Source organism: Pongo abelii, chromosome 7 (assembly GCF_028885655.2).
Source record: "Pongo abelii isolate AG06213 chromosome 7, NHGRI_mPonAbe1-v2.0_pri, whole genome shotgun sequence".
Taxonomy (NCBI): domain Eukaryota; kingdom Metazoa; phylum Chordata; class Mammalia; order Primates; family Hominidae; genus Pongo; species Pongo abelii.
Window position 1 is genome coordinate 44,285,295 of NC_071992.2, and position 114,435 is coordinate 44,399,729.

The 114,435-nt window shown below is 46.3% G+C and overlaps 1 protein-coding gene, 1 long non-coding RNA gene and 1 other non-coding gene across 15 annotated transcripts; 1 reads left to right on the plus strand and 2 right to left on the minus strand.

Annotated features, from left to right (window-relative positions):
* Window positions 1–2,924: 2,924 nt before the first annotated feature.
* Window positions 2,925–3,026, minus strand: LOC112134832 (small nucleolar RNA U13). Its single transcript, XR_002916180.1, has one exon. It is a non-coding gene; the product is annotated as a small nucleolar RNA U13 (small nucleolar RNA).
* A 29,421-nt stretch (window positions 3,027–32,447) lies between these two features.
* Window positions 32,448–48,195, minus strand: LOC103891313 (uncharacterized). 2 transcript variants are annotated; one of them, XR_010140979.1, is made up of 5 exons: window positions 47,627–48,195; window positions 42,638–43,422; window positions 40,348–40,491; window positions 33,930–34,093; window positions 32,448–32,839 (listed from the first exon to the last, which is right to left on the minus strand). It is a non-coding gene; the product is annotated as an uncharacterized LOC103891313 (long non-coding RNA). The 2 variants fall into 2 exon arrangements; XR_008527879.2 differs by lacking the exon at window positions 47,627–48,195 and having other exon boundaries at window positions 42,638–44,753.
* Window positions 48,196–48,235: 40 nt separating this feature from the next.
* On the plus strand, window positions 48,236–109,049 carry IKBKB (inhibitor of nuclear factor kappa B kinase subunit beta). 12 transcript variants are annotated; one of them, XM_024251086.3, is made up of 22 exons: window positions 48,236–48,407; window positions 49,018–49,140; window positions 65,528–65,622; window positions 67,059–67,176; window positions 70,295–70,364; window positions 82,096–82,184; window positions 83,247–83,336; window positions 85,814–85,938; window positions 91,300–91,407; window positions 93,184–93,313; window positions 93,678–93,872; window positions 94,587–94,701; window positions 95,483–95,606; window positions 96,201–96,352; window positions 96,518–96,579; window positions 97,669–97,778; window positions 98,839–98,888; window positions 98,998–99,097; window positions 99,291–99,438; window positions 102,888–103,015; window positions 105,708–105,798; window positions 107,515–109,049. In XM_024251086.3, the coding sequence occupies exons 2-22, from the start codon at window positions 49,036–49,038 to the stop codon at window positions 107,578–107,580; spliced, it is 2,271 nt and encodes a 756-aa protein (XP_024106854.1). In that variant the 5' UTR covers window positions 48,236–48,407; window positions 49,018–49,035; the 3' UTR covers window positions 107,581–109,049. The 12 variants fall into 12 exon arrangements, 11 of the variants coding, with proteins under 11 accessions (XP_024106854.1, XP_002819086.1, XP_024106853.1 ...); XM_024251085.3 differs by having other exon boundaries at window positions 48,244–48,407; window positions 105,708–105,810; XM_063726417.1 differs by having other exon boundaries at window positions 48,252–48,596.
* Window positions 109,050–114,435: the final 5,386 nt, after the last annotated feature.

The window sequence follows — 114,435 nt, forward strand, 5'->3', positions numbered from 1 at the left end:
TGAGCCCAGAAGGTGGATGTTGCAGTAAGCTGAGATTGCACCACTGCACTCCAGCCTGGGCAACAGACTGAGACTCTCTCTCTCTCTATATATATATATAAAGCAAAGAAATCTGGTTCCTTGCAACTCAAAGTATGGACTCGGGACCAGCAACAACTGGGGGCTTGTGAGAAATGCACACTCCCGGGCTCTGCCCCAGACCTGCTGAACTAGAAGCTTTATTACAAAAAGATCCTCCAGTGATTCATATGCATGTTAAGATCTGAGAAACACTGGGGACGTGACTTTGTGTTTGTACCCAGAAACAATCATTAACCCCAATTCCATTCCTTTGATAACTTCTAAAGTGATATTCTTTATATATTCAGAATCAAGTTACATTCTAAGTTCAGGAAATATCATGAGCCCCTACAAATTTCCTCTTCCAAATTCTTCCCCTTGAGTGTACCTGCCCCATCCCTGCTTTTGGCAACAATGATGGTTTTAAGTAGGTAAGAAGGAAGTGAGAGTAGAAAAATGTTGAAATGACACATTTGAGGGTGACAGCCGAACACCTCGTCTCTGAAATTGCCACTCTACATGGGGTGTGTACATCCTGTGCCCTGTTAATTCATTCCTTTGCCAAGTCTTTAGCCATTTAAAGAGAAGATAAGGTGATTTTTCCAAGGTCACACACATAGTAGCAGGCATGGGGAGGGGAGAGGGATGCGTAAGCCCAGAGGGTGCCCTAGTTGTGCCAGTGTCCCCAGAAAGACAGGAGAAACCCATGTGCCAGGCCAGCGCCCTCCCTTGCCATGGCAGGCAGGATTTCTACATTTCTGGCTGCAGCAGCTGCTTCTTCATGGCCACTGCCTGAGGTGGAAGGCAGAATGTCAGTTCCCATGTCAGACACCTGTTTTGAATCTTAGTTCCACAATTTACCAGTAGCGTGGCCTTCAGCGAGACACATGCTCTCTGAGCCTGTTCAGACAGGGACAATATTCACCTTGCAGACTAGCTCTGAGGACTGAAGAAAGCATGTTGGCTGGGCTTGCAGTGTCCAGCTCATATTAGATGTTATATCTCAGAGAGGTGCCCCTAGTCATCCCCCAACCACGTGTTCTACGCATTGCCACCTCGTTCCACAGCCTTCACTGACACTCTGCTACCTGTGGGAGAATGTGCAGACTCTGGAACTCAAGGCCTCCCCCATCTGGTCCCTATCTCACCCTTCCAGCCTACTTCTATCCTACTTCTTTAAATGAAGGTGTGCTGACGAATCTGATTTTCTTATTTCTAACTTATATAATATTATTTCTTCTAGAAATTATAGACAAATACAATGGCACAGGAATCCCCAACCCCTGGGCCACGGACTGGTACCGGTCCATGGGCTGTTAGGAACCGGGCCACACACAGCAGGAGGTGAGTGGCAGGCCAGCTAGCATTACGGCCTGAGCTCTGCCTCCTGTCAGATCAGCAGCAGCATTAGATTCCCACAGGAGTGTGCGCCCTATTGTGAACTGCGCATGTGAGGGATCTAGGTTGTGTGTGTGCTCCTTATCAGAATCTAATGCCTGATGATCTGTCACTGTCTCCCATCACCCCCAGATGGGACTGTCTAGTTGCAGGAAAACAAGCGCAGGGCTCCCACTGATTCTGCATTATGCTGAATCGTACCATTATTTCATCATATATTACAATGTAATAATAATAGAAATAAAGAGCACAATAAATGTAATCCTCTTATATCTTCCTGAAACCATGCCCCACCACCCTGGTCCATAGAAAAATTGTCTTCTACATAACCAGTCCCGGGTGCCAAAAAGGTTGGGGAATGCTTCAGTGGGCTGTTAAGAGTGCTGGTTGAGGCTGGGCGCAGTAGCTCACGCCTGTAATTCTTTGGGAGGCTGAGGTGGGTGGATCACTTGAAGTCAGGAGTTCAAGACCAGCCTGGTCAAGATAGTGAAAGCCCATCTCTACTAAAAATACAAAAATTAGCTGGCATGGTGGCATATGCCTGTAGTCCCAGCTACTTGGGAGGCTGAGGCAGGAGAATTGCTTGAACTCAGGAGGCGGAGGTTACAGTGAGCAGAGATCGCGTCACTGCACTTCAGCCTGGGCAACAGAGCAAAACTCCGTCTCAAAACAAAAAAAAACAAAAAAAAACAGTGCTGGTTGATTATAGGACTTAAGCCACTTAATTGATTACTTCTCTTATGCCTGCTAGGGAATTTTGGTGTTTTTCTTCATCAACAAATAATATTCCTTATTTCCAAGTAGCCATACCTCCTTTTTCTATTAAAATAATCCTAAGGTTATTATTGGTAAAAGTGTTACTTAAAGTTTAACCCAAGTTCCATTTAAACAACTATGTCTAAGTGAAGTTGGCCTCTCCCACTATTAATAAATCTTCTCACTATTTTGCAACATAGATGACTTCATTCTGTTGACTTTTAATGAGTTGTTCATTTAGTTATGGGATTTTAAACTGATAAGAGTTGGGTGTATAGTTCCGGTTAATTTTTTATGCTAACGATGTAAATTTTGTCTCTGCTAACTTTTATTATTACTTTGTTATTTTCTTTCTTTTTCTTTTTTTTTTTTTTTGAGACAGAGTCTCGCTCTGTCACCCAGGCCAGAGTACAGTGGTGTGATCTCGGCTTACTGCAACCTCCACCTCCCGGGTTCAAGCGATTCTCCTACCTCAGCCTTCCGAGTAGCTGGTATTATAGGCTCATGCCACCATGCCCGGCTAATTTTTGTATTTTTAGTAGAGATGGGGTTTCACCATATTGGTCAGGCTGGTCCCAAACTCCTGACCTCAGGTGATCCACCCACCTTGGCCTCCTAAAGTGTTGAGATTACAGGTGTGAGTCACCACACCTGGCCTACTTTGTTATTTTCATACGCCACTTTTTCTTTTTTTTATTTTTAAAAATTTACGTCACACAGGTAGTGTGCCGACATCTTGATAAGGTTTGAGGGAGGCACATCCATTCATGAGCATGAAAACTCAACCATCTGCTTATGAGCTACAAAAGGATCACATAGCACTTCTTCTAGATTCCCAGTGTTTTTCATGTCAATGACTGAATATGAATATTTTGGGAAATGTTAAACACAATTTAATTAGACGTGGGAAAGGACTAGGGTGAATTCAGAGTAATCAGATGTCCCCAAAACTACCCCTAGTAAATTAGTTTCTTGGACTGAGCTATAATTTGATCATCCAAACCTTTTAGCATTCTTACCATGTTTTGACTCATCTCCTTTAGAAGTTCCAATAAAATGCATCATATTATGAATTACAGATTTTTCATTGAGGAGAGAGGGGGTGGTGTGTGAGCACTTTATGGACTGTTTTATTAATTGTCAAATTTTCCTTTGGACGATTTAACCATGGAGACCTTCATAAACATTGTAGTCTAAGCAAGTGAATGTAGCCTGTTGATTTTAAATTCAAAGTCTGCACTTCTCCTAACAGTTTTTTTTTCTTTTGTGAGATGGAGTCTCGCTGTGTCAATTATGCTGGAGTGCAGTGGTGCAATCTCTGCTCACTGCAACCTCTGCCTCCCGGGTTCAAGCAATTTTCCTGCCTCAGCCTTCCAAGTAGCTGGGATTACAGGCGCACGCCACCACGCTGGGGTAATTTTTGTATTTTTACTAGAGACGGGGTTTCACCACGTTGGTCAGGCTGGTCTCGAACTCCTGACCTCATGATCCACCCACCTTGGCCTCTCAAAGGGCTGGGATTACAGATGTGAACCACTGCACCTGGCCTTCCTAACAGTTTTATAACTACACTTGTACTGACTCTTCTATCCAACCAAGGCTTTGCTGATATGGTGGGTAAATAAGCTGAGGTTATAGGAGAATATCATTTCTAGAAGAGGTTCTCAGAGAGATATAAGCACCACACATTTAATGTTAAGCCATTACTTGCAGTTCTCTGGTAAAAAAATTCTTTGTATTTAGGACAAAGCATGGTGAGATACCTAGTTCTTGTCAGGGTCTCGACTTATGTATTCTCTAATATTAAAGTCATTTTTGTAATATCACCTATTTACAAACCTAAATGTAATAATTTATTTAATCAAGAATAATCAACAGATACTAAAACCATCAGGTGAAAGGTTATGGTAAACAGAATATTTTCATGGCACTAAAGAATTATGCACAGATTCATTGTGAATTGCAAAGAGAAAATGTACCTTTACGATGGAGAGATCTGGCAGTCACCACTTTAATAAGGCAATCAAAATTAGCCTCACAGATAGTGGAACAGCCTCACCCAATGTGCCTCCTAATGTGATGCAAAAAGTACACCCTATCATCCATGAACTCTTTCGTGTCCAAAATGTTTAATCTGAGTCTATTCAAGGTGGCAAATGTAACTTCCAGTTCCCTGGAAGTAGAGGGGATAGAGAAAAAGTTTAAAAAGGCATCAAGAGATCAATTACACAAATCTAGGCAACTTCAACCTGTGTAACATTCCACAAGATGACTGTCCCAGACTTACCACAAATTCAAGGTCAGCCAGATGCAGTGGCACACACCTGTAACCCCAGCACTTTGGGAGGCCAAGGCAGGAGGGTCACTTGAAGCCGGGAGTTCAAAACCAGCCTGGGCAACATAGTGAGACCCTTTTTCTACAAAAAAAAATGTTTAAAAATTAAATGGCTAGGGCACGGTGGCATGTGCCTGTGGTCCCAGCTACTCAGGAGGCTGAAGTGGGAGGATCGCTTGAGCCTGGGAATTCAAGGTGCAGTGAGCTGTGACCACACCACTGTACTCCAGCCTGGGTGGCAGAGCAAGATCCTGTCTCTAAAAAAAAGAAAAAAAAATTAAAGTTATTGGGGGGGGAAAAAAAGGGGCTGGGTGTTTCAGGGCTAGGCTGAAAGGGATGATGGAAGAACACACAGCTAGCACTTGCAAGCAATGAAAGCTACGAAAGACATTCCTGGGATCATTTCAGAAATTGGAATACAGTTTGTATATAGATGATCTTATGGAATTATGATTCATTCTTATAGGTCTGATAATAGTACTGTACTTACATAGGAGATTATTCTTAGAAGATTAACACTGGAGGCTGGGCACAGTGGCTCACACCTGTAATCCCAGCACTTTGAGAGGCCAAGGTGGGAGGATCACCTGAGGTCAGAGGTTTGAGAGCAGCCTGGCCAACATGGTGAAACCCCGTCTCTACTAAAAATACAAAAATTAGCTGGAGGTGGTGGCTGGTGCCTGGAATCCCAGCTACTTGGGAGGCTGAGACAGAAGAATCGCTTGAACTCGGGATGTGAAGGTTGCAGTGAGCCGAGATTGCTCCACTGCACTCTAGCCTGGGTGACAAGAAAGAAACTCTGTCTCAAAAAAAAAAAAAAAAAAAAAAAAAGCCGGGCAAGGTGGTGGTGCCTATAGTTCCAACTTTTTGGGAAGCTGAGGCAGGAGCATCGCTTGAACCCAGGAGGTGTAGGTTGCAGTGAGCTGAGATCATGCCACTGCACTCCAGCCTGGGCCACAGAGTGAGACTCCATCTCAAAAAAAAAAAAAAGAAAAGAAAAGAAGATTCACACTGTAATATTTAGGGATGACCTGTCATTCATTCATAATAATGTCTACAGCTTATTTTCAAATGACATAGCAAAATCTAAACATAAATTTTCTATTTATCTATCTGTCTCTCTATCTATCTATCTCTCATTTGTCTACCTAACAGACAGATTGAGAGAGAAAGAATGCACAAATATGATAGTATGTCAGCAATTGTTTAATCTGGGTGGAAGGTGTGTAGATTTACATTGTACCATTCTTTCAACTTTTATGTGTTGGAAACCTCCACCTTCAAAAATGGAAAAATAATTTTAGCTTCATTTATACTTCAGCTGGAGCTATCCATGATTTAGTTGAAACTTAACTGCACTTTTTAAATCTTAAACATACTGTACATTGGGGAGTACTGGTTTAAGTCAATGGTATGAATTCAGTTGCTATGCTAGGATGAAATTTACCATTCTGAGGATGGCTTAGTCAAACCCTCACGTATCACTTGATTTTTAAAAATCACTGCTGATTCCCGAGTGACACAGTTGAACAAGATATGGTAAGCTGCCTTATGGTGTGCTTGCTGCCAGGGCCCTTTAGCTTTCGGTGAACGAGGGGCCTTTATGATCAGTAATGCTGATGCTCCCATGCATAGTTCTGCTGTCAACTACCAGTGAAGCCAGGCCCAACCTCTATGCTTCTTGGCCTATAAAAGCCCGTCTGTGGGTTTCCATTGCCTGGCTCTCATATAAGCTAAATTAATTCAGGAAGCTTTTGTGTCCTGTGTCTGTATTATTATTATTTTTTTTGAGACATAGTCTCACTCTGTTGCCCAAGCTGGAATGCAGTGGTGTGATCTTGGCTCACTGCAACCTACGTCTCTGGGGTTCATGTGATTCTCCGCCTCAGCCTCTCGAGTAGCTGGGACTACAAGGCACCCACCACCACGCCTGGCTAATTTTTGTATTTTTAGTGGAGACAGGGTTTCATCATGTTGGCCAGGATGGTCTCAAACTCCTGACCTCAAGTGATCCGCCCACCTCGGCCTTCCCAAGTGCTGGGGTTACACGTGTGAGCCTCTATGCCCAGCCTGTGTCTTTATTAAAGCACAAAATCAAGTAATTTACATACATGTAAATCCAATTTACAAGTATTATAAGACACATTAGTAATTTAAACATTGTTTATACTTAACAATTAGCCTTCTAATATAGTATAATAGTTATTGCTGTTATAGATACTAATCTTCCTTTAGAGGCTTAACAAGATAATAAAAGTAATAGGGTTAGTAATTCAGGGAGGTGGGAGGATTTGCGGTAAATTAATTAGATTATTTTAATTTTGTATTTATTTCTACTTTATACTTTTTTTGTGTTTTTTTGAGATGGACTCTTACTCTGTCGCCCAGGCTGGAGTGCAGTGGCCTCGGCCTCCCAAAATGCTGGACCACTCACAAGCATTAAGTAAACAGCATTTACAGATTGCACATGGCAAGCTGTGAGCCTATTTTTCGGTTTCCATGGCCATATCAGGATTGCAGCATCCGTCACATTTAATAAGATACCATGTGACCTGGGTGACGGCAAGATGTATCCGTATGATTTGTGCACTTTTCTGTTTGTCTGCTAAGGTTACATTAAAATAAAACAAAACAAAAGATATCCAACAGATGAAACCAGTTATGCATGACTATAGACCTATTAGTCATGAATTCATTGTCATGAGGTTTTATTTAAGAGAATGAAGGGCAATTTTGGGTTGCATGATCTTGAAGAAAGACCCAGATACTAGCTGTTTATATTTCAGCCTAGAAATTGCTTTGAACAGTGGGCCAGTGCCAAGAAGGATCCTTGACCAAGCACGTTGGGGCACACCTGTGGTCCCAGTACTTTGGGAGGCTGAGGCAGGAAGATTGTTTGAGCTCAAGAGTTGGAGACCAGCCTGGGCAATATAGTGAGACTTCATCTCTACTACAAATAAAAAAAAAAAATTAGCTGGGTTTAGTGACACACACCTGTAGTCCCAGCTACTCAGAAGGCTGAGGTAGGAGGATCGCTTGAGTCTGGGTGAATCGTGGCTGCAGTGAGCTATGATTGTGCCACTGCATTCCAGCCTGGATGACAGAGCAAGACACTGTCTTAATTAATTAATTGATATAAAATTTCCTACATTCTATTATAATGATTCCATACAATTAGAGAGCTGTAAATACTTAATTTAGACCTACCAGTAAAACAGTAATGTTTATGTAGAGGAGGAAAGATCATTTTCTATTATTCACAGTTCTTAACTGGAACTGAGAAAAGAACTTTTATGTGATGTGTGTGAGCCTTTTAAATTAGCATCCCCAGGCTGGGCATGGTGGCTCAGGCCTGTAATCCCAGCACTTTGGGAGGCCTAGGCAGGCGAATCACTTGAGCCAGGAGTTCAAGACCAGCGTGGCCAACATGGTAAAACTCTACCTCTACTAAAAATACCAAAAATTACCTGAGCGTGGTGGCGGGTGCCTGTAATCCCAGCTACTCTGAAGGCTGAGGCATGAGAATTGCTTGAACCCAGGAGGCAGAGATTGCAGGGAGCCCAGATTGCACCACCGCACTCCAGCCTGGGCAACAGGGTGAGACTTTGTCTCAGAAAAAAAAAAAAAAAGAAAGAAACTATTCAGCCCCAGAGAGGCATAAAAATGAGCCAGCAATCGTGTCCTGCTCCCCATTGAGCTATGTGTTCATCTATTGAAACTACTTGCTAGTGTCACAAGTAGCTATGAATTAACCTAAGAATGGTGCACTGCACACTATGACACATACCCTATACCTTATAACAATATACAGCCAATCACAAATCAGTGCTATTTCTGTAAACAATGAGAATTCTGGACAAGGGACTTTGTATTCCCCTTTTATCGCCTTTAAAAACCCACTTGTAGCCAAGACCAAATGGAGCTCCTATTCGAGGCGGCTTGGGTCTGAGTCTTCCAGGCAGCTGTCCTCACATTGGCTCAAGTAGGCTCTAAATTATATTTTGTGTCTCAACCCCTTCCTTTTAGGTGGACAGTATAGACCCATGTAACAAAAGACAGATTAACAAGAGAAAAAGAAGCAGATATTTAATTACATGTGTGCCTCATGTATACATGGGAGATACCTAAAAAATGAGTAAATCTCAGGTGTGAGCCACTGCGTCCAGCCACTTTTTAAATTCTAAACACACTGTACACTGGGGAGTACTGGTTTAAGTCAATGGTATGAATTCCATTGCTAGGATGAAATTTACCATTCTGAGGATAGCTTAGGATGAAATTAACCATTCTGAGGAGAGCTTAGTCAAACCCTCAGGTATCATTTGATTTTTAAAAATCACTGCTGATTCCGGGGTGACATGGTCAAACAAGATGTGGTATGCCTTATGGTGTGCTTGCTGCTAAGGCCTTTTAGCTTTTGGAGAATGAGGGGCCCTTATGATCAGTGTGCTGACAGCAATCACATTCTACACATTCTACTCCCCGCTGTTGAGCTATGTGTTCATCTCTTGAACCTGTTTGCTATTACCACAGGTAGCTATAAATTAATATAACAATGCTATAACAGACACTATAACCCACACTCTCAGCTTAACGATGTATAGCCAATCAATAACTCATGTTGTTTTAATATAAATTCTTGGTAAACAACTCAGAAACTGCCTCTTGTCTCCCACAAAAATCCACTTGTAATTGCTGCTAAGCAGGGTATATATTCAGGGCAACTTGAATCTGTGTTCCTGGGTTGCAATCCTCAAGCATGACTCAAAGAAACATTTTACTTGTACTAATTTTGCCTCAGCTTCTTGCTTTTAGGTTGACACCATAAGGCCAGGTGCCTTTTTGAGCCAGGTACCAAGTCAATTCTTCCAAAAGGCTTTATTGGCTCCTTAAAGTCCTCCTTAGTTCCCCAAAACAGTCAGGTCATATCTGATTCTGTGCACGTTCTTCTCATGTATGGCTCAGTGAAATAATTGGTAATATCACCAATGTTTCCAGTTGTGTTCTGTCATACAGAGAACAGATTCTCATTGAACCTATGCAAAAAACTACATCGCCATGAAAATGAGAATGCTTCGTAAGAGTTCTGAATTCCAGATGGAACAGGTAGGGAGAAAAAAATAAATGCTTCAATTCTGTTTACAAACGTATAATTTACCAGATTGCTGTAAATTATAGTTAGCTTAAGAAAAAGAGAAAAAACGTTTCCTTAAATCAGGAAAAACAAAACATTTAAAAAAAGCAATGTTCAAACAAGGAGTCATAAAAATTATAATCAGCTTCCTCAGTTTATTTAGTCCCAGGTAATTAATTCTTTTTCTGCTTGATCTTAGTTCAGTTTCATTATTAGAATTCTGGAAATTCCTACCCAATCCAGTAAGATGATCTTTAAGTTATTATATCAGAAACTTATACTTGTCAGAGTTGTCATCATGCATTTCCTTGGAGACAAAGCTCTTTCAGGTTATAGTTGCTTACAAAAGCTTTCAGGAAAGGATCAGAGTGTTAGTGGCGGCAAATCCATGCCCGTCTACAGCAACCTCAGTTCTTGCCTCCTCAGAAGAAAGAATTTGACTGAGGGACATAAGGCAGAAGAAGAGACCAAGGCAAGTTTCAGAGCAGGAGTGAACGTTTATTAAAAAGCTTTAGAGCAGTAATGAAAAGAAAGTAAAGTACACTTGGAAGAGAGCCAGGTGGACATCTTGGAGGTCCAGCGTGGGATCTGACTTTTTATCTTTTTGTTTTTTATATAAGATGGAGTTTTCGCTGTTGTTGACCAGGATGGAGTGCAATGGCTTGATCTCGGCTCACTGCAGCCTCTGCCTCCTGGGTTCAAGCGATTCTCCTACCTAAGCCTCCCAAGTGAGTAGCGGGGATTACAGGTGTACACCACCATGCACGGCTAATTTTGTATTTTTAGTAGAGACAAGGTTTCTCCAAGTTGGCCAGGCTGATCTCAAGCTTCTGACCTCAAGTGATCTGCCTGCCTCGGCCTCCCAAAGTGCTAGGATTACAGGTGTGAGCCGCTGTGCCCAGCCGGGTTTGACCTTTTGACTTGGGGCTTTATATGCTGGCATACTTCCAGCATCTTGCATTCCTTTTCTGGTGGAATACCCCAAGAAGATCATATACCAGTTAAACTCTGCCATTTTGCCTCTTAATGTGCATGCTTGAGCTCACTTGCCCAACTCCTGAGATCTTACCAGGAAGATGCTGATCACCAGTTTCAGGGGTTTTTTATCTATAGGGAGACTGCCTTTCCCTGGCAGTAGCTAGGACCAGTTGTTATTTTAGAGAGGCAGAGTGACAGCTGCCTGACTGTAACTACCCAAGGGGTTCACCGTGCTCACCTCCTAGAGAGAGCCAATTCATCAAGACAGGGGAATTGCAATAAAGACTAATTCACACAGAGCTGGCTGTGCAGGAGACCAGAGTTTTATTATTACTCAAATCAGTCTCTCCCAGCAGTCGGGGGGCAGAGTTTTTAAGGACGACTTGGTGGGTTGGGGGAAGCCAGTGAGCCAGGAGAGCTGATTGGTCAGGGATGAAATCACAGGGAGTTGAAGCTGTCTTCTTGCGCTGAGTCAGTTCCTAGGTGGGGGCTGCAAGATCAGATGAGTCAGTTTATTGATCCGGGTGGTGCCAGCTGATCCATCAAGTACAGGGTCTGCAAAATATCTCAAGCACTGATCTTAGGAGCAGTTTAGGGAGGGTCAGAATCTTGTAGCCTCCAGCTGCATGACTCCTAAACCATAATTTCTAATCTTGTGGCTAATGTCAGTCCTACAAAGGCAATCTAGTTCCCAGGCAAGAAGGGGGTCTGCTTTGGGAAAGGGCTGCTATCGTCTTTGTTTTAAACTATAAACTGAGTTTCTCCCAAAGTTAGTTCAACCTGCGCCCAGGAATGAACAAGGACAGCTTGGAGGTTAGAAGCAAGATGGAGTCAGTTAAGTCAGACCTCTTTCACTGTCTCAGTGATCATTTTGCAAAGGCAGTTTCATGACCATCACCTGATGGTCGCCTGACTTTCCTGGTGAGGCATGAAGCCCTCTCCTGCCCTGTTCCTGCCTGACGAGCTTCCCACTGTAACAAAAATAAAACAATTAACTGTGGATGACAAAATTCTTAAAATGGTCATGATTAAAGATTTTATGAGAGTTCATTATAATGTAATTGACAAGAAAATGTGATTATTTCTGTGATACACAACATTTTAAGACAATAATGAAATCACCTTTGCAAAATTAGGACAGGAAGATAAATCTGATGTGTCTGACTGCATTTGTCTGTAGCCTCATAGGTTGGCTGTCTGTTCATTCCTGGGCATGGGCCAAGCTAACTTTGGGAGAAATTTATTTTATACTTTATTTATTTTATTTTATTCTATTTTATTTTATATTTTGAGATGGAGTCTCACTCTGTCACCCAGGCTGGAGTGCAGTGGTGCAATCTTGGCTCACTGCAACCTCCAACTCCCAAGTTCAAGCAATTTTCATGCCTCAGTCTCCCAAGTACCTGAGATTACAGGCGTCCACCACCACGCCCGACTAATTTTTGTACTTTCAATAGAGATGGCGTTTCACCATGTTGGCGAGGCCAGTCTCGAACTCCCGACCTCAGGTGATCTGCCCACCTTGGCCTCCCAAAGTGCTGGGATTACAGGCGTGAGCAACTGCGCTGGCCTATTTTATAGTTTAAATGATAATAGTCCTTCCCCAAAACTAAACTGTTCTAAAACTAATGAAAGGCCACCAAGTTAAGAGAAAGAAAAGGGCTCAAATTCTAAATAATTACCTGCCATTATTCCAGAGGTCATAAGATTTGCAACTTCTCCAATTACTCGTGAAGATAACATCACTACTCTAGAACCTAACATTGGCCTTTTGATGTCAATTTTTTTTCTTTTTTCTTTTTTTTTTTTTGATTTTTTTTAACTCTTTTACTGTGGATTTCTTTTTTCTTTTCTTTTTCTTTCTTTCTTTTTTTTTTTTTTGAGACAGAGTCTCCCTCTGTCACCCAGGCTGGAGTGCAGTGGCACAATCTCAGCTCACGGCAACCTCTGTTTTCCAGGTTCAAGTGATTCCCGTGCCTCAGCCTCCCAAGTAGCTGGGATTACAGGTGTACACCACCACGCCCAGCTAATTTTTTGTATTTTTACTAGAGTCAGGATTTCTCTATGTTGACCAGGTGGTCTCAAACTCCTGGCCTCAAGTGATCCACCCGCCTTGGTCTCCCATATTGCTGAGATTACAGGAACGAGCCACCGCACATGGCCTGATTGGCCTTTTGAGATGGCTTTTCAAGTTTTTGCATTTCTAACAACCAGATGGCCCCACCCAGGAACTGACTCAGCATAAGAGGACAGCTTCGATTTCCTGTAATTTCATCTCCAACCCAATCAATCAGCATTCCCCCTACTTTACCGGCCTGCCCACCAAACTATCTTTGAAAACCTCCTAACCTCCAAGCCTCTGGGGAGATTGATTTGAGTCATAACTTCATCTCCCATGTGGCATGGCCAGCCTCATGTCAATTAAACTGTCTTTACTGCAATGCCATGGTCTGAGTGAGTTGATTTTGTTTGTGCAGTGGGCAGTAAGAACCAATTGGCTCAGCCTGGCCCACATGGTTAGACTCCATCTCCACTAAAAATACAAAAATTAGCTAGGCATGGTGGTGGGCACCTGTTGAGGCAGGAGAATTGCTTGAACCAGGTGTGGGTTGGGCGGCAGAGGTTGCAGTGAGCTGAGATCACACAACTGCACTCCAGCCTGGTGACAGAGACACCATCTCAAAAAACGACAACAACAAAAAGAACAAAAAAACTAGAGTTATGACTGATAACATTATACAAGGACATATCATGGAACATTCATATTAATAACATATATCCATAGAAAGGAAACTTTTAAAAGATTAAACATCACTTTCTTTCTTTCTTTTTTTTTTAATATTTAGAGATGGGGTCTTGCCATGTTGCACAGGCTGGTCTTGAACTCCTGGCCTCAAGCAATCCACCCACCTTGACCTCCCAAAATGCTGGGATTCCAGGTGTGAGCCACTGTGCCTGGCTACTTCTTTTTCAGCCATGCTTCCTATGTAATATAACATATCAAATAAGCCTAATTAGTTTAATATCTCTCTGTAAAATCTCAAAGTGAGGTCTAGGTCAAAAAGACTTCATTTAGATTTTGATTTGGGAAAGTTGTCCTAACTGTCAAAACATTTAAAACTCTTGATTAAAATAAATCACAGGGGCTGGGTGCAGTGGCTCATGTCTGTAATCCTAGCACTTTGGAAGGCCAAGGGGGGTGGATCACCTGAGGTTGGAGTTTGAGACCAGCCTGACCAACATGGAGAAACCTCGTCTCTACTAAAAATTAGCCGGGCGTGGTGATGCATGCCTGTAATCCCAGCTACTTGGGAGGCTGAGACAGGAGAATTGCTTGAACCCAGAAGGCAGAGGTTGCGGTGAGTTGAGATTGTGCCATTGCACTCCAGCCTGGGCAAAAAGAGTGAAACTCTGTCACACACACAAAGAAATCACAGGTCACTGTGAAACAATACTTAGTTATCCATATAACCAAAGTGAAAAAAATTTCAAGAGCAAATACAAAAACTAATATAGCTTTTTAAAAATATTTCAAAATTTTAATTTAAAATATTTTTTAAATTAGAGACAAGGTCTCACCATGTTGCCCAGGCTGATCTTGAGCTCTTGAGTTCAAGCAATCCTTCCACCTCGGCCTCCCAAAGTGCTGAGATTATAGGCATGAACCACCACACCCGGCCAATGTAGTTGTTTTTTAAAAAAACACCCCAAATCTTATCTCTTTTACGAGAGAAGGCTCAGTTTTTTGTTTGTTTGTTTGTTTGTTTGTTTTGAGATGGAGTCTCACTGATGCCCAGGCTGGAATGGAGTGGTACAATCTCGGCTTGCTGCAATCTCTGCCTCCCGGGTTCAAGCAATCCTCCTGCCTTAGCCTCCTGAGTAGCTGGGATTACAGGTGCCCATCACCATGCCCAGCTAATTTTTGTATTTTTAGTAGAGACTGGGTTTCATCATGTTAGTCAGGCTGGTCTTGAACTCCTGAGCTCAGGTGATCCTCCTGCCTTGGCCTCCCAAAGTGCTGGGATTACAGGCATGACCACCGTGCCTGGCGTAGTCTTATGATCTCTATTTTAACATTAATATTCATCAGTTGTTGCACCTAAACTCTGAAAGGGAGGGATAAAATGGGGCATATCTGACCTCCCTTCCTGTAATGCCTGGGAATTCAGTTTTTAAGGTTTTTCTAGGGTTCCCTTGGTCAAGGGGGGGCCCATTCAGTTGATGTGGGCCTTAGGATCTTATTTTTAGTTTATACCTTGCCAAACGTCGAAGAAAAAATTCTGGACTGACACCCACCCCTACCAGTAAAGGCCAAGTGGGGGACTCTCTCCCTCCCCAGGCTACAATGAGGGGGATCTGCTTCTCTCTTCTGGGGGTTGCAGAAGAGCCTGGTGAAGAATAAGGACTGGCCAGGTGCAGTAGCTCACACCTGTAATCCCAGCACTTTGGGAGGCCAAGGCAGGAGGATTGCTTGAATCCGGAAGTTCAACATCATCTTGGGCAACAGAGTAAGACCCCCTCTCTACAAAAAATCAACAAAATTAGCTGGGTGTGGTAGTGCATGCCTATAGTCCCAGCTACTCCAGAGGCTGAGGTGGGAGGACCACTTGAGCCCAGGAGGTCAAGGTTGCAGTTAGCTGAGATGGTACCACTGCACTCCAGCCTGGGCAACAGAGCAAGGCCCTGTCTCAAAAAAAAAAAAAAAAAAAAAAAAAAGAATAAGGACTTTCACCAAGACCAGGGGTAACAAGGCTACCCCACAACTCAGTATCAGTAGAGACCAAATGGGGAGCAGTAACTAGGAATTCTGATCCCTGTCAGCCAGAGAAGTGTTAGTGGAAACCATTGTCCCTGCCTAGCAGTAATGAGTCCCTACCCTTGAGAATCAACATTGGCTGAGTGGGGAGTGTGTGAAATCATCTTTGCAAAAATTACGAGAGTGAGAGAAGTCTAGCCTGGCTGGGTCCATCTTGCTTCTAGCCTTACAGGCTGACTGTCCTTACTCATTCCTGAGTGTAAGCCAAGCTAGCCATGGGAGGAATTTAGTTTACACTTTAACTTTGAAGCAAGGATGATAATAGCCCCTCCATAAAACTGACCCCCTCCTTGTTAAGGGACTGAAAGAGCCTTTGTAAGACTAATGAAAGTCCACAAGATGAGGATGATGGGAGGGGCCCGAATTTTGCTAAAATGCAGGTGTAGTTAAATGATAACCAGCCATGGTTCCTTAGGTGGCTTTCCTATAATCCTTTACTGGTTAGGAGTCATGGAACCAGAGGTCACAAGATTTGTGACTTCCCCAATCACTTCTATAGATAACATCCTTGTTGTAGAACCTAAGATTGGTGTTTTGTGATGTTTTTCAGGCTTTTTAATTCTGGGACCAACTGACTCCACCTGGACCCAAGGGTCATGACTCACCCAGTCCTGTGGCCACCACCCAGAGACTGACTTAGCACGAGGACTCTTTTTCACACCCCTGTGATTTCATCCCCTACCAATCAGCAGCACCCATTCCCTAGCCCCTGCTTGCTAAATTATCCATAAAATCCCTAGCCTCTGAATTCTTTAGGAGACTTATTTGAGTAATAAACTCCCATCCTTTTGCTTGGCAAGGTTTTAATTAATTAAACTCTTTCTCTACTGCAACACTGCTGTCTCTGTGAATTGGTTTTGTCTGTGCAGCATGCAAGAAGAATCCGTCTGGTGATTACACCTGGACCTGTACCCCCATCTGGCTGTGATGAGGCAGCTCCTCCTCCCCTGTCAGAGTGGTATCAGAGGAAGCAAGCTAAAACACATGCTTTAAGTAAGATCCAGAGACTCATAGTCTAATACCCCAAATGTCCATGGATCAATCAAAAAACACTCATCAAAGTTCCTTCAGCTGGAGGCTTCATGTCAGCAGCCACAGCCATGGGGCCTCTCCTGTGAGCCTGGGGTGACCATCCTCGAAGCCCAACAGCATGGCCCTCGTCCCCCTTCCCATCTCCTTCTCGCTCCCTTTAGCTGCCCTCTGGGCCACTGCATCTGCCATTCCTCAGGTGGCCTGGCCCGACCTGCTTGGCCCCCATCCCCTCTGGCGGGTTCCTCTCCCCACCAGCCCAGCCTAATTTAAAATGTCTTTAAATTGGACCTCCTTTATATTGTATTAAGAATCAGCATCCAAGATTGACAAATTACCAATTTGAGGCCCAACAACAGTGTATTTCTTTTTCCAAAACAAATACTTTCTTTTGAATGGTTTCAAATGAGCCAACCAATTTTTGTAAAAGGCGATTTTTATTTATTTATTTTATATATATATATATATATTTTTTTTTTGAGATGGAGTTTTGCTCTTCTTGCCGAGGCTGGAGTGCAATGGCACGATCTCGGCTCACTGTAACCTCTGCCTCACAGGTTCAAGTGATTCTGCTGCCTCAGCCTCCCAAATAGCTGGGATTACAGGCACCAGCCACCACCCACAGCTAATTTTTGTATTTGTAGTAGAAAGGAGGTTTTGCCATGTTGGCTAGGCTGGTCTCGAACTCCTGACCTTAGGTGATCCACCCACCTCAGCCTCCCAAATTGTTGGGATTATAGGCATGAGCCACCATGCCCGGCCATAAAAGGCAATTTTTTAAAACTATAAATACAAGATTGTAAACTGAATGATGATATGTCTTCCAGGAAAAATCTTTTTGAATTTCTGTTTTCCTTTATAACAAACTGATTTTTGGATTCCCAAGTCATTTGCACGTTAACAGAATACTTAAATTTGCTTGTCCTGTACGTAAACTATGATACAGCCTCTAGACATAAGAAAATTTGAAAAATTAAAGATGGTTGCACAAGATGCTTTCATAATCAAGCATGTGACACCACATGGCAATTTGTTAGCCAAATGCTGTTTTTTTTTTTTTTTTTGAGGAATCACTTTGGTTTTTTTGTTCCCCTGTTAGTTACAACTTTGTTAGAAGTGTTAATTCTAAGCCTGTCTCTTAAGTTTATTTAGAAACAGCAAGTAATTGGGGCCAGGCGCAGTGTCTCACACCTGTAATCCCAGCACTTTGGGAGGCTGAGGCGGGCAGATCAGGAGGTCAGGAGATCGAGACCATCCGGGCTAACATGGTGAAACCTTGTCTCTACTAAAAATCCAAAAAAATTAGCTGGGCATGGTGGTGGACGCCTGTAGTTCCAGCTATTCGGAAGACTGAGGCAGGAGAATGGTGTGAACCCGGGAGGCAGAGCTTGCAGTGAGCCAAGATCGTGCCACTGCACTCTAGCCTGAGCGACAGAGCGAGACTCAGTCTCAAAAAAAAAAAAAAAAGAGCAAGTAATCTATATTGCCACACACCTTGAAAACAGAATGTGGGCCAGACACCGTGGCTCATGCCTGTAATCCCAGCACTTTGAGAGGCCGAGGTGGTTGAATCACAAGGTCAGGAGTTCGAGGCCAGCCTGGCCAGTATGGTGAAACCCAATCTCTACTAAAAATACAAACATTAGCCAGGCATGGTGGCACGCACCTGTAGTCCCAGCTACCTGGGAGGCTGAGGCAGAAGAATCGCTTGAACCCCGGAAGCAGAGGTTGCTGTGAGCTGAGATTGTGCCATTGCACTCCAGCCTGGGCAACATAGCAAGACTCCATCTCAAAAAAAAAAAAAAATGTGGTACATTTAGGACACCCACAAAATAAATTTTTTCTTGTTCCAATTCAACATTCTTTTCTGTCTGGCTGTGCTAGGAAAACAGATATTACATGATCTATATTGTTTTTGCCATTATAGTCAAATGTTAAAAGAAAAAATCAGATGCTTTTAATCTTTGTTTCCACTGTTTGTCAGGGTTGAATTAAGAAGCTACTGGTTTATTCCCAACTGTTGATGCCTTTAGATATGTTGGAATCTTTTTTTTTTTTTTTTTTTTTTGCCTAGGAAGGGCCAGTTGAAAATCTGTGGCCCAGGAGGCAGAGAATGTAATACCATTTTCTGGGGAAAAACTGGTTGACTACTTGATGTTAATTACGGCACAGTAATAGGAAAAGCGTATGTCTGTGTTTTTAAGTTTTTCTTTATTCTGCTTTTTTGCTGCTATAAGAGGTTTCTGAAATTTATATTTTAAACTTTTCATAAACTTTACTACTTCTAGTTTCAAAATGTGACATTCTTAATAAACAAGGAATTTTCCACTAAAAAATACTAATCACAGCAAGAACCAGGAAGATCTCACACTGAATGAAAAAGACAATCAACAGAGGCCAACGCTGAAATGTTAGAACTATCTGACAAAGATTTTAAAGCAGTCATCCTAAGAATGCTTCAATGAGCAACTACAAACCTACTGGAAACAAATGAAAAAATAGAAAGCTTCAACCCTTTGTGGTAGAATAGAGTGGAACTGATAGGGACATATCAGCCCACCTGCTTATAAGTAGCAGTGGTAAAAGTCATGTTAATGATGGCAGGAGAACACAAAGAGAATGGGTAGAACTGGTTAGTATGGAACTCAAGCTTCAGTTAGATGATCGAACTAATATCAGAGGAGAGAGGTCAGTTAATATGAAAAAGGGTACCCATTTAAAGTAAGCAGATGGCCTAGCGTGGTGGCTCACACCTGTAATCCCAACACTTTGGGAGGCCAAAGCGGGCAGATCACCTTGAGGTCAGGAGTTTGAAGCTGGCCTGGTCAACATGGTGAAACCCCATCTCTACTAAAAATACAAAATTTATCTGGGCATGTTGGTGCATGCCTGTAATCCCAGCTACTAAGGAGGCTGAGGCAGGAGAATCGCTTGAACCCAGAAGGCAGAGGTTGCAGTGAGCTGAGATCGCACCACTGCACTCCAGCCTGGGTGACAAAGCAAGAATCCGTCTCAAAAATAAATAAATAAATATTTAAAAATAAACATAAGTAAATAAATAAAGTAAGCAGATTATAGCATCATCCCTGTGGTCGGGATAAAGATTCCTAGCATTGAAAAATGGATTTTGAATAGAACTAATATTGTGGGGTTTAGATGCTGTTATTAGCAGAGCTTACCTTATAGCAGTATTTTACACTAAAAATAATAAGGAAATTAGAGATATTAAGGTGGATGTTGTCAAGTGGATGTATCAAGGAAGTAGGGTCTCCATAACCCATAATTAAGGTATAATGAGAATTCTATATATGTGGTTGGTACATTAATTGTAGCTGAGTTCTGCAGAGAGTGGGGAGTGTACTGGTCCATGCTATCTTCTGCCACCCTGTACAGCAATGTCCTCCATTTGGCCTGGTCGCTAATCATTGACCTCACTTGCTGCAGCATCTGCTGCTGATGCCTGCAGTCCTTCCCCGGCCTCTGGCTTGTATAGCCAGGGCCACCTCTGCCAAGTGTCCCCTCATCCATGCTGAGAAGTCGCTTCTGGTGCTCTGAGCCTCCCCCAGTCCCTTCTGATGCTCTACAGGGAGCTGAGGGACACTGGCTCTGGCCACACCCAGTGCGATTTCCACATGATGGCTGCAGGATCGGACTTTGCAGTAATGATCAGGCCACTCAACGAAGGCCCAGATCATAACCAAAATGCAGGGTCTGTCAGTTGCTACTTGCAGAATCCAATTCACAAGAGCGAGTTCTGGTATAAAGTGGATTTTATTCCAAAGCCAGCTTAGGGGAAGAAGTATAGGCTTCCTGGCTTAAGGGTACTGCTTTGCTCTTGGAGCAGAAAGTGGGCACTTTTAAAAGGCAAGGGAGGAGGTGAACAGGTGGGGGGTTGTCCTCGTGCCAGCTTAGTGTCTTACCTACTGGGCGGTTGGACTGGCATTTTCATGGCAGAAATGGGTTGTAAAAGTGACCTAAAACTCTCCAGCGGGGGAGAGAGTTTTGTAGTGGGACTTTGGATTGTAAATCGACTGTTATCTCTCCATGCAGCCTCCTGGTGGGTGAGCGTTCTGCTCTGGAGCATCTAAGCACAGAGTTAGATGAATTTGTAAGAAATATCTGATGAAGAGGAGGTAATAGACTATTATTGCGTTTCTAAAGAGCTAAAGTAGGAAGTGGGGTAAAGGAGGAAAAAGAAGAAAGAGAAAAAAATAATTAAACTATTTCTTAGAAAAATTGGGGTACTTGATTCCAAATCTGTGTTCTCAGAACCCCAGAACATCTCTGGAGGTTTTATGTCCCACCACTTCCCTGAGTTTTGGTTAGGATTAATCATAATCTCAACTGTTAATTGACATCATGGACAGTAGAAGAATAACTAGTGTAACTTCACGTGAAATTGTTGGTGCTACTGCTTATAGCACTCCATAAAGCCGCTTCGGTTTGAAGTTTGGTCAGATGGTAGAATTGAGTTTAATTTAGACGGACAGTACTCACAGGAACCCAGTTTGTAACCGGTAGTGAGTAGGGTCATGTTGTTCAGAACATTAAAATAAGGATAAACAGTCCTGGATTCTGGGTTAATCATTTTAAGAGTCTATGTATTTGGATAAGCTCATTTATTGGGTCACACAATATTTGAGGTTTTGCAATTGCACATGGTCTAGAATTTTGTTCATACTGGAAAAATTAGAATATAGGTAGAAACTGGCTGAACTCAGATGATGTAGGATCATCTAAGCAGATGTGGATTAATCTACTGCTACCCCATTAGGGAATTTTAATCTAACTCCAAGCCTGTACGTCCGATTGTCTATACGAACTGCAAAACCAGTTCCTATTATCCTTGGGGTAACTGTTTCTGGAAACTAAGCTTTGGTTCCCTCAATTATATTTATGAAAACGTTTCATAAAATGTATTCCCTATTTTACTTGGAAGTTTTGCCATGCTTTGAGGTCATCCACCCAAAATGAGAAAACCCAGGCCCATGTGTTTGTCACATGGGTCAGGCAATTTTATTTGAATGGATTAATTATTTTTAAATCTTCAGAGTCTTCCAGTCTTACTTGACACAGGGTAGTCAATTATCCAATTTGGGAGAAGAAGATCATGGAACAGAGCCCATTCCGTTTCCCCTTTAGAAAATAAGGGAGGGGGCTTCCCAGGCAGTCCCAGCATTGTGTCATTGGTGGAGACGGTTAACAGACAGACACATACGGAGCTATTGGTTATATTTTGGGTAAACAGACCTGATTTAAGTATGCCATGTTCCTTTTACTTCTTTTAATCTTCCTTAAGGTATTCCTGTGCTGATTAATAATAATTTGAAAAAGCAATTGATTTTTTTTTTAATTTTTAGAGATGGGATCGTGCTCTATTACCAAGGCTGGAGTGCAGTGGTGCTCACTGCAGCCTTGACCTCCTGGGCCTAAGTGATCCTTCTGACTCAGCCTCCCAATTATAGTTTCATTTTATATGTGAAATTGTCAGTTATAAATAGATTAGCTACATTGGGCTGCCGCCTATAATTGGGTCAGGGTTTGGAAAGACCCAATGTCCAAACTGACCACACACAAGTGCTATTTCCTATGCCCTACCAGGCTGAACTGCACTTCAGTGCTAGCTCTGTGCTCTAGTTTATAACCTATGGAAAAAGCTCTTCTGTGGCATTTGAGAGACTGGTCTGAGAGCATGTTGTTGCCAAATGATTTACTTTCCAAAGGCTTTTGGGCCCTTTCTTTAGAAATTCTAGTTTGGGCCGGGCGTGGTGGTTCACGCCTGTAATCCCAGCACTTTGGGAGGCCAAGGCGGGAAGATCACGAGGTCAGGAGATCAAGACCATCCTGGTCAACATGGTGAAACCCCGTCTCTACTAAAATACAAAAAAAAAAAAAAAAAAATTAGCCAGGCATGGTGGTACGTGCCTGTAGTCCCAGCTACTCAGGAGGCTGAGGCAGGGGAATCGCTTGAACCCAGGAGGTGGAGGTTGCAGTTAGCTGAGATCGCGCCACTGCACTCCAACCTGGCAACAGAGCAAGACTCCGTCTCAAAAATAAAATTAAAAAAATAATAATAATAATAAAAGAAATTCTAGTTTGATGATTCTTTACGTGTTGGGAATACCTCAACCCCATGTCTCCAATGACACCATGAGTTTCCAACTTCTGGTGTGATGCAAGCAGAAAATGGGTCAGGACACCTCACTCCCTCAGTTCTGCAAATTGATTGTGTTCACAAAGGCTGATTGACAGGCCCCAGGCCATCTGCCAGCAGCTCCCAGAGAGCCACACAGAAATGTGTTGGAGAAGCCTTTGAACGGTGGAGAATCACACAGCCAGGCAGAGTAATGCAGGTTCTGTCTGAACACACTTGGCATGCGTTTGACAGCAAGATAGAGAGTGAAATCCTGTCTCGAGGGGCTCATCGTTTCATTGTTCTGTAATCATTATAGAATCAAGTACTCTAAAGCTCAGAAAGGAAAGACAGCCCTTAGTTTACAAGGCCCGAGAGCCCTTATCTGGAAAATCTACTGAAAAGATAAACATTTTGGAAAGCAGTTGGGCAAGAACTATTACAATATTTATATCTGCTTACTTTTTGAAGCAGCCATTTCACTTCTAGGAACTTCTCTGAAACTCTTGACATATAAAAGGATGTTTACTGCAGATACACGTAAAAGGATGTTTATTGCAGCACTTTTGCAGTAGCCAAAATTGGAAACAATCATAAACAGGGAAATGGTTAATTAAGAAATGATATATCAATCCAAAGGAATATGATCCTGCTGTTAAAATGAGTAAGATCTGATGCAGAGATATTTTCTTTTATGCTTGTTTTGTTTTTTGTTTCGAGACAGGATCTTGCTCTGTCACCCAGGCTAGAGTGCAGTGGCACAATCCCAGCTCACTGGAGCGTCAACCTCCCAGGCTCAGGCAATCCTCCCGCCTCAACCTCCTGAGCGGCTGGGACTGCAGGGGCATGCCACCATGCCGGGCTAATTTTTATAGAGACAGGGTCTCGCTGTGTTGTCCAGGGTGGTCTCAAACTTCTGAGCTCAAGCGATCCACCCCCTTGGCCTCCCAAAGTGTTGGAATTACAGGTGTGAGCCACAGTCCCCAGCCCAGATATAGTTTCAAGATGTAGTACTAAGTGAAAAAAAATTGCAGAAAAGTTTATCTCTGTGAGTGGCTTTGTCAGAGTTTCACTTTCTATAATATGTTTCTCTATTGCTCTGGTTCCCTTCTCCCCAAAATACATTGTTTTGCACTTTAAAAATATCAAAATGGGAAAGCTATGTATAATAAAACGTATATGTCAGGATCCAGTGAGATTTATCAGGCCCCTAGCACAGTCAGGCATCAAGTGATGCTCACTAAATCTTAGCTCTACTATATCAGTAAACATCTATGTGCAATGGATACCTTCTTGATCTTGTTGCATAAAACTGCAGAATCTCAGGGAGAAGGGCCAGGAGAAAACAGCTTCTTAAGCAGCTTTTCCACCCTTTGACTATCCCTACATAGCAATTTCAAGTTTTCTGTCTAAGGAAGTTAGGACTGGTTTCTTACAGCAGCAGTCCCTCAACTTTTTGGCACCAGGGACTGGTTTCGTGGGAGACAATTTTTCCATGGACCTGGGGTTGGGGTGGGAGTGAGGGGGAATGGTTTTGGGATGAAATTGTTCCACCTCAGATCATCAGGCATTAGTTAGATTATCATAGGGAGCACACAACCTAGATCCCTCACATGTGCAGTTCACAATAGGGTTCCTGCTCCTAGGAGAATCTGAGGCCGCCACCGATCTGACAGGAGGCGGAGCTCAGGCAGCCTAGTGAAGCTATGAGAAGATGGCCACCATCCTTCAGACCCCAAAGTGGTAGATCCACTGAGAGCTTGCATCGTGCGCCTGTAAAAGCCACAGAAACACCACAAACACTCAATGCCTGCTTGTGAAAGCAGCTGGCAGTCAGAGGGGGTGGGATATACCCTGCAAAGCCAGAGGGGCGGAGCTGCCCAAGGCCATGCATCAGCGTGTTTTGGATGTAAGACATGGAGTCAAAGAAGATTATTTTGGAGCTTTAAGATTTAATGACTGCCTTGCTGGATTTCGGACTTGCATGGGACCAGTGGCCCCTTGGCTTTGGCCAATTTCTCCCATTTGGAATGGGAACATTTGCCCAATGCCTGTACCTCATTGTATCTAGGAAGTAACTAACTTGCTTTTGACTTTACTGGCTCATAGGCAGAAGGGACTTGCCTAATCTCAGATGAGACTTTGGACTGAAACTTTTGGGTTAATACTGGAATGAATTAAGACTCTGAGGGAAGACATGATTGGTTTTGAAACGTGAAAGGGCCATGAGATTTGGGAGAGGCCAGGGGCAGAATGATATGGTTAGGCTTTGTGTACCCACCCAAATCTCATCTTGAATTGTAATCCTCAGGTGTTGAGGGAGAGACCTGGTGGGAGGTGATTGGATCATGCGGGCAGTTTCCCCATGCTGTTCCCATGATAGTGAGGGAGTTCTCATGAGATCTGATTGTTTTATAAGTGACAATTTCCTCTATCTTTCCTCTATCTTTCCTGCTGCCTTGTGAAGAAAGTGCCTGCGCCGGGTGCAGTGGCTCACACCTGTAATCTCAGCACTTTGGGAGGCTAAGGCGGGTGGATCAAGAGGTCAGGAGCTCAGGACCAGCCCGGCCAACATGATGAAACCCTGTCTCTACTAAAAATACAAAAATTAGCTGGGCACAGTAGTGGGCGCCTGTAATCCCAGCTACTCAGGAGGCTGAAGCAGAAGAATTGCTTGAACCTGGGAGGCGGAGGTTGTAGTAAGCTGAGATCTCACTGGGCGACAGAGCGAGACTCTGTCTCGGAAAAAAAAAAAAAAAGAAGAAAGTGCCTTCTTCTCCTTCCACCAGTAAGTTTCCTGAGGCCTCCCCAGCTATGTGGAACTGTGAATCAATTAAACCTCCTTCATTTATAAATTACTGTCTCAGGTATATCTCACACTTTATAGCAGTGCGAAAGCGGACTAATATAGGTGGTGATGCTGGCTTGCCCACCACTCACCTCCTGGTGTACAGCCTGATTCCTAACAGGCCACAGACCGGGACCTGTCTTCGGCTAGTGGTTTGGAGACCCCTGTCTTAGAGTATTGATACTACCATTTGTTGTTCTGGCCATTTTTGCCAAGCAGCTGTTCAGTGCATATCAATTGCTGGTGATGTAGAAAGACAGATGTTTTCCAGGAAGCATTGATTTTTACCTTAGAGCCCAATGTTACTGCTCTTTTTACAAAGAGCTTTGATTTTCACGAACATTTTCCATAATGCAATTTGACTTTAATTGGGTGGGTATGCCTCTTTTTAAGAGACCCAAATAGCTGGCCACAGTGGCTCATGCCTGTAATCCCAGCACTTTGGGAGGCCAAGCCAGGCGGATCATGAGGTCAGGAGTTCGAGACCAGCCTGGCTAACATGGTGAAACCCTGTCTCTACTGAAAATACAAAAAGTGGCCAGGTGTGGTGACAGGCATCTGTAGTCCCAGCCATTCGGGAGGCTGAAGCAGGAATCAATTGAACCCAAGAGGCGGAGGTTACAGTGAGCTAAGATCATGCCACTGTACTCCAGCCTGGCAACAGAGGCTCTGCCAAAAAAAAAAAAAAAAAAAAAAAAAATCCCCTCCAAATTTGCATCACAAAACAGATAAACAAAGGTGCAAATTTTACAATTGCAAAAGGACTCTGCTTTACTGGAAGTTCTTTAAAGCATTCTTTTACACTGGTTCATTTGAAAAGGGATTCACTTCATAAAAATTTGACAATACAACTTTTATTAAACATTTCTTTCACAGAACAATAATTTTTTATTGGGCCGGGCGCAGTAGCTCATACCTGTAATCCCAGCACTTTGGGAAACCAAGACAGGAGGATCACTTGAGCCCAGGAGTTTGAGACCAGCCTGAGCAACACAGGGGACCCCATCTCTACAAAAAAATTGAAAAATTGGCCAGGTGTGATGGCACGTGCCTGTGGTCCCAGTTTCTTGGGAGGCCAAGATGGGAGGGTTGCATGAGCCTGGGAGGTCAAGGCTGCAGTCAGCTGTGTTTGTGCCACTGCACTCCAGCCTGGGCGACAGAGCAGGCCCGTTTCAAAAAAAAAAAAAAAAAAAGACAAAATATCCCTATAATTTATATATGTATGTGTGTATATATATGTATATGTGTGTGTGTATATATATATATATTATATATATATATACACGTTTTTTCTATTAACTGGGACTATCTAAGACTAACAAGACCAATAAATTACAAGACTTTTGATTCTACCAGGGGAAACCTGATGGGCTTTCTGAGTCTTAGGATGACATGAGAACCTACAAAGCTCTACTAGAAGGCCATGCATTCAAAAAGGCCCTGGAGAGAAATGCAGAGGCTGGTGCAGATCTCAGGGTTGCACTTAACGTCCCTGCGGCCAGGGACAAGTTACTTCACTGCTGTTACATTTCCTCATTTGCAATCATGGAAGAAGGATTTTACTCACTGAATTATTTTGAGGATTAAAGAAAACATGTATTATTCTCCAGATGTTAAGACATTATGGGACGGGCACGGTGGTTCACACCTGTCATCCTGGCACTTTGGGAGATGGAGGTAGGAGGATCACTTGAGCTCAGGAGTTCGAGACCAGCTTGAGCAACACAGTGAAACCTCATCTTCACTAAAAATAAAAAAAAAAAAATTCAGCTGGGTGTGGTGGTGTAACTGCCCAGTGAATTCTTAACCCCTGCCCAGATAGAGCCGATTTATCAAGGCAGGGGAATTGCAGTGGAGAAAGAGTTTAATCCACACAGAGCTGGCTGAATGAAAAACTGGAGTTTTTTGTTTGTTTGTTTGTTTTTTATTACTCAAATCAGTCTCCTAGGGCATTTGGGGGCTAGGGTTTTTCAAAGGTAGTTTGGGGAAAGGGGCTGTGGTGACTAGGTAATGAGTGCTTGCTGCTGATTGGTTGGTAATGCAATCACAGGGGTGTGGGAAATAGTCCTCCTGGACACTGAGTCACTTCTGGGTGGGGCCAGGGGAGCAGTTGGTGGAGCCATCAGTATCAGATATGCAAAAAAACCTGAAAAGACATCTCAAAAGGCCAATCATTGGTTCTATGTTAGTGATGTTATCTGCAGGGGTAATTGGGGGAAGTTGTATATTTTGTGACCTTCAGAATAATGGCTGGCGATCATTTACATCTACACCCTAGCAGAATTCAGGATCTTCTATCCTCCTAGCCTGGTGCTCTCTCATTAGTATTATAAAGGCAGTTGAGTTTGGGGAAGGGCTACTATCATTTAAACTATAAACTAAATGTCTCCCAAAGTTATCTTGGCCTAAGCTCAGGAATAATTAAGGGCGCCAGAAGGCGAAAGACAGGGCCAGGAGGGGTGAGGGGGTGGGGGGCAGGGAGCAGTGGGGATGTGGCTTGGCAAGATCAGATCTTTCCCACTGCCATCATTTTCCCACTGATATACTTTTTGTAAAGGTGGTTTCAGTGGTGTGTGTCTGTAATTCCAGCTATTCAGGAGGCTAAGGCAGGAGAATTGCTAGAACCTGGAGGATCAAGGCTGCAGTGAGCTATGATCACACCACTGTACTCCAGCCTGGGCAAGAGAGTGAGACCTTGTCTCGCAAACAAACAAAAAAAATATTATGAAGTTATAGTAATTAAAATAGTTCCTAGAGAAACAAATGGAGGGCTGTGTGCAGTGGCTCACACCTGTAATCCCAGCACTTTGCCCAGCACTTTGGGAGGCCAAGGTGGGCAGATCACTTGAGGTCAGGAGCTCGAGACCAGCCTAGCTAACATGGTGAAACCCCACCTCTACTGCTAGAAATACCAAAATTGTTAGAAATAGATCATCAGTGCCATGAAGAAAAGAAAGCACAGAGACAAAAGATCTCTCAGCAAGGCCATCTTTACTTTCTGCAGAAAGGGTGCTCAATCTCAGATGGAACAATGGCGAGAGCACACTTGAACAAAGGAAAAGCAGACATAGTTATCCCTTAAGCATTTGGGTCATCTTTACTGCTGTATCCTGCATCCATTGGCTGGAGCAGGACCTCACAATCTTAAACTGATACCCGATTTGCTAATAGCCTAAAACTTTCCTAAATAGGTTAGTGCAGGGAAGAACAAAGAAGTTGCTTATGGAAGGTTTAAGGAAGCAATAACATTTCCATATAAGGAAGGGGCATAGGCTGTGAGCTGGAACGTGCCTGTGAGCATATCCAACAGTTACATAGGATAGGGTTTAACGAAGAGTTATTAGCACAAAGCAAGGAGGCTTGAAGAAAGTTAGTCTTTAAAAGAAACTATTTTTTCCAACACTTATGATTTATTCTTTAACAAGAAGGAAAACTTTGAAGAGGAAACTTTTTACTTTCTACATCTACTAAAAATACAAAAATTAGCCGGGCATGGCAGGAGAATCACTTGAACCTGGGGCAGAGGTTGCCATGAGCTGAGATTGTGCCACTGCACTCCAGCCTAGGCGATAGAGCAAGACTCCATCTCAAAAAAAAAAGAAGAAGAAAAAAAAAGTAACAAATGGAGAGATTGTTAGCAGTGACAAATCCATGCGGGTCTGCAGCAACCTCATTTCTTGCCTCTTCAGAGGAAAGAATTCATCCAAGGGGCATAAGGCAGAGTGAGAGCCTGTAAAATCAAGCTGCAGACATAGATAAGCAAGCAGGAAGCTTGCACGAGTGAATGCTGGCTGCTGCGCCAATAGGAAAAGACTACCTGGAGGCCAGGCATGTTCAACATGGAGGCTCCATCTTCCCTTTTCTTTGTCCCTACATATGCAGTAAAAGAGCAGGCAACATGGCACTGGCCAGGTAGAGACCCCATCTGCATAATAAAAGATTAGAGTGGGATGGCCAGCTTCTTCACACTATGCAAACGGCACACCTGGTCCGACCAATCTCTTGTGCCCTATGTAAATCAGACACTGCCTCCTCAAGCTCCTCTATAAAACCCATGCATTCCACCACAGAACCGGATGACCCACTCAGGAGTCCCTCTCTCTCTGTAGGAGAGACAGCTATTCTCTTTCTTTTGCCTATTAAACCTCTGCTCTTAAACTCACTCCTGCATGTGTCTGCATCCTCTATTTCCTTGTCGTGAGGAAATGAACCTCAGGTATTACCCCAGATGAGCAACACCACCTCACTAATAGCTGGGACTACAGGTGCTTGCCACCACACCCAGGTAATTTTTTAAATTTTTGGTAAAGACCAAGTCTCACTAGGTTGATGAGGCTGGTCTTGAACTCCTGAGCTCAAGCAATGCTCCTGCCTTGGCCTCCCAATGTGCTGGGATTACAGGCATGAGCCACCACACCCAGCCAAGATAGATTTTTAAATAAATGTCTGGAATAATAAGCTAGCCCACTGGGGAAAAGAAATAGTGCTGAATCCCTTCCTCATTCCTCATACAAAAGGGAATTCCCAATGAATCATTATACCTTAAAAAGTACAAAGGGGTCATTCCTCTACAAACCACAAATTCTCATCAGATGGGTTTTATTTAACCCTATGTATTGTGAGGTACTTTCCAATCTGACTCTAGCATAATGTGACAAAGAAGAAAGTTAAAATATTTTAACCCAAAACATGTTTCTTTGCCATATTTTGAAGTGGCCCTGCAAAGCTGTCATTTGTGGGGGAAAATTTGTATCTGTAAAGAATCTCTATTAACAAAGCTAGATCTTTTTCTTCCAGGCCCTCCCAATCCTGAAGAGATTAACGAAGAGTCTAGCACCTTTTAAAGATCTGAATAGGAAAATTTATCATCTATTGTCTCTAAGGGCAGCCACTATAAGACTTCAAAAGAACCTTGGTCTCCACAATCTTTTATCTTAACCTGAACATTTCCTTTCTATCATCGCAGGTCTTTAGACAAATTCAACCAATTTTCAACGAGAAAATGTTTCAATTTACCTATAGCCTGAAAGCCCCTACTTTGAGTTGTCTTGTCTTTCTGGACCAAACCAATGTATTTCTCAAATGTATTTGATTGATGATGAATACATTTGACATCAATCAAATGTTTGATTGGATCATCAATCAAAGAGTCTGACTCTTCATTGACACTCTGAAGTTAACATCAAGTCAAGCAGCTTCAGCTTTTGCAGCTTCATGAAAAGAGCAGTTTGTTTTTAGTGATTCCAAGTCAGAAGGGTTGGAAAAAAATTGGAATGTTAGTTTGGAGAGTCATAACCAGATATTGGAGGAAACTAGAATTGGGGATCCAGTCCAGTTTGCATGTAAATAACAAAACTTCAAAGACAATGAACAGAACTAGAATCTAGTCACAGGTGTGTTTGAAATGCTTGTTCCCTGGTGCTGTAAAGAAATAGCACTTGAACATAAATTTAATTTACTCAGCAAGGCCATTTGTTTACTTTCTGCAGAAAGGGTACACTCACCAGCAGTTTTGCCACGAGAGCACACCAAACAAAGGAGACAGGGTCATTTATAACCTGACGCATCCACCCTACTGCTGTGCCCGGTTTCCACTGGCTGCAACAGGACCTCACATTCTGTATTCTAGCAACTCAGAACTTTTTAAAAGAGGCAAAGGCAGAGGAGAACAAAGGAAGGAGGAAGTAACATGTGGAATGCTGAGAAAGGTAAAAATACCTTCAAATAAGGAAGAAGAACAGGCTATGACCTAATGCTTTGTTGGACCAGTATAAGCATGCCAGGGCAAATATTTAGGCTAAATTGTGGGAGCTAAGAACATAAAGTACATTGATTTCTTTATTACGGCTAGCAGATATTTAAGAATGTTAGCACAGGTCTTTGAATAAATTTTGCTCCTAAGAGAAGTTACTATTTGTTCCTAATCAGACGGGGAGGAAAGTCTTTGAAGAGGAACCTCTACTTTACTTTTTACAGGTGCATGATAGTTTTTTTACTAAAACATAATATTTCTCTCTGTCACCTCCATTTCTACCAAAGATAGTCACAGTAAAGACTGATTTGCAAAATAAGTCTAGTCTCTTTATACTTGCCCTGATTAAGTGCAACAAGAATAGTGATTAATCATATAGGCTCTTGGCCACTGCCCCATCTGGGAAGTGAGGAGTGCCTCTGCCCGGCCACCGCCCCGTCTGGGAAGTGAAGATCACCTCTGCCCGGCCGCCAACTGTCTAGGAAGTGAGGATCACCTCTGCCTGGCCGCCCACCGTCTGGGAAGTGAGGAGCACCTCTGGCCAGCCGCCCACCATCTGGGAAGTGAGGAGCACCTCTGCCCGGCCGCCCACCGTCTGGGAAGTGAGGAGCACCTCTGCCTGGCCGCCCACCGTCTGGGATGTGAGGAGCACCTCTGCCCAGCTGCCAACCATCCGGGAAGTAAGGAGTGCCTCTGCCCAGCTGACCACAGTCCGGGAAGTGAGGAGTGCCTCTGCCCAGCTGCCAACCATCTGGGAAGTGAGGAGCCCCTCTGCCCGGCTGCCAACTGTCTGGGAAGTGAGGAGCGCCTCTCCCCGGCTGCCCAACTGACTGGGAAGTGAGGAGCGCCTCTGCCCGGCCAACCTGTCTGGGAAGTGATGAGGGCCTCTGCCCGGCCACCCCGTCTGGGATGTCAGGAGCGCCACTGCCCGGCTTCCCACCATCTGGGAAGTGAGAAGCGCCTCTGCCCAGCCGCCCAACTGTCTGGGAAGTAAGGAGCGCCTCTGCCCGGCTACCCTGTCTGGGAAGTGAGGTGCCCCTCTGCCCTGCCGCCCCACCGTCTGGGAAGTGTGGAGCACTTCTGCCCAGCTGCCCAGTGTCTGGGAAGTGAGGAGCGCCTCTGCCCGGCTTCCGCCCTGTCTGGGATGTGAGGAGCGCGTCTGCCCAGATGCCGCCCTGTCTGGCAAGTGAAGAGCGCCGCTGCCCGGCCGCCCCACTGTCTGGGAAGTGAGGAGCACCTCTGCCCGGCCACCCCATCTGGGAAGTGAGGAGTGCCTCTGCCTGGCCGCTGTGCAACCTTCCAAGTGTGAAGTGACAGCCTTGTTTGTGATCTTTTCTGTGTCCCCCAAGTTTGCATTTTCGACATTAAAGTTTACTTTTTAATTTAAAAAAAATCATATAGGCTCTTTTTAAGTCTGTTTTGCTGGAACTTTTAATAAGGAATCTCAGGTTAGACTTTCCAAGTCTCTCAAGAATACAAAGAGAACTTGTCTGGCTTGTTTCAACTTTGCCTGCAATATCTATAGACTTTGATGAATTATTCTTTTCTTGATGTCCCCAATATACCTGAGGTCTGCCAGGAAGTGACCTTTCTTACTCATCTGTAAGGCAACCACATAAAGAAACCACATAAGCGAAGTACGAGGTTGGCTTTTTGGCTCCATAAAGTCAAACTTAGTTCCTTAAAACTGTCTGATCATATCTGATTATATGTTCATTTTCGTATTTGATATTCCAGTCAACGTCTTAGCAATATAATCAAGGTTTTCAATTGTGTCCCTGTTATAAGGAAACTAGATTCTTACTGAATTTATGAAAATAACTATATAGTGCCAAGCATGGTGGCTCACACCTGTAATCCCAGCACTTTGGGAGGCCAAGGTGGGTGGATCACAAGGTCAGGAGTTCAAGACCAGCCTGGCCAACAGAGTGAAACCCCGTCTCTACTAAAAATACAAAAAAATTAGCCAGGTGTGGTGGCGGGCACCTGTAATCCCAGGTACTTGGGAGGCTGACGCAGGAGAATCGCTTGAACCTGGGAGGTGGAGGTTGCAGTGAGCCGAGATTGCACCATTGCACTCCAGCCTGGGTGACAAGAGTGAAACTCCATCTCAAAAAAAAAAAAAGAAAAAGAAAAAGAAAATAACTATATAGTCATGAATAGTCATGAAAATAAGAATAGTGAGTAAGAGTTTCTGAATTCTACAGGGATCAGGTAGAAAAAAAAGGATAAATGTTTCAATTCTGTTTATGAAGGTATAATTTACCTGATTGCTGTAAATTTTAGTTAGCTTTAGAAAAAAAAAGAAAAGCCATTAAAGACCCAGAAATGTCCTAAAACAAGAAGTCATAAGAATTATAATCATCAGTTGGGCGCGGTGGCTCACGCCTGTAATCCCAGCCGTTTGGAAGGCTGAGGCAGGTGGATAGCCTGAGGTGAGAAGTTTGAGACCAGCCTGGCCAACATAGTGAAACCTCGTCTCCACCAAAAATGCAAAAAAAAATAGCTGTGGGTGGTGGCAGGCACCTGTAATCCAAGCTACTCGGGAGGCTGAGGCAGAAGAATCACTTGAACCCAAGAGGCGGAGGTGGCAGTGAGCCAAGATTGTGCCATTGCACTCCAACCTGGGCAACAAGAGCAAAACTCCCTCTCAAAAAAAAATAATAATAATTAAAAATAATTTAAATCACCTTCATTGGGTCATCTAGTCCAATGTAATTAATTCTTGTTCGGCTTGATCTTTGGTTAGCAATTTCATGAATGAGTCAGTTTTTCCATTAGTGTTCTGGAAGTTCAACGGTATGATCTTAAAGTCATCAGGAACATGTACTTGTCCGTTTTCTCCATGAATCTCCTTAAATACAAATGCACTTTCTTGAGGTTCCTGGGCCTACCAGGAAATGACTTTTCTTACTCATCAGCACAACAGCCATGCAAAGAAACCACATAAGCATGGTAGTTCATATTATAGTTGTTTGCAAAAGCTTTTAGGAATGCATCAAAATAAAATAATTAACTGTCTATGGATGACAAAAACTTTAAATGGCCATGGTTAAAGGATGAGAATTCATTGTAATACAATTGGGAAAAAAATTCAGTTACTTCTGTCACATACATTTTAAGATAATAACTAGAATTATAACTGACAACATTATATCAGGACCCATCAGATCTCTAAGAACTTCATGCAATTTCTGGAACACATAAATACATACAAATATGATATAAAGAAGGTTTAGCATCACTTCTTTTTTAACAATGCTTCCCATGTAATTTAACATACCAAATTAATTTAACAAGTTTGTTTTTATAAGAAGAAAGACAAGGCCGGGTGCAGTGGCTTATGCCTATAATCCCAGCACTTTGGGAGGCCAAGGCAGGCAGAACACGAGGTCAACCAATTGAGACCATCTTGGCCAACATGGTGAAACCCCATCTCTACTAAAAATACAAAAATTAGCTGGGTGTGGTGGTGGGCGCCTGTAGTCCCAGCTACTTGGGAGGCTGAGGCAGGAGAATCTCTTGAACCCGGAGGTGGAGGTTACAGTGAGCCAAGATCGCACTACTGCACTCCAGCCTGGCAACGGAGCAAGACTCCATCTCAAAAAAAAAAAAAAAATTAATAATAAATAAAAAAGAAGAAAGACAAGTCCTTTGTGACTTTTTAGGGGCCTTCAGGAAAATTCCAAAGTTAGCTCAAGGTCAAAAACACTTCACGTAGAGTTTGATTTTTCAAAGTTGTCAAAACCAAAAGATGGCTGGGCTCGGTGGCTCATGCCTATAATCCCAGCACTTTGGGAGGCCAAGGCAGGAGGATCACTTGAGCCCAGGAGTTTGACATCAGCCTGGGCAACATAGGAGGAGACCTTATCTCTAAAAAAAAAATTTTTAAAGGACAAATTTTTTTTTAAAAGTCAAAAGACTAAATTTTTTGATTAAACAGGATCACTGATCACTGTAAAACATTACTCAGTTATCCATTTAACGAAAGCGCTGGAAGATTTCAGAGGTAATTACGGAAAGGTATATAGTTTCCTTTTTTTTTTTTTTAACTTAGCTCTTTTAACAGAGACGACTGAGTCTTCTTAAGTAATTAAAGACCTGATAAAGACAACATGAAACACAGGAAATTATTCTGATAAGACGCAGATTTTTTTCCACCTCAGCAAATTCTAGATTTCCTACACAGATTACATAGACGGTAAAGAAAAACCTTCCATAGCATTTTATCAAGAGAAGTCCAATACTCCAATAAAACTTTGTAATTTTAAGAGAGAAGATGAAACTCTAGTTTTGGATTGTACTTTTGATATTAAGGCTCATTTTTGAGATCCTTATAATAAATTGATTCAATTTTAGCCAACTTAATCACACAAGATTCTCTCTCTCTAACTTTCTAAATCTGTTCAGGGTTTTTTTTTTGTTGTTTTATTTTTGTTTTGAGACAGTCTTGCTATGTTGCCCCAGCTGGTCTCGAACTCCTGGGCTCAAGCAATACTCTTGCCTTGGCCTCTTGAGTAGCTGGGACTACAGGCACATGCCACCATGCCTAGCTCCATTCAGTTTTTGTCTTTCTTTCTTTTTTTTTTTTTTTTGAGATGGAGTCTCACTCTGTCGCCCAGGCTGGATGGAGTGCAGTGGCGCGATCTCTGCTCACTGCAACCTCCACCTCCTGGGTTCACGCCATTCTCCTGCCTCAGCCTCCCGAGTATCTGGTACTACAGGCACCCACCACCACACCCGGCTAATTTTTGGTATTTTTAGTAGAGACAGGGTTTCACCATGTTAGCCAGGGTGGTCTAGATCTCCTGACCTCGTGATCCGCCCGCCTCAGCCTCCCAAAGTGCTGGGATTACAGGCTTGAGCCACCGCGCCCAGCTGCTTCATACCTTATCTTACAGAAATCCCGTATCCTATTTTCCTTGCATACAAGTTTTGTTCTTTACACTTTCTGGTTTTCATTAGAAACTAAGCAATCATTAAGAAATTAAGCAATCATCAAGAAATTTCTAGTTTTCACTAGAAATTAAGCAATCGTGAACTGTCACATTAGCATTCTGTAGACAGGCAAATTTATGAATATACCTTTTCGTAATTTTTAGAATCATATATTTTTTCATAGCAGTTTTCTCTTTCTCTCTCTTTTTTTTTTTTTTTCCGAGATGGAGTTTCACTCTCGTTGCCCAGGCTGGAATGCAATGGCGCTATCTCGGTTCACCGCAACCTCTGCCTCTCGGGTTTAAGCGAATCTCCTGCCTCAGCCTCCTGAGTAGCTGGGATTACAGGCATGCACCACCATGTCTGACTAATTTTGTATTTTTAATAGAGACAGGGTTTCTCCAGCTTGGTCAGGCTGGTCTCAAACTCCCGACCTCAGGTGATCTGCTCCCCTTGGCCTCCTAAAGTGCTGGGATTACATGCATGAGCTACTGTGCCCAGCCTGTAGCACAGTTTTTCAATGTGGCATGGGATATGTTTACTAACACACTCAAACATCTGGAGTCTCTTGTACTAAGAAGCCAAGAGTAGACAAACATATATTCAGCAATTAATGCTTCAATGTTTTATTATATTTGGAAAATATCTAGGTATGCAGTAAATATTTATCATTTAATTTAACTTAAGTTAGCAAAACCCTGAGTATAGGTTACCAAAGAGATTTGGGGAACCATTTTTAGTAGACATGTGATAAACCATAATCATTGTTAAAAGCTCATTTATATACTTTTATCCTATTTTTATAACTGCCTGACAGATTCTTCCTGCCTGCTGCACAAATAAAGAGCATGGCATTGCAATAAAGTAAGAGTTTAATTGGCCGGGCTCAGTGGCTCACACCTGTAATCCTAGTGCTTTGGGAGGCCAAGGTGGGTGGATTGCCTGAGCTCAGGAGCTCAAGACCAGCCTGAACAACATGGTGAAACCCTGTCTCTTCGAAAATACAAAAAATTAGCCAGGCATAGTGGCAGGAGTCTGTAATCTCAGCTACTCGGGAGGCTGAGGCAGGAGAATTGCTTGAACCCCAGAGGTGGAAGTTGCAGTGAGCTGAGATTGTGCCACTGCACTCCAGCCTGGGCAACAGAGTAAGACTCTGTCTCAAAAAAAAAAAAAAAAAAAAAAAGAGAGAGAGAAAAGAGAGAGAGAGAGAGAGAAGTGGAGAGAAGATGAGAGAAGGAAGGAGAAACAGGAGCAACGGGAAGGAAGAGGTTGTAGGGGAGCCAGGGTTGGGAGATCTCAAGTTCCCCAAAGAAGCCAATAAAGTCCCATATTATCCTCAGAAAAATTGCGCCAACCTTAGGGAAGTGACAGAGTTGGTTGAGCACATAGACAGCGGGGCTTCAGGAAGGGAGTTTCAGGTGATGGAGACATTCCCACGGGAGCTGCAGGATCAGCTCGACAGAACAGAGAGAACTTAAAACAGTAACTCCTACTAGGGTCTGAATATTGGCTTCTAGTCAGGCCAACTTCTGACCATAGAGCTCCTTTAAAAAAAAGCCTTTCAAGGCCGGGCACGGTGGCTCATGCCTATAATCCCAGCACTTTGGGAGGCCGAGGTGGGCGGATCAGGAGGTCAGGAGTTTGAGACCAGCCTGACCAACATGGTGAAACCCCGTTTTAAACCCTACTTAAAATACAAAAATTAGCCGGGCATGGTGGCACATGTCTGTAATCCCAGCTACTCGGGAGGCTGAGGCAGGGGAATCGCTTGAATCTGGGAGGCAGAGGTTGCAGTGAGCCGAGATGCACCACTGCACTCCAGCCTGGGTGACAGAGCAAGACTCCGTCTCAAAACAACAACAACAAAAAAAATTCCTTTCAAATATCTCATTATCAAATTTTCCTGGGACAAACACTAAGTATTCCCGGCAATATTGAACTCCTATTTGAATAGTTTTTTTCCTTTTTCTTTTACAGAAAATGTGTACTTAGCAAATGACTGAAGACCAAAGCCATAAGCCTCTTAGGACTTAAAACCAATGAGCCTTTTATGGCTTAGCCACAGAAATGAGATGCCTCTCCAAACAGGGTGCAAAGATACGGCCCTTTCCATAGACTATGGGAGCCACTCCCATAGACAGCCAAGGGAAGAAAGTCTTAGAAAACACCCCAAGAGCCGGCAATGGTTGGTAGGATATGAGAAAAAGAAAAATCATTTCATCTGGCTAGCTGTTATGGCCTACATCTGTAATCCCAGCACTTTGGGAGGCTGGGGCAGGTGGATCACTTGAGCTCAGGGGTTTGAGACCAGCCTGGGCAACATGGTGAGACCCCGCCTTTACAAAAAAATACAAATATTAGCTGGATGTGCTGGTGTACACCTGTAGTCCCAGTTACTCAGGAGGCTGAGATGGGAGGATTGCTTAAGCCTGAGGAGGTCAAGGCTGCAGTGAGCCATGATCACGCCACTGCACTCCAGCCTGGGTGACAGTGAGACCCTGTTCACCTCCCCTTCCAAGAAATATATTTCATTTGAGGAATGCAAGCCCCTTTAAATTATGAGACCCAGAAAGGCATTTAAAATGTAATACCAGTCAAGTCCCTCTCCCCCTTGAGTGAAATAATTACCTCTAGCAGCCACTCGCTATGGGAGCTCTAGACTAACTGTCACCAAGTAGCCATAAAATGCCATACACCCTGTAGTTCAACAATGCACAGCCAATCACCAATGTTATTCATAAAAATAACTGAGGTTATTTCTGTAAACCAATGAGAATTCCTGACAAATAACTTTTGTAATTCTCCTTCTCCTGATTTGTTATTTTTTTCCTTTAAAAACTTGAGCCTCTCTTTTGTTGTCTGGAGCAGTCCCCAAGGCAACTTGGAAGTGTGTCCCGGGCTGCAGTCCTCAACTTTGTGCTGATGACCTCTCTTTGAACTAGATTCTGACCGTTTTGATGATTGTAGGTTGACAGACACTGGTCACAGATAGGATGCAGCCCACACTTCTCTTTCTGTCTGGTTATATTCCTGGGTGTCCTGGACCTGGTGGTTGGCTGGCTGTATTCTGGGGTGTCCCCAACCTGGTGGTTGGTTGCCTGCACAGGCAGCCTGGATAATCTGGGCGCCCCAGCAGTCGGATAGCCACGCTACATTTTTAGGACACAAAAGGAGACAAACAGGAAAGCAATAGCTGTCTCTGGGAGTGAAAGGATCAATAACCAATGGTTACCCCAAACTACATTTCACCAGAGTCACTGTCCAAAAAAATTAATTCTTACAAATGATTTCTCCTGCTAATGTGAATTTGAAATAGAAGGCACAAAAGAGAAACTTGTACCTTCGTCCCCTGACTGACACTGCACAGATCCAGGAGTGCTAACTACCGCATTCTTTTATTTATTTATTTATTTATTTTATTTATTTTTTTGAGACAGAGTCTCATTCTGTGGCCCAGGCTGGAGTACAACGGCGCAATCTTGGCTCACTGCAAGCTCTGCCTCCTGGGTTCACGCCACTCTCCTGCCTCAGCCTCCTGAGTAGCTGGAACTACAGGCACCCGCCACCACACCTGGATAATTTTTTTTGTATTTTTAGTAGGGATGAGGTTTCACCATGTTAGCCAGGATGGTCTCGATCTCCTGACCTCGTGATCCACCCGCCTCAACCTCCCAAAGTGCTGGGATTACAGGCATGAGCCACCATGCCCGGCCTTTTTTTTTTTTTTTTTTTTGAGACAGGGTCTCATGCTCATTGCCCAGGCTGGAGTGCAGTGCCGTAATCACGGCTCACTGCATCCTCGATTTTCCGGGCTCAAGTGATCCTCCTGCCTCAGCTTCCTGAGTAGCTGGGACTACGGGTGAACACCACCATGCCTGGCTAAATTTTTTGTATTTTTAGTAGAGACAGGGTCTTGCTATGTTGGCCAGGCTGATCTCAAACTCCTGGGCTCAAGTGATCCACCAGCCTTGGCCTCCCAAAGTGCTGAGATTACAGGCATGAGCCACAATGCCCGGCTAATTTTTTGTATTTTTAGTAGAGACAGGGTCTTGCCATTTTGCCCAGGCTGGTCCCAAACTCCTGGGCTCAAGTGATGCACCTACCTTGTCCTCCCAAAGTGCTGGGATTACAGGTGTGAGCCACCACATCCGGCCGACACCACATTCTTACCTGTTGCCAGATTCTGTCACTTCTCCAGGGATCCCAATTGTAGAGCAGGCAGGGTGTCCCAGAGATCCCATCTGGGTCACCACAACTGTATGGGCAGAATAATAATTTTCTCCATATCCTTTCTGTGTTCCCGGCTGGGACTTCCTGTAACAAAATGGCAGATTAACAAGAGAAAGACAAAAGGAAGTTTAACAACATGTATATTTCAGGTATACATAGGAGATACCCAGAGAAATGAGTGAAATCTACAGCGGTGGCTTAGAATTAGGGCTTAAATACCATCTCCAGTTGAAACAAAACAAGAATGGTGTTGGGGTGGACAGTTATGGGGTGGTGTCCAGAAAAAGCTTGGTAAGCAAAGCTAAGGTTTGTAGTGCAGATTTATGTTGGTGTCTTCTCTAATGATTAGAGTTTCTGGTGCATTAGAGCCACACTTCTTTTCCTGGTATAGGGACAAAGAAACCCTTACAAATGGAGACGCGTTTTTTTGTTTGTTTGTTTTTTGAGACGGAGTTTTACTCCTGTTGCCCAGGCTGGAGTGCAATGGCACGACTTTGGCTTACTGCAACCTCTGCCTCCTGGGTTCAAGCGATTCTCCTGCCTCAGCCTCCTGAGGAGCTGGGATTACAGGCGCCCACCGCTATACCTGGATAATTTTTGCATTTTTAGTAGAGATGGGGTTTCACCATGTTGGCCAGGCTGGTTTTGAACTCCTGACCTCAGGCGATCCACCCGCCTTGGCCTCCCAAAGCGCTGGGATTACAGGTGTGAGCCACTACGCCCAGCTGGGATTTTTTTTGGTATTTAAGTATATATAGAGAATTATATTTTATTTTAAAATTAATTTAATTTTATTTTTTATAATTAATTATAAAATTATATTTTTAAAAATTAATTAGAGACGAGGTCTTGCTGGTCTCGAAATCCTGATTTCAAGTGACCCTCCTACCTCAGCCTCCCCAGTAGCTGGGACTACAGGCACGACACCACACCCAGCTAATATTTTGATTTTTTTGTAGAGATGGGGTCTCCCTATATTGCCCAGGCTGGTCTCAAACTCCTGGGCTCAAGCAATCCTCCTGCCTGGGCTTCCCAATGTGCTGGGATTATAGGCATGAGCCACTATGCCTGGCAAGAGATGTTTTTTGTTGTTGCTGAGACTAACAGAAAACAGCAGAGAGATGATTTTTATAGATGTAAATTTCCCTTACAAAAGGGTAGCTTTTAAAATATTATTTAATTTAATTTAATTTAAATTTTTGAGTCTCACTCTGTTGCCCAGGCTGGAGTGCAGTAGCATGATCTCAGCTCAGTGCAGCCTCCGCCTCCCTAGTTCAAGCAACTCTCCTGTCTCAGCCTCCCAAGTAGCTGGGATTACAGGCGCCCACCACCATGCCCGGCTAATTTTTGTATTTTTAGTAGAGACAGGGTTTCACCATGTTGGTCAGGCTGGTCTTGAACTCCTGGCCTCAGGTGATCCACCTGTCTCAGCCTCCCAAAGTGCTGGCATTACAGGTGTGAGCCACCATGCCCGGCCTTAAACATTTTTTTTTTGAGATGGAGTTTTACTCTTGTCACCCAGGCTGGAGTGCAATGGCGCCATCTCTGTTTACTGCAACCTCTGCCTCCCGGGTTCAAGTGATTCTCCCGCCTCAGCCTCCCGAGTAGCTGGGATTACAGGTGCTTGCCACCACGCCCAGCTAATTTTTGTATTTTTAGTAGAGATGGGGTTTTACCATGTTGGTGAGGCTGGTCTCAAACCCCTGACCTCAGGTGATCCACCCCACTCGGGCTCCCAAAGTGTTGGGATTACAGGCGTGAGCCATCGTGCCCAGCCCATTTTATTTTCTAAGTAAAGATAGGTTTTTGCTATGTTTCCCATGCTGATTGTGAACTCCTAGACTCAAGTGATCCTCTTGTCTCAGCCTCTGGGATAGATGGGACTACAGGTGCACACCACCACGCCCGGGCAAAAGGGTCATTTTTACTCTGCTTTCGGAGCTGCTTCTTCGGTTGCTGTTTCTCAGAATAATCTGTATGCCAAAGAGGCCTATTTTGGGTGGCATATTCTGGTCTCCTACAGCGATCTGGCCTCCCGGATAGTCACCAGCAGACTCCTGGCAGAAAGGAAAAGTTGGGACAGGCAGGTAGGAGGGCCAGGCACCACTGACAAGGGGAAGTGCAGGGAGAGGCCTGAGCCCAGGAAGGACTGGAGTCTGGCAGCTGAGCTGCAACACAGCCCATGGGTCAAAAGTAGGAGCTCAGAACCAAGGTAAGCCGAAAAGCATACCTGTTGGTTTCTTAGACGTCTACACCGGCCCATACCCTTTGTCTCTGCCACCACGGCCTGAGGTGGCAGCTGCCCTTTCATGACTTCTTCCTCTTTAGTTTGAATTTACTGGAATAAAAACATGTGTGTGTAAAAGTAAAGGGAGCTCAAAAAGTGATTTCCTCCTCTAAGCTCTTGTTCCTCCAGAGAGGGTGACTCAGAGCCCCAAATCCTTGCCTTTGCTTGTTTCTGCCTAAGTTTGAGGCACAACAGCCTGACTGGCCCTGCTCCTCTCAGTTTCTTGATTGGCCCAGGTCCAGTCACAGAGACAGCAGCTGGCCAATTTCCTTTCCTTCCTCTTCTGCAGCCAGCTCTGCATGGAGCCCAAAGGGTCTGCGGCAAGGTTCATTCTCACCCTCGTCTCCACCAGCCCACCCTCATCTCCCACCAAGGTCCCCAGAACAAAGGCAGACTTCTTCACGTCCTCCGACTTTCTAAACTAGTTTCTCCAACTTTTCTGGCAGAGGAGTTTTTGTCTGTTGAAGAAGCAAGTCCTGACCTGCAGAGTCCTTTCTCTGCAGGGCTGGGATAAAACAAAATCAGATGGGTCATGAAAGACTTGCTGAAATCGCTGAACCAGAGCTGACTGTGGGGGCTGGGGTGCTGGGGAAATCCTCCCCATCCTCTGTGGTCTGCCTTACGGCCTCTTATCTTTCAAGCTGTCTTCTCCTTCTATGATTCAGCTCCAGGTTGTACAGAAAACAATTCTTTCTTTACTCGGAGGAGCTCAGTGCTGCTTTGCTTCACTGCCATCAGGTGAGAGAGCAGAATTTAATCAGTGGATGACATAGAAGACTGAGTAAGAAGACAGTTATCTTTGACTTACTCTGGGAACAAGATTTCATTTTAAATTTAACAGTGCTCAGAAACCTTATCCTTATCACTAGTACTGCCAGAAGCATTTGAACCAGAGTAACTCCATCTTGAATAGGAGCTGGGTAAAATGAGGCTGAGACCTACTGGGCTGCATTCCCAGATGGTTAAGGCATTCTAAGTCACAGAATGAGACAGGAGGTCAGCACAAGATATAGGTCATAAAGACCCTGCAGATAAAACAGGTTTCAGTAAAGAAGCCGGCTCTAACCCACCAAAACCAAGATGGCCACGAGAGTGACATCTGGTCGTCCTCACTGTTATACTCCCACCAGCGCCATGACAGTTTACAAATGCCATGGCAACATCAGGAAGTTACCCTATTTGGTCTAAAAAAGGGAGGCATGAATAACCCACCCCTTGTTTAGCATAAAGAAATAAACATAAAAACGGGCAAACAGCAGCCCTTGGGGGCTGCTCTAAGGAGTAGCCGTTCTGTTATTCCTTTACCTTCTTTTTTTTTTTTGAGGTGGAGTCTCGCTCTGTCGCCCAGGCTGGCGTGATCTCGGCTCACTGCAAGATCCACCTCCTGGGTTCACGCCATTCTCCTGCCTCAGCCTCCTGAGTAGCTGGGACTACAGGCGCCCGCCACCACGCCCGGCTAATTTTTTGTATTTTTAGTAGAGACGGGGTTTCACCGTCTTAGCCAGGATGGTCTTCATCTCCTGACCTCATGATCCGCCTGCCTCCCAAAGTGCTGGGATTACAGGCGTGAGCCACCGTGCCTGGCCCCTACTTTCTTAATAAACTTGCTTTCACTTTACTGACTCGCCCTGAATTCTTTCTTGCACGAGATCCAAGAACCCTCTCTTGGGGTCTAGATCGGGACCCCTTTCCTATAACGGTACTGTACTGTGGTACTAATTACTGCAGAACAAATCTGTGTGTGATTTTATATTGCCTGGCCTTTGTCTGTGCTTACTTCATGGCTCTCTGTGGGTCTTAAAAACCCAGTAAGATTCTAAGTGCCTCTGATGAGATCTCATTCCATTGCTTGGATCTCCTGGGTCAGTAATGCCCCGGGCTGAGCTAGGCACTCTGGCTGGTCAGTATTTCTTGATTTCCCTACAGCACAGCTAAATAGCACACTCAGCCTCAAAGCAGGAAGAAAAGGGGATATTTTTCTGCTGAATCTGAAAATATCTTTTATAAACAGTCTGCTCATGTCTCCAGAGCAAGAGAGAAACCAGATGCAGGCAGAGATATCTAAACATGTCTTATCTGGATAGAAAATTGAGCTTAAGATAATAAATATCTTGGAATATGATAAAACCCAGAGGCCCCTTCCTGGGCCATGATTAACTGAAGAAAAAAAAGCCTAGTAATACGTGACCTTATCAGAGAGATTTATGTTCAGTTGAAAGCCAAGTTATTTTGAGCTGAGCAAAATGAGGATTCAAATTACAGGAGCGCAGAATAAACTTCTGGCATATTAGCGGACGTCTTGGTAAGTTTCTCAGGGACAGTGTTTTTCAGAGATGACAGGATTAAAGAGAAACCTTTTATGACGTTGTACTGGAAATAGACTCTCCACAGTGCCCATCACATATAGGTGCTCAATACTTTTTTTTTTTTTTTTTAGACAGAGTTTTGCTCTTGTCGCCCAGGCTGGAGTGCAATGGCACGATCTCGGCTCACTGCAACTTCTGCCTCCTGGGTTCAAGCGATTCTCCTGCCTCAGCCTTCCGAGTAGCTTGGATTACAGGCACGTGCCACCACGCCCAGCTAATTTTTTTGTATTTTTAGTAGAGATGGCGTTTCACCATATTGGCCAGGATGGTCTTGATCTCCTGACCTCGTGATCTGCCTGCCTCGGCCTCCCAATGTGCTGGCATTGCAGGCATAAGCCACTGTGCCTGGCCTAATTTTTGTATTTTTAGTATAGACGGGGTTTCACTATGTTGGCCAGGCTAGTCATGAACTCCTGACCTCAAGCGATCTGCCTGCCTCGGCCTCCCAAAGTGCTGGAATTACAGGGGTGAGCTACCACACCCGGCCAATTTTTTTTTTTTTTTTTGAGATGGAGTCTCGCTCTGTCACCCATGCTGTAGTGCACTGGTGCGATCTCCACTCACTGCAACCTCCAACTCCTGGGTTCAAGTGATTCTCCTGCCTCAGCCTCCCAAGTAGCTGGGATTACAGGCACGCCCAGCTAATTTTTGTATTTTTCGTAGAGACAGGGTTTCACCATGTTGGCCAGGCTGGTCTCAAATTCCTGACCTCAAGTGATCTGCCTACCTTGGCCTCCCAAAGTGCTGGGATTACAGGCATGAGCCACCTCACCTGGCCAATAAATATTTTATTTAAAAAATTTACTTATTAAGCAAACACTAATATTGCACTTAGACAATGCAGTCACTATTCTACGTGTGTTACAACTATTTACTCATGCTCCTGTTGCTTCCGGCCTTGAGGCTGAGCTTGCCATTTAGCTGGGAGTAATCAAGAAATACCAGGCCTGGAGCGGTGGCTCACACCTGTAATCCCAGCACTTAGGGAGGCCAAGGCGGGAGGATTGCTTTGAGGCCAGGAGTTCGAGCCAAGTCTGAGCAACACAGTGAGACCTCCATCTCAACAAAATAAAATTTAAAAATTAGCTGGTCACGGTGGTGTGTGCCTGTAATCCCAGCTAGTGGGGAGGCTGAGGCGGGAGGACCCCTTGAACCCAGGAGGTCAAGGCTGCAGTGAGCCGTGATCCTGCCACTATACTCCAAAGTGGGCAATAGAGAAAGGCCCTGTCAAGAAAGAAAAAAGAGAAAAGGAAAGGAAAGGAAGAAAGGGAAGGAAAGGAAGAAAGAAAGGAAAGAGAAAAAAGAAAGCTAGCTGCCCGGAAGGGAAGGGGAGGGGAGGGGAAGGGAAGGGAGGGGAGGGGAAGGGAGGGGAGGGGAGGGGAGGAAAAGGAAAGGAAAGAAGGAAAGAAGGAAGGAAGGAGGGAAGGAGAAAGAGAGAGAGGAAGGAAGGAAGGAAAAGAAAAGAAGGAAAAGAAAGAAACTAAGTAGCCGGGAAGGGAAGGGAAGGGGAGGGGAGGGGAGGGGAGGGGGAAGGAAGGAAGGAAGGAAAAGAGAGAGAGAAAGAAGGAGAGGGGAGAGGGGAGAGGGGAGAAACTGAGCAGCCAGCGTGCCTAGCACAGCCCTGGACACCATTGACCCCTATGTTTGGGTTGAGATCTGTCCAGAGCTGTCAGGCACTGCTGCTATCAATACCTCGTTTGTCCCTCACGACAACTCTGGGGTGGCCTCCTTTCTATGACTTTCTATGAGCCCGCCTGTCCCCCTGCTATTACAATGAAGCAGATGAAACTGCTGATCTTTGTCACTGATGTTTTGGCTGTTTTCAATTTCCAAAAAATGACAATTAAATGCAATTCAACCTCATATTGCCTAAATTTTAAAAGAGGAAATAGGTGCTCAGAGTGTTAAGTAACCAGCCCCTGTGCCTCAGAGGTAGTAAACAGCAGTATCTGGATTCAAAATCCAGTTTGCCTCCTTCTGAATTTCTTAACATGCTACTTTTAGCCACGGATTAAGAACCTGGGAACCAGTTGCTAGGGTTTGAGTATCAGCTCATCTACGTAGCAGCCATGTATCTTGGAAATAATAATAATGCAGACCAGGTGCAGTGGCTCACAGCCTGTAATCTCAACACTTTGGGAGGCCCAGGCAGGTGGATTCCTTGAGCCCAGGAGTTGGAGACCAGCCTGGGCAACACAGTGAGTGAGACCCTGCCACCAGGTATGGCGGCCACGCACCTGTAGTCAGGAGAATCACTTAAGCCCAGGAATTGGAGGCTGCAGTGAGCTGTGATCACACCACTGCACTCCAGCCTGGGTGACAGAGCGAGATAATAATAATAATAATAATAATAATGATGATGCAGTATTGTCCAATTTACAGGGTTGCCCTGAGGATTGAATAAGGAAATCTAAGTACAAAGATTTAGAACAGAGCCCTGCACTGTGTAAGCACTCTATAGATGTGAGCTATTATTATCATCTTCAGGTTCCTTTGGTAGCTTTTTCCTGCTTGAATAAAATATAGCAACACACACACACACACACACACACACACACACACACACCTCCTTTGTCCACTAATGTAATCCCATAAAACGGAGAAACTCAGCAGTGAGGACATTCTGATTCCAAGCAGGAAGGAGATGAACGATGAACCTCAGGCTGAGCGCCTCATGGTTTCCTCATGTCACCGGGGCTGGGGGTGCAGTTTGGCTTCACACTGCTAGGTCTTTTCTTGTTTTTAAGGGGGCAGGGGCTGTCACCTCTGAGGAGTCAGCTGTGATTGATCCTTCTCCACACCCAGCCAAGCACTAGCTAACAGTCCCTAAATCATCCCAGCGGGGGCGCGGGAAATTCCACCGAGGTGAAAGCCTAGGGGGCCGGGTGAGGAAATCCCCATGCCCGGGCCCAGAAACCGCTCCAGGTGGAAGTCACTTGTCTAAAGAGAACAGGGTGTAACGGGGGTCATTTCAGGGCTGTTCTTTTAAATCGGTGAGCACGGTCTGTCTACTTTCCCTCAGTTTTCTAGAGACCACACGCCACCCCCGCCCCGGGGGAGTCGCCAGGTCGGGGGTCCCGGGACAGGCCCACCCGGCCCGCAGCACTCGCAGCATCCAGACCTGGTCCGCCTCGCGCCAGGAGCGGCCTCTTTAAGAGCGGCCGCGGCCCACGTGCTCTGTGGCGTCAGAGCAGGAAGTGTTTGAGGAAGTAGCGCCGCGCTGCCCGCGTTAAGATTCCCGTATTTTAATGTTTTCAGTGGGGTGTCATAGCCCCGGGTTTGGCCGCCCCAGCCCCGCCTTCCCCGCCCCGGGGAGCCCGCCCCCTGCCCCGCATCCCTGCGGACAGGTGAGTCCCCCTCGTGGGTGCGGCCCGGGTGCCACCTGCAGGCCCCGCCGCCCCGCTGCCTGCAAGGCCCGGAAGACCCCTCTGTGCCGCTGGAAAGTCGCAGCTTATGGACTGTGGAGCGTTTCACTTGTGCGGGTTGGAGTTCGGGAAGCCGGGAGAAACAGCCCTCGCTGGGGTGGCTTCTTGGGGGTGGGTGGCTTTGACGGAAACCTGCGATTTATGGGAACATTGTAAAGAAACACGTGACCGCGGGGACGCTCAGAAGTGGGTTCTGTCCCTGCCACCTCGGGCAGAAGGCGGGCAGGCCCGGGCGCCCCTGGTGGAGTCAGCTGGGGATCCCCTCGCTAGGGCAAGGGCGTGGGCATCGCCTCCCTCGGTGACTTTCTTCCCTGCCTGATGCCACAGCAACCGGATGGGGGAGAGAGGGACAAAAGTTTGCCACAAAGTTTGGACAAACCAAACACATTGGTTTCTTTACAAAGTAAAAAACCAGTTGTATTTTTCTTCTCTCCCATTCAAGAGCAGTGATATCTTTTGCCTTCTCCATCCCTTTGAGCTCCATTTTTTTTCTTAATCCTAACCTTTTTTCCCCATCTCAAATTGCTTACAGAGTTAGCACGACATCAGTATGAGCTGGTCACCTTCCCTGACAACGCAGACATGTGGGGCCTGGGAAATGAAAGAGCGCCTTGGGACAGGGGGATTTGGAAATGTCATCCGATGGCACAATCAGGTAGGCCCTCTGTGCAGCTTGGGGAGGGGCGGGGAGCCAGGCTCCCTCCTCACTGCCTCCACTTTCTCTGATCCTGCTGGGCCAAGGGCTCACCTTTGGCTTTGGTCATCTTGGGACAGTGAATAGGGGGACTGGGAAGAGGGCTTCAGGACTTCTGAGCTGACTCCAGGTTAGTGGTCTCCATGCTTTATTGACTATGTCACCTAAATAAATAGTAAAATAAAGTTAAGCTCTTAGTCTCTATTATATATATATGGTAACAGTACAATTATAACAATAACATGATATTGTTATAATATCATATAACATGATATTATATGTTATAAAACATATAGAAATAGGAAAATTTAAAGGATGAGACTAAATAAATAGTTTAAAATATTTTAATTCCTTGAGGCCAGTAGTTCAAGAGCAGCCTGGTCAACATAGCAAGACCTCGTCTTTACAAAAAAGTTTTAAAAATTAGGCAGCCAGCTGGGTGTGGTGGCTTACACCTGTAATCTCAGCACTTTGGGAGGCTGAGGCAGGCGGATCACGCGGTCAGGAGATGGAGACCATCGTGGCTAACACTGTGAAACCCCATCTCTACTAAAAATACAAAGAATTAGCCAGGCTTGGTGGCACGTGCCTGTAGTCCCAGCTACTTGGGAGGCTGAGGCAGGAGAATCGCTTGAACCCATGAGGCGGAGGTTGCAGTGAGCCAAGGTTGCGCTACTGCACTCCAGCCTGGGCAACAGAGTGAGACTCCGTCTCAAAAAAAAAAAAAACTTAGGCAGCCATGGTGGGTACCTGTAGTCCCACTACATTGGAGGCTGATGTGGGAGGATTGCTTGTCCAGGAGTTTGAGGCTGTAGTGAGCTATGATTGTGCCACTGTACTCTAGCCTGGGTGACAGAGTGAGACCTTGTTCCAAAACCATTTTTTAAAAATTACTTAAAATGTCGGGCGCAGTGGCTCACGCCTGTAATCCCAGCACTTTGGGAGGCCAAGGCAGGAGGATCACTTGGGGTCAGGAGTTTGAGACCAGCCTGGCCAAAATGGTGAAACCTCATCTCTACTAAAAATACAAAATTAGCTGGTGTGGTGGTGCATGCCTGTAACTTCAGCTACTCAGGAAGCTGAGGCAGGAGAATCGCTTGAACCCAGGAGGCAGAGGTTGCAGTGAGCCAAGATAGTGTCACTGCATTCCAGCCTGGGCAACAGAATGAGACCCTGTCTCAAAAAAAAAAAGTATTTAAAATATTTGCTAATTATGATGTCTTCCCAGTATTGCTTGCAATACTGCACAGCAAAAAATAAGCAGATCCACATGAAAGTGATAATTTCATTTAGAATGATGATGAAAATCCTTATTTCAAATAATTAAAATTTTTAAAAAATTTTGTAGAGATGGGGTCTTGCTGTGTTGCCCAGGCTTGTCTCAAACTCCCATTCTCAAGCAGTATTCCCGTCTTTGCCTCCCAAAATGTTTGGATTACAGGCCTGAGCCATGGGACCTGGCCTCAGCTGAGGTTTTTTTTATTTTTTGTAGTGATGGTGGTCTCACAATGTTGTCCAGGCTCGTCTAGAACTCTTGGCCTCAAGTGATCTTCCTGCCTTGGCCTCTCAAAGTGCTGGGATTACAGCCATGAGTCATTGGACCTGGCCTGTTTTTATTTTTAATTGACACATAATAATTGTACATATTTATGGGGTACAGTGTGATATTTTGATACATAATGTGTAATGATCAAATCGGGGTAATTGGCATGTTCATCACTTGAAACACTTATCCTTTTTGTTGGAAACAGTCAAAATTCTTCTGGCTATTTTGAAATATACAATAATTTTTTTTTTTTTTCTGGAGACAGAGTCTTGCACTGTTGCCCAGGCTGGAGTGCAGTGGTGCGATCTCGGCTCACTGCAACCTCCACCTCTTGAGTTCAAGTGATTCTCCTGCCTCTGCCTCCTGAGTACCTGGAATTACAGGTGTGCACTACCACGCCCAGCTAATTTTTGTATTTTTAGTAGAAACGGGGTTTCACCATGTTGGCCACACTGGTCTCAAACTCCTGACCTCAGGTGATCTGCCCACCTCAGCCACCCAAAGTGCTTGGATTACAAGCGTGAGCCACTACGTCAGGCCTGAAAGATACAATAAAGTTTTATTCACTGTAGTCATCCTGTTGTTCTATAGAATACTATAACTTATTCCACCTAACTGTGATTTTGTACCCATTAACCAGTCTCTCCCTATTTCCCTCCACAACTCCCCCCACCCCTCCCACACTTTCCTGCCTCTGGTGACCACTATTCTACTTTCTACTTCTGTGAGATCAGTTTTTTGTTGTTGTTGTTTTTTTGAGACGGAGTTTTGCTCTTGTCGCCCAGGCTGGAGTGCAGTGGCGCGATCTTGGCTCACTGCAACCTCTGCCTCCGAGGTTCAAGCGATTCTCTTGCCCCAGCCTCCTGAGTTGCTGAGATTACAGGTGCCTGCCACCACACCCGGCCAATTTTTATATTTTTAGTAGAGACGGGGGTTTCACCATGTTGGCCAGGCTGGTCTCGAACTCCTAAACTTAGGTGATCCCTGCCCCGGCCCTTCTCAGCCTCCCAAAGTGCTGGGATTACAGGTGGGAACCACTGAGCCTGGCCGAGATCAGTTTTTTCTTTCTTTTTTTTTTTTTTTTGAGTTGGAGTCTTGGTCTGTTGCCCAAGCTGGAGTGCAGTGGCACAATCTTGGCTCACTGCAACTGGCGTCTCCCGGGTTCAAGCGATTCTCCAGCCTCAGCCTCCCAAGTAGCTGGGATTATAGCCATGCACCACCACGCCTGGCTAATTTTTGTATTTTTAGTAGAGACAGGGTTTACCATGTTGGCCAGGCTGGTCTCGAACTCCTGACTTCAGGCGATCTGCCTGCCTCGGCCTTCCAAAGTGCTGGGATTACAGGCATGAGCCACTGCGCCTGGCCTTTCTTTTTTTTTTTTTTTTTAATTTTTAATTTCTTTGGAGATAGGGTCTCAATCTATTATCCAGGCTGAGTGCAGTGGTGCCATCATGGCTCACTGCAGCCTTGACCTCCTGGGCTCAAATGATCCTTCTGCCTCAGCCTCCTAAGTAGCTGGGACTACAGGTGTGCGTCGCCATGCCCGGCTAATTTTTGATTTTTTGTAGATAGGAGGGCTGTCTGTTGCTCAGGCTGGTCTCGAATTCCTGGACACAAGTGATCCTCCCACCTCAGCCTCTCAAAGTGCTGGGATTACAGGTGTCAGCCAACAGACTTTACCCAACTGAGATCAGTTTTTTATTAGCTCCCACGGATGAGTGAGAACATGTGGTATTTATCTCTCTGGGTCTGGCTTAATTCCCTTAACGTAATGCCCTCCAGGCTCATCCATGTTCCCACAGATGACAGGATTTCATTCTTTTTTATGGCTGAATAAGAGTACGTTGTGTCTGTGTACCACATTTTCTTTGTTCATTTGTCTATTGATGGACATTTAGGTTGATTCCATATTTTGGCTATTGTGAATAGTGCTGCAGTAAACATGAGGGTGCCCATATCTCTTTGATAAACTGATTTGCTTTCCTTTGGATAGATACCCAGTAGTGGGATTGCTGGATCATATGGTAGTTCTATTTATAGTTTTTCTTTTTTTTTGAGACGGAGTCTTGCTCTGTCACCCAGGCTGGAGTTCAGTGGCATGATCTCAGCTCACTGCAACCTCTGCCTCCCAGGTTCAAGCAGTTCTCCTGCTTCAGCCTTCAAGTAGCTGGGATTACAGGTGCATGCCACCACATCCGGCTAATTTTTATGTTTTTAGCAGAGAGGGGGTTTTGCCATGTTGGTCAGGATGGTCTCGAACTTCTGACCTCAGGTGATCTGCCTGCCTCAGCCTCCCAACCTGCTGAAATTACAGGTGTGAGCCACCGCGCTAGCCTTATTTGTAGTTTTTCAAGGAACCTCCATACTATTTTCCATAATGGCTGCGCTAATTTACATTCCCACCAATAGTGTATAGAGTTCCCCTTTCTCCACATCCTTGCCTTCATTTGTTACTTTTTGTCTTTCTGATAATAGCCATTTTAACTGTGGTGAGATGATATCTCATTGTGGTTTTGATTTGCATTTGTCTGATGATTAGTGATATTGAACATTTTATCATATACTTGCTGGCCATCTGTATGTTTGAGAAATTCCTGTTCAAATCATTTGCCCATTTTAAAAATTGGATTATTTATTTTTTTGCTGTTGAGTTGTTTGAGTTCCTTGCATATTCTTGATATTAATCCCTTGTTGGATGGATAGTTTGCACATAATTTCTCCCATTCCATAAGTTGTCTCCATAGGTTCCATAGGTTTATTCTGTTTTTTCTTTTGCTGTGCAGAAGCTTTTTAGTTTGATGTAATCTCATTTGTCTACTTTTGCCTCTGTTAACTGTACTTTTGAGGTCTTATCCATAAAATATTTTCCCAAACCAATGCCCTGAAGCACTTCCCATGTTTTATTTATTTATTTTTTTTGAGACAGTCTCACTCTCAGCTGAGACAGGTGCGATCTCAGATCACTGCAGCCTCCATCTCCTGGGTTCAGGTGATTCTCCTGCCTCAGCCTCCTGAGTAGCTGGGATTACAGGCAGCGCCATCACGCCCGACTATTTTTTTTTTTTTTTTTTTTTTTGAGACGGAGTCTCGCTCTGTCACCCAGGCTGGAGTGCAGTGATGCGATCTCGGGTCACTGCAAGCTCCGCCTCCTGGGTTCATGCCATTCTCCTGCCTCAGCCTCCCAAGTAGCTGGGACTGCAGCCACCTGCCACCACCCCCGGCTAATTTTTTTTTTTGTATTTTTAGTAGAGCCGGGGTTTCACCGTGTTAGCCAGGACGGTCTCAATCTCCTGACCTTGTGATCCACCTGCCTCGGCCTCCCAAAGTCCTGGGATTACAGGCACAAGCCACCGCGCCCGGCCACGTCTGGCTAATTTTTTTTTTTTGCAACGGAGTCACGCTCTGTTGCCCAGGCTGGAGTGCAGTGGCTTGATCTTGACTCACTGCAACTTCTGCCTCCCGGGTTCAAGCGATTCTCCTGCCTCAGCTTCCCAAGTAGCTGGGATTACAGGCACCTGCCACCATGCCTGGCTAGTTTTTATATTTTTAGTAGACACGGGGTTTCACCATGCTGGCCAGGCTGTTCTCAAACTCTTGACCTCAAGTGATCTGCCCACCTTGGCCTCCCAAAGTGTTGGGATTACAGGCGTGAGCCACTAACAGGCGGCTGGCCCGTTATTTACTTTTAAAAAGCCAAAAGCCAGCTTCCTCCTCCTGCCAGCTGAACCCCACGCAGTCTGTCTGCACCTGCCTCTCCATCATTCCTCCCCTTGGCTGCCTCTGGTTTGGGCGCTGAGCCCTCTTGCCGGACAGGCCTCCCTCTCCTCCACATTCCTCCAGGACCAACTCTAGGCCATCTCCTCCGCATACCCGTCTGGGATGGCTTTGTTCCGTGGGAACTGGTTCTCCCGGTGAGTTCCTCTGGGCCGGCTCCTGTGCCGCCCTTCCTGTCTGCGTGTGGAGTAAGTCTTGTTAGGACCCTGCATTCCTGGTCAGCCAGGGCTGGGTCTGGCCTTGGAGTTCCTTCAGTTCTCCTGTAGCAAGTGCCTGACGTTGTATATGTGCTAGGTGCCCCAAATCATCAACTCTGCCAGTCCACAAATATTTATCGAATGTCTATTATGTGTACAGTAGTAATTAAAGCAGACCTTTGGAGAAGGGAAAGAGCCATTAGTCAACTAATTATAAATGTAAGCTCCTAAGTATGGTAAAGTGCGAGTTGGGAGAAAGACCCAGTGCACTGAGACCTTCCGTTGGGGTGGGATCAGTCAGTGTCAGAGGAGGTTCCCCAAGGAAGTGACACTTGAACTGAGGCCCTAGTAGAAGTCAGCTTATCAGAGAAGGTGGGAGGAGAGTTCCAGGCCAAGGGAGAGGCTCCTGAGGGGCCCCTGTGGAGGGCAGGTGTGGCGAGTGGGCAAGACCGAAGGCCAGTGTGGCCAGAAGGGAGGATGGGGCACAAGGGCCTGGGTGGCTGAGGGTGGACAGTGCGAGTCAGACCCTGTGGTGTTTTTTGGGCAGTTTCAGCCGAAGAGGTTTTGTTTTGATGGAGGAGCTGTGCCCATGGGGATGGATTGGGAGGGCCCAAGCAGTGGGCAGCGTGCTGGGAAAAAATCAGCTCTCAGAAGAAATGCCTTGATCCATAGTGTGCAGCAGTTCGCATGGAGTAGCTACTCCCACCAGGGCTGACTTCAAGCCGCCAGTAGTTTAACAGCCCGCTCCGGCCCGATTCCTGAGTAGTTAACAACCAGCTCTCAGTGGCTGCTACTGGGGTGTCACTGGCACCGTCCCAGTGATGCAGGCAGACCAGGTCTGAATGTTTTGGAGTCGTCCAGGTGAGAGATGGGGAGAGGTGGGCAGACTTAAGAGATATTTAGGCCTGTTGTGGTGGCTCATGCCTGTAATCCCAGCACTTTGGGAGCAGAGGCAGGTGGATCACCTGAGGTTGGGAGTTTGAGACCAGCCTGACCAACATAGAGAAACCCTGTCTCTACTAAAAATACAAAGTTAGCCAGGCATGGTGGTGCATGCCTGTAATACCAACTACTCAGGAGGCTGAGGCAGGAGAATTACTTGAACCCAGGAGGTGGAGGTTGCAGTGAGTCGAGATCGTGCTACTGCACTCCAGCCTGGGCAACAAAAGCGAAACTCTGAGAAAAAAAAAAAAGAGAGAGAGATTTAAGGGGTGGAATTAACAGGGCTTAGTGGTGCAGTAGAGGTGGAGGGGAGCAGGAGGAGTGGAGTGCCTGCAGGTCCTCAATGGATGCCTACCCGTGAGCCCGGCCCAGGCCAGGAAGCTCTCTATCTTCCTTCCCCATGGGTTCTCCCTAAGTTTGGGAAATCTCTAGGGCTGCTTTGGGTGCTGAGGAGAGGTCTTTGATCATTGTCCAAGTTCAGAAGATGAGCGTGTGTATTCTCTTTTGGGGACCCCCCTGTTCACAGCCTCTTAAAAGAAGCAGCTGGGCTATGGTGGTGTTGGTTCCTTAACTCTCATGGTTTTACTCCACATAACAACAGTGTGCACTGTCCTGACGCTCCATGCACTGTATCTTGTCTGCAGAAGAGGGAGTGTTGCAGTTATCACAATAGAAATTACATGAAAAAGCCCCTAAGCATGGGTATCCTCAGTCAGAGAAGTGGCCTGATAATCAGAGGCATCATTTACTGAGAACCTGCTATATGCCAGCATCAAACTAGGTATTTACGTGCTTTCTCTCCAGCCCTCACAACTCTGAAGGGAAGTACTGTTGTCTTTGTTCCTATTTTATAGTTGAGGAGACTGAAGCATAGTCTCTGTGACTCACCCACAGAGGCTGAGCTCGCAAGCAAAGAGGCTAGGATTGGAACCTGCATCTGTTCGGAACCCAACCTCATGCTTTTTCCATTGTGCCTGTGGCTTCTCCATGATGGGGGCTCAGGGTAGGACCTCGGTGTTCCTTAGGCTCTCCCTGTTCCCCACAGTCTAAACCTTTTTGAAGCAGGAACGGGAAAACACTTCTTTATTGATTTTTTTGTTGTTTGTTTTTTGAGACAGGGTCTCCCTCTGTCACCCAGACTGGAGTGCAGTGGTTCGATCAGTGCTCACTGTAGCCTTGAACTCCCAGGTTCAAGGAGTCCTCCCACTTAGGCCTCCTGAGTAGCTGGGACTACAGGCGTGAGACACCATGCCTGGCTAATTTTTTTATTTTTGTAGAGATGAGGTCTTTCTATGTTGCCCAGGCTGGTCTCGAACTCCTGGGCTCAAGCAGTCCTCCTGCCTTGGCCTCCCAAAGTGCTGGGATTTCAGGCATGAGCCACTGTGCTTGGTTGAAAAACACTTCTTTGGAGGACAAAACACTTATAAGTCTTCCTTGTTAGACAGAGAACCCCACATTGAGTGTTTCCCAGGGAGGGAGGGCAGTTAACAAGAGAGCCCCCACCACAACCTGCTTCCCCTGTTCTTGGGGTTCTCCTGCCATGCGGGCCTCCTCATTCCACACTGTGTCGGGACTCCCTAAGACCTCCAGCCCAGGGGTCAGCACAAACCACTTCCCAGTACGGTTTAGATAGGCTGATATTTTCAATGAGACCTTTATTAAATACAAAGGAAGAGGAGGAGGAGATAACCGAGTGCCCCCACCTGGCAGCATGTTTTGGGAGTGGGGGCGGGAAACACGAGACTCAGTCACACAGACTTGGGTTCAGATCCTGGCTCTGTCAGTGTCTTGGCTGTGGGTCCCCACTTTTCGCATGGATTGTGGGGATTCTCCGATACTGATCTCCTCAGTTGGGTCCCCAACATGGCTGGGCAGGATGTGGGTCAGCTGCCTTCTGGAAGCCACCCAGGGTACCTTGTGATGTCATCATGTTCTGTGTGCACTTGGCTGTGAGGAGGGCCAGGAAGCGCGCCTGGGGCCCTGCGGGATGCTCGTTGGGGTGGAGGAGGCAGTGTGTGCACTGGCTGTTAGAAGGCAGAGTATTAACGATCCCTTCTATGAAGCAGCACGGACCTGTACTTGTCCTTTTATGGGACAAAGCAAAGCTCACCACAGCTTATCTGTGTGCTCAGAAGCCTTAAAGCCTCTGCTCCGTTCAGTCACTTCTCTAGGGATTTATAAAGCCTGCGCCCGAGCTCTGTCGGGGATACCAGGAAAAATGGGGCCCTGCCCTTCGTGTGCTTACCCTCTGATCACAGTGATCCAGGGAGCATTCAGGAATGCATTAAGTGAGTCTAAATCCAAGCACTGAACTGCACGGATAACAGTGGCTGCCGTTTCTCCAGGGCATCATGTGGCATCCGAGCTAGGTTTCCTGTCCGCATGATCTCTCCCGAATGTTGGGGAAGGGAGGCTTTTTGGGGTGAATGGAGCTTTAGCAGGATCTGGAAAGGAGGTACACTTTCGAGGGCCTGGCAGGAAGACAGAAGCCGACTCAAGTGGGCAGAGCAGCATCTCCACGGGGCCAGAAAAGGAAGTGAGGCTGCAGTTATTTATTCCTGGCTCCCTGTGGTCGGATGCTGTGTTTCATTTTAGCTGACATCCCTGGAGTGGATGGAGCCATCCCCATCTTATGGATAAGGACCCAGATGCTTGTACCATGGGCTCCCATCCCACCTTTACCAGGCAGTGGGGGAGGGAGTTACACCTGGACCTGTTTGTCTCTTGAGCCCGAGTGCCTGGCTCCTGTGGGTGAGGCGGGAGGCCACTGTGCCCATTGGGGATCTGCACTGTAGGGAGTAGGGTGAAGAAGTCACGGCCCTCTTAGCGTAGACCAGGCGATGCTGGGGCCCACGGTGTGCCCAGTCACCTGCTGAGCCAGGGGTGAAACTGCAGCCGGATCCCGGACCTTTTGGCTCCCAGCCCTGGGTCCTCCTGCCCAGTCTCTCTGGTCCCAGCCCTGCGCCTCCTTTCTGAAGCACTCATCTCAGGGGGCGGGGTCTGAGAAGGAGGAGGAGGTTGTCACTAATTGCCCCCATGTCCACAGTGGCCTGGTTGGACGCTTGCCATGATAATGGGACACTGGGCTTTCTGCGCTAAGGGTCTAAACGTAGCTCTTGGCCTCTGTGAGTTTCCCGAGTCATTGGAAGAGGTGAACTTGAGGAAGCTGGGCCCCTTTTGTTTCTCCTGCGACTGGTCTTCAGCTCGCATCTGCCAGGCACCTTTTGGTCTGAGGATGTGCTCCCCCTCTGCCTTTTTTACACCTTATGACACACATGCTTATATACAAGTTTTATGTTTACATGCATCAAAGGCAAGGAATTGCAAACTCTGAGGACCTTCATAATCACTACATTCAATCTGGACATACAGGGGACCCTTTCTCCCTTTTCTCAAAATACAGACCAGTTTTTTGTTGTTTTGTGTGTGTTTATTTTTTGAGACAGGGTCTCACTCCGGTAGTCCAGGCTGGAGTGCAGCAGCACGATCACAGCGCAACGCAGGTCTCGCTCTATTGCCCAGCCTTGACTTTCCAGGCTCAGGAGATTCTCCCACCTCAGCCTCCCAAGTAGCTGGGACTACAGGCATCTACTACCTATGCCTGGCTAGTTTTTAAAAATATTTTTAGTAGAGACAGAGTCTTGCCATGTTGCCCAGGCTGGTCTCAAACCCCCGGGCTCTAGTGATCTACCTGCCTGCCTTGGTCTCCCAAAGTGCTGGGATTATAGGTGTGAGCCACCACGCCCAGCCACAAAGCAGTTTTAAGTTTTGTCCTTCACGAGGAGTTCATGTACCAGAAGTTGGGTACTGAGATGGCTCAGGCCTAGTCTGGGTTTCCACGGAACTAAGCTAAGACTCAGTAGATTCCAGGAAAAATAAAGTAAGCCATCCTTCTTACCTTACATGTGTTTGAGTTCCACTGCTAGTGAAGAACAAACTCCCTGGGGTTTCAGAACTTGTGATCGTAGCATGCTTCTGTTTTAATTGAATTTTGCTTTCTAGAGCAGGTATGTTTTTAGTAACAAAGTCATTCTGTTTGCATTTCTGTTTCAAATGAAACATTACTTATGGAAAAACTGGGAATATTTCAGAATACTTCCTAGAGGCAGATGAAGGCCACTGTGTTAGGAAAAGTTTAAGTATGTCTGTATCTACAGCAGACCTCCCTAGGCCCAGGGAGTTAGGATTTCGCCTCAACTCTAGGGCAAAGCTGAGCTGCCTATGAGTAGAAAGTTAGTTTTGGTCTCTATGCCTAGTTATTTCAAGACTTGTTCAGTGTTCCCATTGCTGAGTTCAGTCTTTTTAGTTTGCATTTGGATATTTAAGACCAATATCAAGTCTTCAGTATCAGAATCTCCTCCTGATTCTGGGTTGGGCCAAGTGACAGCTGTGTATCAGGTCCAGTGTTTGTGTTGGGCAAAAGACTGCAATTATCCAATTTGTAGCTAGACAGATTACCTAAAATAACTTAATAAACTAAGTCATCTAATCTACTTTTTGGATCTGATGATCTGTCCTGTTTCATTTGTGGTAGGTAGAATAATCCCCCCCAACCCCACCAAGAAATCTGGATCCTAATACCTGAACCTATGACTGGGTGGGGCAGCATGGCAAAGGGAAATTAAGGTTGCAGATGAAATTAAGTTTTCTAATCAGCTCACCTTAGATGGGGAGATTGGCCTGGCTTCCCTGGGGGTCCCAGTGTAATCCCAAGGGTTCTTAAACGTGGGAGAAGGAGGCAGCAGAGCCAGTGTCAGCCGATGCATGTGAGGAAGATGGCGGCCCATGGCTGACGCTAGGATGGGCTAAGGGGCCACGAGCTGAAGAAAGTGGCGCTTCTAGAAGATGCAGAAGGAAAAGTAGGGAAACAGACTCTCCCCTAGAGCCTCTGGATGGAGCGTAGCCCCACCAACATCTTAGCTCAGAGAGACCCACGTCAGGCTTCAGCAGATAGAACTGCAAGGAAATAAAGTGTGTTATTTTAAGCCACCGAGTTTGTGGTAATTTATTACGGCAGCAATAGAAAACAAGCGCACTCTTCTGTGTATTGAAGTTACGTTGCTGCAGATTTTTCAGTATCTTGGTTTAGTCTCAGTCATTCTGAGGTAACGAACCATGAGTTACAGTCTCTTTGGCTAAACCATTGCTTGGAATACTGTCCATGGAAATGTTGCAGGGTGGATGGAGGTGGATAGATGCTCTTGGCAATGGCACCTCACGCTGCAGCGGGGCCATCGGTCTCTGTTTGTGGAACCCTGCGTTCCCCACGTCTGAGCTCCTCTGCAAACTCCGCCTAACTGGAGGCAAGTGTCTGTAGCAGTGTCTCAGTCGGCTCAGTGCTGCTTTCACAGAGTAGCTGAGAATGGGTAATTTATAATGATTTTATTTCTCATAGTCCTAGAGGCTATGAAGTCCAAGGTCAAGGCGTCATCATAGGGTGAAGGCGAAAGGGCAAGAGAAAAAAGGGGCCAAACTTGTCCTTTTATAACCATCAGTCCCACCTGGGATGCAGAGCCATCGTGGCCGAATTGCCCCTTAATACTGAGGTGATGTCCTGGCGCGGTGGCTCACACCTGTAATCCCAGCACTTTGGGAGGCCGAGACGGGCGGATCACGAGGTCAGGAGATGGAGACCATCCTGGCTAACACGGTGAAACCCCATCTCTACTAAAAATACAAAAAATTAGCCAGGCATGGTGATGGGTGCCTGTAGTCCCAGCTACTAGGGAGGCTGAGGCAGGAGAATGGCGTGAACCCAGGAGGTGGAGCTTGCAGTGAGCCAAGGTCGTGCCACTGCACTCCAGCCTGGGCAACAAAGCGAGACTCCGTCTCAAAAAAAAAAAAAAAACAAAAAAAACAAAAAAACCGAGGTGATACGGCTACAACGGGAATTGGCTTTCATTGAATTATGGAAAACTGTGGACACTTAAACCATAGCAGATATCATCAGGCAGAGCTGCTGTGGATGAAGCTACCACAGAACTGGGCAAAAATGAGTCTGAGCACTGTGGGGAAGTGAAACCTGAAACCAAATTTACATCAGCCTGAGAACAGACCAGGAATCGGGAGGTACAGGGAGGTGTAACATGGTCTGCACATCAATTAAAGAAACGTTATTCTTTTTTTTTTTTTTTTTTTTTTTTGAGACAGAGTCTCACTCTGTCACCCAGGCTGGAGTACAGTGGCACGATCTCAGTTCACTGCAACCTCTGACACCTGGGTTCAAGCGATTCTCCTGCCTCAGCCTCCCGAGTAGCTAGGATTACAGGCACCCACCATTGCACCCAGCTAATTTTTTATTTTTAGTAGAGATGGGGTTTCACCATGTTGGCCAGGCTGGTCTCGAACTGCTGACCTCAGGTGATCCACCTGCCTGGGCCTCCCAAAGTTCTGGGATTACAGGCATGAGCCACTGTGGCTGGCCAGAAATGCTATTCTTTTGACACATTCCCTAATTCTTGAAAAGCTTGAGATGGACTTGTGTCCACCATGGTTTGTACCACTGTATTAATCAGTTTAATGGCAACAAGGTGGCCGGGTGCAGGGGCTTAGGCCTGTAATCCCAGTACTTAGAGAGGCTGAGGTAGGAGGACCACTTGAGGCCAGGAGTTTGAGACCAGCCTGGGCAACATAGTGAGACTCTGTCTCTACAAAAATAAAATAAAAATAAAAAAAATTACCTGGACACAATGACACATGCTTGTAATCCCAGCTACTTGAAGCTGAGGTGGGAGGATCGCTTGAGCCCAGGAGTTTTAGGCAGCAGTGAGCTATGATCACTCCACTGCACTGCAGCCTGGGTAACAGAGTGAGACCCTGTCTCTAAAAAGAAAAAATAGCAACAGGGTTTACAGTTGTTGAGAGAGGTCAGCTCTTGTACATAGAGCACCTCAGAATCTAGGCCAAAGATCAGGGTTCTACTAGACAAAGAGAATGAGAAGGATACTTAGGGCAGAACCTGGATACCCATGCCTACTGCCGCAGACTGGACTGAGGGGTCTCCTGTAGTCACAGACGTAAGCTTGTGGCTGCACCATGGGTGAACCTTGGAAACAGTGCTCAGGGAAAGAAGCCTGTCACAAAAGGCCACATGATATATGATTCCATTTATATGAAACGTCCAGGACAGGCTAATCCGTAGAGACAGAAAGAGGTGGGTGGTTGCTTAGGACTAGAGGGGCTCAGGGGGAGTAGGGAGTGGCTGCTGATGGGTGTGGGGTTTCTTTGTAGGATGGCAAACATGTTCTAAAGTGCGCTGTGGTTTTGGTCTCACAACTCTTGAGTATGCCAAAAACCAGTGAACTGTGTAATTTAATTGGATGAATTGTATGGTGCATGAATTATTCTCAATAGAGCTGTTAAAAAAAAAAAGTAGGCATGCAAGGTCACCATCTGATGGAAAGCTTAGCCAAAGTGGTGTTGGGCTTTGATGAAAGCAGCTTCTGAGAGTATTTTAGAGGTGTTGACAGTACCTCCTTTCTGGCATGGAGTCTACTGTTCCATTTCCACCTTTTTTTCGGAAGCTTTTGGTTCTTGGTGTCAGTGTTAAGGATTGGTTTATTGGTCAGTGACTCAGTGGTCTTATTAAACAGCTTCTGGTGTATGTGGAGGGTTCCATTTTTCCTTTTCTTGCTGTGAAGGTCCTGTTCCTGCAGGGATCCTGGCCAGTTTGGTAACTGTGAGACTGAGGTGGCTTGAGTGCCATGGGAACAGCCACACTGAGAGGCCTTGCCACAGTCCTCTGTGTGTCTTTGTTTGTTTGTTTTTTTTTTTTTGAAACAGGGTCTTACTCTTTTGCCCAGATCTCCTGCAACCTCTGCCTCTTGGGCTTAAGCAATCCTCCCACCTCAGCCTCCTGAGTGGCTAAGACTACAGGTGCATGGCAGCACACCTGGCTAATTTATGCATTTTTTTGTAGAGATGGGGTTTTGCCACATTGCCCAGGCTGATCCGTGTGTCTTTTTAAGTCCCATTCAGTACCATATCTGTTGGTCACTTACAAGATTTATGATTCTTTTCAGTTTGCATTTTCATAAACTGAGAAAACAGAAATTGGCCTAACAGGGCCTCTAGGACATCCTTCAAGTGAGCCATAGTAGAGTCTGGTATAATGCTGAAATCTTCTATTGCTGGGTGCCCTGTGCCACCCTGCAGGTGTGGCTCTTGCCCAGGTGTGTGTGCGGGTAGGGAGTTTCGTGCTGTAGGTACACAGGAGGTGCAGGATGTTGGTGCAGGTCAGCTTGTTTAGCAGTGGCAGGATCGGCTCTCAGGCTGGGGCTCCGGGAGCTGCTGCCTGGGGCAGCTGCTGCCCCGCAGTTGTCTTGGAGACCCCCCATGGCCAAAAGAGGTGACAGTGGTGCAGTGGTGACTCCCTTGTGGCAGCTGGAGTGCCTGAGGCCAGAGCCACTCTCCCTGCTGCCCGTGCCACAGCCTCAGGGCCTGCCCGTCTCCAGTGTCCCCACTCATGCACCAGGGAGAAGAGGGGAGGCCGCCAGGAGCCAGTGGCTCAGCTCATGATTCACCAGGTGGAGGAGCCACTGCTGAGGATGCTTCTGGTTACCTCGGTAGAGGTTAAAGCCCATGAAGATGGACAAGTCTATAATTTAACAAAGAGAAGAGAAAACAGCCTGTTACTCTGCAGAAAGTAACTCTGGCATGTGCACTGAAGGAATTACCTGTTACAGGAGTATAGCAAAGGGTGAGACCCTCTTGAGCTCGGCACACCGTGGTGCCCATGCATCTGTGCTGGCAAGTGTAGAGGAGCAGGGCCAAGCGCCAGGGTGGGTGGGGCCGTCTGGCTGCAGTGTCGTGGGAAGAGTGGCTGGAAATGCAGATGGGAGCCAATCTCTAGGATGTTAAACAGGAGTACTCGGATGACCTGGGTTCCCTGCTCTGCAGGGTTACTAATACCTGCTAGAGGCTTGTTTTCAAGCCCTGAAAGATAGGTATCAGTATTCCCATTTTACAGAAGAAACTGAGTCAGACCAAGTGGTTTACCCAAGGTCACATAGCTAGTAAATGGCACAGTTGGAATTTGAACCAGCCAGTGTTTCATCTGCTATATTATGCTATATTATGCTTGCGTTCTCTCTGAAAGGACAAAACTCTCACGTGAAACGATGAAGACACTCAATGTGGTGTTCACTATTAGGTTGAACCACATGCAGGTGCCATTTTTATAGGTCAATGTGGTCAATTATCGGCAGTGTCCCATGGGTCAGCCTAATACAGCAGCAGCTGGGGTTCGGACAGAGAAACCTCTCTGCGCAGGAATGGTCAGCAGAGGTTTCGTGGCGGAACTGGGAATGGAGCAGGGCCTTGAAGGCTCTGTAGACTCTGGATGGGTAGAAATGAGGTGGGAGAGGCTGGGTGTGGTGGCTCACGTCTGTAATCCCAGCACATTGAGAGGGCGAGGCGGGCAGATCACTTGAGGTCAGGAATTCAAGACCAGCCTCACCAACATGGTGAAACCCTGTCTCTACTAAAAATACAAAAATTTGCCAGGTGTGGTTGTGCATGCCTGTAATCCCAGCTACTCAGGAGGCTGAGGCATAAGAATCGCTTGAACACGGGAGGTGGAGGTTGCAGTGAGCTGAGATTGTGCCAGTGCACTTCAGCCTGGGCGACAGAGGAAGACTCCACCTCAAACAAAAAAAAAAAGGAGAGAAAGAAATGAGGCTGGAGAGGTTGGGTGAGAGGTGGGGTGGTAAGGAGACAGCCCAAAGGGCAGGTGCTACGTGGCTGTCGATCACGGTGTACATGTGACCTCAGAGCACCAGGAGGTGATTGCAGATGATGCTTGGGGCCTGGAGACCCCTCCCATGCAGCAGACAGGGTGGGATTTGGCCTGCAGCTCGCTCTGCTGGTCCCCACTGTGTTGTTTCTGTAGGAAACAGGTGAGCAGATTGCCATCAAGCAGTGCCGGCAGGAGCTCAGCCCCCGGAACCGAGAGCGGTGGTGCCTGGAGATCCAGATCATGAGAAGGTGAGGGCCTCGCGCACAGGGACCCAAGGGAAAGCTGGAGCAGCAGCCCCCAGTGTGTCTAGAAAGGAGAGTCTTGCTGGGCGCGGTGGCTCATGCCTGTAATCCCAGCACTTTGGGAGGCCAAGGCGGGTGGATCACGAGGTCAGGAGATCGAGACCATCCTGGCTAACACGGTGAAACCCCGTCTCTACTAAAAATACAAAAAATTAGCCGGGCATGGTGGCGGGCGCCTGTAGTCCTAGCTATAGAGAACACCAGGAAAGGAGGAAGGGCATGCTGCACACTCTGCTGGGATTACTCCAATGACAAGGAAACCCCGTCTCTACTAAAAATACAAAAAAAGCCAGGCATGGTGGCGGGCGCTGTAGTCTCAGCCACTCGGGTGGCTGAGGCAGGAGAATGGCATGAACCCAGGAGGCAGAGCTTGCAGTGAGCCGAGATCAAGCCACTGCACTCCATCCTGGGCAACAGAGCGAGACTCCATCTAAAAAAGAGAGAGGAGAGTCTTAAATATCTGCACTTCCATCAGGGCGCCAGCCTGGCAGTCTCCACGGTGACTCTGCTGCTTCTAAAGACACCAGAGGAAGAGCAGCTAAAGTCCACACTGGGCCTTGTCAAGGGCTTTTCATCAATTTCATTGTATTAAATAAGTTAACACAGTTATCACAGTGACTTTTCTTTTGTCAGCAAAAAAAGCCTTCTTTCCTCCTATATTTCCAGTTCCAAGGTGGTACGTGACCATTCTGTGCTGTCATGCTGTCGCTGACATTTATTCCTCTAGTGTGGAGACAGGGCTGTCCATCTGCCGGGTGGCTGCTGACCCCTAGCTAGTGAGGAGTGAGGTGGGCTCCGAAAGAGCCAGAGAGGAGGACACCAAGCAAGGGTTCCTCTGCCAGCCTCTTAAAAAGAGGAGGTGCCATTTGGTTACGTCATGGTTCCATTTGGTTACATGAGTTCCTTCTCAGACCCTTCTCTGTGTGTCCACCTTGGGATGATGTGTGTGCGTGAACCAACCTGCCAAAAAATAAACAGAGAAAAGAAAAAAACTGTGAAAACAAAAAGAGCATGCACCACCTTGTTTGCCTGCTTGCGTGTGTGACACATCCTCCCCATGTGGAGGGCATGAGATTGGAAGGTCCTTGTAGGAGCAGTTTGGCAGCATGATGAGGACTTGGGATGTGGCACGCACAAAAAACCGAAGTTACACGCAGTGCGCCCTCAGGGTCTGAGTTCTGGTGCTGTGAGTAGGGCTGGGTGAGTGCCACTGACCCAGGCATTGCGGTTGGTCACCTGTCCTGGGCTCTGTTTCCCTCTGTTTCGAAGCCCTGGGTTATCCTGGGCCTTTGTTGCTGGGACCTGGTGGGGGTGGTGGGGGTGGTGGGGATGGGTCTGGGCAGGAGCCTGGCTCTGCTCTCATCGGTTTTCCTCCTTCCTAGGCTGACCCACCCCAATGTGGTGGCTGCCCGAGATGTCCCTGAGGGGATGCAGAACTTGGCGCCCAATGACCTGCCCCTGCTGGCCATGGAGTACTGCCAAGGAGGAGATCTCCGGAAGGTGAGGCTCCCACGGCTGCCAGGTGCACAGCCTGTCTGGGCAGGTGGGACACCAGGAAGGGGGATGGGGAGACCTTTCACTTCTGTCATCATCAGGAAACTTGGGGAGCCCCAGCGACTCCAGCAGGGCTGCTTTGCCTCTCAGATCCTCTGTTCCCTGCCCACCTGGGGCTGGTGTGTGTGTGAGTCAGAGGCACTTCCGAGAACACCAGGGAAGGGGGAAGGGTGTGCTGCACACTCTGCTGGGATTACTCCAATGACAAGGAAAACTCATCACAGGTCTGGGCGTGGGGAAGGACTGGGCAAGTTCCAAAACAAATGCTTCCTCCCTGGGCATGTTAGGGCCACGTTAGGCCTTTGGTGTCAGCACCACTGCTCTCCTGATTAGGAGGGATTTTATTCCAGAGATGGGACAGCACCACACACGGGGGCAGGGAGCATAGCAGAGAGGGAGCAGGATTCATGATCAGAGAGCTGGGCCAGGGCTGCAGACCCGCCGCAATCCATCCGATCCACCTGACCCACCTGGACTCATCTGTGGGGCTCTACTCTCCACCTTCTCACCACACCACCTCCTCTTCCCTAGAATGTTCACTTCTGGTGTGTGGACAGCAGCCCCTCTTGGTCTCGGGGGCAGTTGGGTGCCCTCCTCCCCATTGTTCCCTATGACAGTACCGCACAGCCTGCTAGTACATGTTACCTCATTCGATTTCCAAAAGCTCACACATGGGTGCACAGGTATGGTTCCCACATGACGGGTGGATGTCATGGCCCAGAGAGGTTGGGCCTCACACAGCTGTAGCAGCAGAGCCTGGGTTCCAGCCCACACAGACCCAGCTGCAGGCCACCTCTCCATCTCTGAGACTGAATAAGGCCATATAACATTATGAAAACTGGAAGCTCTGAACAAAATAATTTTTTTTTTTTGAGACAAGAGTCTCGCTGTATTGCCCAGGCTGGAGTGCAGTGGCATGATCTCGGCTCACTGCAACCTCCGCCTCCTGGGTCCAAGCAATTCTCCTGCCTCAGCCTCCCGAGTAGCTGGGATTATAGGCGCCCGCCCCCACGCCTGGCTAATTTTTGTATTTTTAGTAGAGGCAGGGTTTCACCACATCAGCCAGGCTGGTCTCGAACTCCTGACCTCAAATGATCGCCCACCTCGGTGTGAGCCACTGCGCCCAGCCAAAAACAATTTTTATTTTAATTGAAAAAGAGGTTGGTTGCTCTGCGAGTGCACCTCTTCACTCCGGAAGGGTCACAATAGTGGGGGCGGGAGCCCAGGTGTTTATTCCTGTTCGGTGGCCATTCCCAGACACACTTCAGGTGCTGTTCTCACTGTTCCTCCAGACCCTTGTGCCTCTTAAAAAAAAAATTTTTTTTTTCCACTTTGGAAAGCTGAGACAGGAGGATAGCTTGAGGCCAGGAGTTTGAGACCAGCCTGGGCAACATACCAAGGCCCTGTCTCCTCAAAAAACAAAAAATGAAAAATTAGCCAGGTGTGGTGGTGTGCACTTGTGGTCCCTACTACTTTGGAGGCTGGGATGGGAGGATGGCTTGAGCCTGGGAAGTTGAGGCTACGGTGAGCTATGATTGTGCCACTGCATGCCAGCTTGGGTGACAGAGCAAGACTCAGTCTCAAGAAAAAAGATAATCCTGTCTCAGAAGAAAGAGACAGATAAATAAAATAAAAGGAAACTTTCCATGGGGCTTGGCCTGGAGATAGGCATGTCCTGGGAGTGGCACTCACAGCAGGATATGAACACAGCCCTTGGCATGACCCACAATGAGAGATGGGGGAACTCAACAGCACTTCGATTTTCTCCTTATTTTTCTAACCTTTGACAGTCACCCATTACTAACTGCAGCTGTGTAGAGATAAAGCCATGTTGTGGTCAAGTGGAGACTTCCCAGAGGGCAGCCTGGAAGTAGGTGGGATGTGACCAGATTACAGAGGGCTCTGAAGTGAGGCAGAGGCTTTTAGACTTGGTCTTTTAGGTGGCAAAGAGCCAATGAGCCAGGGAAGAAGAGATCGAAAGTTTAACATGACTGGCCTGGCGTGGGTTGCAGGATGATTGAGGGGGAGGCAGGAAGGGCTCGCATCCTAAGGGACCCCTGTCCTTGCTGTCACCCAGCGGGGTTGGGGGAGGACACTGTTGTCCAGTGTCTTGTTATGTGTTGTTTCCTTTGTTCCCTCTAAAAAGTTCAAATCTATAATACACCTGTGGGCACGGAGAGGCAGGCTTGGCCAGCACATGGGGACATGTAAGAGTCGATGTTAAAAGTCTACATGCTGGGTACGTAAACAGATGAGTGTTTATGAATATGACGTGAATTCCGATGGTGAGGCTCAGATGGGAAGCTCCTCTCTCCGCCCTCCTCGGAGGCCAGCTCCCAGCAGCACATGGAGCCTCTTGACAGTCGAGGGGGCCAGGAAGGCAGGGGATTAAGGGCTTGGGCTTGAGTTTCAGATTGACCTGGCGCCGCATTCCAGCACTGCCCTCTCACAGCTGTGTGAGCTGACAGGTATCCGACCGTGTAACCTCAGTTTCCTCCTCCAACACGGGGATTCCACCCGTACTTACTCAGTGGTGGTGGTTAGTATTAAATGAGGTCACGTAGGGAAGGCTTTGCTGAGCTAATCTGTGCAGAGTTCTTCCAGCCCCTGGCACGTAGTAAGTGCTCAGTAACTGTTCTCTACTGTTACCATCACCCACGTGGCTAGGAGATGGCAGGGCGGTGGTCGGAGGGTGGTTTCCAGTGATGCCCTCCCAGCCTGGCCCGTCTCTAGGACTCTCATCCACAGAGAATTCCTATTTCCTGTGCTTAGACTTCAGCCTGCCTTGCTCAGAACTGCAGCAGCTGGTGAGAATCGAACTTTACTCACCCTGGAGGCCCCTTGCTGTGAGGATGTGAGAGCCCTGGGGTGGTCAGGACTGCTTCCTCCTCCTCCTCCGGCCAATCCCTGCTAGTCCTGCTGCCCCGGCTTCCTCAAAAGCAGGTCCCCTAAAGACCAGGGCCCAGGGTCAGCACTCTGGTCACATGGGCTGGTAAGAGACATGTGTGGATTTCCGGTGGTTTGTGACCACCAGCTCTGATGCTGCTTCTCACTTTCTTGACAGTACCTGAACCAGTTTGAGAACTGCTGTGGTCTGCGGGAAGGCGCCATCCTCACCTTGCTGAGTGACATTGGTAAATCCCAGTCCCGGAAGTCAGGCCGTGTCCTTCAGGGAGAGTGTGGTGCCCCTGTGAGTCCCTGCGGAGCCCTGCAGGCAGACACTTCAATCCTTTGGTCTCTGTGGAAGGGGAATGGGAGCCTGGGGAGGGGGGACCCTGGTGGAGTAGGGAGATCAACAAGGAGTCAGCCAGACAGACGCTGAACTCAAATAGGTTTCCCTTCCTTCCTGATTAACTCATCAGGTGAATTATGATGTATAGGGAATAACAGATTTCCTTTCCCATTATAAAGCTCCCCTCCCTCCTTTCCTGGAATGGCCGGCGCTGGAATAAGTTGTCATTCGAATGAGTTTTGTCCCTTGGCAGTGAATTTTTCCGCTCCCACGTTGGCAGTTCTTTGCCAATGAGAGGCGTAGGAAAAACTGTCCTTGTTTAATCCCTTGGGTACTGTTGGCGTCCCCAAATGAGGGCATCTGCGGCACCCTCTGAGAAGGCCAAGCTGGCCGTTCATGGAGAAGAGTGACCTCAGCCTGCAGAGGTCAGTGGAGCCTCCTAGACCCTGGCGCCCACTCAGGAGGGGTCTGAGGGCTGGGCGCTGAAGGTCAGCACCTGGCCCCAGCCTGGGGAGACAGGGAGAGGGACTTCCTCAGGGCTTTTTGTTGTTGTTTTTTTTAAAATAATCTCCAAGGTTGTTGGTGCAAGTTGATAGTTGGGGTCTGAGGTTTAGAGTTATCGGAATTTATCTTTGACTCTTTGCCGCCAGATTTGGAGAATGATGCCATTTTCATCCCTCCCCTACCTCAACCTTTCAAAGCTGTATACATTTTTTCTTTTTGTTTGCTCAAGTTTTTTGGGAAAATTGTCAAATATATAGAAAAGTTAAAAGAGTAGTACAGCAAAACTCACATACCATTCCCCTTGGTTCACCAGATGTTAACATTCTCCCTCATTTGTAAAGCTGTCTTCTCTAAGCCAGGGCCTGGAAGGATTGATGGTCCAACACTGTCTTGCTAGTGTGGGTCTGGTCTCTTCCTGACTGCTGCTTTTGACAGAGGAGAAGCAAGAAGGAAAGGAAGGGGAAAAGTCAAGCAATGACATATTTAAGGTTAAGATCCAAATAGTCTGACACAGAAAATTGCCATCTTGCTCTGTGCTGTGTCTTCGTCCCTTTGGGTGGAGTTCACATGGAGGATAAGTTGACATTACACCAGTTTCATTTGACTCGAGTGAGCACCCAGTGCTGGCCCAAGGGACCCCCTGCACATGGCCCGCATGAGTCTCTTCTCTGTGTACCTAGAGCATAATCCATCAGTTAGAAATTCCACTTGTTTTCTTGACACCCTGACCCAAGGCTCACCGATCCACGTTTTGCTTGGAGGCTTGATTGTATTTTTTACCTCAGTGGCCAGATTCTTTATTTGTTCTCTGTTGAATTGGGTTGAAGGCAGGTTAGCAGGTTGGGGAGTATTCTCTTGCTTTTCATGGGTGATTTTTATTTTGTTTCTCTTTGGTTAAAGCTTTGTCAAGTTATTATTATTATTTTTGGATGTTTTTCTCTCAGATATTTTTCTTTCACTCCTTAGGCTATTGATGACTTTAGCAAGTAGTTATTATGAAAGTCTTTTTTTTTTTTTTTTTTTTTTTTTTGAGATGGTGGCTTACTCTGTTGCCCAGGCTGGAGTGCAGTAGGCGACCTCGGCTCACTGCAACCTCTGCCTCCTAGGTCCAAGCGATTCTTCTCCATGAGCCTCCTGAGTAGCTGGGATTACAGGTGCACACCACCACACCTGGCTAATTGTTGTATTTTTAGTAGAGACAGGGTTTCACCATGTTGGCCAGGATGGTCTCGAACTGTTGACCTCAAGTGATCCTCCTGTCTCAGCTTCCCAAAGTGCCGAGATTACAGGCATGAGCCACAGTGCCTGGCCAAGTCTTTAAATTATTGGCACAAGTGCCGGGCGCGGTGGCTCACGCCTGCAGTCTCAGCACTTTGTGGGGCTGAGGCGGGTGGATCACAAGGTCAGGAGTTCAAGACCAGCCTGGCCAAGATGGTGAAACCCCATCTCTACTAAAAACACAAAAATTAGCTGGGAATGGTGACGGGCGCCTGTAATCCCAGCTACTCGGGAGGCTGAGGCAGAAAACTGCTTGAACCCAGGAGGCGGAGAGGTTGCAGTGAGCCGAGATTGTGCCATTGCACTCCCGCCTGGTGACAGAGTGAGACTCCGTCTTGAAAAAAAAAAAAAAAATTATTGGCACAAGTGCACATAACTCTCAGCTTCCTCATATGGTTGTTTATTCTGCAGGTGCTTTGCTGCTGATATTCACAGAACCTCTCTAGTTACGTATTCTTTTGGTCTGGGTCCACTTTGAATTCAGTTACTATTGACTTGTGTGGTAGCTTTTATATTATTTTATTCAAATTGTGTGTGTGTATGTATTTAAGTTACACATAAATTAGAATAATGAAATAATGAAATAATGAAAACAGGTGGGTTCTTCAGTGCTTGTGTGCTACAGGTCTTGTATAGATAGATAGGTAGGTGAATATTAAATTCTGTAGGTTGCTGATTCTGTCTGTCTTCTCTGTGACCCTGAGTTGGAAATAATTTGACTACACTACAGTTAAACTTCTTAAGGGCACAAACTTCAGTCACTGCTTATCTTCAGCATCTAGAATAGCAGTATATAAGCTTCTCTATAAATATTTGTCAAATGAGAGCTGGGTGCAGTGGCTCACGCCTGTAATCCCAGCACTTTGGGAGGTGGAAGCGGGCGGATCACCTGAGGTCAGGAGTTCGAGACTAGCCTGACCAACATGAAGAAACCCCATCTCTACTAAAAATACTAAATTAGGCCAGACGCGGTGGCTCACGCCTATAATCCCAGCACTTCGGGAGGCCAAGGTGGGCAGATCACGAGGTCAGGAGTTCGAGGCCCGCCTGGCCAACATGGTGAAACCCCGTCTCTACTAAAAGTACAAAAAAACCCAAAAAAACAAAACCCCAAAAACTAAATTAGCCAGGTGTGGTGGCGCATGCCTGTAATCCCAGCTACTCGGGGGGCTGAGGCAGGAGAATCACTTGAACCCAGGAGGCAGAGGTTGCAGTGAGCCAAGATCGCACCATTGCACTCCAGCCTGGGCAACAAGAGTGAAACTCCATCTCAAAAAAAAAAATTGTCAAATGAATCAAATAAATCCTAAAGGAAATTAAAATAAGTAAGGACCTAGTTTTTTTGAAATCAAATGTCCACACATCATGAACAGCTCCAGGTCCAATACTAGCTCCTTTGCTTATTAGCAGTGTGACCGTGGGCACGTTACTTACACCCTTTTATTAGCGGTAAAATGGGAGCGTTACTCACCTTGTTAGAATTGTTGTGGAATAAAATGAGGTGATATAAATAAAGCTCCTAGCACAATGCTCTGTTCCTGCAGAATGTGCAGTCAGCAAGTGTCAGTTCCTTGTTCATTTCCTTCCCGTTCTGGATTTTAATTTTTGGCCTCTCCTTTTGGAAACCTTCAGTGCCTTCTTTAGGGCATGACCTGAGGCTGGATCCAGGGAACCACACGGATGGTTGCCTTCTGAGACTCCCATCCTGGAAGAGGCCAGCCTTCCTCAGACCTGTTCCCGTCTCCACCACCTTTTGGGTGCAGTGCAGCCCCGGTTTTGTTTTTGAGGCTGCTGATGAGCTCGTATTTTACTTTTATCCCTGTTTCTGATTTGTATTCTAAATCCATTAAATTTCTTTTTGCAAGGATCTGGTGACTGAGCCAGAGTTCATCTAACATAGCTCTTTTGTATTTTGGAACATTTCCTGAGCATATTTTGTTCCAGTTTGTTCCAAGTGCTGGCCTCACATTTCCTTTGTTGGAGTTGCCACTGCTGTTCTCTGCCAGGTTGACTTCAGATAAGTGGCAGAGCCACACCCTTGACCGCTGGGTCCGGATTCATTGCCTCTTCTTCTGGATTAAACTGTTGGCCCCTACTCTCTTCTGTGCCGCTAACCTCCCAGAGACACCCGCTCAGAACAGTGTCAAGATAACAGACATGGATAGGATTTTTCCACTGAATTTCAAATTGCCCAAGAAGATGCTGCAGAGTGCCTGTGAGAAATGAGCAGATGGCCGGGCGTGGTGGCTCATGCCTAGAATCTCAGCACTGTGGGAGGCCGAGGCAGGTGGATCACCTGAGGTCAAAAGTTTGAGACCAGCCTGGCCAACATGGTGAAACCCCATCTCTACTAAAAATACAAAAATTATCTGGGCGTGGTGGTGTGTGCCTGTAGTCCCAGCTACTCAGGAGACTGAGGCAGGAGAATCGCTTGAACCCAGGAGGCAGAGGTTGCAGTGAGCCGAGATCGCGCCATTGCACTCCAGCCTGGCAACAAGAGCGAGACTCTGTCTCCAAAAAAAAGAAAAAAGAATGAGCAGCTGCCTGGCGGGCAAAGAAGTGAGCCCCCTGCATCCTGGCCAGGACTCTTCTGCCAGACCATCACTCCATGCTGATAGGAGACCTGGGACTCATGTGGAGCAGCTGGAAACGATATGGACTGCCACATAATGTGACCCTAAAATAGCTCAAGGAAGTTATATGTGAGTGGACTCTATTTAAACAGTCTTGCTCATTATCCTTTGGAAAACATTGGCGTGTGTTTTCTTTTGTCAATGGAGGTGCAAAATTCTGGGCACTCAAGATTGCAGGGCAGGCTGTGGCGCTCTCTCCTGCCTGATGGGGTGTGGCTCTGCTGGGTGGGCCTGGGCCTTATCAGATCTTAGATTGGAATCAGCCCTCCTGGATTCTGCAGGTGGCCAGTCTGCTGTGGTGACACCATCCTGTGCTCCAGGCCTTCGGGAACCCACCCCTCTGTTGCTGTCCCTGCTTCCTTCTCTGAGCCCCACCTCTGTTCTTAGTGGAGCTGCTCCTAGCAGGCATCCAGGACTTCAGCATTAAAGAACAGAGGGTTTCAGAGAAAACATTTGGCTTTGGGGAAGACAGCTCCATTCCAGGAACTGCACATCAGGTGCACTGTCTAGCATTGTGGATCTTCTGACTGGTTCCATTGAATGCATCCATCTGACTGAAGTGTGGATTACAGCAAAAGATCATTTGCACATAAAGCTTTTTGGAAAGCATAAGTAACCAGGTTAATAAATACAGTAACAATGAGAGAGAAGACAACCGGCCCTCAGTCATGGCTCCACCACTTTATAGCTCTAGAGCCTTGGGTGAGGCATGGAATGTCGTGGCCGCAGCGTCCCCTTCTTTAGGATGAGGGGTTTGGACCTCCGAGTGCTCTCTAGGGCCCCGTCTCCCTCTAACAACTCCATTTCACTGTCCCGAAATCTGGTTTTCAGGATGGTGGCCCCGGGACATCTCCGACATCCCCCAGCTGGTGGCCTAACTGCTTCCCACAGGCTCTGTGTCTCATCTCCACTGCCTGCCCCTGCATTCGCCTGTCCGTCCTTCCCTCCCTGCCCCTGTACTGGCTGCCCACTGCTCCTCAACGTTCTGTTTGCCCGGCCGTTCTTGTGGCCTGTTTCTCACCATATTGTTCCCAGAATCTGGAATTCAACCCTGAACTCATCCTAAAGTCATATCCATGTCCGCCAGGTCTTTCTTCCAAAGTCATTTCCAGTAGAAGCTCTGGTCGTCTTCTTCAGCCAGGTCCCTCCTGCCATCCCCTCTCTTGTGTCATGGTGCCACTTTCTGCCCGCTGCCCAGGACCAAGTGTCCGTGTCGAACTCGGTCTCATAGTCAGCCCCTGCTCCTGCTCATAGTCTTGCATTACGGAGGCTGCAGACCGCTCCTTCCACTGATTCAACGTCAGAGCAAATCCCTGCAGCGACCTTCTCCCTGGCCTCCTTAACCCTGTGTGGTAACCTACCCTTCTGTCTTGGAAGGGCACTTCCATCACAGTCCACTCTTAGATAAAGGCCCAGCCCCTTCACCGTACCTTTCTCCCACTCATGACAGCGAGCCCTGGGCGTGACCCACAGGACCCACCCGCCAACCTCTGTGTGTGACCCTTGGAACCCACCCGCCAGCCTCCAGGTGTGACCCTCAGAACCCACCCACCAATCTCTGTGTATGACCCACAGAACCCACCTGCCAGCCTCTGTGTGTGACCCGCAGAACCCACCCGCCAGCTTCTGGGCATGATCCTTGGAACCCACCTGCCAACCTCTGCACGTGACCTGCAGAACCTACCCGCCAGCCTCCGTGCGTGATTCCAAACCCACCTGTCAGTCCCTTGCTGGCCTCGCACGCGTTACCCCTTGTGGAAGCTGTTCTTGCACCTCCCAGAGACCCTGAGCCTGCCCGTCCTTTGGGCACAGCTGCAGACCTGCCCCTCTGTGGGGACTGCCTGGCCTGGGGCCACGGGGATTTTCCTGTGGGTCCTTCTGCTGGTGTCACCTCATTTGCTCCTTTGATGCTTGGCATTGCCATTACTGCTCTGTGATTTCTGTCTGTGCCTTGGCAGTGAGGGCTGACTTCCAGGTTTGGGGCCAGTTGACCAGACTGTGCAGGAAGTTAGGAAAAGGCTTTGATTCAGTGGCATGTTTCCCATTGTGTGCAGATAGTGGACACTCGATAGAGCCTTGCTGAGTGAATTAGTGAAGTTGTTGCACTTTCACCTTGGCACCCAGCGTTACTGCCTTGCTGCCCCACTGATTAATCGAAGGCTGTTTTAGCCAAGTAACCTTTAGCCAGACTCAATCTCTCTCCCCATGTCCACAGCTGGCCTTCCAGTCTGTTTTTTTGGGGAAGCCCAGTGACATTGAAGTGGCTGGCACAGTAGGACCCAGGCAGTGGGTTTTACCGAGGGAACGGACATCCCATTGCCTTTCTCACTCAGTGGTGACTTGGATTACCAGCCAGTTGACAGCCGTCTTTGTACCCTTCTAACCTCTATCTCAGCCTTTTGGACCATTTATCTTTCCACCTGTTCTCTATGGAATGTAGCTCAAACAAAAATGTTCTGAAGGGAACTTAGTCATCCCTCTAAACTTGTGATAGATAGAGATTCATGGACCCACCCTTATAAAACTGCTTTCTTCTCGGAAGTCTTGCTGCTCTTATCTGTTCCCCAGTTTGTGGTTTGTCATCTGAAAAAAATACATAGGGCTGTGGGGCTGTGATTCGGAGCTGTGATTCATCAGTAAGACCCACAGGATTGTCAACGTTCTTCAGTTATGTGTTTGTGCCTTCCTCATGAGCCAGGGAAAGGCTGGGGTAACCACCGGCGCACGGCTCCTGAGGAGGGTGAGAGAAGGAGGCTGTTACCTTCCTATGGCAAGTCTGCCATGTGGACCCACTCTGTGGAAATGCACTGTGTCGTTTATCTTAGTTTTTGTGTTTTTCCTGCATACACTGCACTGTGTCGTTTATTTTAGTTTTTGCATTTTTCTAGAGTCAGGGTCTTGCTCTGTTGCCTGGGCTAGAGTGCAGTGGCACGATCATGTTTCACTGCAGCCTTGAACTCCTGGGCTCAAGTGATCCTCTCACCTCAGTCTCCCATGTAGCTGGGATGAAGGTGTGCGCCACCATGCCTGGGTAATTAAAAATTTTTTTTTTTAGAGACAGGGTCTTGCTATATTGCCCAGGCTGGTCTCAAACTCTTGGCCTCAAGGGATCCTCCTACCTCAGCCTCCGAAAGTGCTGGGATTACAGGCTTGAGTCACCATGCCTGGCCTCACTGTGTAGTTGTGAATAGCTTAATAGTTTGCAATGTGGTGCTTCTCACAGCTCTTCTCCGTAATGGGAACATGAGAAATTACCTGGTACAGTTTTATGCTTTGTGGTGTGGCTTTCAATTTTTATAAACATGTCTTACTGCTATTGCCAGGGATTTAGATTTTTAATAAACTTCCAGATACAACAGTATTTTTCTTCATCTCAGTGTCTCATTTTTCATCAAATTTAAACAAAGTTAGATTCTCTGGGCTTGAGACAATTTTGATAAATTTCACTTTAGGTCTGAAGTACTGTTTTGTAAAATGTAGCACAGTGATACTGAACCAAGCTTTTTGAAAGCTTATTCTCTGCAGGGTACATTTAAGAGGACTTGCCTATCAGAATTTTTACATTTCAGTCCCAGAAACTATGTATAACAATACCTGTTAGATTTTTAAAATCTGGACTTTATTAAGTTGACAGGGGTATTGGAGAATAGATGACCACCCCGAAATGAGGAATAAAGTTTGTTTTGTACAGTTGTTTAAGCATAAAAATAGACAGATATTAATAGTAGTCAGAGTATTCAGTTACCAACCTCCTGTCCCTCCTCACTGAAGATCTGGTGACAACTCTAATCCGTGTGGCGTACAGAGCGGTGCCTTCGGTCTGATCCGAATGCTCCTCCTCTTCACTGGGGGGTTCTGGGGACATCTCATCCGCTTGTGCCCTAGGTTTTGCCCTGAGATGTTATGCCTCCAGCTCTGGGGGCCTTGTCTCAGTCTGGGCATGTGTACTTGCGCAAATTACAGTATCTTAACTTCTATACATTCTGCTTTGGAAAAAACTAACCTACACTTTTATGTATTACGTCCTGATACTCTCCAGCAGCCTGTCATATACCAACACAGGTCTTTTGTGAACCTATCCGTTAACAGACACTTTGAGTTATTGCATGGCCTTGCTGTCTGCCAGCCAGTAGTTCATATTCAACAGCAGTGCCATCCCTGTCTGCAAGGCTGTGTTAGTGCACCTATTTTTTATACTTCATTTACTTTATTATGCTTTTTCATTTGCTTTGATTTTTAATAAAAGTAAAACAAAAATAGAAGTGCTGGTGAGAAGCATTGGTCTTGAAACATTAACACAATTGAGAACAAGATGAAATAGAATTTTTTAGGCACATGGAAAGCAGCGAGTCTTTCACCTCATCTGGACATTAATTGGACCTAAGCTAATCGACTCTGTCACTTAGGAAGGAAATGAAAAGTAAGGAACAGTATGATATGTTGGAACCACATGGTCGAAGGCTGGACTTAAAAGAGCAGATGTAAGGAGAGATCTGGCACCACAGATGGAGCATCCGTAATCCCAAAGTCCAAAATCTAAAGGGCTGTAAAATCTGAAGGTTTTTGAACACTGACATGATGCCAAAAGTGGAAAATTCCACACTTAAGTACTTAACACATTGTTCCATGCACAAAATTATTAAGACTATTGTATAAAATTACCATCAGACTATAAAATCATTTATAAAAATTCAGTTGTTTCATATAAGGTATATATGAAACAAATGAATTTTGTGTTTAAGCTTGGGTTCATTAGGAATATGCCAGTATTCCAAAATCCAAAAAAAAAAAAAACAACCCAAAAAAACTTCTGATCCCAAGCATTTTGGATAAGAGATACTCACCATGTATAGCTTAATGTTCTGAGCTGGAACTCCTTTAATAAGGTGGAAGTCAGTTGTTCAGCTCTCAGTTTGACTCTTAAATATGTTTTCAGCAAATGTTCAGCTTAGAGTCTTTGCAGAGCGTGTTTGCTTACTCAGTTTCTGTGGAAGGCTTTTCCGCTGCCCTGCACAGAGGCCCGTGCCCATGACAGCAGATAGGATCGCTGCCTGGGCCTCAGGGGTCTTCCCCTCCCCGGTTTGCCGAGAGAGAGAGAGAATGAGAGAGAGACAGAGAGAGAGAGAGAGAGAATGAGAGAGAGACAGAGAGAGAGAGAGAGAGAATGAAAGAGAAAACAGAGAGGGAGAATGAGAATGGTGGTGGCGGCGACGGCATAGAGAGGGCTCATTGTTAAACCTCTCAGTGTTACTGCTTTTGACTTTTTAAGTTTTAAATAAGAAACAGGTCATACCGTTAACTATCCCTCTGAGTCAGAAAATATAGACCCAAGAGTTGCCTGTTTTAATGTGGCACTACCATAATTTGTTCTAACATTTCCTAATGACTGTCTGTTTGTTTCTAATTATTTCATTCAAGATATGCAGTAAGTATCCTTGGGCTACCAGTGAAGTGAAGAAACTTTTCATGTAATTGTCACCATTTGTATCTCTTCTTCTGTGCATTCTCACCACTTGACGTTCTTTGCCCGTTTTTCTTTCTTTCTTTCTTTCTTTTTTTTTTTTTTTAAGATAGAGTCTCACTCTGTCACCCAGGTTGGAGTGCAATGGCCATGATCTCAGCTCACTGCAACCTCTGCCTCCTGGGTTCAAGCAATTCTCCTGCCTCAGCCTCCCGAGTAGCTGGGATTACAGGGGCACGCCACCACACCCAGCTAATTTTTTTGTATTTTTAGTAGATACAGGGTCTCACCATGTTGGCCAAGCTGGTCTTGAACTCCTGACCTCAGGTGATTTGCCCACCTTGGCCTCCCAAATTGTTGGGATTACAGGCGTGAGCTACCGCGCCCAGCCCATTTTTCTTCTGAGTTGCTTTCTTACTGATTTGTAAGAGCTTTTTATCTATTAGGTATCTTTACTCTTTGACTTATGTGTTGTAGATATTGTTTTCCCACCTCTCTTGTCTTTTTGTTTATAGTATCTTTTGCCATAAACTTTGAAAACCATTTAATGTTATTTGCACTGTTCTATTTATACCATGTGACTTTCCTCATACACTGCTCTTTTTGCTACATGTATCCCATGGTGTTTTAGAGTTTTTGTTGCTAATGTGAATGGGATTTTTTTTCCTTTCCACTGCAACTGGATATAGCTAACATAGAGAAAAGCTATTGACTTGTATATTCTTGTTCGTTTCCAGACAACTGGCTAAATTTTATCCGGTGTTTCATCTGTTGAGCTCTCTAGGCTACATCTCCAAATCTATCTCCATCTCTAGTCATAGCATCTCCAAATAAAACTAATTTTATCTCGTTTTAGTACTACTTATTTCATTTCTTTCTTTTTATAGTGCAGTGAGCAAGACGTCTTTCAAAGTTATTCACCCTCTCTTGAGGGTAAAATCATGTCCTTCTTGCCGTCTGAGCTGCAGGCGGGTCCCTCCTCATGTGACATCATCACGTTGCCTCCTCACAGCAGAAGCTCTCTTGGTATCAAATGCCTCCATAGCCAGTGTTGTGCAGTCTGCTTTCTTCCAACTAGATTCTGAGCTCTTTAAAGTTGGGGATCACGCCCCTTATTTTATGTCCCTCACAGAACCTCCCAGAGAACTGGGCACGTAGTAAGTCTGTGTTGGCTGTCTGTATGTGTGGGAGGTGTCCCTGTTCTCCTCTTCTGCCTCCTCGCTGCTTCCTAGAAGCCAGTTCTGACCTCTTGGGACTGTCGATCATATGACCATAGGACTCTGTCCCCAAGGGCCCTTCTTCCTTGCCCACCCTATAGAATTTAGATTTTTGAGCCAAAGAAGCTTCCCTTCTCAAAACTTTATTGGCGTCAGCATCACCTGGAGAGTTTGTTAACACAGATCATGGGGTCATCCCCAGAGACTCGAATCCAGAGGTCTCAGGTAGTGCCTGAGAACTTCACATTTTGAACAAGCTTGTTTGCTGCTGGTCCAGGTAGTATAGTTTGAGAAGCACTGCTCTAGGCTGCAGTTGGTGACCTCATAGATGCAAGGCAAAGATTGCTTTGCACAAGTAAGCCAGATTCCTATAGAAGTTTAAGCCTCATGTAGCAGGGCCCCTGCCCTCCACCCTGAGGTGTTGCGCTACAAGTCAGAGTGTGTTTCAGGGGCACGCAGCATTTATCTTTTGCAGGATAGGAGATTCTGTCATGAAAAGCATTTTTTAGGCTTAAGAAAAACTCACCGCCCCTTCCTCAGCCTCTGCGCTTAGATACCTTCATGAAAACAGAATCATCCATCGGGATCTAAAGCCAGAAAACATCGTCCTGCAGCAAGGAGAACAGAGGGTGAGTGACCTCCTGGGACTTGGAAAGCCTCAGGCAGGCGCGCCGGGAAGTGGCCTGGGAGGAAAGGAGCACACTCTGCATGTTTGTGTGTATTTGCATTTCCTTGCCTGTGCTTTGATTCTCTGGGAATGCTGTTTGATTTGAAACAAAATTGAGCAAAAAAGTTGTTTCAGATTGAGGCAAGCTTAAATGGATTACATTGTTAGTTGCTCAAGTTGCAGGAATCTGATAAGGAAAATAATGTTTGCCTTCCTACCTCCACCCCTAGCCTCTGGGACTAGCGCTTCTTGGAAATTGACTTTTTGTTTTCCATTTGCTTTAAGAGCCTCGCCTCTCAATGCTAAATGGAAACCAGTGGTCAGTTGGTTGTGGATGTGGCTGGGAAGAGGCACTGGGAGCTGGCCTCTGCTGCCAAGCCTGCTCCAGCCTATAGTTTCCCCAGAGTTCTTTGTGGCCTCCTCAGTGGCCACCCGGCTCAGACATGGTGTTGACTGCCCCACAAGCTTGACATTGTGGTCTTCACCCACTCTATGTGTTCAGCTGGGGTGGCGAGCACACGCTCAGCTGAGTGGAATACAGTGACTGAGTTCTTAGATCACCTAATCCCTTCTCATACAGCGGCCCTTAGCACCTAGGCCTGGCCTGTGACTACCACAGGGCTCACCCTTGTTCCAGTTCACCCTCACTCCTGTCAGTGGTGCTCAGATTTGAGAACTGAGGGCATTTACTGAGAAGAGGCTGGCATGGTCCTTCCTGTTTCAAGTCTGGGTTTAGCTGTCTTGAGGGCTGGTGCCTGTTCTGTTCATTCAGCTTCCCTCTGATGATGCGTGGCAGAGTGTGGGAAGACACATGCCTAGCATTTTTACAATACGCCTTTTCTTTTACCCTGACTCTACCGTGTCGAGGGCGTTCTTTTGTGTATCTGGTGGCTCTTAGGAGTTTGGGATCTAATAGTACCTGGGAATTCAGAAATACCTCTGCTCTAACACCAGGCAGTCAGAATCCTTGTAGAAGGACATTGTGTTCTCGTAACCCTCAGATTTCTCCTTCCTTTTGTTTTAGTTAATACACAAAATTATTGACCTAGGATATGCCAAGGAGCTGGATCAGGGCAGTCTTTGCACATCATTCGTGGGGACCCTGCAGTACCTGGTAAGAAGTGGGCCTTGCCTGTTTGCCTGTCGGCTCCTCCCTGCTGCTGCATTTGTGGGGCTCCCGTCCTGCCTTGCTCCTGGCACCTGAGTCCCACCTGCTCTCTGAATGTTTTGGAGATGCATGAGGTCACACCCATAACCTGGTCGAGTCAGCATTTCTTGCCACCAGATGCCTGTGGAGGGATGTGGTTGTCTTCTCTGATGTCCGGAGGGCTCTGCTCATGCGCCTTGCACCATCCCCTAGCCTCTCTGTGCTTCAGTGTCTTCTCTGAAAGGAAAGGGTTTTAAACAGATCCATGCTGGTCTCGAGCAGTCCTCCCACCTCAGCCTCCTGAGCAGCTAGGTCTACAGGCAGGAGCCACTGAGCCTGGCTGTGGCCACACTTTCCATGAGGTATCTCAGGGGCCACTGAGGAGGGGTCAGAGCTCTGAGCTCCCCACTCTTTGTTTACGTTATTTGGTCTGAATATTAGGTTTCTGTTTGAGTCACTCATTCATTCAAGAATATTGATGGAGTATAGTCTGTGTCAGGCACTGTGCTCAGGGCTGGTGATGCAGTGGGGAAAAAAGACAAGCCCTTTTCTGCCTTCAGAGCTTAGAGTTTAGCAGGAAAGCAAGCATTACTGTGATGCTTACACAGATAACTAAGAAATTACAGTTGTGGTGAGTGTCACAAACCAAGAGTGCAGGGTGTTGCGAGAATGTATATTGGGTGGCCTCAGCCTGATCTGGGACTTGAAGGGTAAGGAGGTGAAAAGGGCTGGAGGTGGGGGGCGGCAGGGGGAATTCCGTGCAAAGGGATCACACACACAAAGACCTGCAGGTGTGGCTGGAACTGAGCACAAAAGGAAAAGAGAGTCTTGAGTTGAAGCTGAGAATGAGGTAGGGCACAGATTATGAAGGGCCTTCAGGGCTGGGCTAAAGTTCTAGACTTTATCTTAAAACCTCTGCAGAGATTGATGGGTTTTAAGTGGGAGAAGGAGCAACTCTTTGGAAAGCCCACTCCTGATACTGTGTAGAGAAGGAATCACACTGAACAGGAGTGAATAGTGGGCGAGGTAGGGGCAGTGAAGATGTAGAGGGCAATTAGATTCCAGGAGGGCTTAGCACAGATGCCCAGCAAGACTTGTCGTAGGTTGCTTGATGATGGCAGTAGCCACAATTGGGATTAACTCAAGGAGTCTGCGGCTTTCAGAGTGGGTCTCGCAGAGGGCTGTGATTCGGGCGCCTGTGTCCATATGGCGTGTGATTTGGTAGGTCCTTCTGGAGTCCTCCTCAGCTCAGCAGCAATTGAGCAAGGGGGGACCCCATGCTCTAACCAGGAGCTGAGTTAAGTCATGTACTCGCGTGAGCTAAAACGTCTGTCCATAACCAGACATAGAGGTTGACCTACCCATCCCGGAATGTCTTCTCTTGGTTTGGTCTCCCGGGCCGTTCCTTAAGCTTCACATTTCCAACCAGACCATGCACCACCCTGTCTCTGTGCTTTTGCTTGCCCCGGTCCTTTCTGTCTCCGCCCACTTGCTGAGCCCAGTCTGCACCCCCAGCACCCTGTGCTCCCTCCCCTTCCTCGGTCACCCCAGCTCTCTCTCCCTCAGCAGCAGCCATGCATCACACTTTCCCTGCCTGTTTCTAAATATCCTGGCCCTTTCTGCAACCACATGGTACCTGGTTCAGGGGTTCAACCAGCACTTAATGCGTGTATTTGGTGTGGACAGCCTGGCATCATTTTCCTTTAACATTTGTAGCCTCTCTTCCCATTTCTACACAGCGCCCATGACTGTGTCCTGCCTTAAGCTAGTTTTCAATAAGCGCCTGAAATGCTGCAACCCTCTTTTTTTTTTTTTCCTTTTTTCTTTCTTTCTTTCTTTTTTTTTTTTTTTAGACAGAGTCTCACTCTGTTGCCCAGGCTGGAGTGCAGTGGCACGATCTCGGCTCACTGAAACCTCCACTTCCCAGGTTCAAGCGATTCTTGTGCCTCAGCCTCCTGAGTAGCCGGGACTAAAGGTGCACACCACCATGCCCAGCTAATTTTTGTATTTTTAGTAGAGACGGGGTTTCACCATGTTGGCCAGGCTGGTCTCGAACTCCTGACCTCAAGTAATCCACCTACCTCGGCCTCCCAAAGTGCTGGTATTACAGGTGTCAGCCACTGTGCCCAGCCTGCAACCCTCATTTTTAAAGGAGAGAAGTTAAAGCCTAGCGATGGGTGTGTGATGTACTCTGGCCCTGAATCTTTAGCCCCTCCATCAGTACTTACTGGAGTGAGTGGGGCATAGAAAGGTCTTAGAAATGGTAGCATGATATACCCGCTAAACATGCCTGGGGTGCCCTCCTCGCCCTGCATACATGTGCCAGTGCCCTCCGGGATGGAGCCAGGAAAGCCTGGGGTGAAAGCAGATGGGCTGGCCATCCCCTCCTGCCGTGGTCCCCCCAGAGAGGAGCAGCTCAGGTGTGCCCCCTCCTGTTGCTGCAGGCCCCAGAGCTACTGGAGCAGCAGAAGTACACAGTGACCGTCGACTACTGGAGCTTCGGCACCCTGGCCTTTGAGTGCATCACGGGCTTCCGGCCCTTCCTCCCCAACTGGCAGCCCGTGCAGTGGTGAGTGGGCCCGGGGCACCTGGATGGAGGAGGGAGCCTGTCTTTTCCTTTCTCTTCATGTACCCTGTTTCCCTGGCGCCCCATCACCGGGCCTGGGAGGTCTGTGTTGTGTCTCTTCCGAGAGGAAGGCCTGTCGGGACCTAGCACGAGGAGGGGAGTGGTCTGTGTTCCCAGGACCTGTTAATAGATAGAGAGTAGCTGTTAAGTCTTCATGTGGATTCTGAGCCTTCACATCTTTAAATACAATGCTGTGTCAATGTCATCTGCTCTGTGTTCAGAAGTAAGACTATTGTGTGAATGTGTGCACTTACACTGAGAATGCTGTGTGTTAGTAAACAAATAAAACACGTGTACACATGACAAGTCAGGAGGAAATATGTGAAAATTTGTTGTTGACAAATGTTACTACAACCTGAATATAAATTTTTGTTTTTAAAGCATAAGAATGTGGCCGGGTACAGTGGCTCACGCCTGTAATCCCAGCACTATGGGGGGCTGAGGCAGGTGGATCACTTGAGGCCAGGAATTCCAGACGAGCCTGGCCAACATGGCAAAACCCGGTCTCTACTAAAAACCCTAGCCAGGTGTGGTGGCGGGCGTCTGTAATCCCAGCTACTCGGAAGGCTGAGGTGGGAGAATTGCTTAAACCCAGGAGGCAGAGGTCGCACCACTGCAATCCAGCCTGAGCGATAGAGTGAGACTCTGTCTCAAAACAAAAAAAGATTAAAAAAACAACTGAGCATAAAGCGTAAGAATGTAGCTGAAATTGTGAACCTAATAAATTACACAAAAATTTTTCCAGTAAAAATTAAAGGATATGATGAAGATTTGTAGAGTTACCCTGTATTCTTTAGCTTTTGTTTTACTGATTAAAGAAATAATGCATTGTTCAGGATATGTTTATATAAAAGTTAATTATCACCACCAAAAATGGTATGTGAGGTAATGTATATGGTAATTAGCTCAATGTAGCCATTCCACAATGTGTACATCATGTTGTACAGGATAAATATAGACCATTTTTATTTGTCAGTTTAAATAAAGAACTGGGGGCAGAAAAGAAACAAAAGTTAATTATTACTGAAAGGCATAATTTAAAAATGAATATTCCCCCAAATCAGTTAGATTTCATTTAGGATTGTTCCTTGAGAGGCCACACACTAGTTTAAATGATGCTACTCTGCTCAAAATTTACTTATTTCAAGTTTTATTGTTTTTGGAACCATAATAAGTTCATGTGGCTCCAATTTCCAGAAGAATAAGGGAGTATGCAGTGAAGTCATACCAGCCTCCCAGGCCCTCATTTCCCTCCCCACAGGCACCTGCTGTCTTCCAAGAACGTTTTCGTATCTTTCAAGGTGTTCATATCTTCCAGGGGTGTTTGCTACGTGTTCCAGTAAATTGGCATATATTTGTTTATTTGTACATTGATGTTTCCCCTCTTTTTTACCCCAATGGTAGCATTATCTGAACACGGTCCTGCACATGCTTTCAAGCTTTTCACACTATGAGAATTTCTTTTTGAGCCAATTTATCTGCAACACAAAAAATTATTCTTTTGAACTTAAATAGTACTGCATAGTTTAATTACCCCCTCATTTTTGCCAGATTAACTTTGTTTCATTTTTGTGTTTTGGAAAATATGGAAACAGTAAAAAAGCAGGAATCAACTGTCATCCCATAACTGGAAAACAATCACTATGAACAGTTTTGTGTCTCCAGGCTCTTCAGCGTTATTTTTTTGTACTTTTTAAACAAAAACAGGTTGCCATAATCCTCATACAACGTGCCTTTCAAACTAGATATCAAAAATGCTTTATATTTTTGCTTATTATTTGTAATGTCTGTTATTTCATTGAATGGCTGTGCTGTGGTTCATGTAACTTATCCCCCGTGGTTGGCAGCACGTTGATAATTTTTACTTCTTAAAATAACACCAAGAATAACATCCTTGTAGGGAAATTCTTGCACACAGTTGTTTCCCTAGGATAATACCTAGAAAGGGAAATAACAGATTAAAGGGTTTGCACGTTGGAAAGGTTTTTGATGCATGTTAGTTAGCAGACTGCTCACAAGGAAGGTCATATAAATACACGTCTCCACCTGGAGTGTGGACACTGCCCCTTTCACCACATCCTTGCCAACACTGGCTATTGTCATCTTCTGGAAGTAATGAAAACAAAACATGAATGTTTTCAGAGGACAAGTGTCTACATCTTGAGAATATTTATTTATAAGAATAAAATGGGCCAGGTGTGGTGGCTCACACCTGTAATCCCAGCAGTTTGGGAGGCCAAGGCAGGCGGATCACCTGAGGTCGAGTTCGAGACCAGCCTGCCCAACATGATGAAGCCCCACCTCTACTAAAAATACAAAAATTCGCTGGGCATGGTGGCACACGCCTGTAATCCCAGCTACTTGGGAGGCTGAAACAGGAGAATCGCTGGAACCCGGGAGGCGGAGGTTGTGGTGAGCCAAGATTGCGCTGCTGCACTTCAGTCTGGGCAACAGAGCAAGACTCCATCTTACCAAAAAATAAAAAAATAAGAAAAGAAAGAAAAAAAGAATAAAGTGTATCCTTTGAAATCAATTCCAGAAAAGTGGTCTTAGGTGATGGCAGTTTGTTCAATTGCACGTTTACCTCCCTGTGAGGGAGGTCTCTGCCCTGAGTTTCGAGAAATGGCAAAGTATGCCCCACTATGGTGACTTATTTTAAAACAGGCATTGCTCCTTTAGCTACATAGGTTCTGGAATATTGAGGAATTTGTTCATTAATTTATAGCCACACTTTATAGTGTACGCATTATAAAAATAGCTTTAAATTGCATGTACATCTATAGTATTTGTTTTTGTTTTTGTTTTTTGAGACAGTCTCGCTCTTTTGCCCAGGCTGGAGTGTAGTGGCGCAATCTCGGCTCACTGCACATCTGTAGTGGTTTTTTGTTTTGTTATGTTTTGTTTTGTTTTGTTTTGAGACAGCGTCTTGCCCTGTCACCTAGGCTGGAGTCCAGTGGTGTGATCGCGGCTCACTGCAAGCTCCACCTCCTGGATTCACGCCATTCTTCTGCCTCAGCCTCCCGAGTAGCTGGGACTACAGGCGCCCGCCACCATGCCCGGCTAATTTTTTGTATTTTTAGTAGAGATGGGGTTTCACCGTGTTAGCCAGGATGGTCTCGATCTCCTGACCTCGTGAACCACCCGCCTCAGCCTCCCAAAGTGCTGGGATTTCAGGCATGAGCCACCGTGCCCGGCTATAGTGGTTTTAACTAAAGGAATTATTGCATTTCTTCAGGTCACTCATTGAGCATTTCTCTTATTTATGACAAGATGAGTTAAAATCCATTAGAACTAGAAGAACAGGTGCTTTTTGAAAATACATTCCTAATGGCCCAGTGTCTTCATAGGAAATCTGTTGTCTGCAGAGCCATCTTCCTAGAGCTTCCCTCATCAGTGCTAGAGGGCCAGGTGGCCAGTTTCAAGTAGATTTCTCTGAAACCGAATAAGGAGCTGTTTTGTGGACTATCTAGTTTTTAATGCTTTGGGCAACTTTTAAAAAATTTCACTATCTTATCTCAGATGGCAGGTAAATAGTAATTTCCAGACAAATGCAATTTGGGCTTTACAATTCTATTATAAAGCCACTTTGAAATATATTTTAGGACAAGCCCAAGCAATAAGCATCTTATTTTGGTTCCTTTTCTAATTTCCCATCAACAGCCTAAGTTTTCTAGCAGAGGCTTATTCCACACTTACATAATTAGAAAGTCTTGGAGCCCCCGACTTACAGCTGTCAGTCTCAGCCCAAGCTATAAAGCACCAGCCTCTGCCATGCACCGGCTCTTCTAGCTTTCCAGTGCCAGTGTGCTCCCGATAGGCCGGTTCCCCACTTGCCAATGAGAATTGTTTGGAGCAAAGCGTTTTTTATTTGAATTTCCCAGATGTTTTGAGGAAAAACCGTAGTTGGACATTCAGACAGAATAGAAAGAACACCAGACATTGGGTTTGAGCCCCTGATTCTGCTACTCTGTTATGTGACCTTGGACAAATCATTTGATCATCATTTCCTTTAGTCCAAATTGGGGGACTAAAAATAATGTCTGCCACATGGGCCTGTCACGGCAATAAGTGAATAAATGATCTGTGTCAGAGTACTTGGTTATCTATGAAGTATTATTCAAATTTACTCTTCTTATTACCAAGATTTGAAGCCAGTTGCATGTGGATTATTTTTACTGGCCAGGCACTGTGGCTTACCCCTATAATCCTAGCACTCTGGGAGGCCAAATTGGGCGGATTGCTTGAATCCAGGAGTTTCAGACTAGCCTAGGCAACATGGTGAAACCCCATCTCTACAAAAAATACAAAAATTTGCTGGGTGTGGTGGCACACACCAGTAGTCCCAGCTACTCAGGAGGCTGAGGAGGGAGGATTGCTTGAGCCTACAAGGTCGAGGCTGCAGTAAGCTATGATTGTGCCACTGCATTCCAGCCTGGGCAACAGGAAAAAAAAAATTATTTTTACCTTCAGATAGTACCTCACATACCCCAAGAAGTTCCCTAAGTTGGGAAATGTATAAGTTCATTTATCCTTAGTATTTAGCTGTGTGTGCGTACGTCTTGCATACTTTATGTAAATGTCGTATGCATGCTGTAATCTAGGTTTGGAAGTCCTAATTTTAACTTCTGTCAAAACACAAGAGTGTTTAATAGATGAAATAGAAGGTAGAGCAAGTGAGAAGGGAAAGCCAAGGATGAGATAAGGAGGCAGTGGTACTATCTGCAGAACTCTGGGCACAAGATGGTCAGTGACTCTGCTAAAGGTTGCTCTTCAAAAACTCATTCAGGCAGTCCTGACCAGTCTTAAACTCTCAAAGAATCTGCCTGACTCGATGTGAATGAACTGACTGCTATTCCAAAAGACTGGGGCTATAAGTCTCCTGTATAGTTGTAAACTTATATTACAAATGTAAAATGGCTCGAGAGCTAAATGTCGTAGGGATATGTATGACTGTATATTTCATTGACATCCCAGTCAACAATTGACTGCATAGATGACAGTGGTCTCATGAGATTATAATACCGTATTTTTACTGTACCTTTTCTGGGTTTAGATATGTTTAGATACACCAATACTTACCATTGTGTTACCCTGGCCTACAGTATTCAGTACCGGAGCATGCTGTACAGGTTTGTAGCCTAGGAGCAATAGGGTGTACTATACAGCCTAGGTCTGTAGTAGGCCAAACCATCTAGGTTTGTGTTATGTTCACACAAGGACTAAAATCACCTAATGACAAATTTCTTAGAATGTGTCCCTGTCATAGCAACGTGTGACCGCACCTAACAAGATTCATATTTGCAGGCATTCGAAAGTGCGGCAGAAGAGTGAGGTGGACATTGTTGTTAGCGAAGACTTGAATGGAACAGTGAAGTTTTCAAGTTCTTTACCCTACCCCAATAATCTTAACAGGTAAGGCACAGCGGCATTACATGAATACATATTTTTCTTCCTTTTTTTAGAAATACAAGTCTTGGCTGGGTGCGGTGGCTCATACTTGTAATCCTAACACTTTGGGAGGCCGAGGTGGGTGGATCACCTGAGGTCAGGAGTTCAAGACCAGCCTGGCCAACATGGTGAAACCCCGTCTCTACTAAAAATGCAAAAATTAGCCAGGAGTGGTGGCAGGCACCTGTAATCCTAGCTACTCAGGAGGCTAAGGCAGGAGAATCGTTTGAACCCGGGAGGCAAAGGTTGCAGTGAGCTGAGATCTCACCACTGTACTCCAGCCTGGGTGACAGAGTGAGACTCCATCTCAAAAAAAGAAGAAAAAAGAAATGCAAGTCTGAAGTGACATCTGATAACTTTTAAACAGGCTATCAGGATATCGTCCTGTGACTAAGAAATTGACATAGTCCTTCTTAATCTTAAATCTGGAATGGGTTCTCCTCCCTTATCTCCCTAGAAATCATCTCTTTTCTAAGTTCACATAACAATTTATCTGTACCTCTTATTACCCTTAATAGCCTCTACCTTGTATCACATTCAGTTTTGCATAGGGTTTATCTCTGATTCAACAGCAGTCCTTTTAAGGGTAGGGAATTATACCTTATTTCTCTTTCCACCCCTCATGTGGCCCAATTCTGTGTCACAGTCAACAAATGAATCTTTCTCATTTGAATGGCATTACAATCCAGTCTCAGAGCCAGAATCTAAACAATTAATACTATTGTGTAATTGTACAGAATTGGGTAACAGTGCGAAAGAAAGCTGCAAGGCAGTCACACATAATTGAGTGACATGGATAATGATTACCATATTTAGAGGGTGGAAGAGATGATTGGATGGATTAGTGCTATATGGAATGACGTGGGATAAGCTAGAACTTTTTGGAAGGGTCTAGACAGATGTGCAGGACATGGACAGATGAAGAGAAAGGAGGAAGGAAATTCTAAGGGGAAAGATTGAGGTGAGCAAGGCATGTTTGGGAGGTGGTGAGTAGCTGTGTTGGCCTCAGGGAAGGGTTTGAGTGCTCACAGGAGGCAGGCTCTGCAGGGCCAGGGGAAGGAGTTTGGAGTTTGTCATGTGAACCACTATATCTGGCAGCATGGGATCTAGATTCTGTAGGGGTCACCTGAGCTAGGATGTGCCTATAAAGTGTATTTTAAAAACCTCATGGGTTATTCTTTTTCTTTCTTTTTTCTTTTTTTTTTTTTTTTAAGACAGAGTCTCCCTCTGCCACCCAGGCTAGAGTGCAGTGTGGCACAGTCTTGGCTCACTGCAATCTCTGCCTCCCAGGTTCAAGGGATTCTCCTGCCTCAGCCTCCCGAGTAGCTGGGATTACAGGCATGCATCACCACGCCTGGCTAATTTTTGTGTTTTTAATAGAGACGGGGTTTCACCATGTTGGCCAGGCTGGTCTCAAACTCCTGACCTCAAGTGATCCACCCGCTTTGGCATCCCCAAGTGCTAGGATTACAGGCATGAGCCACTGTGCCCGGCTCTCATGGGTCATTCTTATGCAGCCATTTGGAGGTCAGGAATCTGATTTGGGGGTATTTTAGAATTCAGGAGAGAGGTATGAAGACCTGAATAATTGATTGGAAATGTTTATACTGTTTCTGATAAACCCATTTTCATTTTCAATGACTGTCTATTGGCTGCCGTCTGTGTGTATACTGGGAGATGCACACTGTAGCCCCACATTGGCTGGAAGTGTCTCCTCACACACTCTGCTCCTCTCCACAGCGTCCTGGCTGAGCGACTGGAGAAGTGGCTGCAACTGATGCTGATGTGGCATCCCCGACAGAGGGGCACAGATCCCACGTATGGGCCCAACGGCTGCTTCAAGGCCCTGGATGACATCTTAAACTTAAAGGTGAGTGTGGAGCCAGGTTAGCCCTGAGGCAAAAGCTGGGGTCCCTAGTGGAACACGCAATTCTTAGGACAGAGCAGGGGATGGGGCCAGCTGACCTAGTGAGGAAATTTAAGCCCCTGCATCAGTCTCTCTGCATAAGTAAAGAAAGGACGGTTGTGCTAATTGACATTGGCTATAAGGTCATAGCCACAGACAGGATTATGAAAGATGAAAATATGCGAAACATGGCATATTTTCCCTCAAGCTAGACCCTTGCTTTGTGTGGTTGGGAAATGTTGGGAGTAGCAGAGAGAGGACCTAGGCAAATAGATGGGCATCTCTTTGAAGAAATCGGTTTTCCAGTAACATCTGGGTTGTGTTGCAGCTGGTTCATATCTTGAACATGGTCACGGGCACCATCCACACCTACCCTGTGACAGAGGATGAGAGTCTGCAGAGCTTGAAGGCCAGAATCCAGCAGGACACAGGCATCCCAGAGGAGGACCAGGAGCTGCTGCAGGAAGCGGGCCTGGCGTTGATCCCCGATAAGCCTGCCACTCAGTGTGTTTCAGACGGCAAGGTGAGCCCTGGCTTCGTACACACCACCCTGTTTCCCTTGGCTGTGCCTCCTGGGAAACTCAACACACCTTCAGATTTCAATTCTGCTTTGTCATGTAGTCTGTTAATGACACAGTGCGGATACCTGGCTGGTTTTTAAGTTGGAGTATGGTGTCCTCTGTGTGGCCTGATAGGAAACACAAATCTCCTTGTTGGACTTGTTACTTCCAGACCCTCCAAGACCGTTCTCTTGCCTTTATTGCAAAAAAAGATGCGTAACACTCGAATCTCTCAAGTTGCCCGCTTGGCCCTCTTCCAAGTCTTGAGTCAACTGAAACTATGATGGTCTCTGTGTACAGAACTGGGTTAGGCACCTGTGTTAACTATAGCTGTGTAAGACATGACCTCTGCTCAAAAAGATCTTCTCAGCTGACTTGTGGAGATAAAGTTATCATATGAGAAATAATCATTGCATAGGGAAGTATATAGTGAATTTCTGAAGTTCACAGGGAAGACAGAGAGTAAAATAGAATGTAATACGTTTGTAAATAAAGAGTGTGCTCAGACAGTAAGTGTGGCTGGAAATGTAAAGAAACACTTCATGGATGCGTCCTACTTCCTGGCTGAAGATGATGCTCTTGCTGAACAGTGGGGAAAGCTGTGGAACCTCTTCATTATTAGTTAGAAAAGAGAGGGTTGGATCCACAAGATTCATTTTGTTCTTGTCCTTTTGCAGTTAAATGAGGGCCGCACATTGGACATGGATCTTGTTTTTCTCTTTGACAACAGTAAAATCACCTATGAAACTCAGATCTCCCCACGGCCCCAACCTGAAAGTGTCAGCTGTATCCGTAAGAATTTGTTTTGTTTTGTTTTTCTAAATAATCAGTTATAATATGTGGGACAAGGCAGGGAAGGGAGGCTGGACTAAGGAAGGGGGAGCCACATGAAGGAAATTAGTATTGCCAGTCCTCAGGGCAGCCTCCCTTATTTAGGACATGCAAGGAGTAGCCAGGCAAGAGAGAGTACAGGAAACCATTAGTTAATTTCAACCTCCTAGGCCGGGCGTGGTGGCTCACGCCTGTAATCCCAGCACTTTGGGAGGCTGAGGCAGGAGGATCGCTTGAGCCCAGGAGTTCAAGACCAGCCTGGGTAATATAGTAAGATCGCAAGTCTACAAAAAATTTAGAAATTAGCCAGATGCGGTGGTGCATGCCTGTAGTCCAGCTATTCAGGAGGCTGAGGCAGAAGGATCACTTGAGCCTGAGAGTTCAAGGCTGCAGTGAGTCATGATCACCCCCACTGCATGCCAGCCTGGGTGACAAGAGTGAGACCTTGTCTCAAAAAAAAAAAAAAAAATCTATTGAAAATGTATGGCCCTATATACATATGTGTCCAAATGGTTCATAAAGTGTTCCTTCAAATCAGCAGCTACTTATTGACCACTGGTACAGGCTGTTGGTACAAATACATGTATGTGACAGTAACCAGGCATAACACCCTCCAAAGTTACATGATCCTATAGTAGGTACAAAACGTGAAAGTGCCAGCAGTGTCGAAGGCAGGATGTGGTTAATTATAGGAGAGTTATTGTGGTTATTCTTTTACAATTGCTTGTGTCTCTGTCTCCAGTTCAAGAGCCCAAGAGGAACCTCGCCTTCTTCCAGCTGAGGAAGGTGTGGGGCCAGGTCTGGCACAGCATCCAGACCCTGAAGGAGGATTGCAACCGGCTGCAGCAGGGACAGCGAGCCGCCATGTAGCGTGCCAGGCTTTTTTTTAAAACTTAATTTATTTAAAATTGCTTGGTGGCTTTGGCCACAGGGAGGTGGTTGAGGCAGGGACCCAGAAGCAACCGTTATGAGCAACAAAAAGGAGACACTGGTTTGGATGGATGGGAAGCGGTTGAGTGGGCTGGACTGACAGAGGCCCCTTTAGACCTGGCGAGGTAGGTGTGGTTGGCACAGGGTGAGGAGTGTGGAACTGAAGCTGGGCTGGCCAAGCTGCGGCTGGATTGGGAACCCAGAGGAGCTCACTACCATGTGGATTAGCAAAACTCCCCTGACCTTGCTGCTGGGGACTTATGGACTCTTTCCTCAGTGTGACTCGTTTGCCAACATTATTGGCCTTTTGTGTCTTCCTTTGCCTGATGCCAAGTTTGGTGCAGAACCTCAGGCGTTGCTGAGGGCTAGGAAATTGTCCTTGGGTTATAAGTGGCTGCTTTAATAATAGTGATGATGATAATAATTATAGCAGGGACCTCCCTTGACATTTGAGGGGGTTTTGTTATTGTACAGGAAATGGAATTTGGATCCCAGAGATGCTCCAAGACTGTTCCTTGTGGTCCCTGCAGGATGAATCTCCTCCGAAACAACAGCTGCCTCTCTAAGATGAAGAATTCCATGGCTTCCATGTCTCAGCAGCTCAAGGCCAAGTTGGATTTCTTCAAAACCAGCATCCAGATTGACCTGGAGAAGTACAGCGAGCAAACCGAGTTTGGGATCAGTGAGTGTGCACTTTGCAATGAGTTTAAAAGACACCATTTTTTTTTTCTTTTTCTCTTTCTAAGGTTTCTTTTGTCTTATTATAATTGAGTTGCTTATTTCTGTTTCAGTTTTGTGGTGTTTTTATTTTGTTTTGTTTTGTTTTTCCTTCTCAATTTTTTTTCAGCATCAGATAAACTGCTGCTGGCCTGGAGGGAAATGGAGCAGGCTGTGGAGCTCTGTGGGCGGGTAGGAGACTCATTTTGGGTTTCTGAACTTACCAAGGGGGTGAGGTTTTGTGCTCCCACTTTTCACTTTCTCATCAAACACTGGGTCGATCTTTGTCAAAAATCAGGTGTTCATCACCGTGCTTTGAGCTTAACTGGACCAGCTGGAAAGAGGCCAAGAGAGTAGCCAGTGAAGGGAGCCCCTCTGTGGCCAGATGCAAGAGCTGCATGAATGGACAGAGATGGTCCAGGTTTAAATAAGAAGCAAGGGTTAGGTTCCCTTGGGGAAAAGCCGAGACCATTTCCTGTTAGGAAGGGCATTGGATGGATGATCAACACTACCTCTTGTCGAAGGTTTTTGACGAATTTTGTTGGGATGCTAAATCCATAGGAAATAAAAGGTCTAGGCAGAAAGTCTCAGGGCAGCGTGAATCAGATGTCACCAAAAAAACATTAATTATGAAGGCAAAGGAAATACGTGTGACTTAATGAACCTCACACACACTGAAGGTTGAAGTCAGGCTCCGGGGCTTTTTCCTGGACTTAGCCTCTGTTTTCCCCTGTGTACTTGGGCAAGGATCTTCACCTGTGTCTTAGTATCGATTTTTATAAATCAGTACTGATGGGGTATATGTGTGTTTAATGGTGAATATTAACCATAGAAGGGGTGAGTGCTCCTCCCCATCTTGGGACTCATAATCTATGAAATAAAACAGTCTGGGCCTCCCTGCCCGGGTAGCATCGGGATAGACAGATGAAGAGAAGAGAAAGTAACACGTCTTGGGCATCTTCCGTATGCCAGGCACCATGCCAGAGGCTTTAAGTACTTCATCTTACTTGACTCCTCAGATGGCCCTGTTAGAAGCCTATTTTATGCAAAAGGAAACTGTAGCTGGGGATAAGTAACTTGCCAAGGGGTCACACAGCTAGAAAGTGGTGGACCCTAGATGCAAGCGCAGCCATTCAGACCCCACAGTCCACATTCCTTTGAGCCAGTCCATTGAGGGTCCTCAGGGAATGTGGAGGGTCCCCTGGTCTCGCTCCCCTGCAGATCTTGCATCTCAGCATGCGCCTACCACATCAGTTGACATTAGCACAGCTCTTCCATTAGGAGAACGAAGTGAAACTCCTGGTAGAACGGATGATGGCTCTACAGACCGACATCGTAGACTTACAGCGGAGCCCCATGGGCCGGAAGCAGGGGGGAACGCTGGACGACCTGTGAGTACTGGCTGGGGGGCCCCTCTGTGCCCAGCACACACAGACACCCCTGGAGCTTCCGTGTGTGTGTCAAGGGCACCCTCAGTGGCTGTGCGGGACCATTCTCTAGAGCATGCTTCCCTGTGGGGTCACTTCCAGCAAATCATCACTGAGCCTCAGTTTTGAAATCTGTTCAGTGGCAAGAAAAACCGTCTTAACTCACGAAGTTGTGAGGATGAATTCAGATAACGCATTTGAGACGCAGGCCATAATCCGTAAAGGCTGTAAAATGCAAGCAGCCTCTACCCCTGTATCAGACTCCCCTGATTTGTCCCACCCACCCTGACCCAGGCATAGCTCAGAGCAGAAAGTAAGACAGAGAAGGAAGAACCTGATGAGGCTTAGGAGTTCGGACCTGGAAACCGTTCGTTTGAGTCTTTGTCAGGTATTTGGCATTGGCTCCAGGAGGGGCGGAGGGGTCTAGGGCAGATCACTCCTACCTGAAGGAGATGACATGTGCTCCTGGCGTGCAGATGGAGGGAACCAGGCAGGCCAGGTCAGCCGCTCGAGGGCTTGTGTCACCGTGAGCTCAGCAGTGTTCCCTGATTCTCTCACTAGGATTCTTAGGACAGGAGCTCCGAATGTCAGAACTTTGATTCTGTATTTTCTCTAATTAACCCTTTATTCTCCTCTAGTTCTTTTATTTGTATTTGCATTATTTTTTTAAGAGACAGGGTCTTGCCCTGTTGCCCAGGCTGGAGTGCAGTGGCACAATCATAGCTCACGGCAGCCTCGACCTCCCGGGCTCATGCAGTCCTCCCACCTCAGCCTCCCAAGTAACTGGGACTACAGGCGCATGCCACCATGCTCAGCTAATTTTAAAAAAATGCTTTTGGCTGGGCACAGTGGCTCACACCTGTAATCCCAGCACCTTGGGATGCCAAGGCAAGAAGATTGCTTGTGAGCCCAGAAGTTCGAGACCAGCCTGGGCAACATGGTGAAACTCTACCTCTACCAAAAAAATATAAAAATTAGCCTTATTTGACCTCAAGTCTAGACAGAACTTCTTTGTATATTTTAGAGAGGAGCAAGCAAGGGAGCTGTACAGGAGACTAAGGGAAAAACCTCGAGGTAAGTGGGGTTCTGTGTCTGCCTCGGGCTTCTCCTTAATCTCATTTATGGGGCATCACTACTCTCTGCTGGCTTCCTTGAGGAACTGTGCTACCCTCCCTCTCTCCAGACCAGCGAACTGAGGGTGACAGTCAGGAAATGGTACGGCTGCTGCTTCAGGCAATTCAGAGCTTCGAGAAGAAAGTGCGAGTGATCTATACGCAGCTCAGGTATGAGCCCCGACCTTCCTGCTCTGGAGGAAGGACTGGGAGATGCAGGTATGAGGTCACCTTCCTCCCTCCTCTCTGATTCGCTGGACCTCATGAAGAGACTTTCTGCAGCTGCTGACTGGATGCACAGCTGCCACAAGTTCTGCTTTCTCCAACCCAAATGCCATTAGTTTGCCATGTTTATTCTTTGCAGTAAAACTGTGGTTTGCAAGCAGAAGGCACTGGAACTGTTGCCCAAGGTGGAAGAGTTGGTGAGCTTAATGAATGAGGATGAGAAGACTGTTGTCCGGCTGCAGGAGAAGCGGCAGAAGGAACTCTGGAATCTCCTGAAGATTGCTTGTGTGAGTGAGTGCTGTGGTCCCGGGCCCTTGGCCCACCAGCCTCCTGTGCCTTTCCACCTCTGTGCACTGCCGCCATCCCACACGGGACACCACAGAGCCACCAGCAGCCCACTCGGCTGCTGCTCGGGCTTCATGTTGCTGTTCTTTGACTTGGTGTAAGCAGGGAGGTCAGAGGAAGGGCCTGTGCTAATCACTTTCATTCATCTGTGTATTACTTTCATGTGGCTACTGTAAAGATTAGCACAAACTGAGGGGCTAAAACAACAGAAATTTGGGCTAGGCACGGTGACTCATGCCTGTAACGCCAGCAATTTGGGGAGGCTGAGGTGGGAGGATTGCTTGAGCCCAGGAGTTCAAGGCTGCAGTGAGCTGTGATCATGCCACTGCACTCCAACCTGGGCAGCAGAGCTGTCTCTACTAAAAACAAAAACAAATGTGTTATCTGAGCTCTAGAGCCCAGAAGTTGAAAGTCCCGTGTCAGCAGGGCTGAGCTCCCTCTGAGGGCTCTTAGGGAGGGACTGTCCTTGCTTCTTCCAGCTCCCGGTGGCTCCAGGCATTCTTTGGTGTGTGACTCCAGTCTCTGTCTCTGTCTTCATGGGACCCCTGTGTCCCTTATCTGGGTGACTCTTACAAGAACACTTGTCATTGGATTTGGGTCCCACCCAAATAGTCCAGAGTGGTCATCTCAGGATCTCTAAAGACGCTTTCTCCAAGTACGGTCACACTCACAGGCTCCAGGAGTTGGGATGTGGGCATATCCTTCTTAGGGCCACCAATTCAGCCCACTGTCATGCACGGTAGTGCAACTTGGTTGAACATCGTCTGTGTCTGCACTGCCCTCAGTGCAGTAAGCCACGCTTTCTGTGCACACCATCTTAATGTAGCTGTGAGTCCATGGGATGCCACACAGTGGGGAAATGGGAAACAAAACAGCCAAGAACTGAGACGGGCAGGCCTGGCCGTGTCGTGGGAGCCAGAGCTGTTGGGACTGCAAGCCCCATTGTGAAAGGCTGCAGAGAAGGTGACATGGATGAAAGAGTGATTTAGGTGTCAGTTTCCCTTAAGAGCAAAGGGAAGGAGAGAGGGAGATGGTTGCTCATGGTGGAAGCAGGAGATGGTGCACTAGGAGATTCTCATTGTCAAAGGCAGAGGGGACAATCCACACACAGTGCAGAGAACAGAGGGGCTGGGGTCGCGTGCCAGAGCACTGGGCATGCCTTGGGAGCATGATTGACACATCCTCCTGTAAGAAGAGAGGAAAGGGAGAAAACAGGATGACGAGGTAGAGAGGATCTGAAGAGGAGAGGGAGGTGCAGGTATGCGCAGGTGATAGCCTGATGTGCCATCTACATCCATTGAGCATTTATTGAATGCTAACTATATGCCCAGCAAGACACACAGGCATGGCACCTGTTCCCAGGAGGGCCTGATCCTTCGAGGGGCACAGACAGAGGCATGAGTGAGAGCCGTTCAGGGCAGAAAGGGCTAGGAAGCAGCTCCAGGAGGCATGAGCTGCAGTTTCCGTGCACAGGGGGAGCTCCAGCTTGTCTTAGAGGAGAGGGAGCAACAAGAAGGTTCACAAGGAGCTTTTCCAGCTGAAGAGTGAGGATGTTCCAGGACAGAGACACTGCTTCATCAAAGGCAGAGAGCCTGGGGAGTCAGTGTGTTCTGAGTGGGGACAGGCTGGTGTGTATGGGGAAGGCCACAATGGAGGATGAAGCTGCTGAGGTAGGCAAGGGTGAGCTTACGCGGGCCACGCTTCATTTCCTTTTTTTTTTTTTGAGACAAAGTCTCGCTCTGTCCCTTAGGCTGAAGTGCAGCTGCGCAATCTCAGTACACTGCAACCTCCACCTCCCGGGTTCAAGTGATTCTCCTGCCTGAGCCTCCCAAGTAGCTGGGGACTATAGGCTCTTGCCACCACACCCAGCTAATTTTTGTATTTTTAGTGGAGATGGGGTTTCACTATGTTGGCCAGGCTGGTCTCGAACTGGCCTCAAGAGATCCACCCGCCTTGGCCTCCCAAAGTGCTGGGATTACAGGCGTGAGCCACCGCGCCTGGCCCATGTCCATTTTCAAAGCACACAGGACACATGGCAGTATCTCTCTCTTCCCTTGATATTAAAGGAACTTGAGTGTAGGGATATGATCACATCTGGGATTCGGGGAAGTCCCTCTCCAGGCAGCTGGAGGATCTGAGTCCCTGGCCAACCTCAGCACTGAGAAGGGCCGCTCAGCGGGGCTAGAGTTGAGCCGCCGCTGTGCAGCACAGAACAGGGTGGGGCAGGAGCTGGGGCAGGGCCTGGCTGGGAGGGAGCCAGGCAGTGCAGGAGCCATCCCCTGCCACACTTTCAGTCCAGGGCAGAAGCACAGGAGGCCAATGCTGGACCTCTCCCCAGGCATGGTCAGCAGGGAAGGTGCAGCAGGAGGACCAGGAACGGGAGGCTTGGGTGCTTACATGGCTCCTTGATGTGTGGGCCTTGAGGTTTCGCTGGAGGGGAGGATGTGGAGCCAGGAGGGGATGAAGGACTGCAGGCCGAAGTGAGTGCCAGGAGCAGGGGCTGGGGGGCTACATGGGTGGGTTGGGGACCATGCAGGGCAGAGATCAGCGGAAGGGTGACCTGAATATTGGCCGGCGGTCGTGGTCTGTGAGCTGAGGAGGCTCAGGTAGCTGGAACGGGAGCCCCTGCTTGACCCTTCGGGCTGGTAGGGGCAGTGGCTGCAGCCCCTTGGGAGTCAGGGTGTCCTGGTTTCTTCTCAGCCAGGTGATAGAGGATGCAAGCCACAGGAATTCCCATAGCCTTTGTGTGTGTGTCTGTCTTCTACCTGGGAAAGAGTAAAAATACTTTCCTGTTCTTTTCTTGTAAAAGTTCATTAAGGGGCCGGATGCAGTGGATTATGAATTCCAGAACTTTGGGAGGCTGAGGCAGATCACCTGAGGTCAGGAGTTCGAGACCAGCCTGGTCAGTATGGTGAAACACCATCTCTACTAAAAATACAAAAATTAGCTGGGTGTAGTGGCACACACCTGTAATCCCAGCTACTTGGGAAGCTGAGACAGGAGAATCGCTTAAACCCTGGAGGTGGAGGTTGCAGTGAGCCAAGATCGTGCATCGCACTCCAGCCCGGGCGATAGAGTGAGACTCTCAATCATTATCAATCAATCAGTAAAGCTGATGAAAATAAAAAAGCCTGCAAATTAATATTAATATGGGCACCCAGGTCTCCTTAAATTTAGAATCCTTTCCTCAAAAGTCCCCCTGTTGATACAGAAACACTTCTGAAGCCAAATGTGAAGCACCAGTTGACCCGCAGGTGGGGGTGCCGACTGGTAGGCTGTAGGGTTAGCTCTGGCCTCTGGCAGCCAGTTGTCTCCTGAGAAAATACTGTGGCGTGAATGCAAAATGTGATTCATCACTTGGCTCCTAATTTCTTTTGATTTTGTCCCCTAGAGCAAGGTCCGTGGTCCTGTCAGTGGAAGCCCGGATAGCATGAATGCCTCTCGACTTAGCCAGCCTGGGCAGCTGATGTCTCAGCCCTCCACGGCCTCCAACAGCTTACCTGAGCCAGCCAAGAAGAGGTAGGTTCTCCTTAGCAGTGCCAAGTGTGACCGTCAAGGGCAAGTCATGAGATTGGGGATGGAGGCGTTTGTCACTGGTAAATGTCTGTCCGATGATATTACCACCTCTCTGGATGTTTGTTGCATCTGCTAGGTCCTGTGGGGACAAAAGTGATACATGTTTGGCTCTCATAGTCCCTTGAAACTTACTAACTAGTTTCTTTGTCCAAGGCTTGGATGACTAACTGCTTAATGAGAACATTGGAAATGCTGGTCAGGCACATGCTGTTACCCTTTATCCATAGGAAGCCACATTCCCTTCAGAGAGGCCCACTACATCTACCCTGAGCCATCTGCCCCCACTCACCCTACCAGTACCTTGAGTTACCGAGTCACCACCCTCCTCCCGGTGCCACTGACCTTCCCATTCTTCCCGTCCTCTCCCTCCTCTTGCCTGAACCATGGCGGCAGAGGTGGGGGCAGGGCTTTCTGCCTCCTGCCTCTCTGCTGCCAGGCCCTGTGTGGTTGAATTAATCTTCACGAAATACCACTCTGACCAAGGTGTTCCTTAGTCATGAATAACAGCTTCTCCCTCTGTTATAGATGCTCAGGTCTGAGCTTTCGTCAAGTCTCATCTGGGCCAGCAGCGCATCATCAAATTCTTAGGTCCTGCTGGAGACGTCACTTGGGAGCTCAGGGTTGGGGCCCAGCAATCTGTGTCTAGCAGCCCTCCGCCCATTCTCCAGCACACTGCAGGCCACTTCTGCTCCCACACCCATCTCTTCCTGTGGTTTGTTTTGTATGACACCTTCTGTGTGCAGGGCTCTATGGGTTCCTGCAGGCTAATCTCTAGGCATGGGAAACACCGATGATTGCCTGGGGCAGGGGAGGAGGATGGGAGTGACTGATAATGCAAGGTTTCTTCTGAGGATGACGAAAACATTCTGAAAATAGACATGGTGATGGTTGCACAGCTCTGTAAATATGCGAAAACCCTTGAATTGTACACTTTAAATGGGTGAGCTTTATGGTATGTAAATTATATCTCAATACAGTCTGCTTTGAAGAATCTTGTTCTTGTCCTTGGGAGTTTGTAGCCTCTTTTGGTGTTTATGTGACTTTGGATACTTAATTTTCTCTTGGCTGTATGGCACACGCTTGTAATCCTAGCACTTCAGGAGGCCAAGGCAGGAGGTTCACAGGAGTTCGAGGCAAGCCTGGGCAACATAGTGAGACTGTCTCTCTCTCTTTTTTTTTTTTTGAGACAGAGTCTTGCTCTGTTGCCCAGGCTGGAGTGCAGTGGTGCGATCTTGGCTCACTGCAACCTCCACCTCCCAGGTTCAAGTGATTCTCCTGCCTCAGCCTCCCGAGTAGCTGGGACTACAGGTGCATGCCACCACACCCAGCTAATTTTTTGTAGTTTTAGTAGAGACGGGGTTTCACCGAATTAGCCAGGATAGTCTCAATCTCCTGACCTCGTGATCCACCTGCCTCAGCCTCCCAAAGTGCTGGGATTACAGGCATGAGCCACTGCGCCTAGCCTTTTTTTTTTTTTTTTGAAATGGAGTTTCGCTCTTGCTGCCTAGGCTGGAGTGCTATGGCACGATCTCAGCTCACCTCAAACTCAGCCTCCCGGGTTTAAGCGACTCTCCTGCCTCAGTCTCCCGAGTAGCTGGGATTACAGGCATGAGCCACAGGCCTGGCTAATTTTGTATTTTTGTTAGAGACAGGGTTTCTCCAGCCTGTTGGTCAGGCTGATCTCGAACTCCCGACCTCGGGTGATCAGCCTGCCTCGGTCTCCCAAAGTGCTGGGATTACAGGCATGAGCCACCGCACCCGGCCCTTTTATTTTTTTAAAATAAAAATTATTTCCCCAACCTCTCATGAGCACCTGGAGTATAGTAGCTAGACCAGGAGCCTGTTCCATTCCCTTCTGGGGCAGGCACTGAGCCTTTAGCCTAGCTAGAGGCCCCATAGATGAGGCTTGGCAAAAATGTGCTCTGAGCTCCTGCCATCAGATTGTCACATTTTGCAGAGTGAGAGGAGTTCCAGGGCAGTCTTCCCTTATGTGGCTTATTCCCTTCAGTGATGTCCTCAAAGCTTTAGAAAGGTGGACCTGGGTATATAGGATGTCTCTCGTCTCCCCACAGCATAGAGCTGAGGTTAGAAAAAGACGGATGTTTTGTTACATGCTGCTCTTTCTCACTGTGGCCCAGTCCTCAGAGGAAACATGGGTTTCTTATTATAGAAAAGAGAGAGATCAGATTAGATGAAACCAAATCCCAGAACTTGATTTTCAACAGATTCCAAGGAACTATGAACCCTGATAAATTCCTTGGCCTTTTTTTTGTCTACTTCAAAAATTGGAAAACAGGTGATTTGGAGAATATCTTTAGATTTTGGCAGTTTGAGAATTAAATTCAGCTATCTAGTAAGTCAGAAAGCAGAAAGAGCTCTTTTTACTTCTGACTTTTTTATTGAGATCTGTTTGCTTTTTTGCATTTTGGACAGTAACGCTCATGTGTGGAAAGTGCATAACAAGATGAATGAAAGTATTAGTCAGTGGGTTGGTGTTTTAAGACACTCAGCATCAAAATAATTGTTACTTCATTTAAAAAGTATTATCAAAACTCTCTAGCATATTTTAAAATAGCAGTGTTAGCTCTGATAACTAATAATGACCACTTTCTAATAATTTGATCATTTTCTTTAGTGAAGAACTGGTGGCTGAAGCACATAACCTCTGCACCCTGCTAGAAAATGCCATACAGGACACCGTGAGGGAACAACACCAGAGTTTCACGGTAACAGCTTGTGTGAGCCTCCTGCGATTCCATGTCCTTTCTTTCTATGGCAAAAGAGAAAAGAAAATGGAAATGCAATCTGGCATTATCCTCAACCTCAGTGTTCGTTTGTTTGTTTGCTTGTTTGTTTGTGACAGGGTCCCTCTCTCTCACCCAGGCTGGAGTGCAGTGGCATGATCTTGGCTCACTGCAACCTCCGCTTCCTGGGTTCAAGTGATTCTCATGCCTCAGCCTCCTGAGTAGCTGGGACTACAGGTGTGCGTCACCACATTCAGCTGATTTTTTCAGTGTATATTTATAATTTTCTAGTACACATTTTTTATTATTCATAATAATAGTGATGGCTAACAATTATTGAAGGCCTACAACTACATGTATGCATTATCTTATTTAATCCTTGCAACACTTAATTCTGATGATGAGGAGGAAGGTAGCATTGTTCCCAGAAGCCTGTCCCCACCTGCACCATTGGTACTACTGCTGAGTATTTGTGTGTTGAGTGCTGGGCTGGGAGCAGGAACCAGCCATAGCCTTGTCCTCAGGGCCTTGGAGCTTAGTGGTAGGTAGTACTAGTTATGAGAAAACTAGCCAAGATACAGGTATATTAAGACAAAGCTTCCATTGTTGAGAGAATCCTCCATCATTTGCTTAGATCTTTACATGGCCTTTATCTGCTAATCATTTGTTAACCTCCCCTAACTTTAAGCTTTTGGAAGAATTACAAGGGATACCACTGTGAATGGCAGCCTTTGCTAATGTAGTCGCATGTCCTCCTCCAGTCTGTGGACATTCTGTATCTCTTGCTGCTCTCCTCCTCCTGGCACGATAATGTTTTGATCAGTTCATTGCTTACTTGCATGTCTGTGGGAGGAAGAGGAAGTCTCATCAGGCCAAGTCATGTGGTGAGGCTGGAAATCCATAACTGAGATTAGCTACCCACAGTGAGCGTGGGAGTGAGTGCTGTGAGCCACGGTGGTACTGACATCGCCTTTCTAATTCCCACAGTCACAGAATCTCAAGGACTCTGAGCCAATTCAAAGAAAAGATCCTGTACAGTTTGAATATGTAACTTAGCTCAAGAGTACCCTGCAGTCACAAGACTTATTAATAAAAGGGTTTGGCTTTTTAATTTGTATTTGTTTAATTTATTTGTTTTATGCAGCCTGGGTCTTGCTATGTTGCCCAGGCTGGTCTTGAACTCCTGGCCTCAAGCGATCCACTTGCCTCTGCCTCCCAAAGTGCTGGGACTACAGGCATGAGCCACCATACCCAGCCAATAAAGGGGTTTCAATATATTTCTTTTTATTTTTGTTTTTTGTTTTTTTTTTTTGAGATGGAGTCTTGCTCTTTTGCCCAGGCTGGAGTGCAATGGCACGATCTCAGCTCACTGCAACCCCTACCTCCCAGGTTCAAGTGATTCTCCTGCCTCAGCCTCCTGAGTAGCTGGGACTATAGGAGCTTGCCACCACGCCTGGCTGATTTTTGTATTTTTAGTAGAAACGGGGTTTCACCATTTTGGCCAGGCTAGTCTCGAACTCCTGACCTCATGATCTGCCCACCTTGGCCTCCCAAAGTGTTGGGATTATAGTCATGAGCCACTGTGCCTGGCTGGGTTTTAGTATATTTCTCAATTGTCCTGATTGCCTCCTGAAGAGGAAGAATAACCTGAAATGTGTTGGTGGCTGTTGTATTTTTAACATGTCTGTTGACTTTCAGGCCCTAGACTGGAGCTGGTTACAGACGGAAGAAGAAGAGCACAGCTGCCTGGAGCAGGCCTCATGATGTGGGGGGACTCGACCCCCTGACATGGGGCAGCCCATAGCAGGCCTTGTGCGGTGGGGGGACTCGACCCCCTGACATGGGGCTGCCTGGAGCAGGCCGCGTGATGCGGGGCTGCCTGGCCGCGGCTCTCACATGGCGGTTCCTGCCGCACTGATGGCCCAGTGGTCTCTGGTATCCAGATGGAGCTCTCGCTTCCTCAGCAGCTGTGACTTTCACCCAGGACCCAGGGCGCAGCCCTCTGTGGGCACTGCCGGCGCCTTGTCTGCACACTGGAGGTCCTCCATTACAGAGGCCCAGCGCACAATGCCGGCCCCACGAGTGTTCAGGGGTACAGCCACGGCAGCCCCTTCCTCTGCCATGAGAAAAGTGCTTGGAGTACGGTTTGCCACACACGTGACTGGACAGTGTCCAATTCAAATCTTTCAGGGCAGAGTCCGAGCAGCGCTTGGTGCCAGTCCTCTCCTGCTCTCCAACGGCCCTGCTCCCTGTCCTCTCTCACTTTACAGCTTGTGTTTCTTCTGGATTCAGCTTCTCCTAAACAGACAGTTTAATTACAGTTGCGGCCTGGCCCCATCCTCACTTCCTCTTTTTATTTCACTGCTGCTAAAATTGTGTTTTTACCTACTACTTTGGTGGTTGTCCTCTTTTCGGCAAAGTTGGAGTGAGTGCCAAGCTCTCCATCTGTGGTGCTTTCTGCCACAGAGCGACTCACAGTAGCCAGGATGGGAGAGCAGCTGCCTTATTCCGAGTCCCAAAAATTGTTTGGGGATGATTGTCACAGAGGAGGGACAGAAAGGGTATCTGCTGACCACCGGCCTGCCTACCACCATGCCCACGTGCCCATTCCTGCTCAAGCATGTGTGCTGGCCGGGGAGTCCCTGTCTCTCACAGCATCTAGCAGTATTATTAAATGCATTCATTTTAAAAAGAGCTCCTATATTTTGTAACATGTCTCAAACACTCATACTGGGTTCCACAATCCACTGTTAGAATACCTATGGTTAGGGCTTCTGAACTAAAATAATGGAAAATTTTACCAATTTGTATAGTGCCTGGATCATTACTAGTGCCATAACCCTGCTTCTTCAACATTTCACAGAACTTCTCTTTTATATAAAGGCAAGAGCACAAATTGAGTTCAGATGATCACAAACAGGTGAGTTTTGTTGGAGAAGAAAGTTGGAGTAGGAGACTTTCACAAGTGGTTTCCATGGAGATAGAATGAAACATTCTGTGGTCAAGTAAGTTTAGGGAATGATTCATGTTTCACTTGCTTTGTGGAGATTCACACTATGCACTGGGAAAGTATCTGAAAAGTCTTATAATAAAGAAACCGGCTTAACTTTGTATAAAAACACTGTTTACCAATGTCATTTGGCTATAGAAACATTTTCTCCTGCTGATTGTGTGTGTGAAACATATATTAACATTCCAATGAACTAGCATTTAATAAAGCACAATTTTGGAAACCCTGGTAAATGACAGTGGGAAATAAACACCCAAAAGGCAAGGATGGGGTCAGACTGGGGAGGGAAAGGATGTTGGGCTAAGGGCTGTGAGCTTATGTTACAGGCAACTGAGCCACTGAAGAATTTTGATGAAGAAAATGCCAACCAAAGCAGTCATTTTAAAAGTTTATGGCTGTTCAGTTACAGGACAAGTTGTGAAAAGAAAGAAAAAAAAATGGAAAAAAAAGTTTATGGCTGGAACAGTGTAATTGATTAAAAAGTGAAAATCCAGGCCGGGCGTGGTGGCTCACGCCTGTAATTCCAACACTTTGGGAGGCTGAGGCAGGCGGATCACCTGAGGTCAGGAGTTCAAGACCAGCCTGACCAATATGGAGAAACCCTGTCTCTACTAAAAATACAAAAGCCAGGCGTGGCGGAACATGCCTGTAATCCCAGCTACTCAGGACGCTGAGGCAGGAGAATCGCTTGAACCTAGGAGGCGGAGGTTGCAGTGAGCCGAGATCGCGCCATTGCACTCCAGCCTGGGCAACAAGAGTGAAACTTTGTCTCAAAAAAAAAAAAAAAAAAAGTGAAAATCCAGGAGTTAGGATGTCTGCTTCCAAAAAGATGAGATAGATACACTTTTTCCTCTCAGTAAGTACAGCTAAACTCCTTGGTCACATAAACAAACACGAGACTCTGAAAGGAAGAGATAAGATGGAAGACTATCCCTGGACCTTGGGATCTGAGGAAGGACTCTGGTAGTTATTCCGTGGCTTTTCTTTTTGTCTCGAGATTGAGCGCTGGCTTCGGAAGGCCAAGGCGGGCAGATCAGGAGGTCAGGAGTTTGAGACCAGCCTGACCAACATGGTGAAACCCTGTCTCTACTAAAAATACAAAAATTAGCCGGGTGTGGTGGCATGCAGCTGTAATCCCAGCTACTCAGGAGGCTGAGGCAGGAGAATCGCTTGAACCCGGGAGGCGGAGGTTGCAGTGAGCCAAGATCATGCCACTGCATGGGTGACAGAGCAAGACTCTGTCTCAAAAAATAAAAAAAGAAAAAAGATTTGAGTGCTGGAGAAGCCGACCAATGGGCACAGACAAGAAAGCCCCAAGAAAGCCTGCTCTGTCTACCTGGGTTAGTTTCCTAGACCTGCCCTAGCTAGTTACCACAACTTTGGTGGCTTAAATGACAGAAACTTACTCTCTCCCAGTTCCGGAGGCCAGAAGTCTGAAATAAAGATGTGAACAGGACCACACCTTTTCTGAAGGCTCTAGGGAGGTTCTGTCCCTGGTGGCGTCCAGCTTCTGTTGGCTTTAGGCAATCCTTGACTTGTGACTGCATCTCTGCCCCGGGTCATATTGCTGCTGCTTTGTCTGTCACATCTCTGCTGTGTATCTCTTACAAGAATACTTGCCATTGGATTTAGAGCCAATTTGAAAAATCCAGGGTAAGCACTTTCTCTCAAGATGTTTCATGTAATCACAGTTTGCCATATGAGGTAATATTCACAGGCTCTGGGGATTATGATGTGGACATATCTTCTTGAGGGCCACCATTCAGCCCACTACAGTTCACCCTCTGGCACCCCAAAATCCATATTTGTCCTACATGAAAAAGACATTTATTCCTCCCAACATCTTCCAAAGTCTCAACTCATACAGCATGAACTAAGACCAAATTTGCATCTATATATTAGCTCAGAAGTCCTGCATCTCATCACCTAAGTCAGATGTGGGTGAGACCCCGTGCATGATTCATTTTAGGATTAAATTTCTCTGGCTATGGACCTGTGATACTACAGGTTATCAGCTTCCAAATAACTTTGGAATTTGGATAAATAAATTTATTTAAAATGATGTAATAGGCATATGATAGATGTTCTCATTCTGAAAGGGAAAATTGGAAGGGATAAAGAAGTCACCATTCCCAACCAATGTTGATGTAGCAGAGAAAATTCCATTAGGATTCAAGGCCTGCAAATAATTCCCTAGCTTGAAGTGCCGCCCACTGGGCCCACAGCAGTTCTGCAGACCTTTGTGTCTGTTCATAGCAGAACCATGGGCCTCTCTGTACCCATGGTGGCTCCATAGGCCTCTGAGTCTGTGCTCACAGTGACCTCATAGGCCTGTGTCTCTGCATCCATCACTTCTGTCTGCTCCTCTGGCCTCTGCCTCTGTGCCCCTGGCTCTGCCTTTGGAGTCATTCTTGCTTTTTCTTGAAGGATAGCATGTTTGCAGCCCAGTAGCTCTATCAGCCCATTTCCTGCCTGTAGCAGTTTGGATTTCAACAACCTTTTCTCATTTCACACTGTCTCTGTCACTTCCAGGCTAAGCTGTTTCTGCTGATGTAACATTCTCAAAAATCTTGTGGGTCCCCTGTGTAATGTCATGGAGTTCAATGCCATTAGACAAGAGGGTCCTCCACAAATTTTCTGGGATAATCCCATCTCTATTCCTGACTTCTACTGAGATGGTTGAGTGAGTCCAAGAGTCCCATGCTTCATCTCTTCGTGCCACCACACCCAGTACATTTTCCTTATTTTTGTAAAAGAGATGGGGTCTCGCCATGTTGCCCAGTCTGGTCTTGAACTCCTGGGCTCGATCCTTCTGCCTCCGCTTCCCAGAGTGCTGGGATTACAGGTGGCCGTGTTTGACACTTCAGCAAAACTGCAATTTAAGATATTAACTTATGTGGAAACAAAAATTAAGTCCCTTCTCCCATGGAGCTGGCATTGCACATTGGTGGGAGGAGGAGTGAGCCGGGAGTGCATAATGTGCAACCACGTGTGAAAGTTTCCAGTCGTTCTTAGTACTGTGAAGGAAACACACAAGTAAAAACCTGGGCCTGGTCCAGGAACGTGACAAGGGTGTGACTGCCAGGCTGGGACCTGAATGATGAGAAGAAGGCAGCCAGGGAAAGAACCATACAATGAGGGGACAACGCTGAACAGGCACATGTATGTATGAAATACGGACGTGTGTGTGTTCTAAACGAGAAAAGTGGCAAGAAATGCAGTAGGAGAGCAGGCAGGAGGTGGATCACATAAGGCCTTGTGGGCCATGAAAAGGAGCTTGGATTCTTTTTTTTTTTTTTGAGACTCACTCTTGTCGCCCAGGCTGGAGTGCAGTGGCCCGATGTTGGCTCACTGCAACCTCCGCCTCCAGGGTTCAAACAATTCTCCTGCCTCAGCCTCCCAAGTAGCTGGGATTACAGGCGCCCACCACCACACCTGGCTAATTTTTAAATTTTAATAGAAATGGAGTTTCACCATGTTGGCCAGGCTGACCTTGAACTCCTGACCTCAGGTGATCCGCCTGCCTCAGCCTCCCAAAGTGCTGGAATTACAGGCGTGAGCCACTGCGCCCCGCCAGGAGCTTGGATTTTATCCTAAATGCAGTGGGAGGGTGTATAAATTGGGCCATATTTTGATACTACATCCTAAAAAGATCACCCTTCCTGTTTGGGGAATGTTCTGTAAGAGGACGAGCAGAAGCAGGAAGCCCGCTGAGGAGGCTTTGGCAACAGTTCAGGAGGTCATGGGAGTTTGATCTAGGGCAGTGGCAGCTCGGGGTGAAAAGTCATCCATTTCAGCACATATTCCTGAGACAGAACAGACAAGGTCTGCTGGCAGACGGGATGTGGGGTGTGAAAAGAACAATTAAAAATGACTCCTATGGGTTTGGCCTGATAGCAGGGTGGATTAAAATGCTATTAACTGAGATGGGGGAAAGTTAAGGAGAAGCTGGTGGGGCAAGAGTCAGGAGTTCTTCAGGACATTTTATCTTTGAGATGCCTATTATACACTAGAGCTATCCAGTAGACAGCCTGATGTATGAGACTGCAACTCAAGGGAGAGGTCAAGACTTGAACTCTGAGTTTAGGAGACTTCAAGCTAGACATGCCATTTAAACAGGTAAAACTGGACAAGTTAGAAAAGCTGGTTAGAAGACTGAAGTGTGAAGCCATTTTCCATAAAGGCTGGAAAGTGGAGGAGGAGCGGGAACCAGTGCTCAGGCGCACATGCGCGCACACACACACACCCTGCTGAGGAGTGGCCAGTGAGGAAAAAGGAAACCCAGAGCATGTGGAATCTTAGAAGTCAATTGAAGCAAGTTATTTCAAGAAGAACTTTGTGAAACAGATCAAATGTTTGTTGTTCTAAGACGATAAGGATAATGGATTATTTTCCTTGGTTTCTCTGGCACTAATATTTGTAAAAATGAGCTGGGTGCAGTGGCTCACGTCTGTAATCTAGCACTTTAGTAGGCCAAGGCGGGTGGATCACTTGAGGTCAAGAGTTTGAGACCAGCCTGGCTAACATGGTGAAACCCCATCTCTACTAAAAATACAAAAATTAGCTGGGCGTGGTGGTGGGATCCTGTAATCCCAGCTACTCGGGAGGCTGAGGCAGGAGAGTCACTTGAGCCCGGGAGGCAGAGGTTGCAGTGAGCCGAGATCGTGCCATTGCACTCTGGCCTGGGGGACAAGAGCGAAACTCTGTCTCAAAAAAACAAAAAAATTTGTAAAAATGATCCCACAGTTCCCTACATTTGTAACTTTTAAAATTCAGAGGTAAATACATTTTTATTTAAGGAGGAATAATTCTTCAGAGCAAAATAATCTGAATATCACCTGGAATAGAGATTGGACAGAAAAAAATGTGAACAGGAAAAACTAGGACAAGTCATATATGTAAATGAGAGTATAAAGAATAAATGAGAGTGGTCACAGCTCACTGCACCTCAACTAATCAGATAGTTAAGTTGCAGGCGTAAAGTTTTTTAACTTTTATTCCTCAAGTAATAAATTGAGGAAAATACAAATATTTACGAAATTTTTACAAAAGCTATCCATAAAAGGGCAAGTAGTAATATACAGAAAAGATCTACCAGATTAGTAACAAACTACCTCCATTAGAAAAATGAGTAAATGATATGAATAGGAAATTCAAAAAAAGAATTACAGATTTCCAATAAGCATAACTTAAGATATACACTGATATTGTAAGGAAACACAATCACCACAACCTTGCTAATCAAAGAAACTAATGATATTTATTGGAAAATAATGGGAATTTTTAATAGACTGGGTTAGAAGACTAGAAGTGTATGTCCCAAAATATTAATAATAGTTCAGCTGTAGGGTGAGATCACTGATTTTAATTTTCTCCTTTTATACATTTTTCCAGATTTCTCTACAGCAACTACATATCGTTTTTTAATAAATTTTAATTTTTCGATGCACAAAGCAATTGCCTGGAATTGCAGTTCGATATGAACCCAGGAGTTACGCTTGTAAAATAAACTACTGCTGATGTCACATTTCCATTTCTCAAGCAGACTGTAAATTTCTCAGATGTAGGTCATCATGTTATAATTAGGGTTCCATTGCTCATGACCTAGA

Excerpts from the sequence above, each read along its gene's own strand:
- IKBKB (XM_063726416.1), top strand. The coding sequence starts at position 49,036 with ATGAGCTGGTCACCTTCCCTGACAACGCAGACATGTGGGGCCTGGGAA. Across the intron at positions 96,353-96,517 it reads GCAAACCGAGTTTGGGATCA|CATCAGATAAACTGCTGCTG; the intron begins GTGAGTGTGCAC and ends ATTTTTTTTCAG. Across the intron at positions 98,889-98,997 it reads ACTAAGGGAAAAACCTCGAG|ACCAGCGAACTGAGGGTGAC; the intron begins GTAAGTGGGGTT and ends CCCTCTCTCCAG.